Raw genomic sequence first — 144,179 nt, 5'->3', positions numbered from 1 at the left:
TGCTCAATAAATTCATTTGGTCAATATTTATTGAGCACTGTGCTGGGTCCTGAGGACATAGAGATGACAAAGAGAAGACACCTGTCCTGGGGGGACTTGCCTGTCAATAGGGGAGACAGATCACAAGTACACAACTCATTACAGATTGTGAGTAGGAAAGCTAGGAAGAAAATGAAGAGAGTCACACGAGGAAACCGGCTCAGGGAGGAGGTCTGGGAAGACCTCTCTGAGGAGGTGTATGGAAAAATGAAAAGTGCAATGGCGCTAACCAGGAGAGGACCTGGGAATTGTGTCCCAAGAGGGAGGAGAGCCAGTGCAAAGGCACTGAGGCAGAAGACTTTGGCTCCTCCTAGGAACTGGTAGCAAAGCACAGTGCATGGGGAGGACAAGGGCAAAAGAGGGGTTCAGACAGGCAGGTGGGGGCCTGGCCCCACAGGGCCATCTAAGCCATGGATTTCATCCTAAGCTCAATGGAAGGTCATGGAAGGCTCTTTAGTAAGAATGACGTGATTCAATTTACATTCTCAAAAGTCACCTTGACTGCCAGGTGGAGACTGGAGACAAGCGAGAGCGACAGCAGGATGTTGTCAGGAGGTGTCTACCCAGGCTTGAACCAAGAGGTGTCAGGGGAGATGGAGAGACGGGAGCGGATGCCAAACTGCTTTATCATAACACAAATGCCAAGTGCAGCTCACCTTGCCATCGCTCACCGGTGCTATCTGGTCTCGGACTCAGTTTCCAGGTCTCGTAGAATGGGCTTCACCAGTTCTAGGACCATGTGGCCATGGCCCCCTGGGGCTCTTCAGCTGACCTCCCCGCCCAGTGGCTCCCTAAGCTGAGCTGGGGGTCAGGCTGGCCCACTGCCCTGTCAAAGGCCACAACAGAGCAACGACCAGCTCTTGGGCCTGTGGGCACTGCCCCGGGGCCTGGAGACCCGCTAGCTCTCGTTCCTCCTCCTGCTGTCGCTGCCTTAGGTCCGTGGGGGCAGAAGCGATCTGATCTGTGAGGTCCCTGCTTTCAAGGTGAAGTGTTCCGGGAGGCAGGTCACTCTGGAGGCGATCTCCAGGGAACAACCCCCGGGATTATCCTGTTGTGTTTCTTTAAGCATTTGTTGTTGAAATGGGAGTTACAATCCAAGCTCATTTGAATAACAGAATCATAGGAAAAACACCCTCTAACCACAAAAATGAATATTCAACATTCCCACCTTATCTTCTTTGCTTTGTAGGGCTGTTTCTCAGCTGCATATTAAGCGGCCCCTTCGTGTGAAGCTGGCAGAGTGGTGGTTTTGGGAGACAGAAAGAATGCTGCTGGCCTGGAGGTGCTACGTTTGTTCGTTCGGAACACAAGTCATTCTTGGCCTCCAGAATTTCAGAGATCTCGCAGGGACAGGCCGCAGGGAATGGGGAGGACTGGGGAAAGTTGGGATGGAGACCTTGGGAACTGAGTGCTCGGCTCCCACAAGCCAGGGGGCCAGGCAGGCCCCAGCCCAGGTGTGGCTCATGGGGAAACCCCAGCAGGGGAGCATCAAACACGTGCATCTCTCACACGGTAGCGCCCCCCCCCCAAGCGAGTGCTGTGTGCCTATAAGTGCCACGGTGGGGGCACCTGCGGGGCTCAGCGGTTGAGCATCTGCTTTTGGCTCAGGGTGTGACCCTGGGGTCCTGGGATTGAGTCCCGCATTGGGATCCCCGCGGGGAGCCTGCTTCTCCCTCTACCTGTGTCTCTGCCTCTCTCTGCGTCTCTCATGAATGAATAAATAAAATCTTTTTTAAAAAATAAAAACGCCACGGCGGCAATCCCATAGGTTGTGCTTACATTGAATACCAAAGGTTCCAAGGACTCGGTGGGTCCTTGGGAAATACTCTAGACACTGATGATCTCTTGCACCCACTTTTTCCAACCAGCTAGAGCTTCCATGTACGCAGCTACACACACCAGACGCCCCGCACCTCCAGCGCTTCCCTGAACACGACACTAACTTTCCTGTCGCCTTGTCTTGGCATCTGCTGTGCTCTCCTCCCGGCATGCCTTTCATCCCCATTGGACTCCTGACAAGCACCTGCTGCAGGTCATCTCTGCCTACGACCCCCACCTGCACCAGGTTCCCCCAGAACCTACACACTTTGCCATAATGAACGCACTTCTCTCGTGTCCTCTACCAAACTAGACTGTGGGGTCCCCAAGGGGATCCCTGCATCTGCAGCACTTGGCCAGAACCCGGCACAGAGCAGAGGCCACTGTGTCCTTGTGCATGCACAAATGAGACACGGGGTGGCTTTGGGATGGGACTTGTGGGTGACACAAAGTAGAGAAACAGTAGATGTGTCAGGTGGCGGAATCAGGGTCTCAAAAGGCCTGACTTGCAGAATCAGTGGACCTAATGCAACAAGAGGATATTTAACATGAATAAATGTCATGTCCTGTACCCGTATTTCAAGCCTGGTGGCTTCAGGACAGAAATGGGGGTGGGGGAGATGGAGGGAGAGCCACCCCTTCCAGAAAGGAAAAGCCTGGAGCGAAGGGCACTCGTGGGGTTGAGAGGCTGCTATACAAGCCCAAACCATCAGAGGCAGAATGAATACAGGTACTGTCCCTAGAACAAGGGGAGAAATATCCTGATGAACCCCAGAGAGGCTCCAAATAATCCGATGGAAGGAACATCTCAAGGGAGAGAAAATTAAGACATGAAGTGGAGCCGGCTTCAGATCTCCTAAGGGCTGACCAAGAGGGGCAAGGGCACACAAGTTCTGTGGGGTTTCCAGGGGCAAAAATGGGGTCAATGATTAGAAGCTCATGGTAAGGAAGAAATACTGGAAGTCAAGCATGTCCTAATATGGGCAAGATCGCCTCAGGTGAGAGTAAGCTCCCCACCCTTGGAGGCATGCAAGCAGAGGCAGGACTGAGCACTTGGCAGGGATGCCGGAGAGCCTTGCTACCTCTCCAGCCTCCTTTCCTATCATTCTCCTCTCTACTCACAGTGTTCCAGCCACACTGGCCTCCTTGCTGTTTCCTAGCCACACCAAGCACATCCCAACCTCAGGGCCTTTGCACTTGCTTCCCCGCCTTGCCTGGAAAGTTCTTCCCCCAGATACTGGCATCTCCCCCTCCCTCACTTTAATCAGACGCCTGCCTGTCATCTCCAAAGAGGCATGTTCCCTGACTGCCCCCATTTCAAGTTACACCTACATATTGTCTATATCTCCCACTGTAATGTAAACTCCTTGCGAGCAGGATCTTGAGCTTATTCACTGCTGCATCTCCAATGCCTAGAAGGGCCTGGCACGTCGTAGGTGTTCATTGACTATTTTCCCAAAAAAAGGAAATGAATTATCTCATTTATTCTCCACAGTAAGCCCTACTCAATTTAATTCCCACAAAAGCTTCTCGTGGAAGGATGTAGTGGAGAAAGTTCCATTACCAACGGAACAAGGATGTTCAATGGACAAGGCATAGCACAGACATGGAAGGGGAAGGAACTACTCCCCCCCCGCCAGCCCTGAGCGTGGAACTTCAGATACCTAGTTTTACTTAACAAAGCTGCGAGGTAAGATTATTTCCCCCAAACCTCAAAGCTCAAAGTAACCCTATTATTATTAGTCAAATAACAAAGTCATATTAAGCTATAATAATAACATAATTAATATTATATTATATACAATATGTTACATATCATATATTGATATATTATCAATAATATTAATATATACTATTAACATATTAATATAACATATAACATATGTGATATATTAATAATATATTAATTATATTTTATAAGATAATATATAATTTATATATTATATGACATAACTAATATAACTTATAAATGATAGAATTGATATTATCATGATAAATTATTAATAAAATATTTAATTATTATTAGTCAAATAACAAAGTAACACTAGTATTCACTGATTGCAAGGCCAGAAACACTCTTGCTCATGGAGGCAACAAGAGAATTCCAGGGAAGAAAGGAATAGGCCGCGGACACGACCGCCCTGGCTCAGGGGAGGTGAGGGGACCTGACGGACAAGGGCACCGACAGTGTCCATGCGGGGAGAGGGAGCTGCCCGAGGGAAGCGGACATGCGGTTACCCCACGAGCAGGTGCTGGACAGGACGCTCGTGGCCCGTGGGTCCGATGCCCTGGTTGCAGAAGCTCGGAGGGGCAAGCGTGGTCACCTGGGAGGAGACGCAGGCCTCCCAGCCTCGGATGCCGGGCGAACATCAAGTCTCATCAGGGTTCGGTATCCAGATCCTTCTTCTTCAAACAAACCCTCCGGGTCCGCCTCTTGCTCTCATCGTGCGCGCAGGTCTGGGCATCAGCGTGGACCTTCCGGACGGACTCAGATTCCAGGCCCAGAAACCACCCACGCAGAGGCTTCCCCAAACCTCCGTCCCTGCAACTCCACCGGTCGCCGGCTCCGGGAAGGGACTGTCAGAACTAATCTACTTTCCCGTCTATTAGGGAGCCCTCCCGGGGTGCGTAATGCACAGATACAAGCCCGCTTCACCTCTACGAGAAGGGTTTAAAAAATGAAATTAGACATGTTTTTGAGGCAAAATCTCTCCCAGTTAACTCCCTGGTTCGGCACAAATTCTCTCCGCAATCGTGACCAAAGGAGGCTCCTCCAAACCATTTGCTGTCAACCCCCCTGAGCTGTCAACTTTGATTACTCCTTTCCTCGTCCTGTGCCTTGTCTTGTACCAAAGGAATAATAAGTACCTCCGTCCCCTTCCTGAATCTAGACTCCAGCACCTTGTATTTCCTGCTTGAACACAAAACTTCGCAGAAAAAGCACAAAGGCTGTAAGGGCAGCTTCTGTACATCCCCTGGGCAGGAGCCGGACACTATTTCTAGGCGGTGACCCAGAAACGCGCTCATTTGTCCAACATTTGGGGAGGCCTACTAGGTGCCGGCCTGCCCCGGGCCCGCCCCGCACCCACCCCAGGTGCTCAGGCGAGGTGCCCATGGGTCCTCCGCAACTGGCCAGGATCCCATCCTCCGTCCCTGCTCCCTTTCACACCCCCCCTTAAAGGTTTGCACGCCTTAGGGCTCCGTCCTTGCTCCTCTGCTCTTCCCAATGTGCAGAGAGGATGCTCCGTGAGTGAGCTCATCCACTCCCACACTCGAAACTTCCATCCCCACACGCATGCAGGGAGTTGAAAGTGGGAGGAAAAAAAGGGAAGAAAAGTAAAAAGTGTTGAGTTGGAAGTCCTTAGACACCTCAAGGCTTGGCAGGTTGAAGGTGGGGCACAATAATGGATGGAAAATTGAATTTACATCTTGTTTTCCCTGATGGAGGAGAAGCGGAGAACGATATGTATTTTCGTCTCTGTGACTCTTTCCCCCTCACCTGCTGGAAGAAAACCACCCAGGACTTCTGGCCTCAGGGCCGGTGGCGGAGGCTGGAAGGGAAGGCAGCGGGCTGGCACCTGCCGGAAACACATCAGCCACGGGGCCGGCACCCGGGCCCCACTTGGCGCGGCGCTCCCTGTGCTCCTAGGATCTCCAGCAGCCCGTCCGCAGTACCGGGAGCACTACCCCACCCCCTCACCCCAGCCGCCGGGAGCACTACCCACCCTCACCCCCACTGCCGGGAGCACTAACCCCACCCTCACCCCCACCACCGGGAGCACTACCCCACCCTCACCCCCACCGCCAGGAGCACCACCCACCCTCACCCCCACAAGTGGTGACAACCAAATGTCTGGAAAAACCAAATTCTCCAATCGCATTTCTAGATTATCCTCTCTCTCCCCCCAAAAGATATAGAGGAGGGGCCCTATGGAAATTGCCAAACATGGGGACTGAATAGCTTCCCCTAGACCAGGAAGGGGAATGTTTCAAGGTTCCAGGAGCCACAGGGAACCCCTGTCTCCTTCATGTGGCAGGACAGTAAAAACCACAAGTCTCTTTCCACCAGGGACATGGCCCCCAGGCCTTCCAAGGTGGTGTCAGTGTGGAGAAGGGAGTCTTGTCCCCAAAAGACATGGGGGCGTCGCCTCCTTAGTCCCACCCCACTCTGCCCAGAATGATTGCTTACCTGCTTTCTCACAGTTCCCTGCCTAGGTTCAAGGACCAGTGACCTTGACCTCCTTCTCTACCTCCCCACCCCCCCAAGCTGCCCTTGGCTGCCCCCTCCACCATCAGGAGGCCCCACTGCAACCAGACACCCTCAGATCTTGGTTGTGGGAAGTTTGGTAATTCTCACTCAGGCAGTTTTTGACAAACTGCCTAAAGCATCCCCCAAATCTTCTAAATGTCTTTAGTCCTCTAAGACTGAGTCTTATGGAAAAGACTGACATCTTTGCTGGATCTCTGCTCCCTTCTTGTCAGAAAGACATCTTCTTCTCTACTGAGTATAAGAGAAGGATCGCTATTCGGTGAGTGATACTTCAACCACACCTCAAGATGGTCCGGCACTTTATGGGATCTCCTGCTCCACCAAGGTCCTCGTGAACAAGTGACATTATTCAAGTATGCCAGCACTTTCCAACAGCCCCTGGCAGGTGGCTAAGGCCCCAGGGATCCCAGAGGCGTCCTTTACTCAATGAATCTTACTGGACTTTATCCTTTTATACCAGGAGTGTCTGGTAATTCCAGTCCTTAAAAAACACACAAACATCCCTGGATTCCTGCCAATCTACCTAAGGCATCCCTAACTCAGGTCTTGCGGGGTTTATCACTCTTAGTTTGTTCAGTGTCCTCTAATGCACACACTTTCTTATCTCCCCCAAATTTCCAAGTCCTTAGAAATAATGCTCTGAACTAACTGTTCCTTAATATGCTCCCTTAACCCACTTTCTGTTTGTGGAGGGATCCTTCTAGAACGCTTTCTTGGAGGGCCCTGTAACTCTTTTCCAAGGGTTCCTTCTTTCGTAGCCTACAGCCCATTCATGAAAAGGAAATGCCTTCCTTCTGGCTTGATGTGTCCCCATCAGCTTCTCTGACCATTCCTCAAGTACTGAGGTCACCAAAGTCAAAATGGGTTCAACCTCTAAGACATTGTTGGCTCAAACATGTGTCCCAGCCTCTACCTAAAGGTAAATATCAGCAAAAGGGTCACATTGTCCACTGAGTGATGACCCTCATCTGCCCATTGCAAAATATGGTGCACGGGGGCGGCGGGGGGGGAGCTGTGTTATCAGCAAAGGCAGGCTAACAACAGAACAAGGGGAGACCTGGTCCCACTGGGTGGCCTACTCTGTCCAGAGGTGCTAGGAACACACTTCACCACAGCTGTGTCACAGCACCTCGACCCCTCCCACCTCCTTGGGAAATCCCAGCCTCCTACAGACACTTTCTGCACATGGGCATCTGAGATCACATCCCAACCAAAGTTATAAAAGGATATGGCCAAGTTATGGCCACTGGATGACCGAAAATAACACCGATCTCTATGTCTGACATACACCTCTTCCTCTATTTGCCTGGACACCTTGGCCTGAAATCCCTCTGGCCTTGATAGAAAGGTCTGGAAGTGCAGAATGGTAGCTTCAGTGGGAATGCCTGGGTCATAGGTAGGTTCAAACCTCTGATTTCTTGGTCCCGATGTGCTCTGGCCTCAATCGCACAATTTGCCCTGATCCTGCCCTCTGGTAGCCCCTGGAGAGCTGCCAGTGGACAGGAGATGCAAGTAGTTGTGCCGCTCTGAGTGTGGCCCGTGGCCAGGGGTCCACTGAGCTGCACTGTCCGCCCAGGTCACTGGGAGTGGGGCCTCATCTTGAGTCTCTGCCGTAGGTAGGTTCACTCCATGGGTTCTTCTTTACTTACATAGATCACTGTAAACCTGGTTCTGCAAAATCTGTTATGATAGGAAGGACCTGGCCCAGGGACCTTGCTGGCCATGGGCCAAACCTCAAATCTGAGCCTTTAGAAGTTTCTCCCGGGCACATCAAACCTGTTTTTCCTCCAGCCTGTAGGTTATGACTCGTGCTGGGCAAACCCACAGGGAACTTAATTTCCTCGGCCTTGAACAGCCTCTGTTCCACTTTTCTCCCCTGTTCCTACACCCTCCATCCTCCCCAGCCCCCTGCACAGAGGTTCTGGATGCCCGGGGCAGACACCATACAAATGAACTGGTTGATAATATAAGCCTGTGGGTTTGGAAATAGTTGACTATACTCCTGGTTAGGTGGTGTCAAGTTGGAGAACAGTTTAAAGACTTCTCTTAATGTCTGTTTTTGATGTCTTAAATCAGCACACCCCTTTTTGGGGCAGTCTTTGTGCTGGGTACTGCGCACAGCACTTCCACTTCCCAGATAAAGGCATCCGGGGCTGACAGAGTAGGAGGCCAGAATCGCAACATGAACAGAACTCACTGGCTGGAGGGATCAGACCGGACAGAATGTCCGGGGCACCCATCGAGAGTCCTGGACTTGCAGCAGTGCGGCGAACAGAGCTGACACAAAAGGGTTTCCCACCACCCACAGCTCCGTGGAAATGCTGTGATGCACAACATAGAGATGACAAGTGCATAGTCAAGCTTAAAGGAAAGAAATGAAAGTCCCAGAAATCAGATAAAAGGGACCTTGAAGCCAAAGCCATAAGCAGAAACAGATACTATAGTGACCCCACAGGGGGCTTGGACCCAGTGACATGGGGGCCGGGATTTTAATGCTCGCAGAACAGCACTGGGGCCTCCAGCCTGTGCACAGAGAAAGCACAGAGCTCTCATAGAGGGTCAAGAAGACCCATTTCCATCAACCCTGGGAAGCATCAGGCAAATTGCTAGGGCCGTGGATAGAAACAAATTTTAAGTTGTCGGCAAGAATTCAAAAATCCCAAGTGACTATCCCATGTAGGTCTGTGTAGGTCTGAATTTTTAGTCCCTAGATGGTACAGGAGCCCGAAGCTACCTGCCTCTCTCTCTCTCTCTCTCTCACACACACACACACACACACACACATATACACACATGCACGCACGCGCATATACACGCACGCATGCGCATACCGATCAAAAGGAGATTCCACAACCACAACCCAGGAAACAACTGAATATCATCCACCAACAGGCCAACTAATAACTTAGTGTCTTCACAGAGTGGGAAAGTATCATATAACATGTACAACAATGCATGACTATGTGTATCAACATGGATCGTTTTTTAAACATAATTTGAGTAAAAAGGAACAAATTGCAGGATTATGCTTATTTTTCCATATGAATTTTATAATCATCCTGCCTGGTTCCCCATTCCTCCTGTCTCCCTCAAAAAGAGCTACTGCAATTCTTATTAGAATCATGTGAAGCTTAAATATTGGCTTAGAAAAAAAATTAACTTAGGAGAAATGTAAGAGTTATGAGGTCAAATTTTCCCAACCAAGCATGCATATTCAGACTTCTAATTTGTCTGAGATTCTAGCCTGCAGAGATGGAATTTTTTAGGGTTTTCGTTTGTTTTTTTCATATGTGCCTTGAACATTTTTAAAATGTATTACTAGGTATTTTATCTTTTTGTTGATGTTGTAAATTTTATCATTTCTTCCATTATATCCTATAACTGGTTATTTATATATATAAAAGTTAATGATTTCTATATATTTATGTTATACACCACTACTTTATTAAATTTTCTTATTGTTGGCAGCAGTTCCAAAATATATCTTTCTAGGTTTTCCAGGTATACAATAATATCATCTGAGAACTGTAATTTTATTTCCCCTTTTTGTAATTTTCATACTTCTAATTTCTTCCTTTCACCTAATTTCATTGACTGCTGCCTCCAGTATAATATTAAATAAGGATAAAAATACATACATATATATATATATATTAAATAAGGGTGCTGAAAGTAAAAAAAAAAAGAAACAAAATTCTTATTCCTGATTTTATCTTGATTTTAAGATTTTTGTATTGGGGTGTGTGGGCGGCTCAGTTGGTTAAGAGTCTGCCTTTGACTCAGGTCGCAATCCCAGGGTCGATTGAGCCCCACATCGGGCTCCCTGCTCATCAGGGAGTCTGCTTTTCCTTCTTCCTCGGCCCCTCCCCCTACTTGTGCTCTCTTGCTCTCGCTCTCAAATAAATAAATCTTTAAAAACTATTTCGTATTACAAAAATTTTTTATTGAAGTATAATTAACATACAATGTTATACTAGTTTCAGAAATACAACATAGTGGTTCTATACATTACTCCACAATTCTAGACATTACCCAATGCTCACGGTAAGTGCAATCACCATACACTATCATTACAATAGTTTTGACTATATTTCTTATGCTGTACTTTTCACCTCTGTGACTTATTATTTTATAACTGAAAGTTTACCTCTTAATCTCCTTTATTGATTTTTGCCCATCCCCCACTCTTATTCATAACTTTAGTATAAAATCTTCCAGCATTTTCCCATTATGAATGATACTGGTTTTTGAGCAGAGATAGATCTTTTTTCATCTTCAGGAAATATCCATCTATTTTTATTTTATTGAGTACTTTTTTTAAAATCAAGAATTGGTCATTCCTTCTCATCAGTTCCATACAATGAAGCATTTTGATGGTTTCTTAATGTTAAACTATCCTTGCATTCCTGGAGTACATGCCACTTGGACTTATCATACTTTTAAGTGTTAAGTCTGCCTGCTAATGTTTTATTTAGGATTTGAAAATTGTCATAAGTGAAATTAGCCCAGCATTTCCTTTGTGTTCAGTCTTCACTGGGATCTGGTACCAATGTATTGCTTAATTATTTTAAACAGTCTGGTTTTTCCTTTCTTTTAAATTTCTAGAACACAGTAACTAATATTGCAATATTGGGATGTTTTTAAAGCAGATAAAATTCTCCTCTGAAACCATTTGACCTTAATGTTTTTGGGGATATAGCTCTTTGACAACTTTCTACATTTTTTCTACATTTTTTCTACATTTTTCTAACTGTATGAATGTTTTGTGTCTTCTGGAATCACTTTGGTAAATTATATTTTCTTAGAAAATTCCATAGCCATTCTGGTTTTCAAATTTGTTTTCACAGAGCTGAGCAAATGGTCTTTATGATTAATTCTGTCTCTGTGTTAATTCCCCCTCATTGTTTCTTATTTTGTGTATGTTTGCTTTCTAATTTTTTTTCTTTACTAGAACTATAAATTCATCTATTTTACTGTTGGCTTTTAAACCTTTTTTTTGTATTTTACTTATTCTACTGTTAATCTATTTCTAACTAATTAAATTATTCTTTTAAGTTATTTTATTAACTATTCCTTCTGCTTTCCTTAGATCTGTTGTGTTATTCTTTTTCTAACTTCTTGGGTTGGATGCTTTGTTTCTCATTCTTGTTTATGGAATTTAAGGTGGAGCATTTTCGGTATGCAATTTTCCCTCTGGTACTGCTAGCCTGCTGCCCTGCTCCTCTACTCCTATAAAACAGGGGCTTTTTGTTTTCTGACTTTATAATTTGCTACCTTACTGAATTATGGAAATGATGTACTATTTTTATTTGAGGGAGAGATCTATTGAGGTTTAATGTGTAGCCTTATATACGGTCAGTTTTTGAAATGTCCCATGGGCACTTAAAGGAAAATTGTAGCAGAGGAGCTCTCTCTCTCTCTCTGTCTCTCATTGTCATATACATGTCATACCTTGTTAAGTATATTATTTAGGTCTTATTTATTTATATTTTTTATCCACTTAGTCTGTCAAACAAAAAAAGTAGACTCTTTTATTAGTGTGCTTCTCCTTCTATTTCTTATAAGTTCTGTTGCTTTACATGGATGCCACTTTATTTATGAGAGTTCATAAACACTATATTTTCATTGCAATTAAGTACACATTATATTAGTACATATAAACACTGGATTATATTATTAAAATTGGAAAGTTCTCCTTCTTTGTCTGATTTAATGACTTCATCCTGAATTCCACTTTATCTGATATTAAGATGGCAATCCCATTACCACCTGCATTAGTTTTCTGGGGCTGCAAGAACACAATACCACAAACTGGGCAGGGGTGGGGGCACTTAAAACAACAGAAATGTATAGTCTCGCTGTTCTGGGGGTCAGATATCTGAAATGAAGATATGGGCAGGGCCACACTCCCTCTGAAGGCTCTAAAGGGAGAACTCTTCCTTCCCTCTTCTAGCTTCTGGTGTTTGACACCAACTGTTGGTGTTTCTTGGCTCATAGATGCACCACTCCAGTCATACGGCTGTCCTCTCCCATGTATCTTCACACCATCTCTCTGTGTAGGTGTCTGTCTCTGTATCCAAACTTCCCCTTTTCAGAAAGACACCAGACATACTGGATGGCGCCCACTAGAATAATGTTTTTTCAGAGGATTTTTGAGATATCCAAGCGATGAGCCCTCTCATTGTTGAGATGTCTCTGTTCAGTGTTTGTGTCCCTTTCCTTCATTGATATCCTCCTTGGTCTCAGCTGGCTTTGGCAGCCCTCATTTCACGTAAGTTAGAGTCTGAGGATTAGGCCTGCCTTCTAGTTTCACTAAAAATGAAGTTTGCAGACTCCTTCGTTTTGTTGTTGCTTTGCAATGCTTTCTGGGGGGTGGGGGGAGAGGAAAGTACTGTTTTACACAGCCACATATGAGAGGTCTTTACCAATTTCTAAATAACAGGAATCAATACAAATTTCTCTTAAAAGATTCTTAGATCAGGGGCGCCTGGGTGGCTCAGTTCATTAAGAGTCTGACTCCTGATTTCAGTTCAGGTCATGATCTCAGGGCTCAGTGTGGGCTCTGGGCTCAGTGTGGAGTCTACTTGAGGTTCTCTTACTCTCTCACTCTGCCCCTCCCCCACTCACATGCACACTGTCCCATGTTCTCTCTCTTAAAATAAATTTAAAAATCTTAAAGGGGCACCTGGGTGGTTCAGTGGTTGAACATCTGCCGTTGGCTCAGGTCATGATGCCAGGGTCCTGGATCGAGTACTCCATCGGGCTCCCCACAGGAGCCTGCTTCTCCTTCTGCCTATGTCTCTGCCTCTCTCTCTTGTCTCTTGTGAATAAATAAATAAAATCTTTTTTTAAATAAATAAAAATAAAAATCTTTTAAAAAAAAGATTCTAGGATCAACTCAATCCTTGAATCACAGTTAGCCCCTGGGATGGGCTTTCTTCATCAAGATTTCTTCATTGGGGTGTAGTAGTCAATCACAATGCTTTGGAAAGAGCCCAGTTCAATGTCATGGGTTGAATGATGCCCCCTATCAAAAAATAAAAATAAAAAAGATATGTCCACCACGAACCTGTGACTGTGATGTAAATTGGAAAAAGGGTCACTGCTGATGTAACTCAGCTAAGGATGTAGAGATTAGATCATCCTGAATTATATAGTTGGCCCTAAACCCAGTGACAGGTATCCTTAATGGAATGAAGACACACAGAGGAGAAGGGTCGTGCGAAGGCAGAGGCGGAGTTTGGAGCGATGTGTCTATAAACCAAGGAAGCTGTCAGTCACCGGAAGCTGGAAGAGGCTAGGAACAGTCTTGGAGGAGCCAACCGTGCTGATGCCCTAACTCTGGTTCTAGTTTCCAGAACCGTGAAGGAATGTATTTCTGTGGCTTTAAGCCACCCAATTTAGGGTCATTTGTTACAACAGCCACAGGAGACTAATATACAGTTTGAATTCTGCCTCCACCGGTTCCAAGGTGTGTGACCTTGAGCAAGGCTCTGGGAGGCAATGGAGGGAAACGAGCCAGAAGAAAAGTGTGATACAACTCAAGTCTTTACGGAGCGGTTGAAGGGCAGTGGTAGCACCAGTGTGCTGTGCAGCCACAGAGGACCAGACCGAGACTGGGGAGTAGGCTCGGGCCCCAGTAAGGCGAAACCCTAAGAGTCAGGACAATCCTGATGTGGAAAGGCACCCAGCTTGGGTGATCACAAGGGCTGAGTCACTGCGGTTATGCAAGGAGAGAAGAGGACCCCCTTCAACGTGAACACTAGGAGCACAAGGCCAGAGTCCGAAAGACTTCACTCCTGCTGTTAACTGCTGGTGACATTTGGCAAATTACTTATTTTCTGAGCTTCGGGAGTCGCAGGTATAATATAAAGGTAATGACAGCAACAAAGGTTGTTGTGAGGATAGCGTGAGAACTGCAATGGTAAGAGCACCTACTGTGTGCCAGGCATCATGCTAAGTACCGTCGCTTGTGTTCACGCCCTTATGAGATGCTTAGTGTAGTGACTGGCACCTACGTGCTCACTAAATGGTACCTGTCATGATTTTGTTGTAGTGTTTTTAATGTCAGGGTAGAATGTTCTTCTTTTTTTAAGATTTTATTTATTTATTCATGAGAGACACAGAGAGAGAAGCAGAGACACAGGCAGAGGGAGACACAGGCTCCCTGCAGGGAGCCAGATGTGGGACTCGATCCCAGGACCCCGGGATGACAACCTGAGCTGAAGGCTCAACACTGAGCCCCCCAGGGACCCCTATGGTAGAATGTTTTTGACCTGGAGGTGCACCAAGGATTAAGCTTAGGGAACGCACAACACCTTTCAAGGTGGGCACACAAGTTGGTATGTATATGTGCTTTTTCGGGGCGTGGATTCACAGCGGTCTTCCAAATCTCAAAGGAAGAGTGGCCCAGACAAGCACAGGCATCTGCTCTGAGGGAAGCGGGATCCTTCCCATCCTGGAACTGGATGGAGTGAAGGCTGCTGCTTTCCAGTGCGTGTCTGGGACAAAGCAAACCTGGGTGTTCATTCTGACGCAGGGACCCGGTGGCCTGTCGCCAGATTCTCCCCCAGTCTCGCTCCCACCTGTCAGTTATTGGCCAATTGGGGTGGGGGGAGCAGCAAGACAAGAAAAAAAGACATTTACAATTTTGATGTGTGTGGGGCAATTTCTACCGACAATTCCCAGTGTCCGGAAACGCCCACCACCTCGGGCGCTTCCACCTGAAGCCCGAGGAGCATCATTTTCCATTCTCGTCTCTGAGATAATAAGTTGGAGAGAAGCTTCATATTTCAAATCACAACTATTTTCCAACTAGAGGAAAGTGGAAACTTTTCAGGCAAATTTCATATGCAGTAACACAATTTCCTCCTGTTCCGCTTCTTTTTTTCACCTAATACATGATAAATATTCAAGATCTCCTTGAGAAAAACATGAGCAGAGCTGGGGCGGGGATCGTCACGGCTGCTAGGTGCAGGCTGCCAGCGGGGCGGACACAGGCCCTTCTCCTGTGAGGCCCCTCTGGATCCCCGTCTCTGCCCGCTACCCCACCTGTGCCTGGGAGAGCCCTCACTCCTGTTAGAATTCGCAGAATTAGATCACTGAAACTTATTTATTATCTGAATAGTGGTCCCCAAATTCTGCTCAGGCAAAAACCATGTTCATTGGGAAAAAGCCCTGAAGAGGCACTTGGTAGAGGAGGTGAGACCAACCACATTGTTAGGATGTTTAAGTGACTTGGAGGCTCCCTTTTGCAGGGCTTAGAGGTCAGGGGACAGGCATAGGGGACAAAAGAGAGAGAGAGAGAGAAAGGGAACCGTCACCAAGGGGGATCAGTGGGTTCCAGCAGCATGGGAGAAGGTACATGACAAACAAGAGGTGGCTGTTTGGAGGGGTGGCATAACTAGCTCTTCTCCATGGAGCACTGGCCACGGGCCCGGAACTGAGCTATCCCCCCACCCCCACCACGGCACTGAACCCTCACAGCATCACTGCGGGGGACACACGATTGCTATCCCCATTTTACAGACAAGAAGCCAAAGTTCAAGGAACTTAAGCTGCCTGAGGTTCTGCGACAAGTAAAGTAAAACATGAGATACCGCTACATACCCACTGCATGGTGTGATTCAAAAGAGTCACCACACCAAGTGTTGGCGAGGATGTGGAGCAACTGGCACTCTGTACGCTGGATGTGTAAAATGGATGATCACTTTGGAAGACTGGCCATTTCTAATAAATTTTTTAAAATATTTTATTTATTTGTTCATGAAAGACACAGAGAGAGAGACAGGCAGAGGGAAAAGCAGGCTTCCTGTGGGGAGCCCGATGCGGGACTCAATCCCAGGGCCCCGGGATCATGACTTGAGCAGATGCTCAACCCCTGAGCCACCCAGGTGCCCCTCTAATAAATTTGAACATATACTTAACCCATGACCCATAATTCTACTCTGAGGTTTACCCAAGAGAAATGCCTGTAGTAGGTCCACAGGTGGCCAAGAATGTTCAAAGCAGCTTTATTCACTAGAACCCCAAACCAGAAAACTCCAAATGTCATCAACAGGTGACCGGACAAATACCCTACATATATACTACAAAGGAAAACTGCTCAGCAATAAAAAGGAGCAAAATAGTAACATACACAATATGGATGAATCTCGAAATGGATACACTGAGCAAAAGAAGTTGGACCCGAGTGCACACTGCATGATGACAGGGACAGGAAGCAGCGTTATGGCTGCCCAGGGCTATGGTGGGCACAACCTGACGGCAAAGGGGGACAAGGGTGATGATCTCAGTGGCAGTTGTATGCGTGCAGACATTTGCCAAAACCCACTGAATGAATAAATTCTTAAAACGGGTGAATTTTATTGCATAGAAATTATATCTCGGTGAGGTTGTCTAAAACACAATTCGAAGTACTTGTGTCTTTGTGATCCTACTCATTGCCCTACCCACCCCTCCCTCTTGCCCCTTCATTCATCTCTAGGGCTGTGCCCTTGTTGTCCTCACTGCCTGCAACACTCCCCCTACATACGCCCGCCTGTATCACTCCCTCCCTCACTGCCTCCAGATCTCTGTTCAAAAGTTACCTACCTGTGAGGCCTTCTCTGGTCCCAGCCCCCCCACGTAAAATAGCACCCACCCTATGATTCTCCAGGCCTTGGCCCTCTTTCTCTTCCGTAGAATTTACCATATCCTGACATATTATCACACCGGCTGACTGTCTATCTCCCCTACTAGAGTAAGCCCCACAAGAGCAAGGACTCAACCCTCACTGACCGTGCTCTGAGGTCTAAAACAGCGCCTGGCATGGAGCAATCATTCCTCGTTGAACGAGTGAATCAAACCTTCCCACCATGCTTTCCCTACTGTTCTTCCCCTAAGAAAGGAGAAATCCTTTAATATCAAAAAGATCTCTCTCAGAGATGTACCCACCCTGCCACAAAACAGTATTTTTTCCTTAAAAATTAATAATAATAAGAATAGAATACTTTGCTTCTCAGTTTCATCATTCACACCCCATGCTGAGTATTACCCACAAGAACATTCAGTGGATATTTGTCCTACATTTCTGTGACTGAAGAACCTCCAAAACAAAGAACCATTTTTCCAAGGTGACTTCTGTCTTTAACATCAGTGACTGGTAGGAACTTAAATCTGCTAGCAACTTTTAAAAACTGCAAAATCCCTACAATATTTTTGTTCTGCTTCGCTGATTGCCCTTCTACGTGTATATTTATTTATTTACATAATCAGGATTACACAGCATGATGACATATATAGTCTGGTATCCTGTTTTTCTCATTTAACATTACAGAGTAAGTATTTTTCCATGTCATTAATAATTCTTGGAAAATATAATTATTAATGGCTATGGAATATAATATCATATGGATGTACCATAGTTTATTTAGCCAGTCTCTTCCTATGGACTATTCAGGTTGTTTCCTTTTTTTTAATTTCAATTATAAATAATGAATGTCATTGCGTATGAGTGCCTGAATTTCTGAGTATTTCCTAGAGGCAGAGTCCTAGCCCCAAAGGAGGTGAAGGAGTTTTTTAAAGGTTTTTAATACCTAGTCCCTACTTGTTTTCCAGAAAAGAGATACCAATTTAAATTACCAATAATAGAATATGAGAATTCTGTGTTGCTTCTTCCTTGCTGCCACTGGGCTTTACCATTTCTTAACTCTTTACTCATTTGGTAGATAAAAATGCTCTTTTGCCTTAATTTGTATTTCTTTAATAACTGGTAAAGTGGAACATCTCACTTCATTGACCATTTGTATTTCATCTTATGTAAACTGTTTATAGTATTTTCCCATTTCATAATTGGACTGTTAGAGTTATCTTGAGGAATTGTCAGAGCTCTCAGTACATAATAGGGATATTAACTCTTTTAATAACTTTTCATGCTTGTTGGAAACCTCTGTTTTTCAGTTAACCTGCCTTTCGTTGTATTTGTTACTTCTTGGAGTATATAGATCTTTAACTTCCTTACTGTGGTTGATGTTGTTGCTTTTCTTGGTAAGTAGCCCTAAGTTGATGATCATTGTAGTTGGAGATTTCTCTACTTTTGTAGAGATGATGTGAGCTGGTTGACACCTCAGGGGGCGAAAGGGCAATCATTTCTGGACCCATTTCTTGTGACATGCATGGCCCTAGGAGACTTGTGTCATCCCACGGAGCCTTACAAGCACCCTTAGAAGGAAATATAGTCCCATATTACAGATGAGGACATTGAGATTCAAGTGGATTATCCAAGGTCGCATAACTGGGAAGTACACTAGAAGATCTGACACCAGGTCATCCTGACCCAAGTGCCATGTTCCTTCCACTGGGCCATCGATGCCTTTGGAGGCAGGAAATTAAATAGAAGATAAGATGGGCTTCTATTGTAGAGCTTGGCTAACCCTCAGGCTCCTCCCAGGCACAGTCCCAGGGAAAAGGCTCAGATTAGATTAGGCCTGGGTGACTCAGTTGGACGCTTGATTTTGGCTCAGGTCATGATCTCAAGATCATGAGATTAAGCCTGGTATCGGGCTCTGTGCTCAGCAGGGAGTCTGCTTATTCCTCTCCCTCCCCCACTCTCTCTCACACACACACACAAGTAAGCAAATAAAATCGTTTTTAAAAAATTAATCTGTTTAAAATAAGAAATGTATACAGCATGGTAACTGTAGTTAATCATACTGTTTTGCATATTTGAAAGTTGCTAAGAGAATAGATCTTAAAAGTCCTCAACACTAGAAAAAAAATTATAACCATGTGTGATGATGGAAGTTAGCTAGACTACTATGATGATCATTTTGCAATATATGCCAATGCTAAATCATTACGTTGCACATCTGAAACTTAATATAATGTTATATGTCTATTAGACTTCAATAAAAACACAAAAGGAAGAATGGAACACTTCTGGTACAGCTGACTTTATGTACAAGGTTCAGGCCTGGTACTCATTCACTTCCTCTGTCATTATTTTGGCAGTGTTAAGCACAAACTGTGCACCAGGCCCTTCGCTAGGACTGGCACTTACTGAAAAATAAAAGGATGGACAAGTTAAAAGAGTCCAACACCACCAATACCATCAGGATCACCACACCCAACATTGTGTCCTGGACCTCGCATCACAGGGGCTTAGCCAAGAGCCTTATTATGAACACAGCACTTTGATTCATGTGCCCAGAGTATCAGTCAACTATTGCTATGATAATGCTGCATAACAAACAGCCCACACATTTTAGTGGCTTATAACAGGAACCATTTCTTCCTCCCCCGTGTCTGCAGATCAATTTCTCTAGCTATTACCCCACCTCCTATGCCAAAGGTTCTCAACTTTTCATCTTCTCAAATATATTAAAAAATTCACCTGTATACTAAAGTCTCACAGGCACAATCCAAATTTTGATGAGACCAAAAAATGTTTTCAAGACACTGAAGCATTATGCGAGTTTAGCCTTGTTGTCCGTACTTCAGTGGCTGTTATTTCTGAAAAGCTAAGGTAGAGATGAGGCTGGAGACACGATTCCCATTTCCCTTGTTGCTATTCCTCTGTCTTTTTCACTCATAAGCCATGTTGAAATTTGATAAGGTAAGAGAACTACCATGATGGTGAGGACCCTGAATCTCCTCTGATTTATCTTTAAAAAAAGTATTTATTTATTTATTTATTTATTCATGACAGACACAGAGAGAGAGAGAGGCAGAGACACAGGCAGAGGGAGATGGAGAAGCAGGCTCCATGCAGGGAGCCTGACATGGGACTCGATCCTGGATCCCCAGGATCATACCCTGGGCTGAAGACGGCACCAAACCGCTGGGCCACCGGGGCTGCCCTCTTTTTGTTTGTTTGTTTGTTTGTTTGTTTCGTTTTGTTTAATAAATGACTCCCAGCCATGGTACTTTACTTTCACCACAAGTCACTCATGGTACATTTTACCACAGATAAGTGCTGAATTACACAGCGGTGGGGAAGCATGGTCAGTCATTTAGCTATCAAGACAGCATATATTAGTTGAGCATCTACTACGCACTGTCAGACACCAGGAAGATCCTGCTCCTATAGAGCCACATTCTAGGTGGCAGAGGAGGGAGAGTAAGAAAGGCGATAAATAAATATATTTTTTAAAGATCATTTCAATAGATAATAAATGCAATACATTTGAGGGAAATAAAGCATGATGATAGTGGGATGGAGTGGGAGGGAGAACAGCAGGGTAGACTTCTTGGAGGAGATTGATTGGATTTGAAGCTTGAATGGTGAGGAGTCAGCTACGTATGTCTGAGGAAGAACATTCCAGGCAGAGGGACCTGCATGGGCAAAATCCAAAACAAGAGCAGAAAGAACCCTCACTGGTTAGAGCAGAGTGAACAAGGGGAGGTGGTCAGTGAGGAGGAGAGATAGAAAGGGACAGCTCCCGCAATTCCCTGAAGGCCTGGAAAAGATGTTGGGAGCTGCCTCTAAGGACACTGGAAGGCCCTGGAGCGCTCCTTGGGGTCTGGCATGATCTGATGTCTCTCTGATGGCTGCAGGGACTGCCTGGTGGAGCTGGCTCACCTGGCTGGCTGGATGTGGGCCTCTCTTTCCTATTTTCCGTGGCCCCTCTCCCAAATCACACCTCCTCCAAAGAAGAGGAGGAGAGCCTGTGGTGCAGAAGAACCAGCAGCCATGCCTCCCTGCCTGAATTTCTGGGCTTCCATGCACGACCAAAGCCACCAAACTTTTCCTTCCAAGCAGCACTGGCCTTCAGCACACATGAGCTAAATCCACATGAGTGACTCAAAGGGTGAGAGCCCCAGACACTGGGGCACTAGCCTGTGTGTGTCGGCCACCTCTAGGCCATGACCAGGCCCTGCTGAGTCTCCTGGACACTGTGGCTCTCCAGCAAGTGAATTCACCTGGTGCATCGCTACCACTTTCCAGCTCCTGAAGAGCTGCACCCCACCTGAGATCTGGGAGGCAGTCAGGGCAAGGCTGCCAATCCCCATTCACTGAGGCACAGAGAAATGAAGTTTGAGGCCAGAGGCACAGAGGCCCAAATGACAATGCCAGGGATCAAACCAGACACTTCTCGCCATAAACCTGGCGCTCTCTGACCTCTTCCCCAGCCCCTGGAACAGTCAGAGGCAACCCTGGAAGGCTTACCACATTGCTGGCGCTGTCCTGAGACTTTACCCATATTCATTAAAGACCCATGAAGTAGGGACTATTATTATCCCCATTTCTTAGATGAAGAAACAGATGCCTAGGGACGCTAAATGATTTGCTCAAGGTCACACAGAGCTAGAAAGTCGCAGGCCCAAGATTTGAACCAGGCACCCTTTACCACCATGCTGTGCTGCCTGTGGTGCTCGTTTGTGGGAGCAAGGGAGGCAGAGGTGTATGAACACGGTGCGCCACGTGCATATTTGCGTACACGGCTGTGTGTAGATGCGTACGTGTGGTGCACCAGTGTGTGTATACACACGTGGGTGTGTGTGCAGATCTGCTTTTGCATGTGGCTCTTGCTGAGTGCCAATGCACCTGCTTTTTGTGTATGTCTGCATTCATGAGCATCCAGCTGTGGGTGTGGGTATGTCTCTCACACACACAGGCACCGGTGTTGTATACTAACATGTGCCTGTGCAGCCAGGTAGGTTTGTCAATGTGGCTGTGGCTGCCCACACATGTGTGTCAGGGATTTGGGGACGCTTTCTCAGTGTGTGTGTGTGACAATGCAGGTGTGTGTGACCTTGAGCATTTGCTCTTGCAGATGATGTGGTTTGGAAAGCCACGACGCCAGCGCACTTACACACTGGTGTCTGCAGCTGTGATGGTATGCCCCAGAGTGTGCTTCCCCCGGGGTCTGTCCTGCGCAGCCCAACACCGGGCAGGGTCCCACATGGGAGACACAGGCAGCCCTCGAGTTAGCCCAGCTTCCTTGCAGAGTCAAAATTCAGCACCAGCATCACCAGAAACTCAGTAGAAAAGCAGTTTTGAAAGTGGAAAAATCAATATGTGTTTGTTCCCTAAACCCTGAGTTACTTCTCCCTTTGCTTTCGTGCTTTGGGAAATTGCCTGCAGCACCTTGGGGGATGCTGTGCACAACCCCTGCAGCCTGCATGTGATCCAGTGCCAAAGGACAGGGGAAGGTCACTTCCTGGGGAGCTCTGCAGGGCATGCCCTCACCAGAAGGCTCAAGAAGTATTGGCTGCCTCCCTCCCTGCCTCTGCCTTGCCCCTGCCTGGCCTGCACCCACCTCTGCCAGCAGTTTCCAGGGCAAGGGGAGGGGACCACAGAGTGGGAGCCTGGGGAGAGGCAAGGGAGGGCTCAGCCAGTACTGCACAGCTAGGGCTGAGCCTGATGCAGGGCACTGAACCCTACCCCTCTGCTTCAGTGGCTCCGGTTCATCATTCCACCCTCAAATTGAGTGTGGGATGCTCCACACACGAAAACCAGGATTGCACTCTCCTCTGAATAGGCAGCTGGTTAAACCCTGTCCCAGTGGTTGTCCTGCCTCAGCTTGCATAATAAACCCAGGGATGGGGAACTCACTGCCTCCTGAAACTACCAGTTCCCCTGAACAGCTTTAGGACGTGAGGGTATTCAGCATTCCCTGACCTACTGTGTGCTCAGCACACTCCAGGTCCTGGGGCACAGAGGGGAGTCAGGTAAGACAGCAACATCCTCTTCCTGTCTCAATTCAAGGGTGGAATGATAGACCTTTTACAGATCCTCAAAAGTTGGGCCTGTCTAGAGCTCTGTCTCCCTTCCCTCACCACATCCCAGGCCTGCCCCCACCTGCCATTTCCTCTCTATCCCTTGCTTCCCAAGAGAGCCCTGAAGAGGAGGCCTTCACCCCTGGGTTTGGCAAAGCTATGAGATCCAGACAGTTCTCAGGCTCCAGAGGCAAGGTGCTGACATGAGAGGAAGAAGAGGAATCTCTAGATGGCTTCTCTGCATTAGGTCATAGCCCGTGGGCAGGCTGGGCTTCTCCCACTCAGGAAATCCCTGATGACCTGCCAAGGACCAGATGTGAGGTTCTCTGACAACACCAAAGGCCACAATTTATAACAATTACAGCACTAAGTGTCTGGCTAAAAGGGTGATGGTGGGGGATCAGAGAAAAGACAGAAGATTCATAGGAAGAGAGAGGGACCAACAAAAGTAAAACTGGAGAAGAATATGCCCAAAACAGAGAGAGGTGGAGAGAGAGAGATACAGAAGCAGAAAGATAGTCAGAAACAGAGCCTCACAGAGACAAAGATGAGAGATGCAGACAGGAACATAAGAAGACAGTCCTAGAGACAGAGATGGAGTGGCCAGACACAGAGCAGGAAGACAGGAAGACCAGGATGACTATGGAACACCCATGCTTCCTTATGGCTCTCCTGCTTAATTCAAAAAGAAAGAAAAGAAAAGAAAAGAAAAAAAGAAAGAAAAGAAAAAAAAAGAAAAAAAAAAGAAAAGAAAAGAAAAAAAAGAAAAGAAAAGAAAAGAAAAGAAAAGAAAAGAAAGAAGGGAAGGGAAGGGAAGGGAAGGGAAGGGAAGGGAAGGGAAGGGAAAGAAAGAGAGAAAGAGAGAGAGAGAAAGAAAGAGAGAGAGAGAGAGAGAGAGAAAGAAAGAAAGAAAGAAAGAAAAAGAAAGAAAGAAAGAAAGAAAGAAAGAAAGAAAGAAAGAAAGAAAGAAAGAAAGAGAGAGAGAGATTTGAGGTAACTTGCAATAAAGATCCGTATGTAATAAGGCATACACATAGAAGTAAAAATTCAAAGCCAAACTATTATGGAAGAAGGAACAAATAATGATGCCAAAGACCGGGAGTGGTAGACTATGACTTGAGTGGTCTGCAATGAACCACTGAGTTTTCATGCCCTTGGGTACCCACCTCCTCTGGATTCCGGGCTGGCCCGGGCATGTTTCAACCAGTAGAATGTCACAGAAGCAATGCCATTCCAATCCCAAGCCTAGTCCTTAAGAAGTCCTGGCAGTTGGCGGCTTCCATCCTTCTGTGCTCTGCAGGGAAAGCCAGCCACTATGTAGCCAGCCTGACTCTCCTGAGGCCATCTTGCTGCTGTGAGGATGCCCGAGTTAAGTACCTGGAAAATCCACTTGGAGAACAGAGGAACTCAGATGACGAGAACCAAGACCCCAGACGTTGGGACCCGAATCAAGCTGGGCCAGCCAGCCCTCTGCTGCAGCCACATGGAGCCCTGCCAAGCCCTGCCCAAACTACAAAGTCAAAAGCAACGAATAAAATGGTTGCATCATAAGTCATCAAGGTGTGGGGTCGTGGGCTTCACAGCAACGGGTAACTGAAAGACTGGATTGATAGAGTAAGGAAATCCAACGGAAGCCATCATTTCCTTCGGCTGATAGACAACAGGGGGCACAGAGTATCTCTTTTCAGTTAAGAATCACCAACGACACTCAGCAACTTCGTGGGAAAATCGGCCAAGGTCCAGCAACAGCACCCTTGGAAGAGTTAGTCACCTGCACGCTTGCCTGGTGAAGGATGGTAAGGGTGATGCCACTGCTGAGCATGTCACAGAGATGGTAAAGGGTGGGGGGTTGTTGGGGCACTTACCATAGGCCAGTCCATCCCCTTAGAGAGGTTGAGAGGCTGACACTCAGGGAGGTGAATGGTTGCCTGAGCCCTCATAGTTAGGACTCATCAGAGCCAGGATTGGAGCCCAGACCCCATATGCAACTAAAATAAGGGTGCAACTAAAATAAGCAGCATAGGACAGCCAGGGTGGCTCAGTGGTAGCGCCGCCTTCAGCCCAGGGCGTGATCCTGGAGACCAGGGATCGAGTCCCACGTAGGGCTCCCTGCATGGAGCCTGCTCCTCCCTCTGCCTGTCTCTCTCTCTCTCCCTCTCTCTCTGTGTCTCTGCCTTTCTCTGTCTCTCATAAATAAATAAATAAATAAAATAAAATAAGCAACATAAACAAACACCTGTCCAGGAACCTTGAATTCAGAGCCACCTCTGTGTCTTGGAGACAGGAGCCTCCATGCTCCCCCAAGCCTTCACATCCAGGGAAAGGAGGAAGGACAGGTGGTGCTCCCACCCTCTCAGGGTGAGCTGACTCCCCTTTATCCAGACCAGGCCTCCCCAGGGGATGAAGTCCTGACAAGGCTCCATATCAGGGTCCGCCCAGCCCCGGCCCCGGCCCCAGCCCCGGCTGGTCCAGGCTTGAGCTGCCTGCATCAGGCAGCCAGGGCCCCACACCTGCTGGCTTCATTGCCAGGCCTGCAGGAATCGCTTGACTCTGAAATTGGTTCCAGGAACACTTTTGCTCCCATTATTACACTGCCTTCCCTGACACCCCCTCCCCCAGCACTTTTTTTTTTTTATACTAAACTTTCTCTGAATTCACCTGATTTTTCCCATCTCCTTTACATTCTTTATGGCAATGGAGAAATAATCACCGCTTCTCCGGCAGGGTGATGGGAGTGTGCAATATTAACTGTAAATCAGGCAGAAATTGGTGGAAGGGGAAGGGTTTGATGAGGTGCAGAGACATTATATCATTTTAAAGCACTTTTCTGGTCTCCAGTAATCCCCATGTAAATGAAAAGGAGTTGACGACGTGCCTCTCTCTCTGAGGTTGCCTTTAGGAATGCAGAGAAAATGCTCCTGGAAGGAGGACGCAGGGCGGAGGAAGGTTGACTGGGGCCTGACAGGGGAGGCAGAAATGTCCAGGGCTGTGCCCTCAACCCCTGCAAACCAAGGCTGGGCACACACCCCAAACTGGAATCATCCTGGCAGTGCTGTGGCTTCTTGGAAGATGAGGAGCCAGCTAGGGTGGGGACCGGTGGGGGCAGCGCTGCATCAAACTGTTCGTTGTCCTACGGCCCAATGGACTCGTCAGGAATGGTGCTGCTCCCAAGGGGACGTCTGCAACGTATGGGGACTCTGGAGGTTTTATCTGCTGCCATCACGACTGGGGGGCAGGACAGAACATGGTAGAAAGGAAGGACCCGAAACATCCTGCAATGCATAGAGCGCTCCCACGTAACTGTCCCTCCGCTAATGCCACTGGCTTCCCCTCTGCGTGCTCTCCATTCGAGGAAGTGATTGTCCTGAAAATGACCATCCAGCAAGACCCACCACTGACAGGGGCCATCTCACCAGGGGGATGGTTCGTGACCTCCTGGTTACCTTTAAATTTAAGTTCTTTAGCCTAGGCTAACAGACCACTAGTTTAACTGAACTCAGCTACCTGCATTTCGCCCCACCTGGGATGCCACTGATCGTAAAGGGAACCATCGTTTATTTACTATGAGGGAAGGAAATGACGCTGTGACCCAGAGCTTACGCATCACTGAGATTTTTACTTTGTAATCACTGAAAATGTTCTTTAATATTTATTTAATCATTGTTATATATCATGTAATATTATAAGGGCAAAGAATTTTTTTTAAAGATTTTATTTATTCATGAGGGAGAGAGTGCGTGTGGGCGAGAGAGCATGCGAGCACAGCAGGAGCAGAGGGAGAGAGGAAGAGAGGGAGAGAGAATCTCAAGCAGACTCCCTGCTGAGCGTGGAACCCAACAACGTGAGGCTCGATCTCACAACACTGAAATCGTGGCTGGGGTCCAAACCAAGAGTCCAATGCTTGGCTGACGTGACCAACCAAGTTGACCTTGGGTGACCTGAGCCACCCAGGTGCCCCACAAAGAATATTTTAAATATGATGAATTGCTCAGGGTATTCCTAACCTATTCAGGGTTCACACCTACAAATGCCAGGGTCCACCTCTTCTGGATCACGTTTCAACTCAGAGCCACCCACGTCCATGTTTCCCGCACAGCATCATCCTCTGAGAAACCAAGTGTAAGTGACATCACTGCCTTTCTTCCAAGAGCACTCCACCAGCATCCCTGGGATTTACTTCCAAATGACTTCTACTCATTTTGCATTTGTGACACTGGCTCTTCCTTGATCTTCCCAGAGTTGTCAATGGAAAGTTTTTGGATAATGAACAAGGCTTATTCCCTTCTTCAATTGGTCTTAGAGCATTCTGTGGTCTGACCCATCGAGGCATTGGCTGTTGGGGCCTGGTCAGGCCTCCCAGCATCACCACCAAGATTACACATGTTCAGTGAGTGGTGGCTACACCCCCATCACTGCCAGAGGAGCAACAATTTTAAGATCCCAAGATGGGTCCTGATTATAGAGATGCTAAAATAGGAAGTGGATCTCTTGAATCTATGAAATATAACATTAGAAAATTAGTTGGGAGACGCCGGTGGCTCAGCAGTTAAGTGTCTGCCTTTGGCTCAGGGCATGATCCTGGAGTCCCCAGATCGAGTCCCACATCAGGCTCCCTGCATGGAGCCTGCTTCTCCCTCTGTGTCTCTGCCTCTCTCTCATGAATAAATAAATAAAATTAAAAAAAAAAAAGAAAATTAGTTGGTCCACGTGGGTACACACCCAGAGCTGGTGTGGACAGACAGCCTAGGAAGCTCAGAGCCCCTGCCTACTGACGTGCCTGGGACCCCTGCCTCAGGAGGGTGCGTGTAGTTGTCCCAATGCTATAGAATTGGCAGATTTAGCAAATAAAAATACAGGACACCTAGTTAAATCTGAATTTCAGATTAAAATTATAATAATTTTTAGTTTAAAGAAGTCCCAAATATTTCATGAAACATTCTTACACTAAGAAAAAAAGTGGCTAATCTGAGATCTGAATTCCACTGGGCATTCTGTATTTTATCTGGCAATCTCATTGTGGTGCTTAACATAAAGCTAACACATGCAGACATGGCCAGGATAACAGGCCCAGGCTTGGGTTCCTGTAGGACTCCGGCTGCCCTGCCGGCCCTCCCCTCATGAGTAGGAGCTCAGGGTGTGGCAGATGCAGGAACAAGGCGGCCCAGTCTAATACTCCTGGTGCATTTGTAAACAGCTGACACTCAGCCTCAGTTTGGCTCATTTACCATTCATCCTGCACTAGTGACTGATGAGGTTGGGATAATGGGGAGGAGGCTAGTCCTGGAGCCCTGGGGGTTGTAGCTCACTTCGAAGACAGACCTTGACCAGGCAGGGTCAGGCTCTAACACAGAGATACCCAACAGTGAAGCAGTGACTGCCTGAGGAGCTCAGGAAGCTTTTCCAGACTGGGAGGGAGGTATTTTGGATAAGCAGAGAAGTGGGAAAAGGTTGCCAGGGAGGGGGGAATGATTTGCCCAATGCAACACGAATATAAAGGTGCCAGAGGGGTCTGAGGAAGACGTGCTGGAAGTCCCACGTGCCCAGGTCATGAGTGCACTGGGAACTGGGTTGGACTTCCCACGGGTAACTTCCTACCTGTGTGATCTTGGGCAGCTAACTCAGTTCCTGAACATCAAACAGACAAGGACACAGCCTTAGAAGTCCCAGGCACTAAGCAATGCGGTTTGAAACCCACTTCCAAGGGCTTCTGGAAAGGACTTCAGGCCAGAGATGCACATGACCAGATGTTTCAACAATCATCACAACAACCACAGCAGTCCACCGCTGATGGAGGATTTGCTCATGCTAAGCACTTCACCCTTATTAATAGTGATAATAGGGACGCCTGGGTGGCTCAGTGGTTGAGTGCCTGCCTTCGGCTCAGGGTGTGACCCCGGGGTCCTAGGATCGAGTCCTGCATTGGGCTCCCCGCATGGAGCCTGCTTCTCCTTCTGCCTGTGTCTCTGCCTCTCTGTATCTCTCATGAATAAATAAAATCTTAAAAAAAGAGAGAGAGAGAGAATAGTGATAATAGAAGCTACTGGGTCCCACATACCACAACCATGGCATTAGGTGCCAGACAGGGTGATAAGCGTTTACTGGCATTATCTCATTTGGTCTTCACAACACCCCCTCTGAGGCTGGTTTTTATTCTCCCCAAATTGTGAAGGATGAAAGTGACACTCAACACAATGACCAGACTTGCCCAAAGTCGCACAGAGGTGATAGCAGAGCCAGGACCAGAACCCGGATTGCTGACAGTGAGGCCAAGTGGCCAACTCGCCCGGCGTAAGTGAAACTCCTGGAAAGCCACACAGGTGCGCTCAAGTGGCACGTTCTGCAGCCTTCCCTGGGAAAAGGCAAACGCCAGGTCTCTCCAAGCACAAAGAAAGTCTAGAATCAGAATTCCATGAGCATCCTAATTTCTGTGCATATTTGAAAGGACAGATCAGGCTGCAATTAGAAAGCCCCTAACCAAAATTCCAGCCACACCCTAACAGGCTTCGGTCAACATCCGCAGGGGGTCGGAAGCCGAGTCTCAGCGGGAGGGTCTCTGAACCTGGGGTCCCCAAGGGTATGCTGCCTAAGGGACTGGAGGCAGGCACCTGATTTCTCTGCCAAGTGCCTGCAATTATAGCAATTCTCTCAGTGCCGCAGACTCCCGGGAAAGAGTCATCTGGCGTTCAGCTAAACTGATTAGGAATCACTTTCTGTTTCAGCATCATCCCTGAATCTCAAAAATGAGTAGGGTTGCTGCCCAGGCTTTCCAATCGGCATGGCTAACTGCTCCAGAGTCGTCCCAGACGCCCTTGGCAGTTCTGGGGATCTTGTTTCTGCCTCTTCCCCTCGCCAGGTTTGTTCGTGGCTTACTACTTGGGTAACAGTAGCCCCCACTCCTTTCTGTCCTCTCGGTGGGGGAGGTTCCAAAAATACAGTTCAGGATCTTTTCCTCAATCCCATTCAGAGCCCAGGGTCTCTCTGGAGCTTGGGTTAGCCTGGGCAGTGCCAGAAAGTGGCCCAGGGGTGCCCAGTCTTGGCCTATGGTGACACGGGCATCCTGCTCCCTGGTCTTAATGGTATCATAGCACCATTCTCTATGGCACCCAGTTCCAGACACCTGCAAGGTGCTGTTCCCCAGGCCTTTTTGGGCAGTTTCTCACCTTTGTGGGTATATTAGTTATTTGTCACACAACAACTTAAAAATCCCAATGGTTTACCACAACACACATTTGTTTTCAAGTTCATAGGTCTACAGGTCTGACCTAAGTTTGGCTGCTCGAGACTGAGTTCGTGTGGCCCAGTGGCTCTGAGATGGGTTCAGGCCTCCTGGGGCCTAGGCTTAAAGGGCGGTGGCAGCCTGGAGCATGCTCTTTCCATAGCAGATCACAAGGGCACAAGGGTCTGTGGAGAAACGGGGATGGATCTGAGGGTCTCGGCTCCAAATTAGCACACGGTCACTACTCTTTACATCCCAATGGCCAAAGCAAGTCATCTGACCCGGTTCACGACCATCATACATACCACCCACTTGGTTGCACAGAATGCAAAGTCACGTGCTAAAGGGCATGGATGTGTAACTCTAACACATGGATAGAGTGGAAAATCAGAGCAACGGGGACATTATCATTTGAATTTTCATGGGCGACTCTGTTCCTAATATCTGTGGCATCAGGACCTGGCACATCGTAGATGAGCCCTGAGGCTGGACACCGAGCTGTGCACGTGTGCACACATCTGCAGCTGCCACAGGAATGGGCATGGGGCCATGGCTCCCTCCAGAGAGTACATGTGACCCTGCTGTAACCCTGCGACCTCCCTGGAATCATTGAAACAACAGAACAACTTGAGCATCTGGGTTCCCAGGACCGGGATCTGTTCCCCAAGCACCTTGACTTGTGCTGGGGAGCCCAGCCTTCTAGGAGGCAGGCTCGTCCCTCATCATCCAGTGCCAGAGCTTCATTTGGCTCAAAAAGGCCTCACACGGCTCAGGGCCCCAAGATGCTCACACCCCGCCCTCACCGCAGGGATCTCTCAGACACCCCAGGGTCTTGGTACAGAGACTCTCCACACCAGGACAGGAAGGGTACATGCAGGGCATCTCACTGGACCCCCCCCCCCACCTGCCCCGTGTGCAGATAGGGAAATAGAGGCCCAAGAACAAAGAGATACCAGAAACAGACAGTGGCAAGGCTCCCTGTCTCCCACCTTATCCACCTGGCCCCCAGGCGCTCACATCATCCCCCACTGACCTTGCCTCTGTCCTGTCCTGGGCTCCTCAAGAATCCTGGCACAAGCTGCAGGCCAGTTGATCTGTTTCTACTTGAAAGGCATGGCATTTTCCCAGGGAGGATGAGCTAGTGCTAGAACCAGGGACAGGAGCTGGGTCCGGAAAGCCAGGGCCTGGACCAGGCCGGGCTGGGCTGATAGAGAGGCGGTGGGCCTTCAGCATCCAATTAGCACCCTCTGTTCTTGGAGCTGCTGGCTGAGAGGGCTGCTGAGCAGCTGGAAGAGAGCAGGCTGGCCGGTCAGCTGGTGAATGAGCAGTAATTGGGTGTCAAGCACGCCAGGGCCCACCGGCTCCCCTCACTTCCCCACTAAAGTCCCAGAGACCACCGCAGAGAGCCGAGGGGCGGAAGGCAGCTAATTGGTCCGGCCTGCCCGGCAATCCCTCTCTCCACATTCTGATGCCCTGTCACTCAGCCTCCTTTGTCTTCCATTTCAAGGGCTTGGGGAAAATTGCCCACATCTGCTGAGAAGTTTCCTGTAAACCTCGGGGTGGGAGGGGAGCTTATTTTAAAAGAGGCTCTAAGCAGGGACATTTTGGCACATTTCCCACAAGTGGCCCCAGTTGTCCTAACTGTAGAGAACTGTGGGGACAGCCCTCCTACACACTCCTTCACACTCCTGCTTGTCCGTATTTTTAGATGAGAGTTTCCAAGTCACCCGAAAGCTAATGAAATGCTTTTTTGTTGCCTTTTGCCTGGCAGCATCACTGTTCATTTGGGAGTGGGGGGGGGAACTATTAATACTACTTCATGTTTTCCAACTTGAACTAGAAGAAACCCTACCTACCTTAGAGGGGGCAGGTGTGGATGTGAACCAGTGTGCAGGCACCACACACAGGTGTCTGGTGACCCTTGGTATAAGTACGCCGGACACACGAAATGCTGAACTTCGAGGAGTAGTGAGAGAAGGCTGGAATTGCTGTGACAGGTGTGGCTGAGATGATATTTTGAGATATGAATCTCTCCAATCTGTGCTTTTTGCTCCCCTGTGTTTTGCCCGTTCACTCCCACCGCCAAGCCTTGGGAGAGAGGCAACAGGGCAAAAACCAGAAATAGCCTGCAAATCTCTCTGGCTTTGGGGTTCCACGGGGCAGGGGGGACCTTCTCGGGCCTGGGAAGTATCCAGAAGCAGGGGGAGAGCTGGGGTTCACTTTCCATCCCCTCCTCAGGTAGAAGTTCCATCCCCGCTCCCCACCCCAGCCCACCCACCACCATCCTCCTCCACCACCCCCACCCCCACCACCCCCAGGACGGGGAGGAGAGAGACCTAAAGACAACCAGGAGAGAACCCATTCTCATCGCCCCCTAGGATGGTCACTCGGGCAGACAGAACCGTGTGCATCTAAGTAAGCAGATACATGCAGGAGCATTGTATCATTCCCCCACCTCAAGCAGGACATAGCAGCAACAGAAGGTCACCAGGCCCTGTAGGGCACTGTGGGGACCAACGACTCGGGGCAAGAGGTCTATTCCCTGACTCTCCCTCCCAGTGCTTTGGCTCTGCCTAAGAGCCCAGAATTCCAACTCTGCCTGGGAGTGGGGATCCCTGAGGAAGACTGAGGATGATTCCCACCCCTCAAGCTCTGTGACATGAGGGTTCAAAGTCCAAAAATCGATTTAGCAATAGAAAAAAAACCATTTAAGGTAAAATGCCTTACACACATGAATGGGTACACACAGTCTGTGGCCTCAAGATATTTTTGTGTCACCTTCCTTCACTTTATCTGAAACAGCCTGCCCGCTCTCCATAGCATTCGCCACGACCTGATGTTGCAGTCAGCATCTAAGTGGTGGTTTAGTTATTGTCCTTACTCTGAGGGCAGGGGTGTTGTTTGGATGCCTGACTGAGGGCCTAGCACAGAGCAGCCTCAAGGAACAGGTGTAGGACGAATGGGCAGCATGTGTGCTCAGTGGTGACACCTATGGGCAGAAGGGATATTGCAACCCAACTCTACTAAACATCCTGCTCACTACTCTACTGCTGAGGACCTTTCCAGGTACTGCAAGTGATAGGACTGGGGAACTCCAGGGAAAGGAGAAATCGGTCTGGACCTAAGATAAAGACTTAAAAGAGGGAGCCAGAAGCGGTGAGAGCGAAGTAAGAAAAGGGAAGATAAGCCGTCTGACGTGCACAGGGTAGCCACCCACCAAGCCTCACGTTCTGCAGAGCTGTCACCTTCTTTCAGTTTAGTCCTATTCTCCCACTTTTATCTCAAGTCACTTCTCTCAAATTTTTATTGAATTTAAGCATCAGGTGAGGAGAGGACACAGTTGCTAGAGAAGCTTAAAACCGAGCTAAGGAGATAGCACAGAGTGAGTTTGTCTTGACCTCGAACATCTACAGAGTACTTTGAGGCCTGCCGAGCACTTTCCCATGCATTTCCTTATTGGATCTTCCTATGACCTATCCTGGTGGGCAGGAGAGTCACACACTCTGTTTTAGTGATAAGGACACTTGAATTCGATGAATAAAGTAATTTGTCCAAAGCCCCCTGCCTCCCCCCCCCCCAAAAGAATCTTGGCAGGGCCAAGTCATCTCTGATTTTATACTTCCTAATGTTTTTGTTTTGGGATCTCAGCCAATAGGTAGTAAAATCTCCCACTGGGGAGATGAGGCCTGCAGCCAGGAAACAAACAGTAGACCCCAGCAGAACACTGGAATTTGCAGGACTCAGGGAGTCCAGGGGTGGAAGAGCCAACCTCACCCTCTGTAAGAGTTTTTTCTACAGTTATCCTCCCAGGAACAATAGTACATTAGGGCTGGGGCTTGAATAAAGTGGGAACCTTGAGGTTCTCCAGCAGCAGTCAGAAAGCCAGGTCCTCCGCATTGGGGCATCCACATTCTGGTCTTTGTAAGAGGAGACCACTGACTGCACCCCTGGGAATATTTGCCTTAATTCATTATCAAACTGCTTGCAATTATCAAACTGTGCTCCCTCAAGTTGACCTTTAGCTGGGGAACAGCTATATTTAGAGAAAACCAGCCCTTTGTAATTACCCCCACTCAGATTACTTAAAGGTCGGCTGCAGATGTGACAGTTTGATCCGTGGGAAGGGCTGTTTCCAGGATCCCTAGATAATTATTCAAACCAGACGATAATTAGCAAATGTTTTCTACAAATGAATCTGTCCCTGTTGTTCGGCCCCAGAAGGGAGCCCAGAGGCTAACCAGGCCAAAGTTGCCCCCCCGTAGATAGAGTAACAACAATCCCTTCACGCACCTCCATCCCTTCACAGTTTACAAAGAGCTGCAAATCTCCCCTGGCTTCCTCCTCACATGGGCCTTACATACAGGAGACACATGTTGGTGCTTTACAGGTCCAGAGAGAGCGAGTGGACTTGCTCAGCCCCCATGGTTGAACCAAGACTTAACTCCAGGTCTTCCGACTCCAAATCTCTTGCTCTTCCCTAAGAAAATGTCTCCGTCAGCAAATATTTATGGAGTGCCACTTTGAGCCTGGCCTTTCAGCGGGCTGCAGAAAAGATAGAGGACCCCAGCATTGGCCCCTGTGTGCAAAAACTCAGGGTGGGGTCGGGAGATGTGACACATTTAAACACCACAGGTAAAAGCATCTCTAGGGAGTGTCCATAAATTCCCTACAAGAACAACTTTGGGTATCAGAAGTGAAGAGTCCATCTACGTAAGGAGATTAAGGAAGGGTGTTGGTGCAAATCAACCAAAGACAATGGATTAAGGTTCCATATTGGAAGGAAGGAAAAGCATTAAAATGGAGTCAACTGATATCCTCACTTAACACACTTATAGTAACTAACTAATGGAATAGCACATGTCACCTGACCCCAGTCTGAAGAGGGATTGAGGATGTAGAGGACATAACCACAAGCATAACTGTCTTGGTTGTAAGGATAATCCTGGAGTCCAAGGCTTCCAAGAAACCCATGGAAGGACAGCTGGGGCAGGGAGGGTCTTTACGCCCACTTTCCCCTCACCTAGAGAACCTCCATTTATATACATTTTACATTTTGAGCTTCCAGTAAATAAGGAGTCCATGATTTTTAAAAATACAGAAACTACTGGTTTATAGAATTAATTATAGGTATGGTGGTTAAGGACAAAGTGCCAGGAGTATTGACTTCACAATTTCTTATTTAAGGTAAAAAAAAAAAAAAAAAAAAAGTCATCAATAGTTTCTGTAAATAAACAATATCCCCTGATGGGCCATCATCAGATCCTAGCAAGATGAGATAATGATTAAAAATAATAATGCTGATATTGATAATTAACATCTGTTTACAGCTTACTACACGTTAGGGACTCAGACTGAGTATTTTATGTGCATTAAATCATTTGCGTGTCCCTACAACCCTGTGATGTGGGTACCATGGGTCCTGGTGCACCCCAATTTTATGGGTGAAGTAACTGAGGCACAGAGGGTTCACAAGAGGTCGTGCACTTAGGTTCAGCAACACCAGCTGCGCAACTGCAGCCAATGTGAAAGAGGTGGAGGACGTTCCTTCTCGGTGGGCACAGGGCTGCCAAATCAGCAGGAACTTGCACACTTCCTACTCTGTGACCTACTGGTGAGACGAGCTTAGCATGGTGGGCTTCTAGGAATCAGCGGAGTAGCTACTGAGTGCCTAATTCAGAGATTCTGTAGTTTCCATGCTGTGCATTTGGAGATGGACGGTCTTTTGAACAACCCAAGCTTTGAGACAGCAAGCTCATAAGGACACACAAAGGTGAGGACAGCCCTCTGTCCCCACAGTAGCTTAAATTATCTCACCAACTGAGCCTCCGCTGGGGAGAAATTAATACCTCGTGCAAATAGGAGTTTGAGGTTTGCTCCTGCTAGGCTGAGGGAGAGAGAGAGAGAGAAGGGGAAAAAAATGGCCAAGTCTTAATAAACCCTTAGGATAAACTCCACCATAAAGATATTGTGTACCTCTTTAGGGAAGGCACTTATCCAACACTTCAGAAGCACTCATTTATCTACAAACATGATTTATTTTCCCATTTATTTTATCAAATTTCCATTATTCTCTTCATTAATACAAATCCCCCAAAGGCCTGCCTGCCCTGCCTGCAGATTCTCCAGTCTGCTGACACTTACTGGGCACCCTCCCAGAGTCAGGCCAAGGCTAGGCTCCGGGGACACAGTGTGGAGAGAAAAGCCTGGACCACAGGGCCTGGATCTGCACCGTCCAATCCAGCAGCCGCTAGCCACACATGTGGCAATTTAAATTTAAATTAATTAAGAGTCCTGAAAATGAAAAATTCAGCTCCTCAGGCACAGTGGCCACACGTCAAGCGTTTAACATGTGGGCCGCCTCGTGTCGTGCCAAAGACGGTGCAGACATAGAACAATTTCATCGTCACGGAATATTGTGCTGGAAGCACCGGTAGGTGGAACGGTGCTCGCAGCCCGGGTGGCAGGTGAGCCCGCGTTACTTACTAGCTTCTCAGTATAGCAATGGTTGCCTATCTTCCTAAGGACCCGATCATTCTGGTTTTTAACCAATTCACATGGCTCAGCTCAGCTTGGGCTGAGGGAGCGAGGTGGAGTAGTTCTCAGATACATTTGGACACCGTGAGCTCGCGAACAAGAGATTTTTCCAGGGGACATAATGTATGGACACAACCAGACAGACGGCAATTTGCAGTGCACCTGCTCATCTGAGCCCGCAGGGCTGCGCGTGTACACGAGGACTCACATATACTCAGACACACATGCTCCTGCATGTATCTGCTCACTTAGATGCACACAACCGCCCAGATAACAGGCACATGCAGTAACACACGCACTCAGACATGCACGCCCTTACACACATGTGATTTTATATGCAATCACCTCCAACTCTTGCAGACACACTCACACGCACACACTGTGTTTTACACAAAGGCGTCCTGCGTTACTGCCAGGTTGTCACACATGATTGAGTTGGCTACAGTTAAGTTCTGTGGCTTTTTGCTATCCTGATATAATACAGAAACAGATGGCCCAATTTTTCTTGCATTTTCCAGATTCAAGATAAATGCTTGGGAGCTCCACGGTAACCCTGTCCTTGGGATCCATCCATTCATTCACCGTTCAGCAAACATTGATTGAGGGCCTAGAAATCGACAGAATCACAGAGAAGGCTGGTAACTAAACCACAAAAATTCCACGGTATCAGGCTGAGGGGGGGGTAGGTTTTACCCTGTAGCACACAGGGCGTCCAGGCCGTCCCATCGGACCCAAACTGCACCTGTGACCCTACCAATGGCACCCTCTGGGTCCCTGCCAAGGACACCCGGCTGGAACTGAATGGGGGCAAGGAGAGGAGGTGTTAATCTCCAGGTAAGAGCAGATGGTGTGGATTAGAGGGGCTCAGAAGAAGAAAAACCTGCCAACCTCAGCCAACATCCTCCTTCCTCTTGCCCGCACCATCAAGCTCCCCCTCATGCCCAGCCCTTGCCGTCAGCACCCACCTAGCTCAAGTTTTCCAATTAAAAAAAAACAAAAAAACAGGGATCCCTGGATGGCGCAGCGGTTTGGCGCCTGCCTTTGGCCCAGGGCGCGATCCTGGAGACCCGGGATCGAATCCCACATCGGGCTCCCGGTGCATGGAGTCTGCTTCTCCCTCTGCCTGTGTCTCTGCCCCTCTCTCTCTCTCTCTCTGTGTGACTATCATAAAAAAAAAAAAAAAAAAAAAAAAAAAAAAAAAAAAAACCTCGCTTTACCCCAAAGCCCCCTTCCTAAACTCCGATTAGTGTCTGAATTCCCTCAGTCACAGGAGACTCCCCCAGAATATTGTCTCAACCCTCATCCCAGTTCAACTTGTGACTAGCCCCTCCACTCGACAAAGCCACTGTCCCCGAGTCACCAGGAGCCACCACCCTTCCAGGTCTGATGGTCACCGCTCACCCCATCCTGCCAGACCGCCGTGCTGCACCTTACGCAGCAGGTCAGTTCCTCCAGAGTCCCTTCCTGTTCTCAGACTCTGCTGTGTGCCAAGCACCGTAGGGGACAGTGGTTAAGCGTGAGGTCACGTTAGTCCCTGCTGTCCCGGGACTCGGGTCGCTGTGGTGAGACCTTGCTATGATGCTTTATGATGCCATAAACACCCTTGGTTTGGGGAGAGACAATGGACCCTCCATCGATGGCAAGGAGGGGTCCAGCATGTTGCCCTCCCTGCAGCTGAACCCCAGAGCTTAGCTTCATTGTCCTGGCACAATGAATCCAAGGCAGTAGAAGAATTGGTGGGTGGGCTCAGGGAGGGTAGATGGCACATAGGGTCTTCTAAGTCTATTCTGGGTTAAATCGTGGCCCCAAAAAGATATATTAAAGTCCTAGAACACCGATACCTCAGAGTGTAGCCTTATCTGCCAAGAAGGTGGTGGCAGATGTAATCAGTTGAGGTCTTTGTGGAGGACAGGTCCTTAATCCAACATGACTGGTGTCCCCATAGGCGGGCATCCGACATCCGTCCAAGGATGGAAATGATGTATCTATTGGCCAAGGAGCACCTGGCACTACCTACCTGAAGCAGAAGAGCATGGACCAAATTCTCCTCCAAGCGCTAACCATCCTGCACCTTGAGTTTGGCCCTCTAGCTCCAGAACTGAGACGATAAATTTCTGTTGTTTCGAGATACCCTGCTTGTGGTGCTCTGTGATGGCAGGCCTGGCAAGCTAAGAGGGTCCTGCTCTCTCCATTCTTTGAACTGGAGCCAAACGCAATGAGGACCTCCCAGAGGCAGTTCGCCTGAGGCTCCCCTATCCCCGGCAGCAATGAGGGGAAAGACTTGAGCTTCCAAATCAGCCTGGCCTGTGTTCGGGGGTGACCTGAACACCCGAGCTACTTGGCCCTCAGAACTCTGTCTTCCCATCTATTAAGTGGGGTTATTGTGGGAAATTTAAAGAACACATATGTGTAATCTCACCAGCCTTTGACCAGAAAATAAAGTCACACTGACTTCTCATGACCAAATTATGGTGGCTCCAGGCCACTTGACTGATGGAAATTAGCCTCCCCAAAGCACCACCCGGTTTCTGTAGGAGTTGCCAAAGGCACTCACACATCTTCACAAAACCGGACAGCTGGCCTCCCCATTTGTTCCTCCTCTCCCCCTTGTTTCAGGCCCACACACCCCTCTACCCTCCACCATGAAGCTACTTGGAGAAGCCCAGCTATAGGGAGGAATCTATAGCCACCACAGTTCTCAGCTCCTTCAAGATCTGCCTCAGAAGCTCCACCCTTGGCTGTCCTTTCTGGACAGCCTGTGACCAGTGATGGTGAGGTAGGGGTGTGAGTCTGTGCACTCCTGCCAAGTGCAGACACTGAGGGACAAACTCATTTCAGAACTCCTCATCTGGCTGGCCGAGACCTTGTTGGGCTTGCGTGGTAGCTGAGCTTCTTCCTCCACCCAATCCTGCACGCGCCCCCTCACCTTTGTAGGCGCTGGTCCCCAGAACGTCTTACCATCAGCATCTGCCTCTGGAGAACACAACCTGTTGCAGGAAGCTTCACCCCTGCCTCACCCTTCACAAGGTGGCCATCAACAGCTGGCTGTTTCCAAAGCCACCAGCCTTTGGGGTCCCAGCAGAACTGGGTAAGGGCTGCCCTCCAAAGCAGCTTTGCTTTGCCTAAAGCCTCACAAAGTCTCCCAGGATTTCTGTCCAGGATTTCTTGTCCAGAATCTTACCAGGTGTCTCATGGAAAAAAAAAAAAAAAAAAGCATTCTGTCCGTTCCTGGCCTTCTGCTGACCAAACTGCTCAAACCCAGACCACATGAGAGGCCAGATGGGAAACAATGCATCTCATCCACTCCAACCTCGTCCTCAGAACACCCTCTCCCCCCCTGCTCTAAAATAAAAGCTGCCATGCAAATCAACGGTTATGAAGCAGACCCGGAGTGGGGGGTGGGGGGTGGAGAAAATTGGGGGAGGAACAGGAGCAGGCTCTGTTCCGCATGTAAAACACCTAGCCCCGAGCCAGGTCCACAGCGAGTGTCCAATAAATGATAGCTATTATCATCATTATTATTATTATGAACCACGAAGCTATCACCAGTAGTTGGTCTGCTGGCAGCAGGAGGCAATGCGGGCTGGGCTGCTCCCTGCTCCAGATCACTAACCCAGGCTAAGTGGTGGTAATTATGACTTTGAGGAATACTAGTAACTGTGCCAAGTTCCAGAACAGCTACAGCAATGAGTCAAGAGGCCTCTGGCTCAGCTCCGGGCTGCAAGGCTGAGCTGAGATTTGCACAGTTGGCCATGTGGGTACAGTCCAAGGACATTGTGGGAAGACTGGCCTTTGTGGCACCCGACGGTGGGAGCCCCTCATGGATGCACAGTGGGGAAGGGGCCCACGGGGTTCCACGTCTGTTGTAGTGACCTTGTCCCAGCGGCCTGGGCCCCTGGGGAAGCCCTTCTGTGACTCATTAAGGATCTCTGCATGGGCCCTGCTTCATCGGGAGCCACAGACCTCAATGCGGCCTGGTTGGGCCCCAGCCTGGGCTGCAATGAGCTGCCAATTATTTCATCATGAAAGCTCCGGGGCTGGGCAAGGCCCCATGGGGCCCACTCAGGGCTGCCAGAAGCCCGGTTGTGCATCCAGCTTGAGGCACAAGGAGTTACCGTCTTCCTTTTTAGAGAGGTAATTTCTTCCCTCGCCCCCTGGAAAATCTGCCCCTACCTTACCCAGAATAACCAATGGGCAAGCAGACAGGCCCAGTGAAGTCTCAGCAGCTAAAAGGTCGCTCAAACTACTACTTCCCTCTGCCTCCCTTCCTCCCCACAGCCCCTCTGCCTCGAAACTCCCTCTGCCTCCCTTACTCCCCGCAGCCGACAGTCCCCAGGGCAGCAGGACAGGTCAAGGTGAACAAGGGCTCAAGCGTGAGCTCCAGGTAGCCCACTACCCAGCCCCTATTTCCTGTCTGCTCATAGCTCATCTGCTCCCTCCAACTGGGAATTGAAGGTGGGTGGCTCTCCCCCAAATTCCTCCTGGCCAGGAGACTGAACCTCCGCAGAGGCATTTGCTCAGAGTATGGAACGAGCGTCCATAATCAGTTACTTCCCACCAAGTCCACCTCCCTGAGACCCAGGCGCATGGACCTCACCATGCTCTCCCTGTCTCTAAGCTTCTGGCACATGCTGCTCCTTTTCCCTGGAAGGCCCACATCCAAGCGTGAACTGTCATTGGCCAGTGCTCATCCCAGCCATCCATTCCTCTTTGTAACTCTCCCTACCACCTTCCCAGGATCCACTGATTTAATAACCACCCCCTCCTCAGCACTCCCACCGCACCTTGAGCTTCCTTCTAACCTCAGAGCATTAGTCTATCTCCCCTGCAAGCAGATCCACCTTTGGGGGACCCTTTTTCATCTCTGTACCTCTGGCACCTGGCTGTTGGGAGGCATTGCTTCATATTCATTGCGATGATAGAAAATGAACACAGGCAGAAGGAAAGGACAGATCACTGCGGAGAGAAAAAGTAAGGACTCACAAGACATTGGGGAAAAAAAAGAGAAAAGGGAACAGAGAAGGAGGGAAGAGAGAAGGGGGAGGGAGGGAATGAGATAGAGGGAGAATGAGCTAGAGTTGGGAAATGGGGATAGGAGTGATCGTGCATGGACCGGGCCCCTGGGTACCTTCTGTGGGAAGCCCTTGTGACTCCTGCTGGGAATATGGCACCGGGAGACACCCAGATGGCAGTAAGGGGCATGGGTAGGAGCTCCATAAAGGATGTGCCTGAAGAAGGTGTGTTGGTGCCAAGTGGCCTCTATGCCAAATCCAAGTCAGCCACACACCAGGTTCTAGCAAAATCCCTGGGTGGAATTCTACTTACTCCTCATGTTTTATTGTCCATCTTCCAGTCCCCCATTTGGTCCTGACCCTGACCCTTGGCCAAGCATTCCCCTGTCCTTCAAGAGGTGTCTTGCCTTCCTTTCATCCTCGTACCTATGTTAAAACCGTACAAATTAACTCTCTCTTGGTTCCAGTCTCTCCCTTCCTCCCCAATCATGTCTGGCTTAAGACATTAACATTGGGAATTTGGTTGGAATGTAAATGATTTCAGATCGATTCCTAAATAGCTATCCCCTATGCTACCTATCTGCACTAAAGTGGGAAGCATACCTTGCTTTCAGACCATGGCTTAGGGAAATGTGACCTGAGCCCAGATCTTCATTTATAAAATGGGAGCTGAGAGGAAAACTCAAGTGCGTCTTCATTTACCCATAAGTCACTAGAGCCACCCTCCTTCTAGTGAATTGCCTGCTTGTGTGGGACAGCACACACACTTGCCCCTCAGTGCACAGTTCGAGTCCTCTAGATGGATGCTGGGAGCAGTCCCTACTCTTACAGACCCCAAACACTTTGGAAATCTGCAGGCTTTTTCATAGTTAGTAACTGACGTCTTAGTTCTTACGGAGCAGGACCTCCCAGAAATGGATCCCGTCCTCCTCCTGCACATAGACCAGCAGGGACCTAGCAAATGCCTACTAAATCAATGAATGAATGAAAAAAATAAATTGAGGAGTGAATGAATGGAGGTGTGTACAAAAAAAAAATCCATGAATGGTAGTGTGAAGGAGTAAATACGTGAATCAGGAAATCAAGAGACTCACAGCACTAGAGGCTACTCTGGACATCCAGGAGGTGTGATTACAAGATCAGCCTCTGGGAAGCTGCATCACGGCCCTCATGAACACTTCCTTTTTCCATCATAAGCATGCCTGTCCTTTGGGGAAGCACATTGTTCCTCTATCTTTATTGTTAACCAGCCAAGACTCTGCGATCATCTTCTAGCTCAGGACAACCTCAGATTTGAAGTCTGGGACTGTTTGGGGTCCAGGTGCTCAATGACGATGCAGAGTACCGCAAGAGGTAGTGAGCTCCCTGTTGGTGGGGTTTATAAGCCGACACTGGATGTGGTGGAGATAATACTCTCCTCTGACAGACACGGTTCCTCCCAAGTCTGAGTTGTCTCTGTGCTCCATGTAAGTAGAAGATCGTCACCCCAGATCCTTCCTCTAGTTTTCCCCTTTGGATGATGCTCAGTATCTGGTAGAAAAAAAGCATTCAATAAGCAGTAACTACACGCCATTCATCTGTGAAGCGTCAGGCTGGATTCCCAGGCATGAAAACTCTACGGCACCCCCTACTGGCACTTATCATAGTTGCAGCTTAACAGGCATTGATTAAAGTCTGGTTCTTCTACTAGATTAATATTCCTCAACTTGTTTTAGGAAGTAGTGTAGTTTGGTAGTTAAGAGCGTGAGCTGAGGTTGCGCTTGGGTGTCTCAGTCAGTTGAAGTGTCTGCCTTCAGCTTAGGTCATGATCTCAGGGTCCTGGGATGGAAACCTATGTCTGGCTCCCTGCTCAGCGAGGAGCCTGCTTCTCCCTCTGCTTCTGCCCTTCGCCCTGCTTGTGCGTGCTCTTGCTCGCTCTTTCTCAAATAAATAAAAAATAAAAAATAAAAAATAAAAAAACCATGAGCTGAGTTCATACTGTGTCCCTTCTGCCTTTACTGTGTAGCCTTGAGCAAGTTATTTACCTCTCTGTGCCTCAACTTCCTCGTCTGTAAAAAGGATGATAGTGCCCACCTTTTGAGGTTGCCATGAGAGCTAAATGAAATAATTCAACCAATATGCTTTGAACAGTGCCTGTCTCATAGTAAGTAACCAAGACTGTTATTATTTTAATAGTTTATAGGAGAAAGTACAGTCACAATTACTTATTCTCTGAACTTTATATTTTCCATCATATTTGAGCACAATTTGAAGATAAATCAGTCAACAATCTGAACCTCTTATTGGTTTTTCTGATACTAGTGATACCTTTCCGATAATCTCTAAAGTTTTGAACTTCCTTCAGTGCTCCTCTCCAACCCTTTGTGGAGATTGCTATTTGAAGATGTATTTGTTTTGTTTTGTTTTTTTCAATTCAAGGACAGTCTCTTCTTCAATTACAGCTTCACTTCTATAAAGCTCTCTGCATCTGAAACCTCCATTAAATGGACAGTGAATTTCCTGGATCTGAGTCTCCAGGCCTATTTTTATTTGTATTCCCCCATTCGTTCTGAAGTTCTTTTCCCTTTCGTTTGGCACTTCTGTTCTATCTCTTCAAAATCTTCATCTGAGCTTTGGGAGAGTTTCTCAAGCTAGTTTTTTAATTCATCAGGCTCTTCTTTGACGTTTCCATTTGGCGATGCATAGCCTTGATAGCGTAGAAACCAATGGAAATCATGTCTTTCTTTCTAAGAACTCCTTATTGTTTTCAGATTGATCTTTTAAAAATCAACATAACAGCATCTCACACAATTAAGAGGGCTTTTTCAAATACCCTTTCCACCGAGTACACTGTTTATGCTCAATGTTCAGACTGGTTTTCTAGCCCCTCTCTTTGAATTGCTAAGTCTTTTCACAAAACCAGCATCTTCTCACCATTTCCTCATACTTGTTGATGACATTTATAGTTAGTTCACTTTGGATAATCTGCTGGTAATTAGTAGGTCACTATACCTTTCCTGAAAGTGACCAACAGCAATGAGGAATTAGGATTTATAAATTAAAATTAACTTCAGCTGCAAATGACAAAACAACAGTGCCTTAAATAAGATATAAGCTTATTTCTCTCTCAAGAAACAGAAATCCAGAAGCTGTCAGTCTAGCTTTGATTCAACGTTCCACAGTGTCAGGGGTCTTGGCTCATTCAGTCTTATTGCTCTATCTTCCACAGCATAGGGTCTTACCTCATAGTCTAAAGAGAATGCTTCAACTCCAGCCCTCAAGTCCAGAATCCATCCAGCAGTAGGAAGGTGGGGAAAATTTATACACTCTCTCTTTAAGAACACTTCCTGGTGGGGTACCTGGGTGGCTCAGCCAGTTAAGCGCCTGACTCTTGATTTCAGCTCAGGTCATGATTGCTGGGTGGTGGGATCAAGCCTCATGATGAGCCCAGTGTCGGACTCCACCCTGGGCATACAGATTCCTCGGGATTTTCTCTCTCCCTCAGTCCTGCCAACACCCACACCCACATCCACACACACACACACACACACACACACAGTATTTCCTGGAGATGACCATTACCATTTCTACTTACATTCCAGAGACTAAACCTCTATAATCATATAAACATACCTAACTGTAAGGGAGGCTAGGAAATGTAATTCTTATTCTGAGTGGCCATCTGACCAGCTAAAAACGCTACTGCTATGAAAGAAGGAAACAATAGATATTATGGTACAACCAGGGGTGGTTTTTGTTTGTTTGGAATTTTTTTTGCAGTCTCAGGTGTGGGTATTAGAGGACTGAGCCTTACCCCTTCCTCTGCCATCGGGAGTTTCTAACATAGAATGCTAGATCCAAGAAGAACTAAGCAGTGGGGCAGAGTAAAACTGTTTCATTCATTCCACCAACCAAAGGATAGCAGAGCAAGCAGCCAGTACCTACCTCTACTGTGCTCTCCGCTTCCAATTTTATTTTGCTAAAACTCTCAGAGGTTTCAAAGAAGTGGCTAGGACCTTTTTGTGGTTTTCAGAAATTATGTAGAATTTCCCTGTGCCCCTGCACCCCAATGTTTATAGCAGCAATGTCCACAATAGCCAAACTGTGGAAGGAGCCCCGGTGTCCTTCGACAGATGAATGGATAAAGAAGATGTGGTCTATGTATACAATGGAACATTACTCAGCCATTAGAAACGACAAATACCCACTATTTGCTTCAACGTGGATGGAACTGGAGGGTACAATGCTGAGTGAAGTAAGTCCATCAGAGAAGGACAAACATTATATGGTCTCATTCATTTGGGAAATATAAAAAATAGTGAAAGGGAATAAAGGGGAAAGGAGAGAAAATGAGTGGGAAATATCAGAGAGGGAGACAGAACATGGGAGACTCCTGACTCTGGGAAACGAATAAGGGGTGGTGGAAAGGGAGGTGGGTGAGGGGATGGGGTGACTGGGTGATGGGCGCTGAGTGGGGCACTTGACGGGATGAGCACTGGGTGTTATGCTATATGTTGGCAAATCGAACTCCAATTAAAAAAAAATACAAATAAATAAATAAAAATTTTAAAAAAAAAGGAATTTCCCTGTCCCTTCGGTTGCAGCACTTCAGCGGGGATGATGAGAAGAAATCAGATTCAAGATCTTAGTTCCATCTTGGTTCGAGAACCTAAAACACAGATCAGATTCTCTGCGTCCACTGTTTAAAATCCTGACCTCATCACATACACAGATAGATGTCAATGTCCCTCATCCCTAGGAAAACACAAATTATAACACCACTAGAGATGCCACTAGAAACCCGCCAGAATGGCTCCGATTTCAAAGATGCAGCCTGGAATGATCATACGTTACTGGTAGGAAGGCAAAATATATGAGAGAGGTTAAACAGAGGCTGCTTATTTGACCCAACTATCCCACCCCTAGATATTTACCCCAAATGTCTACATATTTACTCTAAAAAATTTACAAAGTATTCCATGATCTGGCTCCTGCCTCCTTCTCCAGGCTTCAGATACCCACGTGATCACTATGACCTGCTACTGCTCAAAACTCCAACCGGCTCTGTCTTCCATGAAGAGAGTACAGAGGGTGGGGCAATCCATTATTGCTTAATAAATGCAGAATTCCTGGCAGATACTGCCTTTCAGGTCCCAAGATGTAGAAAAATCATAAAAGAAGACCTAAGTGGCCAGAGGGCTAGGAATTGTTGAAGGGATACTCTCTCAGAACTTTGGCACCTGGGCAAGAGTCCATTACTGCCCATCAGGGCTTACCAGCTGCAGCCATATGCTCCTACATAAGTACTTTTGCTAGGACAGCCCAATTATTTTCCTGCTTGAGAACAAATTTTAAATTTCGGAGAAAAAAAAAAAAAAACACCCTCAGATACTTTTAGTCACTCATTGCACACCACCCATAATTTGTCACTCTGTCTTGAAACCTTCCCCTGTATGGCTTGGCTTTAATGGGTTCAGCATTTAGTGAGCTAGGCAGTGGATTATGTGCGAAATGCATTAACCTCTCACATGATTGTAAAAATTGCCTTAATAAAATAGAGCTAAATCCTACTTAATAGCAATAAAACAGAAGCCACTATGTTCCAGGGATGCTAATGACCTGTGAGTCATTTCTTTTGATTTTAGAAGGTTGAACATTTGGAATTTGTCCCCTTTTATGAAACTTTTAAGCTTGGATAACTGCTGGAAAATCACACAAGTTAAGATAAGTTTCCTGCTCACAGATAACCAGAGAGCCAAGAAATTTCCATCATCTTCTTAAAGCTCATCATCCTGAGACAGCCTAGGCCTTTGAGGGCACAGATGCAGATGACAAGAAGGAAAGGACTGATCGATAATAAGGAATATTTGCCTAGTGTTTTCCAGCTTGCAGAACTCTTCTTTACCTGTCGCAACTGAGTCAGCTCGCCTAACAGACTAGGGAAGTAGGTACTATTAGCTCCATTTTATAGGGAAAGAAATTGAGAATCAGGGAGGTACAGTAAAATTTGTCCAAATTCTCACAGCTAATAGGATGAAGATCTAATACGTGGATCCAGGTCCTCTGAATTCAAGTCCCACGCTGTCCCTAAATGCTATATTCATATTTATCCTTTTTCTAAAGATTCATTTATTTGAGAGAAAGGGAGTGCTCTGTGTGCTAGCAGGGGGAAGGGCAGAGAGGGAGAGAATCTCAAGCAGAGCCCTCCCCCCCAAAAGCTCTGAGCTTCATGCAGGGCTCGATCCTACCCTGAAATCATGACCTGCTGGAGCCAAAATCAAGAGTCAGATGCTTAACCGACTGAGCCACCCAGGGGCCCTTCATATTTATCCTTATGAAATGGAAGAAAGATAAAAGGTTCTCAGTAACCTGAGAAACAGCCATGTTCTGGCCTCCTTCCTGTCCCCATGAAGTGAGATACATCCCGCCAGCATCTGTTATCTCTTATTAGGACCATGGTTTTTCTGCTACGTAGAAACTACAATAATAGGAACAATTATTATGTAATAACAATAACAAAAACAAGAGTAATTGCTGATCTTATTAGGCACAGCCACTGCTATCATTACTGAGCACCATGCCAGGCATTGCTAAGGGTTTCACGAGTTCCATCTCATTTAATCCTCACCACAGTGTAATATTATTACTATTTCCCCATTTTCCAGGTGAGGAAACTAGAGAATCAAAGAATTAAGAAACTTGACTGTCATGGGGTCAAAGCATGGGGTACACTAACTATACAGTTGTCCCTAATTTTCTACCCCTTCCTGTATCAGGACTGTGACTTTGTAGATCCTCCCCTAAAGGAAGTGGGGACATGTCCATATCCCCTTGAATCTAGTGTCTGATTTGCTTTGGCCAAGAGGATGTGGCAAAAGTAATAACACACCAGTTCTGAGCTGGTACACTCCTACTCTCTCTCCCAGAACCTGCCGTGGCCACGACTACATGCCTAGGATTACCCACTGGAGGATAAGAGACTACATGGAACAAAGCTGATTTGTCCCAGCTTGGGCCATCCCAGGCCAGCCAGTCCCCAGCTCACCTAGTAGGTGACCACAGACATGAGCAAACCAAGCCAAGGTCAATCAAGTCAGGTCTAGATTAACAAACTGCCAACCCACAGACAAATGAGAAATTATAAATTATTGTTGTTTTAAGCCACTAGGTTATGGGGAGGTTGGTTATACAGCAATAGCTAACTGCTATAAGTGGAAGCAGAACTTAGACCTACGTCTTAGAGACTCCATAGCTTGGATTCTTCTTTATACTCCATTTGGATAGGTAATGTCCTTCTAAACAACCCCAGCCAGCAGGGTTGGAGGAATGTCCATGTCATCCTATGGGAAAAGGATAGGCTATCTTGTATGCTGAGACTTTGGACCACTATCTATTTAGGGAAAGTGGAAAGACTTTTATGACTTGGGTTCTGAACCCAGCTCTGCCACAAGATTGATAAGACTTGAAACAAGCCGCACATCTCTCTAGGCTTCGGTGACCTTACCCATAACCCTGAAGAGGTCAGGATGTATTTGTTCAAGAATTAGTATTTGCCAACAGCAACTGTGTTAAGTAATGTGAAACATGCCAACCATACAAAATGTATACAATTCTTACCCTCCAGAAGCTGACAATCTGATGGAGACACAGACATTGGAAACAAACAAACAAAGGCAACATATAAGTGTTGTGGTAGACAGAATAATGGACCCCCAAAGAAGTCCATGTCTTAGTCCTGGGTCTGGGAATTTGTGATGATGTTACCTTACACAGCAGAGAGCACTTTACAGATGTGACTTTTAAGGATCTTGAGATAGACAATACTCAATTACCTGAGATAATCACAATTAATCACAAGGGTCCTTATAAGACAGAGGCAGAAAGGTCAAAGAGAAAGACATGAAAATGCTATACAGCTGGCTTGGAAGATGAAGCAAGGGGTCCTAGCCAAAGAGTATAGACAGCCTCCAGGAGTTAGGAAAGGCAAGGGAACAGATTCTCCTGAAGAGCCTCCAAAAGGAATGCAGCCCTGCCGATACCTTGATTTTAAACAATAAGTCCATTTTGGACTTTCGTACTTCCAGAACATGAAGAGAATAAATTTGTGTCATTTTAAGCCACTAAATTTGTGGTCATTCCTTACAGCAGCAACAGGAAACCAATACGCTGCCTGGCTCTGAAGACATCCTCTGGCACACAGGAGGTGCCTCCAAATGATTCCCTGGTGATGTTGCCAGTGTCAGCACAGGAGAGCTTCTCAAGAAGGTCAGTCCTCAGGCCCGTGGCTTTTTTCAGGTAGTCCTGGGGGAAGAATGTGATGAGATGTCTTTGGCAGGCCACCAGATTCCACCTCCTCTTGGCTTCTGTGGCTCCTATCCAGCCACATGTTTGTTCTGGGCTGAGGCAGAGAGACAGAGAGAGGACCAACCGCAACCTCAGGCCCCCCGCTGCCAGGCACAGGTGTACAGTTTCCACGAAGGCACTTGGCCAAGAGAGCAGAGGGATAAGAGAAACCAGCTTCTCATCACTTGCCAAGCTGGGCACTCTCAAGGCTGTTTCCTTCCAGAAGGGACTCCTTTTTCTAGTTCTTGCTCAGATGCTACATAGACTTGCCCTGTGTAAGAACCACCGTCCGTTAATGCCTCCTACGATGCCTGCTAATCTCATTTCTCCAGTGCATTGTGCAGAGGACACGTTCTAAGGTGTGTCCCGGCACAGGCATCAGAGGTTGTCAGGGATGTGGCAAACCAAGGCTCACGGCTTCAAGCACAGAGATCAATCCCGCCCCTCCCCTTTAATTAATTCTCTCATCCCCTTTGTGTTTAACATAGACTGAGCCTATTCCTCAAATTGCTTCATTTGTCTCTGCAAGAGAGGATTCTCAGAGATACGTATTTTAAACAAGTCTTCACTTTTGTCAGGGTAACATATTGTGATTATAGCTTTCCACCTGAGCTCTGTTATAGTACCAAGGGGTCCGTGTCCCTCAAAACCAGTCTCCAGAATTACAAATGACCCCCCAACTGAGTTCTAAGAAGCAGAATGACCCTGCACACTGTGAGACCATCTTACCCCTCCTGCCCTTAAGAGCAGGTCACTTACTTACTGTCCTAATAGCAAGACCAGCTCCACTGACTCCAAAAAGCAAGCCCAGAGCTCTTGCTTTTTAAACGCAATGTCTTAGCTCTGCCACAAAAAAAAAAAAAAAAAAAAAAGTCATTCTTACAAAAGATATATATACATTATCACAACCAGGGAAGACCTCAGACAAACTATGGGTATTTAAGTGGGGACCCAAAGGTGGCACCAAAATGAGTGTATATTTCTCCAGATCAATGAATGACACTCCAGATCAATGAATGACACAGGAATCCCCCAAATCATCAAATTATGCACTTTGTACCCCAGGCAATGTGCAGCACTTCCTCAGTCAGAGCCAGAGGGCCCCACAGCCTAGCCTGGGAGCTCCAAGGCCAGTGACCACCATGCAGAGGCCCTGCTAACCCTGCCACTGGCTCAGAGCCCTGGCTGCCCTTCCTGTATCCATCTGGCTCCAGAGAGGGCTGAGAGGTAGTGCATTGAAAATCGGTCCACTCAGGAAGTGTTGGGCACCCAAGTAAAGAAATGTGTTTTAGAAATCATGATGTACTGGGCTGCCTGGGTGACTCCGTTGCTTGAGTGTCTGACTCTTGGTTCCAGCTCAGGCCTTAATCTTAGGCTCATGGGATTGAGCCCTGTGTCAGGCTCTGGCTCAGCATGGAGTCTGCTTGAAATTTTCTTTTGGGGAAAAAAAGAAAAAAGAAAAAAGAAATCATGGTGCACCAGATAAACAGTGGATAAATGTAAGATCCTATTGTGAGCATTACCCTTGTCACACATCCTGCCCTGCTACCCACCCCCACCCACCTCCCCACATCCTCCTCATCTAGTTCTTGCTCTGGGGTTGGGTGCAGCTTGGTTTCCATCTCAACTTCCCCACTTACCAATTGTGGGACTTTAGTCACACTGTTCAACTTCCCTTTGCCTCAGTTTCCTAATTTGTAAACTGGAAGTAAAACGAGTTCTTACCTTGTGGGATTAGGAAGAGTTCATGAAGGTGAAGTGCTCCACACCGTGCCCGACACAGAGTGATAAATGCACAACCCAGCTTCATACTTCCTGCCCTTTGCTCATACTGTTCCCTCTGCCCAAAGTTCCCTTAGCCCAGAGAATTCCTACTATCTTTTCAAGGTTCACCCTCAATGCTAGCTCTTCTAGGAAATGTTCCCCATCCCCTCCAGACTGAGTCCTTCACTGCCTCCTCGGTGCTCCTGCACAATGGTGCCCCTCCTCCATGACAGCACTGGCCACACCAGAATACTATTTTCTTTGCACACTTCTCTCTCCCCAGTTACGAAGTCCTGAGGGCAGGAACTGTGTCATTCATCTTTGGCCCTCCAAATTATGGTATCATGCCTGGTATAAAGCACTCAATAAAGGTTGGCTGACTTAATGGAAGTAATGAATTCGTTACGCTTGTTAATGAGGGAGAAGCAAAGAAAACACACAGAAAAGTGTGACAGCCATGTGAGATATAATGGGATCAAGCATCCCTTTGAGCAATGTAAGTAATAAACTCTACAGCTGTGATCCTCTACCCTACTGACTTAATTGATCTGGGGTGGAACCTGGGAATTCAATTTTTTTTAAAAGCTTCCCAGGTGATTCTAATATGCAGCCAGATTTGAGAACTACTACATACCCTCCTACCCTAACATCTTGCGTATGCATTCAAAAGAGGGGCAATTCTTTGGGCTTCCCATATTCCACAATGTCCAGCTACATTGCCCCAGGAGTACATTGCCCCTCCCTACAGCGACAGCCCCTTGGGCTCTTATCTAGCAGCTGAGTGCCATGTGAAAGGTAGGGCAACGAACGAATGGGGAGATGGCCAGACAAGTGGGGTGCACAGGACAGGTGAGACAGGGTGTGAGTTCAGGAATTGGTCCCAGATCAAGCCAAACCCATCACCCTTCTAGACCCAAGCAGATGGTCAATTCTCCTGGGAAGCCTTTGCTCAGGCACCTCCATGCCCACAGCTCTCCGTAGCTCCCCATCAGCCTCTGCTCACCTCTGTGCAAGGCAGTGCTCTCCTGTGAGCACCCTCCCTGAATCTTGGGGATCCTCCGATGGTTGGTAACAACAAGGTAAAAAGAAAAGCCCAACTTACACAGTAGTTTTATTTATTTTTTTTTTTAATTTTTACTTATTTATGATAGTCACACAGAGAGAGAGAGAGAGGCAGAGACACAGGCAGAGGGAGAAGCAGGCTCCATGCACCGGGAGCCCGACGTGGGACTCGATCCCGGGTCTCCAGGATCGCGCCCTGGGCCAAAGGCAGGCGCTAAACCGCTGCGCCACCCAGGGATCCCTACACAGTAGTTTTAAAGAGAAGTCTTCAAATGTAAAAAATTCCCCCACCAAAAGCTAACAGAGTAGACCCAGCTCTGCACTGAGAAAGAGTCATTTGCAATTAGCACACTGTTGATATGTAAACAGCAGCCTCAAAGTAGTTGAAAATAGTTTGTTTGCTTGTGTGAATTAACATTCCCTTGCAATATTATGATAACAATGGCCTACCTTAGCTTCCCTGCACTCGCCCCCTAATCTTGTTTACACTCTTATTAATAGTGAAAAGGAAGCCTAGTTTTACTGGCTTCAAATCATCCCAGACTGCAAACCACTGAAGTCAGAATTAATGAGCTTGAACTGTCTGCATTTGCATCCTGAACCTGTCTCAGCTCCCCTGCAAGGGTTTTCCTTCAAGGACCAGCTCTTAGATGGCAGAGCCTCCATCCTCTTAGAAAATTCTATTGCTGAGCCTGTTTACAGATGGGAGAGTGGAGGCTCAGAAAGCTGATGCAAATGGCCTGAGCTGCACAGCATCGCAGCCCCGGGAATCTGCCCCAGTACCTGGGTTCTCAATCATAAAAATCCCAGTCCTGGAGAGAAAATTCAAATCCCAGCCTGGACATCAACTATGTTCTCTTCAGCCCAGACAGCATGCCTGACCTACCCGGGTGCTTCCTCTTCTGGCCCTGCTTCCCTCTTGGGAATTGTGAGTAACTGTCTTTTCAGTGGCAACTGTTTCCTGATCTATTGGCCTCACCATGCCTGAACCTGTTTCCTCATCTGTCAAATGAGAACAAAACCCCTGACGTCTCAGGTCTGTTGTGGAGATGATGCGTACAGAGCACTTAATGGGGCATCTACTACATAGTAACACCCTCAAAAAGGCAGTATTGTCACTGGCCTCGTTCCTGATGTTATATTCTTTTTGCTCCTAACCTCCACACTTTACGGGTGAGGAATCCAAGACCTAGAGATGTGTGGCATGTGGCATCTGCCCAGTGTCACACGGCAAGCTGACGATGGGGCAGGGACTGGAACTCGGGTCTCCTTCCTCCAACAGCCCTCTCCTGCAGCTAAATCCTCAATATTGGGGTCCTGTTCCATCTGCAGATGCTGTAAATCATCAGGACCAATCTTAACACAGGTCCACACACGCATGTACACCCCACTTCTGTTTTCTCTCACTAAGGAGGACTTGCTTCTGAGATCTGCATGCAGGTGAAATCATTGAGGGTTTCCTTTTGCTTTGCTCCCCAGTTTACCCAACAAGGTTTTCAACATGTGACACAAATAACAAGATGGTGTGAGTACACGTTACTGCCCCTTTAAATTCCACCATCAAAACCATTCAGGGGAACAGAGAGTGGGCTCCAGCTAAGCCAGCTTTTCTTTAGCTCTTTAGTTCTCTTCTGATTCTTTGAGGGTGGTGAGTAGGGGTGGGGATCACCTCCGCTTCTCCCAACCCCCCCCAAAAATATCCTCAGCAGCAGCTGCCAGAGACCCCTCCTCCAGCACAGAGCACAGATGGATTGGAGGCCTCCATAACCAATAGCCCCATCCCTCCTCCTGCACCAAACGCTGTCTCCTCACTGATGAGCTCTTTCTGGGGGCAGAACCAGCCGGTACCCAAGCTCTTCTGAAATCAGAACCCTTTGGATATGATCTGAGCAACAAATAAAATAGTATTGGATTATAACCCAAAATATAAAATAAATATGAATCTATACAGAGATAAATAAATGAGTGAACCATAAATAAGTGGGGGAGAAGAGACAAATCTTTGGTGCAAAAGAATACCAGATAATTTACGTATATCCTCTGTCTTCAAGGAAGTGGAGTAAAATTCCCCACCCTCAAGTCATAGTGGTGTCCTTTCGAAGAGTACAGAGTAAGGAAAGTGGGGATGGAGAGTGACTTTTCAGTGGAGAAACCAACCAATATGCCTCAGCCAACTGATGGAGCAGTGGTAAGTCACACGGATGGGATAGACTCTTGATAATGATGTGATGAGAATGGCATTCACCCCTGGGATCTCCCTCCAAAAACCCATAACCCCAGACTAATCATGAGAAAAATATCAGGCAAATCCCAACTGAGGGACAGTCTACAAAATACCTGACCAGTACTCTGCAAACTGTCAAGATCATCCAAAAAAGGGAAAGCTCAGAAACTATCCCAGCCACAAGGAGCCAGAGAAGCCACGATGAGTAGATGGAATGTGATGTCCTAGGTGGTGTCCAGGGACAGGGGAAAGACATTAAGGGAAAACTAAGGAAGTCTTCGTGAAGTATGGATTTCGGTTAGTAACAGTGGGTCGATACCAGCTCGTGCGTTGTGACAGACACTCCATGCTGACGTGAGTGGTTAATTACAGGGAAAATTCAGTGTGGGTTCTATGGCAACTCTCTGTACTCTCCTCTCACCTCTTCCCTCAATCTAAAAACTATTTGAAGATAAACATATATTTAACAAACAAACAAAAAAAAAACAAAAAAAAAAAAAAACAAGGAAATCTTGGGCAGTCCAGGACCACAGGATCATGAATAATGCTGGAGGGACCTTGTGTTCCCACCCTCAGCACTCCTGAGGTGGGGGGGTCGGAAAGGGAGGGCAGGGACTGGGACTGTGGGCAGAGCCAGCCTCCACCATCCCGGTCCTGGCAGCTTCCTTGTATCTGCTTTTACCCTCACTTGTACTGTTTTTTGTTTTGTTTTGTTTTGTTTTTTTACAATTTAGTTATTTTAGAGAGAGAGAGAGAGAGCAGGAAGGAGAGGGAGAAAGGGAAACCCAAGCACACTCCAGGCTTGAGCATGGAGCCCGAGGTGGGGCTCCATTCCACGAACCCGAGCTCACAACCTGAGCCAAAAACCAAGAATCGGAGCTTACCCAACGGCGCCACCAAGGCAGCCTCATTTTCCACATAGGATTTTTACTAGAACAAAGAGTTCCTCTGCTCCGAAGAGGGGACACTACTGACCTAGTCCAAACCCATCATGGAAGTTCCTAGAGAGAGGAAGGGGCATCCTCAGGGGACTCGCAAGGAAGGGACAGAGCTGGAGCTGGACGACAGCACATGGTGGGTACCTGAGACCATGACCCCAGGGCTTCCCAGGGACTCACCTGTGAGCCTGGAGCTCCTCGGGGCCGGGATGGTGCCTGGTGCATCTGTGTCACAGGACCCAGGAGAGAATCTGAGACAGGAAGGAGGCCAGAGAGTCGTGTGGAAAGGAGGAAGGAGTTCCCATCACGTGACTGTTCCAAAATGCCAGTGCTATCCAAATCTAGAAAATTCTGCTGACACTTCAGATAACTGCAAAGTAGAGAGGTCTCCCTGGTCTGTGCTTGATTTTATTAAAACAGACTCTTTTCTATCTTTTTAGTGAGCCTGTGTATCAGAGACTGGCTTTGGAGAGACGTGCATGTATCCATTCATTCATTTTCAAAGCTTTACTGAGTGCCTCCTACACGTTATTAACAATAGGAACAATAACATTCACACAATAAGCATTCACCAAGCACCTGCTCTGCCTCAGGCTCAGTCCCAGGAGTGAAAGATGCAGCCCTGAAAGAGACTGATGCATTCATGCCCTCGGAGAGCTTACACTCCAGCGCCCTAACCGGGTCCCTCTTTGTCACCTGGTGCTTCCTGAGAGCCAGGCATCATGCTCAGAACCTCTCATCCAATCTTCACCACAGGGGCACCTAGGTAGCTCAGTCGGTGAAGCATCTGCCTTTGGCTCAGATCATAATCTCGGGGTCCTGGGATAAATCCGCGTGTTGGGCTCCCTGCTCAGTGGGGGGTCTGCTTCTCCCTCTCCCTCTGTCCCTTCCCCCTGCTTCTGTGCTCTCTCTAATAAATAAAATTTTTAAAAATAAAATAAAAGTAATCTTCACAAAAGCCTTAAGAGGTGAACATTATTGATGTCCCTGTTTTTTAGGTGAGGAAATGCAAGCCTCATCACTTGTTCACATTCAGTCAAGCATGTACTGAGCCAGGATTTGAACCCAGGCTCTCGGAATTGAGAATTATTTCAGTGACCACGTGAGGGAGTCCATGGGGGCCATCAAGGACTGCCTGGTAAAGCACATGCACCAGGCACCATCATCAAATAGGAAACAAAGCAGCCCTTTATTCCTGGCAACTGGCCACGGGTCCAACATCTTTTCCTCACTCCCTCATATGCAGGACTGAGACAGGAGCAAAGCTTTGCCAGGAGGCCTGAATCTCCAAAGGTGAGGTTGGTGAGACCCTCAGAGCAGGCCCCATGTGACCTACCTCTGGGGCTGAGGCACAGAACCTGCATCAGAGAGGAGGGCGGAGGGACTGTGGGCCTTGGCTGGATTAACAGGTGGGAGAGGGGCAGAGCCTCTGTCTCTGCCTTTAAGACACAGACATGCCACCCATGAGTGCAATTTGTTCCAGAGAATATCCTCACTCTGACCAATCGGATATCAACGTCTCCTCTGGTGGCAGGGCACAGTTAGGAAGGGGTTGGAGCAGCGGCACTTCAGGCACGAGGGGAGGCAGAAGTGCTTTCCTGTCCAGGAGCAGAGAGAAAGCATGCGGAGAAGAGAAGAGCGTTCCCTCATCAGGCTGTGGGCCAGATCTCATGCTGATCACAGGTGACACAGGAGAATAAGACAGGCTTCCTGTCCTAAAGCAACTCACAAGAGAGTGACACTGACTACAAACTTACCCGTGAGTAATACAACCCAGCAGGATTGGACCAGCTGGCTGGGGGTGGAAGAGGCTTCTCAGAGGAGGGAAGGCCTTGGTTCCTTCATCCAAACTGGGTTATGAAGGGTGTGCTGAAGTTCTCCATGGAGAAGGGAACAAACCCAGCAGGAAGCACCAAGACTCAGTGTGGAAGCCATGGGTGGGTCAGGAGATTCTGAAGTGTGGGGCGTGCAGGGTCTGGCAGGGAGTGAGGAAATGGGGCTGAGAAGAGGACCTGGGAGTCAGACCATGGGGGACCTCTGTCTGTTCATGCTCCCAATGAGCCCTCAGCTAAGTTTGAGTTACTTGGTTTTGTCAGGGAAGGAGAGAGTTGTGGGTTGGGGGCTTACAGGGTCAGATTTGTGATTTAGAAATTTGTGACAACCAGACTGAAGAACTCATTTTCATTCAAATAATTATTTGGCACCTACCGTGTCCCTGACGCTCTGCAAGGGGCTGGAGATATAATGGCCAACTGAGTAAACCTGATCCTAAACATCGCTGGGCTTACGGATCAGCAGAGAAGTTAGACACGAGATCAGTATTTAATTCCTATTGTGAAAAGTCCATAGACGAAAAGGCCAGGGGATGCCAAGTACATTTATCTAGGGATTATATAACCTACTCGGGGCATCAGAGAAGACTTCCCTAAACAAGTGGCATTTAAGGTAAAATCTGAAAACTAAGAAATATCTGCTCGGGGGCGAGAGGAAAAAGCTCCAAGTGAGAGAACAGCATGGGCAAAGGCAATGAAGGGGGGAAGGTGACATGCCAAGATGGCCAATGTGCTTGGAGTATAGTGAGCCCAGGGCCTGATGGCATGAGATGAGATTGAAAAGGGGGTCAGGAGCCAGATAGGACAGGGTCTCAAAAGCCGTGATAAGGATTTGGGACTTTATCTTAACATCAGGGTCAGACCATGAAGGGGTTTTAAGAAAAATCACGCAAGATCCCATTAGCATTTTAGAAATGGAAAACAAGGCTCAGTGAGTGAGAGGAGGGGGAATAATTGGGAGATTCGGTGATTGTCTTTTTCAAGGTGAGGCGGCAAGGGAGAATGTGATTCTGGGGACTCGAGCTGAGAGGGAGGGCAGAGGGCAACCTAGGACCGAGAGGGATCACAAAGAGCATTGTTGGCAGGGATCAGGAATATCTGCTCAAGAATTCCTGCAACCCTCACTACTCAAGAATAAGGAGCAAAAGTGAACTTCTGAAGAGGCGGGAAGAAGGACCACGAGAGGCAATACGTAGGAGGCACCTGGGCCCACTGCTTGTGTTCCTCCCGGAGTAGCTGGCTGGGAGGGGCCAGGAGTCTTCTGAGCTTCTGTCCTGACCCCACGGGCACACAAACTTACTTCCAGCTGGCTCAGGGAAGCAGAACCCAAGGCACAAAAGTTCCTCACTGGCTGACATTTTGGGGAGCTCACAGAAGGGTGAGTTTCTCATATCCAATCCCAGCACCAATGAGGAGCTGAAACATATTGTACCCATTAGAGAAGAAATGCAAATCAGAAAGTCAGGCATTTGTGTCCATGACAACAGGGGGAACGCATTTTGGCAAATCTGAGTTCATTTATATTCAAATAAATATTTCAGTCTATGACTCTGGCACTTTTTTGCATGAGATATTTCAGAACCATATTGAATGTTGCTCTCACGCTAAGAACTTGAGAATTAAAATGAGGGCCAATTTCAAAGTCTATCAGGCTCCAAGATTTAGGGTTGGTTTTACCTCAAGGAATGATGAACTGGAGGGTGATTCAGCACATTTGTGTACAGACTTTTTGAATTGGAAAGGCCAGCTCAGTATCATCCCACGCAGCCCCTGTTGGGTACAAATGAGAAAACAGGCCCCAGGGAGGCTCAAGTTTCCCCAGCAACTCAAGCCTGAAGTCAGGGCTCCTGATTCTCAGGCCAATGGTATCTCCAGCTCATCAAACCAAATGCTAGAATCAGAAGAGCATCAGGGATAAGAAGGTGACAACTGTACATCATCAATTCTTTCAAGGGAGAGTCTCTTCCCTAATTATAAAAGCCATCTATACCCTTTGTAGCAAATCTGTATGTTACCAAAACCTCCAAGATACTGTCTCTAATAAGCCCTATAATTCCCTATAAAATCGCCACAAACATATTAACATACTCCTTCTCTGGTTTTCTTGCTGTGCATATGTCTTTACTGAGCAGCAGTCTTCGTTGACATACAATTTTGCATGATAAGCTTTTCTCAAATCATGAAAAACTTTTCATATACAAAAAAGGTTAATGGATGAGTAATATTCTATGCTATAAATATCTGATAAATTTACTAGGTCTTTTATTTAATTCGTTGGATATTTAGATAGTCTCCAAATTTTTTATTACTTTTTTTAAAAAAGATTTATTTATTTGAGAGTGCTCAAGTGGAGGGAGAGAGAGAGAAAGAATCCCAAGCAGACTCCCCACTGAGTGCAAAGCCCAACATGGGGCTCCATCTCACGACTCTGAGACCATGCTCTGAGCCAAAATCAAGAGTTGGATACTTACCTAAATGAGCCATTCAGATGCCCCAAATTTCTTATTATTTAAATAACAGTGAATTGGATATCTTTGTGCCTAAATCTTTATTTACACATTGGACTGTTTCTTTGGAACAGATTACTACACATGGAAATACTGGACTAAAGAGCACAGGCAGGGACGCCTGGGTGGCTCAGCGGTTGGGCGCCTGCCTTTGGCTCAGGTCGTGATCCCCGGATCCGGGATCGAGTTCTGCATCGGGCTCCCTGCTGGGAGCCTGCTTCTCTCTCTGCCTATGTCTCTGCCTCTCAATCTGTGTCTCTCATGAATAAATAAATAAATCTTTAAAAAATAATAATAAAGCGTATAAGCATTTGAAAGCCCCCTGGCAGGTTATACATTTGCTAGTGGAATGTGCAATCCTAATCTCACCAAGATCTCACCAACACATTCCAGGCATGGAGCAGCACACAGCCTGAAAGGCGAGATGGGAAAGGTTCAGATAAACAATCTGCTAGTGGAATTTAGAGGTGTGCCTACCCTCATGATGGAGAAATGTAAGGACATTTAAGGAACCAGGTGCTGGCTCTGCTCTCTGGGAGAATCTTCCACATTCATGATTTCCTGTGGCTCCTATCTGGGCTCTCAGAGGCTCTTTCTCATCCATCATATTTTGTGACCACATCTGAAGTGGGTATAGGAGACTAATCCTTCTTTTGAGGCTGTGTACCTTTTGCAGCTGCTTTCTACTACAAGTTCGGAGACATGGGAGCTATTTTAAGGCTACTCAGCCACATCTCTCTTGAGCTCATCTCTTTCTTGTAATCTATTGCCAGAAGCAGACAGTAAAATCCAGCCTGTTATCAGACTCTTTCCAACTGAGTCCCTTAGAGCCACAGGCCCAGTAGGCACATAGCCTGCCTTCTCATTTATCACAGGTGACAACTGTACCAAAAGCTTTGCACCTGTACATCATGGGTGTCCATATTTCCAGCCTCCAAGATCAGTTTCCTCACTGCATGCCACCTGACCACCAAGGCAATGTCCTATATTTTAGGTTTTTGTAGCAGCAATATCCCACTTCTGGTACCAAATTATTTATCAGTTAAGGTAATGCTAGCTGCTGGAAAGAATAAAATCTCCCAGATCTCAGTGGATTAACAGAATATAAGTTGTTTTTTTTTTTTTAATTCTCTTAAGGTCCAGAAAGGATGCCTTGATCTGACCGGTGGGCTCTCCTTCACTACTGACTTCATTTCCTAGGTTATTTTGTCTGGTGACTCTGTCATGTTCAACCCTTGGCTTCTGAGGTCCCCATGCTCATGGGTATCAAGCTGGAAGAGCATGAAGAATCGAATGCTGGAGTTCTCCATGGCCAGGCCTGGAGTGACTCACATTAATTCTACTGATTTTCCACAAGAATTTAGTCACATGGCTGTACCTAACCGCAAAGGAGAATGAAACACACAGTCATCTATAAGCCAAGGAGAAAGACAGATGGCTTGTGGTGAACTCAGAGGAGTGTCTTCTATCCTTGGACCTTCCATTCAAGGTCAACCCCACACTTGCCCTTTCATCCCATGCAACTCACCCTAATCCTGACCCCATCAACAGAGCCCATCTTTAAGTAAAATGCTAAAATCTTATCACAGACTTTTTAAATTAATAATGACCTTTTAAAATACTGTATTGAAATGTTACTTATCTCAATGGCGAGTTTTTCAGTACCCCCTTACATTTTGCATCTAGGTGAATGTCTTCATCTTACCCAAGTCCTAGCCCTGCTCATGTTGCAGAACTCAGAAGAGGAACCCTGCTTGATGTTTACTGAGAAGGCCAGCCTGGTGTAGGTTGTACATGAAATACAAAAATTTCTGTCCTTGTGGATTTTCCACCTTAATCAGGACTCAAATGGAATCATGTGTGCAAAGAGCCTTGAGAGCAAATCCAACCAACTTTCTGTGCATCTACAACCACAGACAGGCTGGTTGTAGCTGCAGTATCCTCATGTTTGCATTTTTAAATAGGTCGCCTGGCGGAACAAGGGAAGGAAGAGGAGCAGGGGAGCCGGGGGTGGGGTGCATGGTGACATAGGTTCATCTCGGGTGGTGTTTCTCCTAGCAACACCCATCAACTTGAAACTCTTCCATGCCTCTTACAAAATACCTGCCAGGAGCTCTTTTCCAAAAGGGCCCACAGTCCTTGCCACCAAACATTTTTAGCACATTTAAGCCTGAATTTTGGGCATAGATTTAAAGTGGTCGTGTGACATCATGCACAGATTATATAGAAAGCTTCCATGAGCATAATATTTCATTTAGCCTTGTTGTCAACTGCACATCTGTCTGGAGCAGCTGCAGGGAGGGGCCAGGCACTATTCTGGGCTCTGGGGGCAGAAGCAGAGAGAAAGAAATGGTCTCTGCCCCTGAGAGGTTCATAGTCAAGGCGGGAAGGCAGGGTAGAAACATAGAACAAAATAACACCTTCGTTACTCAGAACTCTTTGGGCTGCAAGTGACAGATACTCTACTCAAACTAGCTTATGCAAGAAGGGTATTGGTTATGATGGGGTGTCTCTCAGAACCTATGGAAAAACCAGAACCAAGAACTTCAATGCTGCCAGACCTCTCCCTGTCCTTCCTCTTTCCCTTTCAGGTGTGGCAGCTCCTTGTGGCCAGGCTCTCTCCTTCCGTCCAATGGAACACATGGCTGGGCTGCCAGTAGCCTCCGAGCTTGAGATGTGATGACCTTAGTTGCCTCCCGAAACAAATCTGACATTCTTGAGTCTAAAATTCCTAGGGAAGGTATCAATGGCTCATTTCAGATGCCACAGAACAACCAACTGTATCCAGGAGATAGAATTGCAGAGCACCAACATGGCTCCCACGAAAACCACAAGGATGGAGAAGGAGGAGTTCCTATAAAGAGGACGTGGAAGAGATCCCCTGTAAACCATACAGGGTCCAGTGCAATCAGAACCAAGAAAGGGACACCAACAGCAGGTCAGAAGAAGCAAAAGATCTCAATCCTAAGACTTTGGTAGTAAGGGCTTCTTGGAGAAGTAGGGCCTTCATGAAGCTGTATTAAAGGGTGGTGCATCAAGGGGCCCTAAATGAAAGAGGAATGATGCACTCGGGCAAGGATGAAGGAGAAAGGAGATAAAGCCCTTAGCAGCAAGCCCAACTCTGTGCCAGGTACTGTGGTAAGACTTTACATGCATTACCTTGATCTATCCCACCAAATAAAAGCGTGTGAGGGAAAAATGAGTATCCCATTCTACAGATGAGGATACAGAGAGTAGTAAAAATTAAGTAACTTGCCCCAGGTCCCCCACCCCAAAGTGGAAGACCAAACTTTGAACCAGGTGCATGTGTAATGCCATGCCATGTGGCCACATAGCCCGGCCTGGTTGCCGCCCCCACTGCTGCACCTACCCTGACAGCACTGATGGTTTCTGGATAAAAATATGCTTCAAGAAACATCTATTCATTTCTTCTGGAATACTCTTGGGAAGGTATGCTAGTCTGGATCCTCTGAGATTAGATGTGCAAAAACTCATTAGGGGGAGAAGCTACAGAAGAAAGTGGGAAGTCACCCATCAGAAGGGCCCCGGATCTCCTCAGACCAAGTCTGTTTTAGTAGCCCCACCTCGCTCTGTTATCGGCCGGGGATAAGCATAAGAAGTGTGGCCTTCAGGCAAGCACATGAAGGACTTCAGAGCTCAGCAGTGGATGGCCAATCAGTTATACTCCAAGCCTTTGGAAATCAAAGAGGTGCCTCATCACCTCCACCACTGAAGGGCTGCATCACACTAATACCCACTGTTAATCATTATCTGCAAGATATGACTGTTTTATTCCCACTGCAGGGAATCAATAAATGATCATTCTTTGATGCCTTTTTTCCCCCATGATTGATGAGCATCATCCTGTTTCCCCATCTATCCTTGGGGATCGTTTCTTGCCACTGCCCTCCTAATTATGTTCCTACTCAGTAATGCTATATCCTTCTATTTCTCTTGGGAGCTTCTCCAATATGCATTTCCCTTCTACATCTCTATATGCTTGCAGATTTGATCCCCAAATGATGGAAATTCAAACTGGTAAGGCTTTAGACACTGTCTCTGTCATGGCCATCCAAAGCACCTGGGACTTCCTCTATCGTAACAATCCTCACACACTGTAGTGACAATTTCTTGCAAAAATCCTAGGTAAGAAACTGAAAACTGCATGAGGGCAAGGGCTGTGACTACTCTATTGTTGTATGCCCAGCTCCTTAGCATGGTGCTTGGCTCAGCAAATAATTCTTGAATTAATAAATCACCCAATCTAGTCTCTTACATTTTCCATCAAACACATCTGATGACTGATTGGCTTATTTTTCTCAACCTAATGATGTATCAACATTTCCAACTGATCAATTTCATTTAACATTGGGCTTGATTTTCCCCACTGCAAGCAAACTAAACTATACCTGTACCTTGTGGTCAAGGGCCCCAGGAGCACCTGAGACAAATGTGTTCTCTGCCACATGACCACCACGATCCCCACCATGACCACCACGATGACGCCTGTGGACGGAGTAGAGGGAATATTATCTTCTACCCTCATGGAAAGCCTTGACAGGTTTGCACATGAAGGGTTTGTGAGAATAGGTGTGACATGATCGAGCTGAAATTCAATAGGCTACCTCCACATCAGTGGGCAGGAAGGGGGCAAAAGGGAGTCTAGCAGCAGGAGATTAGTTATGAGACATCAAACAGGTGAGAAGCATAAACTGTCTTTTAAGTCACAGGATAATTTAAGTAATTTAAACATCCTGCCTCATATAATAATCAAACTCCTAGATCTGATTTAAAATCGAGGCTTTTCCACTCTGCCCACTCCAGACTACTTACAGGTGGGGCGCCTGCAGTCAGAGGAGAGAGACATGGTGGATGTCTTCTTGTTCCTCACCTACGCTTCTACTCCTCCTCTCCCATTTGCCATCCACCTTTCTGACATCTCCATGGATGGAAGGCAAAGAGGAGGAAGAGGGAAGGGGAGCCTGAAAGTTCTGTTTTGACTGGTACATGGAGATCTAGCATTGCTGTTCTCTGAACTTCGCAGACGCCCACAACTGACTTCTTTTCTCTCGTGGGTCCTTTGGAGACTCTGCTCTCTCACAGCTGCAGTCTTCTTAATCAGGGCAAATGTATCTCTGCCTAGGCCCATGGCTTGCCCTGCGTTAGTCCTGAGGCCTTGGATGACACCTGTAGCTTCTCTCTGCTGAGGTCTGATGGCCAAGGTCCTGCATAGGATCTCACACTGGCTTTCTGTCTGACTCATTCTGGGCTACACTCTTGCATTCTTGACCCCAAATAGATGGGAGTACAGCAACTTCTAGGCTGCTTCAATCAGTATCCTTGACCTGTAGGTTTCTTAGGTATAAATCATACACCAGCTGTGTCCCTCAAATTGGAGGGGATGTATAATGAGCTCTCCAAGTGACCCATTCAAGCCCTTTCTCAAGACTTGAGACAAGAAGACAGGTATCCCACAGCCCTTCCCCTGGGACCCACAGCACAGCACCATTTCCTTTCCAAAGCTTGAGCCCCCACATCCTGCTTTCCTCCTCATGGTCCCTCTCAGCTGGTTTAGGATTAAGAAGTAGCAGATCCCACCCCCCTCCCCATGGAAGGGAAGGAGGCTAGAATTCACAGCACAGATTTCCCTGAAGAAATCCTCCCCGAAGACCAGCTCCAAATCTCTGATTCCTCTTCTTTTTATACCCTCAGTGTAGGGGAGGACTTTAAGAGTTGTCAACCATCACCTTTCAAAAACTTGTCACATGGTCTGGCTTGACACCCTCCAATGCAGTAGCCACTAACCCATGTGGCTGTTGAGCACTTGAAATGTGGATAGTCAGGTGGAGATGGCTTGTAAGTATGAAGCACACAATGGATTTTGAAGACTAAGTACCCCAAAAATGTGAAACATCTTAATTTTTTAAATGATTACATGCTGAAATTACAGCATTTTGGAAATATTGGGACATATATCATATATTATTAGAATTTATCTTGCCTCATTCCTTTGACTTTTTTCTTTAGATGGTTGCTAGAAAATTTAAAACACTTAGAGCTCTTAGAAATGATACCAAAGCATAATTCATAAAAGAAAAAAATGATAAATTGGAACTTCATAAAAATTGTAAACTTTTACTCTACCAAAGACACGAACAGGAGAATTAAAAGGCGAGCTACGGACTGGGAAGAAATACTTTCCAACCACGTAACAGACATGAGATTTGTATCCAGAACATAAGAATTCTCAAAATGCGGGGCACCTCGGTGGCTCAATGGTTGAGTGCGTCTACCTTCGGCTCAGGTCATGATCCCGGGCTCCTGGGATCCAGTACCACATCAGGCTCTCTGCATGGAGCCTGCTTCTGCCTATGTCTCTGCCTCTCTCTGTCTTTCATGAATAAATAAATTAAATCTTTAAAAAAAAAGAATTCTCAAAACTCAATAAGAAACATCCAAAGGACTTGAGCAGACACTTTACCAAAGAGGATATAAGGAGGTCAAATAAGCACATGAAAAGATGTTCAATCCCTAGGCATTAAGGAAATGCAAATTAAAATAGATATCCCTTAGCATCCATTAGAATAGATACAATTAAAAATATTGACAACACCAAGTGCTGGTGAGGATGAGGAATTAGTGAAATTCTCATTGCGACTGGGAATGCAAAATGGAAGGCACTCTGGGAAAGGTTTGGCAGTTTCTTTCAAAGTTAATTATACACTTCCCATAATACCCCGGAGATCCTACCCCGGGGTGTTTACCCTAGAGAAATTAAAATGTACGTTTATACGAAAGTCTATATAAGTGTTCATAGCAGCTTTTATGGACTGAATTTTTGTTCCCTACCCCATGAATATTTTATATTGAAATCTTATTCCCAGTGTGATGGTATTAAGAGGTGGGACCTCTGAGAGGTGAGTCACTCATGCTAGTTGAGCCCTCATGAATTGGATTAGTGCCCTTACAAAAGGGATCCCAGAGAGTTCTCCCTCTCCGCCACTGTGAGAAATAACTTTCTATGGTTTATAAACCACTTGGTCTATGGTACTTTGTCATGGCAGCTGGAAAAGACTGACAGCAGCTCTGTCTGTGATAGCCCAGGGCTGGAGGCAACTCAAATCTTCCCCAGGAGGTGAATGGATAAAGAAACTGTACTATATCCATATCATGGAAAACTACTTACAGCAAAAAAGGAAGGAAATATTAATAAACAACTTAGATGAATCTTAAAGATTCATTGAGTGAAAGAAGCCAATCACAAAAGCTCACATACTATATGATTCCATTTTATTGAACATTCCTATAAAGACCAACTATAGGAGCATCCCGGGTGGCTCAGCGGTTTAGCACCACCTTTAGCCCAGGACGTGATCCTGGAGACCTTGGATCGAGTCCCACATCAGGCTCCCTGCATGGAGCCTGCTTCTCCCTCTGCCTGTTCTCTGCCTTACTGTCTGTGTCTCTCGTGAATAAATAAATAAATTAAAAAAAAAAAAAAAGATCAACTATAGTGGTGGAAAACAGATGAGTGGTTGCTAGAGATTATAGGTGGGAAAGGATGTGATGACAAAGGAATGCCCAGAGGAGTTTTTTTGGAAGACAAGACTGTTCTATATTCTGTGGTGGTGGGTACCTGAGTATATTCCATGTGTTAAAATTCTTAGAACTGAACACTGCAGGAGGAAAAGAAAAAAGTCGTCAATTTTACCATATAATTTTTTAAGTAAAAAATTTTAAATTACATTGGTGACTCAAATTATATTTCTCTTGGACAGTGCTGGTTGAGCCCCTCCTTTAGCACATTGTGTCTGTTTGCCTTGAATCTGAGCAGAAACTCATCCAGACACCCTGTTCCCCCAGTGTCTCTGTGCTTCCCACAATGGCAATATAATTTCTCATACCATTGCCTATCTCCATCAATGGATCAAAAGCATAGAGTTTGCAGGAATGTATGTAATCTTTATGCCCAGTTCCTGGAACAGAGTAGATGCTCAGTAATTTTAGTCACATGAATGAGTGAAGGAATCAACAGAACACATGCTGGAGCTTTTGGAGAATTAAAATGAAATATAAAATGTTTTTTAAAATCCTCCCTTCCTCTGATTATCACAGACTCCCAGCCTCAGCCCAGGACACTTCTAGGAGCTGAGACTGGGAGTGAGAGTGGGCTTGATCAGCCTTCAGCTTTGGGACACAGAATGAAGGGGAATCAAGGCCCGACTAGGCCAAGGCAGCCAGAAAACACACCGAGGAGGTAGAGGAAGTGAAAAGGGGATCTGGATCCCAAAGTGAGCCAGAAAGAAGAGATGGAACAGGTGTGCAGGTCTAGAAAGCAGGGACGGAGTGTTGTCAGTCCACATCACCAGCTCACATTCCCAACTCCATGGCTTGTTATTCTTCTGAGGGTTGATATTCCAAAGCAAATGGGAAGAAACATGATGCATGCTATCATAGATAAAAAGTGGCCATGTTTTCAGCCTGGCGCATTTTCCAAGGCAAATGAAAATTGTTATGAAAACAATTTATACCCAGCAGACATGGATGATTGCCTGTGATGACCTTTTGCCAGAGAAAATGGGTCTGATAAAGAAAAAATGTGGGCTCATTAGGACAAATTAGAAAAAGCAAATGATTGTTCTTAAATTATGGAAACTCCAAGACGGGTGAATCTCTCTGTCCTTTTAGGACATAAAAACAATAAAACACAAAAAGAAATTGTTTATCCAGAGAAAAAGCGTTGCAATTTGTGTGAATAGATGTAGTTTTGTTTCTTGGGCAGTTTTAGAATGGGGAGTTTTTTTTGTAAACCAAATGAAATTTAATTGACTTATTAACTCTGCTCTATGAATTCTCCTTCCATAAATCTAGCAACAACTGAAAGAAGAGGGAAAAAAAGCATTGAGAGTGAGCAAAATTAACCTTAACTTTCTATAAATGCTCTTCAAGGATTATTTCGAGCAGTGCAACATGAAAGAACTGGGGTTCAACATGGATGCTTCCACTTAAAGAATGTGGGTGCCCAGAATGGCAGGCGAAAAGAGAACAATCACAGTGAAGTATCGCTCAGCCAAGTGTCAACATCCTCCTACCTCCCCAATCATCACCCACAGGCATATTGAGCTTTACAGTTTATAAAGTGCTTTCATATACATTATCTCATCAAACGCTCACAGCAATTCTCCTTATTCGTACAAGCCCATTTCACAAGTGAAGGAACTGAGATTCGACAAAATTAAGTGATTTATCAGATAACAGACTCTACAGGCAGGATGGGAATCCAGGACTATCCCTGCTCTCTCCTCAAGCAATCCCTTGTGCGCGTGAGGACACGTTTTCTCTCTCTCTCTCTCTCTCTCTCTCTCTTTCTCTGTCTCTGTCTCTCTCTCTCTTATGTACCTTTTATGCATCAGAACCACAAGTTATTCGATTCATATATCTCTATAGGGAAAAGCAAGGAGAGTGCCAGACAAGGAAAGAGGTATGAGAAAGCAGTCTTTTCCATACAAATCCAAGCAGGGCTCCAAAAAACAGAACTCAGAGAAGAAATAGCAGAAAAGACAACCAAATTCCCACATCGGACAAACCCCATCCAAATCCTACTGTTTAGACACAGAGAGGTTTATTTCCTATTCAAGTCATAGTTTAATGCAGGCCAGTAGACAGAACTCTGCTCCATACAGTCATTCAGAGACTCAACCTCCTTCCATATATTTGCTCCATCATCTCAGAGTCCTCCACTGGATCACCACAAAAGCCAGAAAACAGACAAGAAAGAAAGTGTAAGATCTCATGAAGGGCCAAGACTAGAAAGGGTATAATTGCTTCTGCTCATGCTCCAACGGCCAAAATGAGTCCCTGAAGCCCTTCCTCCTCCACGTGCCATGAAGAGAGGGGAAAAGACTGATGTTGGTCACACATTAGCAGTCTCTGCCACCATGTTTTTAAGTATTTCTTTCAGTACGAAGTATTTTCCCTGATGCTTATGGAAGACCTTTTCTATGAGCCCCCAGCCAGAGCCTCACACTTCTGGGTGATTCTCCAAGTGCAAACACCTGACTACACAGGGCCAGGCATAGGACTCTTATTTTTTCAGGTTGGAGGAAGTGGACTTTTCAGGCTTATACAGCAAAATCTCTATATATATTTTCTTCCAACATAGCTGAGTGAAAGGGCAAACAGAAATTTGAAAGCAATGATTGCTTCCTTTGTGGGGGAGAAGGATACCCACTGAGTTGGGAACATATATGAATTCTGATTTGCAATCATTTCCACTATTTATGAGGTCACTGGACTTACTCCTGCTGAGTCCAATTTACAAAGAGCTTTGGTTGGATCAGGGAAAGGAATATTAGAATCCCGTTGACTTGGTGATGGCCAGAGGACGATGGATACCAAATGCAAGGAATGTATCAATGAACTGCAAGGAAGCAGAATCCTCCATATTAGCCCCAACATGCTATATCCAAATGGGTGGGAAGATGCATCTCTCCAGGGAAACTATCAATGCTGGGTGCACTGACATTGCAATTTGACTGCATACCCCCCAAGACAGACAGGAAATTTTCCAAGTAGAAACCTTGTAAGAAAAGATCCAGGATGCCTGAGGTAAGCAAAAGAGTTTTCCTTACCCCATCCTCACATCCCATTCCCAGGGCAGCTGTAGGATGCTGAGCACTGGTCTCTCTTGTTCTGCCCCTCTCTGGTGTTCTCCTGCCAATGCCCATCATTCCCCTACATGTCCCACAGACATATCTATTGTGGCATATTCAAATCTGAACTTGTTTCTCCAATCCCAGTCCAGACCCCATACCTGCTCCACCACTTCCAACGCCATCTTGCTAAATGGTGCCAGTGCCACCAACATAGTCACCCAACCAAACGACCTAGGAAGGAAGGATGCCCCCCTCTCCTTCACCCACTGCTCCACTCTGTCAAGAAGCTCAGCCTATTTTACCTCCCTAACAGCTCTCAAATCTGTTGGTTTTTTTTCTCCTCCATCTGTACTGCCACTGTTCTCTTGGATTAGAGCAACTGCCTCCCAACTGGATTTTCTGACAGCGAAAATTGCCACTACACCCCACTCACTCCACTGCCACCACAGGAAAGCAGCCTGGCTGCAACACTCCCCCACTTCAACCCTTCCATGGAATTCCTTCACCTGTTATTAAGGAAGGCTTTCATTAATAAGGCTGTACGGAGGCTCAGTCTGTCCCCTGACGGCCTCTCTAGCCTGATCCCTGTCACTCTGTCCATATCACTCTCACCTGTGCCTTCCCAACACCAGGTGAGTTGCAGTTCTCCTAACTTTCCTCCTGACTTTGATACTTGCTATTGTCTCTGCTTCACATGCTCCCCACCTCTCCACCCATTCTCTATGTAGCTAACACTCACCTGTCCTTCAACATCACAGCCAACCAATCGGGAAGCTTTGATAAAACCCCAGTCTGACGCACACACTGCTCTTGTCATCACTGTACTTACCTCTGTGATAGCACTTGTGATGCTGTGGGGTCCTCAGTAACCTTATTCCCTCCTACTTCTCTCTCCACACCCCAACCTGTGAGGTTCTTAAAGCAGGGGCGTGTCAGTGGAGCTCTCTGGCTGCAGCACAACGTCTAGTAAAGAATAGGTGCTCAGTAAATGCTCAGTTGCTGAATGAGCACCTGAGTTAGTAAATAAATCATATGGCAAGTGTAAAAGCCTGTTCAAATGGATTCAACCATCAAGGGGGATAGAGAAGGAGTGGTAAGAAGCTGCGTTTGGGGCATGGACTGTTCAGATGAAAAAACAATCCAGACAGTTCAGTTCAATCCACATGCCTAAGAAATGTGGATTCTCAGAGAAATAAAACATATTCATTCACTCAGTCCAAAAAACCAAATACTCATACTTCAAATGCATGCTTTGAAAAAAAAAAAAAAAAGAATCTGTAAAAACAGAAAGCAGATGTTGTCACTGATATCGTAGTCAAACAGAATAAACCCAGAAGGGAAAACAAAATCCTCTGTGAAAACTTCTGTTCCAGTTGTAATTGCCTAGTGCCAAGGATCAGACACTCATGCAAACCAGCATGAATAAGAGGGTGGTTCGGGGTTTTTTGTTTGTTTGGTGTTATTGTTTCTAGTGATCTCAAAGTAAGATGGTGTAGAGAAGCCCAGCTCTGGATAGAGGCCACATTGGATCCCAATCCAGTTCAGCCACTTTCCAGTTGTGGGACTGAGGCAAGTCACTTTTCTGAACCCATGTTCTCACTCTAAAATGGGGTGAGACTAGAACTGGCCAAAGGGTTGTCATGAAGGTGACATGAGATCATGAGGTGTAAATGCTAATAAGCAAAGCACCTGGCAAATAAAGGTTATTTTTATTCAGGAGAATGTTCCAGAATCCTCCTGGAGGAAGGAGAGTGAGAACATCATAGTGGCTAGTATCCCTATCTTACCTTCTCAGCTGGTCTGCCCCATTTATATACCCATCCTCAAACTGTCTGCTCCCCTAAACATCAGCTTGTCCAAGGCTCCAGCCTGTCATGGCTCTGACCCTTTCAGACTTCCCAGTTCTGCAGCCCCAGGCACTACAGTCTCCCTCAACACCAATACTTCATTCCTGAGAGGAAGACAGTACTTGGAACAGCAGGAGATCAGATGCACATACCCGAACCAGGCTGCGGCTCCAGCTGCAAGTGGGTACAGGAGGAAGGAGAAGAGAAAGGACAGGGACACCTCTCCCCACCATGAATTTAATTTTATTTTTTAAAATATTTCATTTAAGGGACGCCTGGGTGGCTCAGCGGTTTAGCGCTGTCTTCAGCTCAGGGCGTGATCCTGGAGTCCCAGGATCGAGTCCCACATCAGGCTCCCTCTGTGGAGCCTGCTTCTCCCTCTGCTTTTGCCTCTGCCTCTCCTCTGTGTCGCTCATGAATAAACAAAATCTTTTAAATAAATAAATAAAAGATTTCATTTATTTATTTGAGAGAGAGAAAGAGCAGGAGCAAGGGGGAGGGACAGAGAGAGGCAGAAGCAGACTCCCCACTGAGCAGGGAGCCCCATGCAGGACTTGATCCCAGGACCCTGAGACCATGACCTGAGCTGAAGGCAGAGGCTTAACTGTCTGAACTACCCAGGTGCCCCACCACCAGGAATTTTAGAAATCCCAGCTCCACCACTTACTGTTTGAGCATGGGCACATGACTTAATCTCCCTGAGTCTCTAATACCTTATTATTAAGTAAAAATTATCCTGTGTTTTTTTTTCACACTTCAGCATTCTGAAACTGGGCTATGCATTACGATTGATTTAGATATTTGATGTGATAGTGTCCCTCACCTCCCAAAAAAAGTAAATAAATGGACAATGTGTCTTAGAATCAAAGAATTACAGAACCAAGACCTATCGCACAAGATGGTACAGGTTGTGTGGGCCAATGCACGTAAGTGCCAAACAAAGTGTATAGGGAAATTTCAGCAAAGGGGCACCATGTTCTTATACACAGGGCACTTAAACACCCTCCCTCTGAGCAGGAGCCTGAGTAAAAGAGGCTACTTTGGAAGAGTATATGTCTGGGAAAGTCATGATTGCCATGTCCAACAGTTTCAACCAGGTAGAAAGCTGGCAGTTTGAGAATTAGCTGAGAAATAACCATGAGTCAAAATGTAAAGTCTTACTGAACCAGGGCTGGCTAAGAACAGAGGAGCAAGGCAGTGCAGTGCATAGAAGCTGGTCTACAGAGTAAGAAAACTGAATTCTATGGATGAACCTTGAGGATATGATGCCAAGAGAAATAAGCCGGTCACAGAAACACAAATATTGCATGGTTTTATTTATACAAGTTCTCTAAAATAGCCAAACTCATAAAAGCAAAGACTGGGACAGTAGTTACCAGGCAGAGAAATGGGAGTTATTACAACACCCTGTGCTGAGGTCCAGAACTTATTGGGGGTGGGAGGGACTCTGCGTGGATTCCATGCAGACACAGAAGGAATCCTCTTCCCAACTCCGTGTCACATCTCGGAAGCTAGATACTCAAAGTATTTAACAAGAATTTTCTTAAAATGCCATTCATGATTATCTCACCTTGAAAAATAAAAAAAGAAAAGTGTGTTTACAGGGCATGCTCATGTTCTTCAAGAGCTGTAGTAAGAAAGCAAAAGTAACTTTATGTCCCCTGGCAAATGCTGATGCAAAAATGTGTTTGTTTCTGGCATTACTACATTTTGCTGTACAAAGATAGAAGCAACTGGACCAAAGAGCAGTAAGCCTTTACTTCTACCATGACAACACTGGGAGTGGGCCAGCCAATTGGAAGTCAGTCTCCCCTTAGCGTAGGGGGAGATGGACCAATGAGGAGCCAATGCCCGTGTCTGACGTCAGAACAGGAACACACTCTTAATGGAATGAGATCCCGACACAGGGCCAGGACTGCTGCATGAGTGTCCCAATGGTTTAGGTGGCATTTTGAGACCCCACTCAATTTGCCAGTATTAACAGGAAGGCTTCTCTCTTTGCCTCATATTTCCAACTCAGCTCATAAACGAAGCAACATCTAGCAACTCTCTAGCTCCTCTCAACATCTTTGCACTTGCTTCTCTTGATGGACAGGAGTGACAAATCTAATTGTCCAGGCCTAGACATTCATTGAACCACATTTTTTCAGTGGTCAAAGTTTCCATGGTTGATGGCAAAAAGTAGGACATCCCCTTCTTCTTGCACACGGGCTTTCTTCTGCCTCGTGGGCGGGCCCACCTGCACTCTATACTACATGTCTATACTACACGTGACTAAAGGAATGAGGCAGAGAACCCATTCTCCCTGACAGTTGCAGCACTGGAAAGGAGGTTTGGCTTTATGTTCCACCATGTGAGTCTGTTTCTGATCCAGCCTCATCACTCTCTTTGGATTTCCTGAAACCCTAATAAGCCCCTATTTTTTGCGCTAGCTCCACCTGAGTTTATGGCACTTGCAAGCATTGGTCCTATTCACAGACAAAGTTAGAAACAGCAACTTTGGGAGAGGTGGACCAATGATAAGCAGACCCTGGTTCTGACTAAAATCAAAGGGGAGAAGGACAAAAGATAGAGTCTCTGCCGCAACCTTAGTTGTGTGGATAACACTGAGACTGGCTGAATTCTTTGGCTTAACAGGCTCCTAAAGCCAGGTGCCAAGAAGTAATTTACCTGTGGTCCAAAAGCAGCCACCTGCATCTCAGGAGAAGGAAGCCATATCCTAGAAGAAGCTCCCCTGAGCTCAGGAAGGGAAATTGGAAGGGCAGGACATCAGTCCTGTCTTCCCATTTCACCCCAAATAAATAGGTCTCTGCCCAAGCCAGTGTTGGAATGCTAAATCCTATCAGCCTATTTGGGTAGGTTGGGATAGGCTGTTTCTCCAGCTGCCCTTATTTGTCTTGCTAACTCTGGAGCTGTCTGTGAACACGAGGTCTCCTGTGACAACAATGTGTCATTACCTCTCTCTAACCATCTTGTTCTAGAGGCTTGTACCCTCTTCTTGCACCATCCTGCTCTCCCTCTGCCCTATAACCACTTTCTTCAGTGTAAAAACGAAATCCCCAGGCTGGCTAATGCCCTCTCCACTTTCGTCTCAAATGTTACATCCTAGTGAAGCTCTCTCTGACATTCCCAACACAGATAGGCTCTCCGACATATGCTATCATAGCTCCCTATACCTCTTGCCTCTACAGCCTTACCCTTATTTGCAATTTTATATTTGGATGAGTGCCTGCCTCCCACACTGGATTCCGTAAAGGCAGAAACCATGTCTGTTTTGCTTATTACTTATTTCATGGACTTGAATATAGCAGGCATGTAATAAATAGTTAAATGTGTGGAGAGTAGTCAATACTCTGAAGTCAGACTGGCTGGGTATGAACCCCAGATCCAGAGGAATAATGTGGATGGATGACAGTATCCTTAGGGGCTATAGGAAGGACTAAGTAAAAGTGCTTACAATGGTGCCTGAAACACAGTAGGTGCTCAATAGATGTTTATTAATATTGGTATAGTTGCCATTAGTCTGCTATGAAGAAACTGGACTTGCAAACTGGCCCTTTTGCTGACCATGACCACGACCAGAATGACTGACACATCTGGTTTCAATGTTGTCACCTAATGACAGATTGAAGGAAAATACACAGTCCTGATTGGAAATACGGCCTTGTAACTCAGCATCTTGTCCAACGGGGAAGACCTACACATTGGAAGAAGACACCACAGGCCCAGGGAGTCATGAACACATATGTGCAAATGGAGGGAAAGAGCCACAGTCAAAAGAAGGTTAAGGAATTAATGGTTAAACATTAATGCTTCAGGAAATGACACCAGCCTGAGGACTGTGGTCTGTGTCTTTGCTTACTTCTTACTCTGGGCAAGTCACTTCCCCACCTCTGAGCTTGTTGCTTTGTTTTTCACTATAAAATACATCATACAAAAGAGGGTTTAAAAACACATATGTACTGTTAAAACAGAGATAATAAAATGGAAATCAGACAACCCTGGCATCTTAGAAGCCCCCTATATACTCCTCCCCTGCCTCATACCCTCTCCTACAGATTCCAACCCACCCTAGCATAACCACTATCTCAATGTTGTTTTAATCACTCCTTAGGTTTTCTCTATAATTTTATCATCATCAGCTTTTTACGCATTTTCTACAAATGGTATCCTACTATAGATGTTCTTTATGACCTCCTTTTCTCACCCAACATTGAATTATAAGTTCACCCTAGTTAATGCAAATAGTATTAATATGTTCACTTTTATTTCAGAATAGCAGTCCATTATATAAGCTTAACAGAATTTCTTTATCCAATATACAATAGGACATTTTGATGAAGTCCATTATCTTTGCTAATACAGAAAATGATGGTATGAACATTTTTGTGCATGTCCTTTGGTAAATATATATGAAAGTTTCTTAAGGATATACTTTGCGAATGGATTTACTGGATCACAGTATATGTAGGAGTTCAAATTTGCTAAATGATTCCAAAATTTTGCCAAAATGGTTGCACAAATTTACACCCAGCAGTAGTAGACAAGAGTTTGTTACTCCACATCCCAAAAAAACTTTGTGCTGCCAGTCTTTTTAATTTTTAGCAATCTGATGGACATGTAATGAAATCTCATTATTGTTTTAATGTGCAATTTCCAATTATCAGTGAGGCTAAGCATCTTTTCATATGTTTATTGCCTATTCATATTTCCTCTTGTGGAAAATAATTGTTTATGTCTTTTGCCCATTAGTCTGATACAAATGTATTGTTCTTACACATTTGCAGTCATTCTTTATATATTCTGGATATTAATCCTTTTTGGTTATGTGTGTTAAAATATCTTCTCCTGGGTTTATGGCTTGTCTTTTCATTCTATGGGGTCTTGTGATGAATGAGCTCATAACTCTAATATAGTCACATTTATTAATCTTTGTCTTTACAACATGTATGTTTCATGACCTCATGGTTATGAAGATATTCTCCTATACTGTTCTAAACATTTTCTAGTTTTTCTTCTCACTTCTAATAATTTAATCCACATAGAATTTATCTTTATGTAAATCATAAGGTAAGAACCAGAATCTTTTTTTTAGTAAGGATTACCAATTTTCCCAGCACCCCTCTACTCTGTAACGCACATACCATCAAGAGTCAAGTTTCCATGTATGCATGGTTTCTGGGCTCTTCTGTTCCATCATCCTATTTATCTATCATTGTCTTGATTACTATAGCTTTATGGTAAGTCTTGCTCATCTAGTACAGTAATATCCCCAGCTTATTCTTCTTCAGAAGGATTTGGCCCTTTGCTATACTATATAAATGTAAGAATCAGTTTGTTAGGGGTGCCTGGATGGCTCAGTCAGTTAAACATCTGCCTTCGACTCAGATCATGATCCCAGGGTCCTGGGATCGAGCCCTACATTGGACTCCCTGATCAGAAGAGAGTCTGCTTCTCCCTTTGTCCCTCCCCCTGCTCATGCTCTCTTTCTCAAATAAATAAAATCTTAAAAAAAAAAAGAATTAGGGCAGCCCGGGTGGCTCAGCGCGCTACCTTCAGCCCAGGGCATGATCCTGGAGACCCGGGATCGAGTCCCACGTCGGGCTCCCTGCATGGAGCCTGCTTCTCCCTCTGCCTGTGTCCTGCCTCTCTCTCTCTCTGTGGGTCTCTCATGAATAAATAAATTAAAATCTTTAAAATAAAAAAATAAAAAAATAAAAAAAAAGAATTAGTTTGTCAAGGTCCCATCTCATCGTAAATCTAATTGGAATTGCACTGAATTGAAAGAGCAGTTCGAGAAATTTACGTCTTTATAATGTTGGGCATCTTGTCCAAGAATATGATATATCTGTTTATATAGCCCTTCATTTAGCATATTTCAAAAAAATTTTGTAATTTTCTCCATAAAAAATTTCAGTTTTTGTTGTATTTCTCCTAGGTACTTCTATATTTTTGTTGTTAGTGTGAATGGCTTCTTTTATATTTTCCAACTGATTGCTATTCATATAAAAATTCAACTGACTTCTGTATATTGATTTTGTATCCGGCAACCCTACTTAAATTCTCATTTTGATTCTAATAATTTATCTATAGTTTCTTTTGTGTTTTCTATATAGTAATAGATCTGCAAATAATAACTATTTTGAGAAGATTTTATTTTTAAGCAATCTCTACACCCAACATGAGGTTTGAACCCACAATCCCAAGATCAAGGGTCACATGCTCCACTAAGACAGCCAGGCACTCCTGCAAATAATAACTATTATTTCTTCTCTTCTAATCTTTACACTTTATATTTAATTTTTTTTACATATATACCTTGGCATGAAGCAGGCAAATGGGATAGCATTACCATTATTCCTATTTTTATAAATAAGGAAACTGAGCCTCAGAAAAATTAAATAACTTGCCTAAAGTCTCAAAGCTACAAATAGACAAAGTCAGGATTCAAACCCCAGTCTAGCCATTACAAAATCCATGTTTTAGATTTTATGTGTGAATTTCTTTTCCCCTTTATACATAAACATTTGAGATTTGTAAAATAACTGATCTGCCACTGAGGAAAGGGATTTTTGTTTCTTTTAAAGAAAAAAAAGATTATTTTGAATTGGTCAATACATCTGTACCATCTCCAAGCCGGAAGGAAGGAAGGAAGGAAGGAAGGAAGGAAGGAAGGAAGGAAGGAAGGAAGGAAGGAAGGAAGGAAGGAAAAAGGAAGGAAGGAAGGAAGGAAGGAAGGAAGGAAGGAAGGAAGGAAGGAAGGAAGGGAGGAGGGAGCCAGCGAGCTAACATACTGTTTTACATATGTTTGCTCATTCCATCCCAACAGTAACCACCAAGTTGAGTGTTAATGTCCCAGTCCTACAGCTGAGGAAACGGAATCTCAGAAAGATTAATTTTAAAAAGCAATGACAAAAAGAGGAGATTTCATGACAAGCAGATTAGCAAAATGTATATATTGCATCAAAAAAATTTTTTTGGCATACTCTCCAATTATAATTAGCAACTTAGTTTTACAGCCTCAGGTAAATATAAAAGGATAAGAATTTGGAAGAGAACAGACAAGATTCCTTGTGTGTTCCCTGCAGGTCCATAGAGACAACACCTCCATGGAATTCTTCATGGGGGCCAGGAAGGAAAAGAATTGGGAAGTCATTGGTTCTTTTTTGGAGCTTTCCATGACAAGCAGAATAGCAAAATGTATATATTGCATCAAAAAAAAAATTTTGGCATACTCTCCAATTATAATTAGCAACTTAGTTTTACAGCCTCAGGTAAATATAAAGGGTAAGAATTTGGAAGAGAACAGACAAGATTCCTTGTGTGTTCCCTGCAGGTCCAGAAAGACAACACCTCCAAGGAACTCTTCATGGGGGCCAGGAAGGAAAAGAATTGGGAAGTCATTGGTTCTTTTTCACTCACTCGCTCCTTCATTTAACAAATACAGTATTTACTAAGGGGCATCTATCTGAGTCCTGGGGCTACACTTGAGAATACCACTGGGAACAAGTCAGGCACCATTCCTGCCCTCATGAAGTTTTCAATCCAAGAGAGTCTAGCATTAAACCAGTAATCACTGGTCTGCATCCATAGTACCCAACTCCAGGAACCACCATCCCACAAACTGAAATCCCTTGTGAAGCTCAAGCAGACAATACTATGTTTCTGATTATCCTCAGGTCCCCATGTTGAAGCTGCCACAGTCCTACCGCAGGCTGGTGAGCCCCCCACCCCACTCTCTCCTACTTGGTTTCCTGCAGCCCCAGCCCCGATGTTGCTGGAAGCCTGTCCATCAGAGTGCCAATCGCAGGGGAAATTGAATCCAGGGGCTCTTTCTAGTCGTGTTTGCTCACTTTTTTCTTAGCATGATCTTTGGTTTCATTATATTTAGGTATTTCTTTTATTTATCCATGCACTAGGAAAAAAAAAAAAAAAAAAGGAAGGTGCCTCTTTAAACCAAGCGTGAAATGTATTAGGAACCTAAAGTTGAGAATAATGGGCTTTTTTTTTCCCCCTCCTGGAAAGCTAGCCTACAGGAGAAAAAAAATCCATTCAAATAATTTCGTTTAGTCCTAAGTATAAAATAACCGAAGTCAAGGTGTCTCTGCTGTTATTATTTTTTCTGATGTTTTTGACACCCGCGTGTGGAGTTCTCCGGCGCTCACAGCTTCCAGAGCTGTGAGCTCCCACTTGGTATATTCGTAATACTCCTTAATATTTTCATTTTGATGTAATTTGCGGCCCCAGCTTTTTAAATATCCGCTCTGTAATAATGTTTAATTTCAGGGGTCACTCCGCCAAGGAGTATATTAAAGCTTATAAAACTCATTTCCAAAGCTCAAATATCAAGCTGTGATCAGGTTAGGAGGGCAGCATCTGTGAATATTTCATCTTTTATCATGCTGATAATAAGGAGATGACAGAGGCACATTATTACAATGAGAGAATTGCTCATTTCAGGCCTGGTGCTGGAAGCTGGGGTCTGCAGTGTGTATTACTCAATAAGACCAATTCTGATATGAAAAGCAAGTTTACTGAGGCACCACTGTGTCTTATTTGATTGGAATGAATAATATATGGAGCTGCCATTCGGGCTGCTGCTGGCCGGGGGAGGGGAGGCTTGCATGGAGAGGTGCACTTGGGGATAGACGGCGAAATAATTTATCAAAGGATATGTTTTATGGCCTGAAAATAAAGTTAAGATAACCACTGTTTATTAGAATCATTATTTCGGAAATCTGTATTCTGGAAATCTTAAACATGTGCCAGCTTACGCAGGAGAAGAATCTTGATCCCTTCAACTGGTAGAGATGCCTCGTAATTATCTATTTGCACATAGGAGCTGAGTGAATTTGACACTCGGGCTGATTCCTGCCACATTCTCCATTGGCGACTTTCATTATTGCTTTGCGTCAAGCCAACTTCATCAAGCGGGAACCTTAAAACTGTGGTTTTCCTGGTAGTGAGATGATGAAACACCATCACGAGGGAGGGCATCTTTTGCCTTCTGGAGAAAATCAAGCATGAACCACCGTAATTATTGCTCCCTGCCCTACAGCTGCACCCACACCCATCCTCTCCCCTGCTCTATCAGAGTAGAAGAGGGTTGCCTCCTTGATCAAGGACTAATCCTCTCAGTGCCATGGCTCTTGTCCCTTGCCACCTGTTCTGACCCCCTGTGAAGTACCCCTCTCTCCACCTCCAGTGTCCATGGCTCCCTTGCAGCTGGCCCCTTCCCTTCAGTCTCTGAATATGCTCACATCTCTCCTATCCTAAGAAAAAGTACATGAGATCTTGACCTTCTATCTCCCTCCAGCTATCACCATCAGTCTGGTCTTACCTGCTCATCCAGTGTCTCATACACTTGGACACACTTACTGAACTGAGTTGAATACACTTACTACCCTACCAACTCACATGGCATTCACCCCTCACTTCATTTTGACTTCTATACCCACCATTCCACTGAGACCACTCCCACCAAGGTCATAGATGTCCCACTAACAACTAGATCCACTGGGCACTTTGCATTCTGCACCCAGCTTGACCTCTCAGCTGCATTTATTATTATGTATTTTTTATTATTGTCCCATTATTTCAGGACACTACTTGCTGCTTCTCCATCCTCACTTCCTTTTCTTCCTCTGATTCCTTTCCTGGAAACTCTTCCTGCCCTCCCTAAAGATATTGGAGTTCTGAAGAACTACCCCCTTGTCCTCCTCTCTCCTCACTCTGTTCTCTCCACTGGGCAGCCAGCATTTATGGCCATGATGGAAACTACCACACATTGGCTGCTGACTCACAACTTAGAATCAACAGTAATTGGATTATAACCCAACCTCTTTCTTGGAGCTCCAGACCCATATATCCAACTGGGTGTCCCACTGGCACTCCAAACACAACAGGTGGAAAATTTAAACACCAACACAAATATACACATATACAAATATACACCTGCTCCTCTTCCTTCTCCTCCTTCTAATAGTCTTATCTCCAATGAAAAGAGAACCTTAAAGGCAGTCACTCAACCCAAAACACAGGCCAGCATCCTCAACACCTCTACTTATAATTGATGAAGTCCTATCCAGTCTTTCATTTCTGAAAATAAATAGATTACAATTTCTGATTATGAAAATAACACCCATTTGTTGAAAAAATTTTCATACTATACACAAATAAACAGAGAAGATAAAAATCACTTAACACCCTCCACCTTTAAATAGTCATCATTAACATCTGATATACATGGGCAGCCCAGGTGGCTCAGGGGTTTAACACCGCCTTTGGCCCAGGGTGTGATCCTGGAGACCCGGGATTGAGTCCCATGTCGGGCTCCTTGCATGGAGCCTGCTTCTCCCTCTGCCTGTGTCTCTGTCTCTGTCTTGCTCTTCTCTGTGTATTCTCATGAATAAATAAATAAAATCTTTTTTAAAAATCTGATATACACACACCTAGCCTTGTGTTTTTAATCTGGACCTTAGTCGGTCAGCTGTTACTGAGTGCCAATCATTGTATTGGGTGTGTGTGTGTGTGTGTGTGTGTGTGTACACACACACACACTTTATTTTTTTATAATTTTTTTAATTTTTATTTATTTATGATAGTCACACAGAATGAGAGAGAGAGAGAGAGGCAGAGACACAGGCAGAGGGAGAAGCAGGCTCCATGCACCGGGACCCCAATGTGGGATATGATCCCGGGTCTCCAGGATCGCGCCCTGGGCCAAAGGCAGGCGCCAAACCGCTGTGCCACCCAGGGATCCCCACACACTTACTTTAACACAAAAAATAGGATCTTAATATACACATGCTATCTTTAATTTAACAAGGGACATCTTCCCATTTCAATAAATATAAAACCACATAATTCATATAAATAGATAGTATTCTATAGCATAATTTACTAGCTTAATCAGGTCTCTGCTGATGGATATTTAGGTTCTACCCAAAATTTTATATTAACAATGACTCGCAATAAACATCCTTATATATAAATCTCTTTTAACTTGTTGATTATTGCTTTGGAATAAATTCCTGGATATGGAATTGCAGAATTCAAGGGTATGCACCTTTTTAAGATTTTTTATAAATATTAGCACATGTCTTCCAATGATATAACAATTTACTTTCCCACCACTAATACGAAAGTTTCCTTACACCCTCTTTGACACCGAAAATTATCAATCTGTTTAACTCTGCCAATCTGCCAAATAACATTTGCATAATATTGCATATGTTATGGCATAAATTTGCAATAACATTGCTTAATTTGGATTTATTTTATTACCGTTGAGATTGAGCATCCTTCCATACTTTTATTGGTATTTACATTCCTTTTGTAAATTGCTTGTTTGTGCCCTTTGCCTATTTATTTATGAGATTGTTCTAATTTTTACCATTGATATATATAGACTCTTTACATATTAGAAACAACAATCATTTATCTATCATATATGTTGTGTACATTTTTAACCAGGTGGTAATTAGCCAATATGTGTTTATAATATCTTTAGAACAGCAATTTACAATTTCATGTAGCCTAATCTAATACCTTTTTTATGGTTTCTGTTTTTGGAGTCATACAGGACCTCCACACCACTAAATTATAAAAGATATAAATATATTTTCCCATATTTCCTTTTTTTACTTTTTAACATTTTTTATTCTAAAATTTCTTCTGGTATAGTATTTATTAATTTTAACACAAAAAAAATACTTAAATCAGTACAAAATGGGGGATTATACTGCAAAAATTTATGACCAAAAAAGAAACTCTTTGCAAACTAAAAATAGAAAGAAACTCCTCAACTTGATAAAGGGCATTTATGGGAAAAAAAAAAAAAAAACACTGAAAACTATAAAATATTACTGGGGGAAATTAAAAATCTCAATAAATCGAGAGATATAGCATAGTTACACATTAGAAGACTGCACACCATGAAGTTGTTCCCCAACATTCTCCCCAAATTGATCTATAAATTCAACACAATCCCAATCAAAATCCTGTGAGATTTTCTTGTACAAATTGACAAACTGATTCTAAAGCTAAGTGGAAATACAAAGGATCTGGAATAGCTCAAGCAAAATAGGAAAAAAAGAATAAAGTTAGAGGATTTACACTATTTGATTTTAAGATTTATACTATAATGCTATAGTCATCAAGAGAGAATGATATTGGTATATGGGTAAACCTATATAGATCAAGAGAACAGACTAGAGAATCCAGAAATTGGCCAATATATGGCCAATTGATTTTCAACAACATAGGCACCAACATAACTCAATGGGAAAAGGATAATGTTTTAAACAAATGATGTCAGAACAACTGGATAGTCATATAAAAGAAAAGGAAATTCAACTTCTACCTCATACCATACACAATGTTATTTTGAAATGGATCAGAGACATAAACCTAAAACCTAAAACTATAAAATTTCTAGAAGAAATCGTAGGAGAAAATCTTTGCAGTTTGGGGTTAGACAATGATTTCTGAGACAGGAAAAACAAAACATTATTTGTAAAAGTGAAAAAAGATAAATTCTACTTCATCAAAATAAAACACTTGTGCTCTTTAAAAAAAAAAAAAAACCACTATCGAGAAAAGGCAAGCCACAGACTCGGAGAAAATATTTGTATCACACATATTTGTCAAGGAGCTTATATTCAGAATACTTAAAAAAAAACTCTCATGGATCAATAATAAGACAAACTACTTAATTTTTTAAGGGGTACAATTTTAATAGATACTTCACAAAAAGACACATGAAAGGCCCATAAATTTATGAAAAGATACTGAACATCATTAGTCATCAGAGAAGTGTAAGTTGAAACCACAATGAGAGATGACTTCACACCCAATAGAATGGCTAAAATTTGAAAGCCAGACAAGTCTAAGATCAGATGATGAAGATGTAGAGGAACTGAGTTATTCATACATTGCTGAAGAGAATATATATAATGGTATAGCCACCTTGGAACACAGTTTGGTAGTTTCCTACAAAGCCAAATGTATATGTATACAACCCAGCAATTCCACTCCTACATATTTACCCAAGAGAAATTATACATATGTAATACATATATAATTTAGTCATATAATTACATATGTATATATATAATTGTATATATATATATATTTACACGTAAATGTTCATAACATTTATATTCATAATAGCCCCAAACTAGAAACAACTGAAATGTCCATCAACAGGTAAATGGATAAACAAATTATGCTGTGCTATGTAGAATATTATTCTGAAAAAAAAAAATGAATGATATACCCAATAATGTGAATGAATCACAAAGTACTTACATTGAGTAAAAGAAGCCAGATAAAAAGGAGTATATATTGTAGGATTTATGGGCCTTTGATTATACCATATAGTAGAACAGGTAAAACTAATCAACAGTGCTAGGAATCAGAACAGTAGTTGCCCAGCAGCAGGAAACTTTCTGGGGAGATGGAAATGTTCTACATCTTAATCAGGTGGTAGTTACATAGATATCTACCTTTATCAAAAGTTATCAGCCTAAAAAAAAAAAAAAAAAAGAGTTATCAGCCTGTATGCTTAAACATGTCCATTTTCTTATATGTTAATTACATCTCAATAAAGTTAATTTAAACACACACACACACACATATTAGGACAGGATTTGGACAGCCAGTATCTTTTCCTTATGCTGTTAGTTCTTTTCTGGCTTTTCCCCCCATATTGTTTAGTGAAGTTTTAGGCGATACATAGCAGACGACATTAATCAAGATTCTTTTGGTTTTAGGTAACGGAACTCCAATCCAAACTAGCTTCAGAACAAAAGCTGGGCTGACCAAAATGAGTATCTTAAGTGGAACTAGCAGTGCCACTGCTCTGCAGGACTCTAGTGCATTCCATCCCAAGAGCACTGAAGCCCTAGGCCTTCTGGCGCTTCTGTAAGGACAGTGGTCATTGATGGGGAAGGGTGGTGTATAGCTGCAAGCAGGATGCTGGGTAACAAAGTTTGCCTGGGAGTACATCTATTCAATCTATTCCTTCCATTTATCCTTTTCAGATGATGAAAGTCCATGAAAAATGGAGAAGAACCAGAAGTGCTCCCCCTAATGACGAGGGTCCTAACATGGCTCCTTCCCTTAGGAGGAAAGCAGGGCAAAGGAACATGATTCTTCTTTGCCCATTAGAGTTCCCAGAGGAAGTATTGTTTTGTCACTTAAATTCATCTAGGTAGATATCGCAATGTGCAAGATAGTATGTCCTTCAAAGCCCAGGGGTTGTTGGTTCTACCAGGCTTTTGTTCTTCTGAGTATGGGCACCCCAGGTGGGCCAACATGTCTGAATTCATGCAAGAAGGAATCAGGGTCCACTTCTTGGCATTCTTATGGATACCCAAATACTAAGGTACTATGTGTGCTCATACAAGCCAAGCCCTTGGTAGGACTAAGAGGAAAAACAGGAAGGAAGAAGAGAGGGTGGGAGGCACAGGGAGGAAACAAAGGAAGAGGGGAGGGAGGGTGGGAACAGCTAACACTTGATGTCACAGTTATTTTCCAGACAAACTGAACAACTCAATGGTACTCCTGCTTCACCTCTGTGCCACATTCTCTACGCCTTAGAGAACCACTCCTGTTCCCTCCACCTCTCGCACTATCTCTACTTGTCCAAATATCACCCATCCTTCAAGCCACAGCCATAGGCACAGGCTGAGGCCATCCCCCATCGTACTCTCCAGGAGCTCCCACCCATGCACTTGGCCACTCCATTAAAAAACCAGTCTAGCCTTATTAGCAAGTCTATAGCCTCAGAAGCAGAAAAAGTGCTGCTCATCCCATTTATTGGGCATATTATTCTCGTCAGCGGCTTTTAGAGGATTTTGCTAATGGCTTAGAGACTGTATGCACCATCACAATTAAGACATTGCTAATAAATTAAGTTTTATGGACATAAATCAGCAGGTATGCTTATTCAGCTGTTACACCTCACTTAGGAGTGGGCTTCACACCTTAAGAGAAAGCATATTTCTATTCAGGAGTTGTAATGGCCTTGTTAATGGAATATTAATTACCTCACTTGTTGGACAGCAAGATGTCTGCTCCTGCTCTCTTGCCACAAGTGTTCTTGGGGAATCATACTTTTCCAACTTTGTGTCACTGTGGCTGATGATGTGACTGTCATGTCAGCTAAGCCCACTCCATCATCCTCGGCTGGAGAGAATGAGGTTCACCTTCCGGCGATGAGCCAGGTAAACAAAGGCTTCAGTGGTCACAGAGAGAGTGTTTAACCTATCTTCTCCCAGAAAGTGTACAACCTACCTGCCCGTCTGTGAGGCAGAAGGATAGCTGGGCTAAGAGGTGAGAGGACTGACTTGTTACCACCCACCTTACTCAGTTCAGGCTGTCATCATGGGCTGGCTTAAGCAAACATTTACCTCTCACAATTCTGGAATCTTCGAAGTCCAAAATAAGGTGCCAGCAGATTTGGGCTTGGTGTGAGCCCACCTTCTCATAGCGTGCACATGGGGTCTGCACCTTGCTGTGTGCTCATGGAGGGACTGAGAGCTCATGTCCCTCCGTCTTCTTCTAAGGACACTAATTCTATCATAAAGGCAATAGTCTCATGACCTCTACTAAACCTGATCACCTCCCACCCTCCCGATACTATCACATTAGGGCTTAGGATTTCCCCACATGAATTCTGGGGGGACACGACCACTTAGCCCATAATACCTCCACTCCAACCATAACCAGCTGTATGACCTTAGGCAAGCCACTCACACCCTCAGGGCTTCAGCTTCCCATTTAACACATGGGTATAACCAAGTGACCACGGACAAAACCAAGTGGAAAACCCAAACCTTAGAAAGATACTAATATTGAACCATTTTGTGATTATCTTGTCAAGACCATGAGAGAAACACCAAGGAGGAGAATGGATTTTTGCCTGAAAGAAGGTGAGCGTTCTCATTGTCAATCATCCTATCATATCATTAATCTGGGAAAAAGAAACAATCCAGTGTTGTGTGTGGAGACAGGGGGGCTCCTTTCTCTCTGCAAATGCACAAAGATGTCTTTGGCTCCAAACTCTGTAGAATGGAAGGACTGGAGAAGAGTGGGCTGCCCCAACCACATAAAGTGGGCCAGAGAGAGCAGTGTAGCAAGCCTCCACATTTTATTCACAGCGCCAAGGCCACAGTGGCCCAAACACCAGCCCTGCAAGAAGGCAGCCCTGTTCAGTTAGCTTCACAGGCAACAGGCACATAGCCCCACCATCAATAGTGCGAGCATGGGGATCCAGGAGAGTGGGGCCAAGCCATGAGAATACCTTGAAGAGGGATATTTTCCAGCAAGAAGATAAGTGAGGGATCCCTGGGTGGCGCAGCGGTTTGGCGCCTGCCTTTGGCCCAGGGCGCGATACTGGAGACCCGGGATCGAATCCCACATCGGGCTCCCGGTGCATGGAGCCTGCTTCTCCCTCTGCCTGTGTCTCCGCCTCTCTCTCTTTCTCTCTGTGTGACTATCATAAATAAATAAAAATTAAAAAAAAAAAAAAGAAGATAAGTGAAAATTGAACCATGTGAGGGTGGTGACCCTACTTTGTTCTTGAACTAGTTTGGTTCTGAAAATCCACTCAAAAAAGGAAGAGCTCAACCAGGACCTAGCACAGCCTGCCCTGCCTCAAGTCACTATGAGATCTTAGACAAGTCCCCATCCTCTCTGGCCCTTCTTTCTTTCTCTCAACCCAATGCTCTCAAGGTCAAACAACTTCTTCCTTTGAGAAATACCAGTGAAAATGACTTCAGAACACACATTACCTTTCTTTATCTAGGAAAAAAATCTCAGACCCAGGCACCTGCTGGAAGAATTTCTTCCTTTGCATCCGTTTAGCATATCAATTCTCATAGTTTCTGCTTGAACTTCAGAGCAAAGGACTTGGAAAGCCAAGCCTTTGCCTTTCTAATGCAGAGTTTTACATATTCTCCTAGACTCTTTAGGGTCCAGCTTGCCCTTCAGCTGGCCACCACAGAGCAGCCCTGTCCCCTGGCTGAGGCTCAGGTCCATTCCCTCCAAAGCTAATTGGGGGTAACTGACCTTCCCATACATCCCTTCCTACTCCTGAAGAGAATAAAAGTCCAACCCAAAGTGGGATGCAGAGAAAGGGTACAGAATGGGAATAGGCAGTGAGGACCCCAGAAGGTGGGGTGCAGGTACAAGGTGGTTGTGAACAGGGGAAGCCATAGTTTCCAAGACTGAGGAAATAAAATTGAAATCACTGATGTTCTGCACTGAGTCACTGCATTACAGGAGGCCATGAAGCCATGTCTGGGCTGAAGGGCCCTCACACAAGCTGTTGCATAGATCAATGTCAGTTGCATCCAGGAGCCTCTAGGCACATTCCCAGAGGCAGAAAAGGGAGGGAAGGCCAGTCTGTGACAAGGTGCCCTTACTATCCTGTGACACATTGTCCTTTACTCACTCCACAATAGAACTATAACCGCAGAGAGAGAAATCTAGTTCTCACCAGAAATCACCTTCAAAGGTGACCTGGTCAGCTATTGCTGCATAACAATCTCAGTTACTTTCCACAAAAAGCCATCATTTAACTCCGGCATCTACAGATCAGCTGGGGCTCAGCTGGGCAGCGATACGTTGCAAGTTAGGTCTGAGTATGCTCCTCATTTCTCTCATCGTCATTGGACCAACAGGCTAGCTGGGACACATTCTTCTCATCACAATGACAGAGCCACAAGACAGAAGTGGAAATATTTGATGCCTCTTGAGGACTAGCCCAAACTGGCACCCTATGACTTCTATCCTTTTCCATTGGACACATCAAGTTATATGGCCAAGCCCAAAGTTAAGGGCCAGGAAAGTATACTTCCCCTTAAGGAAAGAACTGCAAAGTCATATGGCGAAGGGCATATGAAAGATAAAAAATTGGGACCAATAACACAAGCTACAGAAGGAATGATTCCACAATGCTTCATAGTTAATGAGACATTTTTTATACTGTCCTTAATTTACTCTTCATAACAACCCTAAGAGCCCTAAGAGACAGTGATTATATTTCCATTTTACAGGTGAAGAAATTGAAACTCAGAAAGAAGAAGGGAAATGCCTGAAATCACACCATTTTTTTTTTAAATCACACCATTATTAAGCAGGAGTATGTGTATACAAATCTCTTCATTCAATTTCAAGTCCAGAATATTTGCCATAACTCCAATGTTGGCTTTCCTCATAGAGCCCCTAGAAGACCTGGGATTTGTGGAATAGTCCTCTATTACTTATATAAGAGACTTACGTTGGGTTGTTTTGGGGTGCAGTTTTTGTGGTGTTGGGTTTTTTTTGTTTTGTTTTGTTTTTTTGATGACAAAATTTTATGGATGGCAAAAAGGACCAGGATGCTCTTAACCATAAATTAAAGAACTTGAATGAAATCAGGAACAGCAACTATATGGCATGTATGTTGCCACTAACCATTCCCACATCTTTGGCAGACATCACTAATCAATGATGGCACTCTTTCCTCATGAGTCTCAGAATCTTTTTCTACACAATGTGCCACTGATATTGAGTTGGAGAGGACATGGAAGGTGAAAACTATTTTTAAATCCTGCATAACCCTTTTCTGAGGCCCATTCAGCCCCAAATGGCTGTGATTCTGAAACCAGCAATACTGTAGCACAGCAGCATGAAAAGGCCACCTGGCTGGGATCAGAACTGATTCTAGTCCCAACTCTGCGGTAGCTGACTCTGTGTAGGAAAGACAATTAACTTCTCTGAGCATTTGTTGCATCAATTTTGTGACCTTTAAAACTACTTATTTCAATTCCATAAACATTAATTGGGTGCCCACAGTATGCCAAGCATTGCTGTCAAGGGAATTAAGAAATGAATGTGACACATCCCTACTCTGGAAGGAAAACAAGGGGATGGGGGAATGCTTTGATTTCTGAGAGCCAGTCCAATGCTAATATTCTGTTATCGAAGACATTGTCATGGGACTCATAAATCCTGCAGGAACCCAGGCTTGAAGACCTCCTCCCAGGCAGGAGCAACGGGTTATATATGAGGGGATCTGACCTCAGAGTGGGGTTTACACGCTCCACTGTTCTCCATGCTCCCAAAGTAGAAGGCAAGTACTACTTCTGGGCCAAAACTTTCCAGACTCATCTTCCAAATTTAGGGTCAAACAACCTGGGTGTGAATCCCAGCTCTGCCACTTATTAGCCTTGTGACCTTGGACATCATCCACTTACTGAGCAATCAATGTCCTTATTTGGAGAAAAAAAAAAAAAAGGAAAAGAATCATCACTGTGACATACAGTTGCCTGTATCTATTAAACAAGAAAACTTATGCAAATGCCTGCAACACAGATGCCCTGAATGAATTCACATCCCTTCCCTTCTTCTCCACCACCAGCCCCATACCCCAGCTCAGTGCTTTTCCACCCCAGCTGCACAAAAGGGTCCCTGGATAGCTTTTAAAAATTAGAGATGCCCAGGTCTCACCACAGAAGACTGAACTAGAACCTCTGGGGGGATGGAGCCCAGGGAGTCACACTCTTTGAATCCTCCCAGGTGCTGCTAGAGGGCAGTCACAGTTGAAAGCCACCACCCTGGCTATATGAGTCAGGGTTTTCCAGAGAAATAGAACCAATAGGACATAGATATAGATAGATATAGATGCATAGATATAAATATAGGGCTACAGATATAGAGATATGATATAGAGATAGATATATAGATGATATATATATAGATAGATATAAAGAGATTTATTATAAGGAATTGGCTTATGTGATTATGAAAGCTAAAAAGTCCCAAGATCTGCAGTCAGCAAGTGGGAGACCCAGGACAGCCAATGGTATAAGTTCCTCTGCCAGAAGATTCAGCCCTGCCAGGCCAGGAGGACATGGAGTGTTTGCATCCTCCTCCAGACATACTGCCCTGGGATGCATGTCCCTCCTGCTTCCCTTTCAGAGCCTCCGCCTGCCCAGTGGAGCCGCTATTGTCTGGGGAGGTGGCATGTGTGTATATGCAAGGGGTATGTATGTACGTTTGAGGGCAGCTGCTTACCCTGGTGCTAGACCTCCACCCAGCCCCTTCCCACAGCCAAACCCTGGTGAGCATTTGCTCATCCATTCATGCACAGACCAAGAACCTGCTTGGCACTGTGCTAGGTGCTGGGAATGTGATGGCCATCACAGTTAGGTTGTAGGTGCTTGGACATTTCAGTATTATATACTTGCTTTAAGTATCAAAATATTAATATTTTTGTTGGTACAATACTATTATTTCAGTATCTTTCAAAATCTGAGGTCAGAATTACTTATATCTGGAGGGATACACAGAAATTTTTGTGCTACAGCAAAATTTCTAACCAGCCCAAGGAGCAATCACTTAGAAATCCATCTGTCTATATTTCTCCAAGCTATTGTGAAAATCCCATGACCTGGATCACTGGGTAGTTGGCCATTATTTGTTTTTCCCTTCAGGGTTGAGTGCTATTAGTAATTTATACTGCTCCCAAAGCCAGTATGCGTTCTGCTGTTCTTATGAGGGCCCAATGGAGTCTCCTTAGAACATGAATGAGGGGACACATTAAGGCAAACAAGTGGAGGATATGGCAGCAGGATTAAGGGGTAGGGAAGGGACAAGGAAAGAATGAAGTCCCCAGACCCTTCAAGCTTCCTTCCCCTAGTGCTAGGTTTACTCTTCTCCCCTCCCAGAAAAGGGCTGGATCCCTTGTTGGTGCCTGATGCCTCCTCCCCTAGGTACTTTATCTTGACCATCACTCTCCTGGAAGAACAAAATTGCCTCAGTCTTAGCATGGCTTTCCCCAGGAAGAACTTAAAACAAAGCGATGAAGATTTTTGGTGGCCACATCCCGCCTTTTTTAATGAAATGCCAATATCTTGGCCTTTCTTAAAGTACCATATTGTCACACTGTCATTTTGATCCAATGCTACAGCTATAATCAATACAGTGATGAGCAAACCTCCCAACCCTCAAGGAATTTGTATTTTAGTGGAGGAGACACAATATAGAAATGAGCATACTATGTAAGATAATTTCAAATAATGGCATGAGTTAGATCTGTTAGTTTTTGCTACATAACCAACCATACTAATATTTTATGATTTTTTTTTAAAGGACCATTTATTCTTGTCCTCAACAGTCCTACTGGTCTTGTCTGGGATCCTTCATACACTTGCAAATTGGCTTCAGGTCAGCCAGATGGCTCTGTTTCCAGGGAAGGCTGACTATTGGGCTAGAGTGCCTTGGTTTACCTCCATGTGTCTCTTATCCTCCACCAACCTAGTTCAAGCTTCTTCACATGGCAGTTGCTGGGATCCAAGAGGAACAGTGGAAGACTGCAAGGCTTAGAGCTGGCACACATATATTTCTAAAACATTCTATTAGCCAAAGTAAGCCATAACTCCAGCCCAGATTCAAGGAATGGGAAAATCAATTCTACCTGTCTATGAGACATGTTGCAAAGTCACATCGCAAAGAGGCATCAGTAGACAGACGGATGGTAAATTGTGGCCATTTTTGCAATTAACAATGCAGGTTATTAATTTTTAATAAAGGGACAGTGGAATAAGAAAGTGACAGGGATGAGGAGCTTCTTTATATGATAATTTACGTCAGACTGGAGTGATATAAAGAGCAACTCAACGGCAAAGATTAGGTAGGTGAGCATAAGAAGTGGTGAGAACAGCATGTGCAAAGGCCCTGAGTAGGAAAAAAAATATCTTAAAATCTTCATTGTGTTCAGGATTCAGAAAGGAGTGGGCCTGAGTGGAATAGGTAGATGGGGGGTGGGGGGAAGACACACTATGAGATTAGGAGATCTGGATTTTATTTTATTTATTTTATTTTATTATTTTGCCTTATGATACAATTGACTATATCCCCTATGCTCTACCTTTCATTTTCATGATGGGTTTCATTTTCAATATGGTAAGAGGGTTTGGATTAAGAGGGAAGTGAAATGATCTGACTGAAATTCTAAAAAGGTCAGGTGGGCTGCAGGAGGAGAGCAGGGACATCGTGTAGGAGGCCACTGTAAGAGTCCAGACAAGAGATGTCATGATCCAGGTTGAAATGGTAGCGGTGACAGTGGTAAGAGGTGATGCTCTGCAATAGGACTTACTAATGGATTAGGTGCTAGTGGAGAAGAAAAAAGAGGACTCCAAAGCTTTTGCTTTTAATCTCTGCATGAATGTTGAGCTACTGAATGAACCACATTGCTAAGATAAAAAAGATGGTGGGATGAATGAGTTGGGGAGAGGAGTAAACCAAAAATTTCACTGAGGGTATGTTAAGTACAGACAAATATCTCTCAGGAATATGACACAAGCTTGTCTTTTAACATGCAGGAGGGGTGACAACTGTGTGGAATTCTGCTGCGATGTGGGGGAATGAGGATAGAGACGTCACTGTTGGTTGGGTTCAGCAACATGGAATGCCACTGTTTCTACCTTCTAGAATCAGTATCTCTCTGCACCCTGGACATCCCTGTGGTTCCTTAACAACTTCTCAGGCCACGTAACCTGCTTACCAATTTCAGCCAGCTGGCCACCCCACCCAGTGACCACCCATCACAACTGTCATTCAGGTGACTGTCAATCTGTCCGTGAAGTTAGAACAGACTTTGACCAGCCCTTCCCTCCAAACTGAACTGTATATTTTCCTGAAGATTGAGGATGGTGGTGAGGAGAATGAAGTGGTATATTCTCAGCATATGAGCACCAACAGGGGTCTCAAGGTAACAGAGGTCAAGGCCTTCTGGAAGATAGACCTGGCAGATTGTTCTTGAGAATCCTTCCTGAGGTCCAATGGTGCCAAAACAGCATACAGGCAACCACTTTAATATCACAGACTGACACAGTTCATGGTGATAATAGCATAGGAAGGGAAGCTGAACAAGGCAGACCAAAGCAAGACCTTCTGGCCTCTCAGTTCTGCCCCTGGCACAACAGGTTTATCCTAAATGCAGTCTGGTTGGAAGAGTCCTAGTGTCCCTCACTCACTGCCATTCCAGTCAAAAGCTGAGTCCATGTTAGAAACTTGAAGGGCTACCCCGGTGATCCTGAGAGCCTCTGTTCTGGTCCTTTAAAGTCATCCTGAGTGTCGGTATGATTTTTTGCTTCTCTCTTACCATGTGTCAGCCCAGGTCTCCAGGAAGCAGATGCTAGGACAGAATTAGAAGTGCCAGGTATTTATAGTGGGGAAATGCCTGTGAAGGATAAAGGGGAGAAGCACCAGGAGTGGGCAAGGAAAACCTTTAATATACTGATCTGACATCTGTGACTGGGGAAGGGGACAAAAGGAAGATTGGGCAGGAAAAGTCACAAAATGCAGTATAGCTCTAAGAATGTCTTGGCCAGGCCATTAAGGAGCTTGGAGCAAAGATGGCCATGAGAGGAGTCCTGCATTTTGAGACACAAATATCGCAGCTCTGATCCCTGCAGTGCTCAGTCATTGGCCAGGAGCAGCCTTGGGAGAGTGTGGCCTCAGCTGAACATCTATCTCCGCAGATCGAAAAGAGCAGCACCTAGAGCCCATCAGCCAACTCTATTCACATGGCTTTTTGAAGGGAAAGCTGAGTGGCCTGCCTCCAATGGCCACTCAGCTTTCCATGACAGGGCTGATACCATCATAAAGATGCTTTGCTCTCAGAAGAGTTGTTACATAGGTGGCAAAAGGATGATGAGTCTCCAGTAGCAGAAAACAAGCTAGGAGAAAATAGGTCAAAACAAAGCTATTACAAGTCACATGAGAGAACACTTCTCATTTTCTTTGGTATTGTTGGGTTTTATCAATTTATGGTTGATTAGAGTGAGGTATAGCATAGAGATTTTAGTCAGTAATATTATAGTAACTTTGCATGGTGACAGATGGTGACCATACTTACTGTGGTGAGCATTTTGTAAAGTATAAAACTGTCAAATCACTATGTTGTACCCCTGAAATTAATTCTTCATTTATGAATTTAAAATTTTTTTCTCAGAAAACAGCAAGGTGACTTTTTTCTGTTCACTTACGATGCTTAATGGGGAATGCTGTTGAGGTATTCTCCTGAAGTTGACTGTCCAGTTGAAGGTACCAATGAAAATTTGGGCCCCAGCCCCATCCTGGTCTGAGGACATTGGCTGAGGTCAAAAGGGAGGATACTGAGCCTAGCATAGCTCATGGCACTGATGCTTTGTTCTAGGCTTCAATGAACTCATCAAAAATCCTGAGAAGTTGAGTTTATGGTCAAGAGTCAGTCAATTAAAAAAAAAAAAAAAAAAAAAAAAAACAGCAGTAGCAGATTCTTCAGGAAATAAAAAACATAAGACTGTACAGCTCTAAAATTGAAATATGGAGTCAATAAGAAATATGAAGGTGAGCAAGGAGTGGTAGCCCCTAAGAAAGGCTTCTGTCTGGTATAGAAGGATATGGTCTAAGTCCTCTTTGAATTTCCATCCACCAGAAGGTGCATATATGTTTGTTGAATGGACTAGTGAATGTGCAGGAGGGCAACCTCCCCACTTGTCTGAAAGGAGGACTTTGAGAGAACAAAAGAAAAGTCACCTCTACTAGTGTTGGAGGCAGGAGAAGAGGTCAACACTGAACTGGACACCACTCAACAGGCTCACAGAGAGGACAGGAGGAAGTCACGGAGGCTCCCTGGAAACAACAGAAGTTGTCCGCAACATGAGGTACCCCCAAAATCCTCAAAGAATGTGAGGAGACAGATTAGGAACAAAGCTGTGGTGGAGTCTGAGCCAAGAAGACATTGGTGTGTTATTATTCCAGTGGCCTTCTCTTACCCTCAGGCCGGCAGGACCAGAAGAATCTTGGCTTAGTACAGATTGATGTATTATCCTCACAACAGCAGTGAGACACAATAATTATCCTGTTGAGGAGGCCGAGGTGAAGGGGCAGGTGTATTATGGAAGACACAAGAAGAACTTCCAAGAGGAGGGGAGTGGTCTGCCAGGACACAACAGGGGAGGGGCAATATCTAACTCTCGAGGACCCAGAGAGGATCCAGAGCCCGAAGGCAATGCTATCAGACCAGATAAAGAAGTCTTAGATAAGCCTGTTTTTCCTGGGAGGGGAAGTGCTAAAAGGTAAAGGATTCAGAAGGCCTAGATTCAAATTCCAGGACCCCCCCACCCCCACTTCCTAGCTGTGTGTGCCCACTGTTGGGGCCAGGCGGGAAGGGAAACTCCTCAAGATGGCGGATACGCCAAAATGGCTGAGGTTCCTGTCACCACCTCCACTTGGGACGACAGCTTGAGCAGACCCTGACACCTCTCCTTTGGACTTCCCCAACCGAACCCAATGCCCTTCAAACCCCAGAGGAGGAAGTCACCTTTGACTGGTCAAACTGCAATCCTCCCTTTGCATATGAGCCAACCAATAGGAAACCGTTCTGCCTTACAACGTTATGTAAACCCCCCGACCACCTTGTCTTGGCGCGACTTCCTGGACTCACTCTCTTTCCCCCGTGAGTCGTGGAACCTCGCCCGAGGGTGCCTGCAATAAAATCTGTTCTTGGACCCTCGCTTGCCTTGGCGGTCTCATTTCCATTTAGTTTCTAAAAAAACCTAACACCCACCACTTAAATCTTCTGTTCTCAGTTTTCTTGTCTGTAAAACGGGGCAAGTATATAACATTGATCTCAAAAGCAGTTAGTTACGTTAAATGAGACACTGCCAGTGCAAAACTTTATAATGCACGTCCCGGTCTTGGCCCCAAACCCCATCATTGCCCGCACGGAACTGTGCACACCGCGGGGGCTCACGCTGTGTTGCCTGACAAGGCCGCCTGAGTTCATGGGACCTGGGACCCGGCATCAGAGGGGAGCTGGTGTGAGGTCTGTGTTCTCACGTCCTGGCCAAGCAGAAGCCAACAGCAGCATCTCTCAGGAGCACGTTTTCTCCTCAGGCGTCTTGGTCCCTCTGGGTGCAACAAGCAAACGGACCGCCGTGTCCCCCACACCAACTGCAAGACTGGCAAAGCGGGCGCGAGATTAATGGCCTTCCTGCGCAACAAAGGCCTTCGTGCACGGCGGCAGAACTCAATATGCACACCCGCCACCCAGGCCCCGGACCCCACCCTCCCGGCTCAGTGGACAGCGGCAGCTCGAACCCCGTAATGTATGCGCGCTCCAGCTGCTCGGCCCAAGTTATTATTCATTAGGGTTTTCTATTACCCGGTGATAAATGACGCCCCCAGGCTGGCGTTGCCCCCAGAATGCTTATTACGGCTCACTTAAGTAGGCGTTGATTTAGCTTAAATCGGTTGTTCTGTTCAGCCCAGACATGGGCCTGCCCCAGCCCTGCCTCGAAGACTCCCTTCACCAGGGCTTAATTGAATTCTAACTACTAAGGCCTCCTTATTAGGGAGGGGTGGGGTAAGAGGCCCAAGCCCCAGTGGTCTCTCCAGCCCTATGTAATCCTAATTTGATAAGGGTCTTCCCCTTGACTCTAGACAATAAATTTTGACAAGCAACTCTGATTAGGCCAGAAAGAACTTCCTAGGTGGACTTAGCTCACAGGGAAATGATGAAATCTCAGGTAGCAGCAGCTCTTGGGGTGTCCGTGTGACTATTCCTAAGTATTGTCTTTGGATCAGGCCATTCAAGCCATCATGTCTATGGGCTACCCTGGCACATCCATCAAATTGCCTGTCAGAGTAACAGAGCCAGCCCTGTCCCTCCATAAGGATCCAACCCAGAGTGTCCCCAGAGACACTGTGGCTACAACTAGGACCACCATTTGTTTGTGTACCAAGGAGTCGCTGAGTGCACAAGTGGGCCAGATACTGGCCTAGGTGCTAGATACATAAGAATGAACAAACAAAACTCTCTCCCATTGTGGAGTTCACATTATAGAGTTTTATTTATTTATTGTCGATCATGTGCCAGACATTGTTTTAAGGCTTCACCCATACTACCACATTTGTCATCACAATCCCATACTAGTTTCCCAGTTTTATAGAGAAAGAAACTGAAGCTTGAAAACATTCAACAATACGTCCAAAGTCACTTAAGTGATAAAAGGTCAATAAGGAATGGCCTAGAATTTGAACACAAGCCTATAACCACAGTGTTGTACTTCCTCCTATATATGATGTTGTATGTTATTACACCATCGTATTTGCCTAGCACGTTAGAGGTTACAATGCATTTTTCACCTTCATTAATAATCCACAGCACAACCTCCTGGACATCAGTACTAATGTCACCATCTATAGATGCAGTGGTTAAGAGCTCATGGTCAGAATCCTAGGTTAGAATCCTTCCTCTGCCTCTTACTCAGAGGGTAACCTTGGGCCATTATTTATCTTTTCTGAGCCTCCTTTTCCTTGGCTCTAAAATGGGTGATAATAACAGTACTACCTCAAAGGTTGTGAGCATTAAATTGGAAATTGTATGGATAGCCTTCAGCACAGTACCTCGTGTAGGACACACTGTAGTCTTGAATCCTTGGCAGGAACAAGGAAATGCTCAGGAGAACAGCGGTTCTTGGTGGGAACCAAGAAGCTGTCTTTAAGACAGGACAGGACCAAAGTCCCAGGAAGACCTGGTGATATTTGGCAAAGAGAATTCCTGAAGGAACAGAGTCTGAGGCTCAGAAACATTCAAGGGCACAGGAAGTCTGCAAGTTATTCTGCATCTCCTGCTTACCACCACCTTTTTTTCTCCTACAATAAAGTTCTGTTTGAAAAAGCCTACATATATGGGGCAGCTGAGTGGCTCAGTCAGTTAAGCATCCAACACTTGGTTTCAGCTCAGGTCTTGATCACAGGGTTGTGAGATCAAGTCCCACGTCAGGCTCCACACTCAGTGCAGTCTACTTGTTCCTCTCCTTCCCCTCTGCTACTCCCCCACCCCAGCATGCTCACTCATGCATGTGCTCTTTCTCTCAAATAAATAAATAGAATATTTTATTAAAAAAAAAAAGTGGGGCACCAGGATAGCTCAGTCAGTTAAGTGTCTGCCTTCAGCTCAGGTTATGATCCCAGGGTTCTGGGATTGAGCCCCGAGTCAGGTTTCCTGTTCAGGGGGGAGCCTACTTCTCCTTCTGCCTCTGCCCCTGCTTGTGCTCTCTCTCGCTCTCTCTCGCTCTCTCTCAAATAAATAAGGTAAATCTTTAAAAAAGAAAAGAAAAAGCCCATATATCTCATCAGGGGTACCAAGGAAGGGATGGTCATTACATAGTAGTAATAATCAAAATAAGAGCTGGCACTTCTCAAGCATGAAGAATGGGCCAGGTCTGCACTGCTCCATATACTTCAACTCACTTTACCTCATAACAACCTCCTGAGGCAGGTACCATCCATATCATCCATTTTACAGATAAGGAAAATGAGGTTCAGAGAGATGAAGGAATTTGCCCAAATAATTTAGCCATGATTAGTAAGCAGCTACAACAGAGCTCATACCTGGCTTTGCCTTCTTCCCTACCACATCACCTCCTCTCAGAGGGGACCACAGCCCTCTTCCCTTGAGGAGAGCTTTAACAGCCTACACCAGGTGGGAATCCAAGACAGTTTTTATAAGCCCATTTCCTTCACTCTGTTCTTGTCAAAGAGCCCTGCAAACTGAGGAAGAACAAAGAGTGGCCAAAAGTCAGAAAGAACATGGGCCAAACTGCCTTGTAGGTGGTCAGAAACCACAGGGTGCTCTTCAATGAACTGGGCAGATAATAAAAATGTTGCACACTATCAATCACATCCTTAGTTTCTCAGCTTTCATTTTTGTTGTTGGTTTTTTCTTTTAATTAAAAATACAGATGCTGTATCCAGCCTTTTCCTCCCTGAGCTTGCTACTCAGCTCTGCACTAGAGAAAATGGGGAGGCATAGCAGTGTGCCCAAGTAGGTACATCTCAAAGAGAAAAAGGGATGTCTGGGGTGCTTGCCTCACCCAAAAAGCTAAGCAATCCTCCTGGTGTAAGGCACCTCCAGGGACCTGGGGTCAGTCCCCTCATTGGCAGTGTTTCAGTGCAATAGGACATACACACAGGTGTCCACCCACCCCCTCACCCCCAGGGCAACTGCCACATGCTGCCCGGCCCTCCCTGCCTCCATCCAAGGCCTAGAGAACATCTCCCTCAGACAAGGTCACCTTTGGGCTGCTAATAAAGCTCAGCTATGGAATTATTCATCAGCTTTAAAAAAAACACATCATTTTCATCATAAAAAATAATAAACTATGTTACAGAAAAAGTGAAAAATAGAAGAAACAAAAATAAGCCATAACTCATTCACCCTGACACAAGCACCATTAGTATTCTCAATAGGTTTCCTCTCTCCTCAGCCCTAGGTTTTACCTCGTGGTAACTGAGGTACTCCCCCAACTGTGTACCCAATGTTTTAGGGCCTCATGCTACACCCTAAACAGTTTTGGTATCCCACACAATCTTCACAACTGTCATTTTAATGACTGCCTAGTACTCCATGGAGTGGTGCCATTATTCACTTGGCTATTCTACCGATGAGCATGTCACTATCCTTAGCAATGATGCCATGAAGAGCTTCTTATTTATTATTGTTTTCTTCCTCAGTCTTTGGGGTTATTTCCTTAAGATAACTTCTCTTTTTTTCTTAATAATTTTTTAAAAGTGGGGCTTGAATTCATGATCCTGAGATCGAGACTTGAGCTGAGATCAAGAGTTGGATGCTCTACTGACTGAGCTACTCAGGCACCCCTTAAGAGAACTTTTCCACATTAATGCAGTATGTGTGAGTGGGTCAAAGAGCATGACTCATGTTTGGACTCAGCATTAATGCCACAAGCATAGGAGACTACTGAATCCACTGCAACATTGTCCAAAGTGATGTTACCTTTTTATCCTCACTGGACAGGTTAAGAAAAATGATACCTCTTTGTTGTTTTGATTAGCCTTGGGGAAGAGGTGTCCTACAAAAGGGTGGTTGCATCTTGTCATTTTCAAGGGTTAAGAGCTTTGGCTGGAAGTAGTCTAGGACTGAAAATATAATAATTCTGCCATTTCACTAGCTGTGTGCCCTGCCTTAATTCTTTCCAGTCCCATCTGCTCTTCTCATCTGCAAAGTGGTGATGATGGTGCCACCTACCAACAGGGTTGGCATCAGGACGACATGAAATGATTGATCTTAGTCCTATTCCCGGCATATGATTAGCAGCACAGGTTTTGGGTTGTAGTTTATCAATAACTTTAAAGCACTAAAAAGTCTGATTATGCAGTCAATAAACATTTATGGAGGGTCTGGAAATGTAAGAATGAATAAACCATAGGTCTCGTCCTTGAAGCGGTCCCACTCTGATGGGAGTTAAAGGAGAAAACAAGTGTGTGGTATCATACCCACACCCAGAGTATGCTCCAACGATGCTGCATCGGGGCTACAAAATGAGGGAGTGCAGGGGAGAGCCGTATCTCATCTGGGAAGATGGTGAGCGAAGAGACCATCATGGAAAAGGCACAAGGGGAGATGGGCGTTGAGGAATGGGTAGTGTTCTCATGGGGGGCCATGAGCACACAGGGAGGGACACTCCAGGTAAGGGAACAGCACAAAGAAAGGCCTGCAAGTGAGGAAATTTCACCCAGAGTGGATATGGGGAACAGCAACTAGTCCCACTGGGTCCATGGGCTGTGGATCTGGCCCCCACAAGGCAGCTGATCTGATTCCAGGAAGAGCCTGCCTCATGGAACAACCTGTCAGCTACCTCAGCCTTTTCGGTGAGGTTAATACCCAATATGGCTGGTGTGGAGAAAGGGTATGCTTAAATTATAAATCTCCTCTCTTAGAGCTGCCTCTTAACATTCCCTGAAATCAAAGGACACTAATAAATAAGCCCATCCTGTCCGGAATCCCAGAGCACTGAGCCGTAGCTTGTCAGGTTAGAAAGCCCTGACACACTGGGAAGGGAACTTTACTGTGAGGGTCTTTTTCTCATGGTGTAGCTGTGTCTTCTGTCCATAGTCCCAGGGGGCAATTATGGCTGGAAGCAGTAGACACAGCTCAGCTCCACAAAGGAAGTTGTGGGAAAATCCATTTCCCAAGACCTAATGCCACTGTTATCTTCTCCATCAAGCCCTCTGCCATCCTGCTTGCTTTCAAGCAGTGCTAGCACATCCCCTCTTCATCCTATCCATACTCATTTTCTAGTTTGCTACAACCACGTTGTATCTCCTGTCCTCACCTACTCTGTTCGGGTTGCTGTAACAAAAATACCATAGATTGTGTGGTTGAGGCAACAAACTTTCTCACAGTTCTGAAGGCTGGGAAAAGCCAAGATCAAGGCATCAGTACATTCCTAGCTAGATGACCATCTTCTGGCTGTGTCTTCACATAGAGGACTGGCGGAAGGGACAAGGAAGCTCTCTGGAGCCTCTTTCATAAGGGCACTAACCTCGTGCATGAGGGCTCCACCTTGGGATCCAACCCCCTCCCAAAGACCCCACCTCCTAATACCATCACATTGGGGATTAGGTCTCAACATATGACTTTGGGGAGATACAAACACTCAGCCTATAGCAATGGCGAATTCCTCAAGGGCAGGGATGTGATCTGCTTGTCATTCCCGTTCAGACACCCACTCCAAAGTAATAGAAACAAAAAGCAATTAAACAAATGGAGATTGACCTGAACACAAAAGAACACGGACCATCAGGAGCAAGTCTGGGACTAGGAACCCAAGCACTTAAGCATCTTTAAACCTCTCTCCTCTTCCCTCTGCCCTTCCTCCTCTTCCTCCTTACCTGTCTTCCTCCCTCTCATTTTCCCTCCTCCTCCCTCCCCCTTCCTCGGAGACACAGACTCTTATCTCCTCTCCAGACACCCATTTTCTCTTTTCTTCTCTGTAGACCAGCTTCTCCTTATTCAACGCCCAGGACAGCCTCACTTCATCTCAGTTCAAGACATCAGGTTTGAGTGACCCAGACACATTCCAGTCCTGATTCCAAACTTCAAGAAGAGCAGAGAGAATCAGATTGACCCAGCTTGTGTCAGATGTCCACCCCTGATCTAAGAGTACTCACAATATCTAACATTTAAGTACCAGGTACTGCTCTAAAGCCTTATATGTATTAACTCACTTAATCCTTACAAGCCTTTGAAATAAGTGCTACTGTTAGCCTCCTTCTAACAGTAGGCCTTCTAACAGTAGGCCTCTCCTTCTTTTTTTTTTATTATTATTATTTTTTATTTTATGATAGTCACACAGAGAGAGAGAGAGAAGCTGAGATACAGGCAGAGAGAGAAGCAGGCTCCATGCACCGGGAGCCCGACGTGGGATTCGATCCCGGGTCTCCATGATCGCGCCCTGGGCCAAAGGCAGGCGCCAAACCACTGCACCACCCAGGGATCCTGGCCTCTCCTTCTATGCATGAGATAAGTACCATAACAAAAATCTGATTTGCATGACCAAAGTCACATAACTGGCAAGTGATGCAGCCAGGACATGAACCCAGGGAGTCTGACTCCAGAACCCAGGCTTCCAATATTATACAGTATTGGTCTCAGACATTGTGGACAATGGACAGAGCCTAGCAGAGAAACAAGGCTGTGGTAGCCCATCCTCAGAAGTGGGCAGTTATCAAAGAAATGGCATCCTTAAAACCTTTTTACTCCTGCTCGAAAGCAGTAGATGGATAGATGCATGGATGGATGGATGGATGGATGGATGGATGAATAGATGGGCCATCTCTTCCTTGCTCAGCCCATTACCAGCTAAACCATGACTCTAACAGTTTCTAAAGTTTAAAAAAAAAAAAAAAAAAAAGGGTGGGTTGGGGAGAGTGCTAGGGTTCTGTGTTCCCTCACCCTTACCTGCAGAGCTTTGGTATTAAAGGGACAAAAGCTGAAATTCCTAGGTAGGGAAAGACAACCTGCTCCTGAGTTTATCTGAATTATCTCAGGCTGGGAAAGGGCAGAGGGGAATGCTTACAATATAAGGAAACCATTAGGGGGGAGGAAGAAGAGAAAAGGATAGGTTTCTCAGAGGCTTCCAAGTGGAACACAGACCAATGGGTACATGACCCCCAAGCTGGAGAGTTGCTGTGACGAGAAGATGTGATGGAGTAGAAAGAAGTGAAGTAGTTGAACTCTAAGATCTGTGGCCTTTGGACCCACATGAAAATACCCCTGTGACCAAGTGTAGCAGAAGGGCTGAGGAGCGCCCCATCATCTAAACACCCAGCAGGCTTGAATGGGAAGCTAATCCACAGTGACCAAAGGGGACTGAGGACTGGAAGGGACTGGGTGAGGACCACCCCCACCCCCGACATTGGTACTACTCAGCAGTGGCAGGAAGGGTAGGAACAGAAACCCAGCTGAAGACTTGACCTTGCCAGCCTAGAAGGATAAGCACTTAGAAGAGGTTCATTCTTACAGAACTGAGACAAATCTGCTCTCTTCTCAATTCTAAAGTCATAAGTTAAGTGCTCTGATTGAGGCACTGACTGAGGCCCGCAAAGCCAGTGCTCATCCCAGAAGTGGTGGGGGGGAACATCCCCCTGGTGTGCGCATCCTCTCTAGTGCCAGCTTTCCCATGACTCAGCTGTCTTCCAGGTTGTGGCTCTTTGCCTCCCCTGGACCCCACATATAGAATGTATCAATCCTAACCTCTTCAGTGCCTCTCCATTGCCCTCAGAAGAACATCTAAACTCTTCAGCTCACCTGTATTCATGAGATGTCCCAGATGATCCCCAGCTTCACCTTCCACCAACCTCCTCTTCCAGAGTCACACTGACCTTCTTTCAGCTTCCTCAGCAAGCCTCCTTGTCTCAAGAGCTTCGGGCTTCTACTATCTCTGCCTGAACACTTTCTCCCAAGGGTCTCCCACTGCTCAGAAAAGCCACACACACACACATCCATGCACACATTCACCTGAGCACACATGCACACAAACAACAGTCGTTTTTTACTATCCTTCAGATCTCAATCCCTCTAGAATGCCTTCAACACTGGGTCTTAAAATCAATACATACATTGAAAGTGGTTGTATTTATTCCCCTCATGTCTCCAAAAAGGGTTCTTATTAAGTCAATAGTGCACTTTCTAATCAATGGTGTGTGTTAGGTTTTTAAAACTATAGCAATTGTTGAATGAATGAAACACATGCTTTCTGCTCCTTCCCCTATACTCCACTCTTGTCTGCTTCTGAGACCAGCTCGCTCACTCTCTTGTCCCTTGAGACCACCCTGCCTGTACCCACTCCCTGTTCTGGCTTTGACTGTCATCACTTGATTCACAGCCACTATCAGAAAGCTTCAGACAGGAATACCTTCTTTATGAAGGAGAGAGGCAGCTTGGAGCACCTCAGACCTCTTAGGTTCAAAGGGTCCGATGCCCTGATCGAGGTGAGAGTGTCTGCCCACTAACATCTGAGCAGCTGAACACATCAGTAGTTTGCCGCAGGAGAACCAAGTTTTTTCAATGTTCTGGACCGAGCCATTCATCAGCTCTGACACCACAGGCAGCTTCCTGGGCAAACAGCTTTATTGCTGCATGAGATTAACCCAGACTATAGTAATTTGTAAAAAAGATAAGAAAATTGCACTGGTCTCTTAGAAATAAATCTGAATTCCAGAGTGGACAATGGGGACTTCAACTTGAAATCTGCTATTTCAAATATAATATTTATAACAGCTTCCGAAGAGTATAAAAAGCCAAGTGCAGCTTCTTGTTGGAGGTGTCATTTCAGGACCCGCCATTATGAAATCGATTTAGCCAGGATTCCTAAGGAGTCCAAATGCCACCTAACTTTTTTTCCCTAAATCCCATTTAACTTTAATGGAAGATGATTTGGCCTGTTTGAGAATCATTGTTGTGTCCACCTGACTTCATCATACAGGATGTCAGGGGGTGGTTAATGGGGGGGTGAGGGGATGTGAGGTCAGAGGACCTGCCTCTTACCAGCTGTAGGATCTTGATGAACCAGAGTTTATAATAAAGGTCCTTCCCAGAACTGTTGTGATTAAATGAGATAAGACTGTGAAAGGGGAATACAGATGTCAGTGATTAATGAGCACCTGGTCACCTAATGGGTACCATGGGTTGGGCTCTTACAACTGTCCCTGAACAAGGACTGAACTTCCCCAACGTGGCCTCAGGTAACCCTCTAGATGATCTCACAAAGAAGGCATGGTAGGTATCTCCATTTAAAATGAAGAAAATAAATAAATAAATAAATAAATAAATAAATAAATAAATAAATAAATAAAATGAAGAAACTGGAGGTCAGAGAAGTCATGGAACTTATCCAAGGTCACAGAGCTGGTAAGTGCCATGACATAAATTGGACCCCTTGCTCTTGCCCATTTTCTGATGCTTGCCCATAGGCAGCAGTCTCTGTGTTAGCCACAGAGACATAAAAGTAACAATCTTGGCAGAGCACATGGCCCGGCAGTAGCACACACCTAGGAGTAAGTACCTTTATTATGTTAATAGTAAATAATGCTCATTAAGTGCTTGCATGTGCCAGACACTGTTCTAGGAGCTTTATACAAATCTCACTAGGCACTTACAACAAAAGGGGGAAGTGGACACTATTATTACCCCACTGTAGAGACAAGGAAACAGCTTCAGTGAGGATAAGGGACTTACCTGAGAGTATCCGTTGGCACACAGTAGAACCAGACATTTAACCTGGGCTACATCCTCACTTTTCTATTGTAAGAGGAGATGCTACACAACAGAAATGCTGGAAGAGTCATGGGAATCCAAGTTTGAAAAGAGGCTGGAAAGTCTCCCCAGGAGATGTAACTCTTGAGCTGGATGTTGAAAGAGAAGGAGCATTGGTCCAGCAAATGAAAGGGAACACCAAGCAAAATCTCAGATTGCCCTGGGACCCTGAAGGATCCAACCAGTACTGTGCTGGGTACAGCTGCCATTGTTCAGCCCTATGACATTAGAAGGAAGATGGTCAGCTGCAGTGAGCTGGCTGTTGAGAGCATTCATCTAGAAGGCAGGGATCCATGTTACCCTTCTCTGAACACCCCAGGCCTGGCACAGATTAGGTACTCAGTACCCTCCCAGGCCAGAACTGAGTCCATAGAAACTTGGACCCAGCAGAGCTCCTGAAGACTGGGTGAGCCAAGTTCCTCATTTTCCAGGTAGCAAACTGAGACTCAAGGGGGAAAAAATGGAGACTTTTTAAATTCCATGTATACATGGGCCCAGAGGGTCCCAAGGCAAAGGGGGCAGAAAGGAAGTAGAATGGAGTGAAGCAACTGGCTTTTAGTGTGACCTGGGTCCCAGCGGGAGGCCCAAGTTATGGTCATGGCTAAGGACAGAAACTAATAGAAGAAAGCTACTTAGCACGGAAGTTGTTAGAAGATGGATCTCGGATGGTTTGAGGTTCTGCCTCCCACTGGCTGCTTGCACAAATTAGCCTCCTCGAGCCTCAGTTGCCACACATGGAAAACGGGAATAATATTGTCCATCAGAGGGTTATTGCAAAGATTAAGGGAAATGATGCAAATGAAGATCTCAGCACTCAGTAACTCAGTGCCGGGTGCACAGTAACGTGCTCAATAAACACTAATTCCGAGGGTCCCAACGACATCTTCTTTGCCAACTTCAGTCAGTAGCCTATTGAGCTGATTGTCTTCTGGCCCTGTTCCTCAGGGCTCTTCCCACCAGCCAGAGCCTCCCCCAGGAACTCAGAAATCCTGTAAAATTGGTGAGACTCAGTGGGGACAGCACCACTAAGACGCCTAAAGTCTCTTAAATAAAAAAGGAGATGGAGATTGAGCTGGATTTGTGGAAGAGTCTGCTCTCCCCAACAGGTGTGGGCAGAAGACCCGGCACAGAGTGGCCCCCTCTCTGCTGCGCACCAGCTCTGCTCTGGGCCCCAGTTTCAAAACGCTCAGAGGGGAGAGGTTGGATACCCCAGCATGGAGTTCCCCCTCTTTAGATGTCGAGATTAGCCCCAGGGTCTCCGATAAACAAGAATACAAGTTCAAGGATTTTGCATTGGAGAAGAGATGCTTCCCGTTGCGGTCTATTAAGACGACAGGGCGGGGAGGGAGGAGGGGGTTCGCTTTAGAGACTTACAGAGGAAGGGCTCCCGAAAATGCAGGCAATGCACAGGTGAGCACCCAGCTGGTCACTCTGCCAGCTACTCCCCACACTCCGCCGTCTTCCCCCAAACCATTCCTCCTCCAGGGTCCATCAAAACGTCTCTTTCGTACTTTGCCCAGGAAGAAAGTAAATATTTTTCAATGAAATTCAGCGATCAATTAAACACCGTCTCTCTTTAATATGAACGTTGAACCAACAGCGGCTGCACATTCTAACAAGAATATTTAAAGCAATTAAACTTTAGCTACTTTTAAAACAAATTCTTTTAAATGCTAATGACCATTGTTTTCGCGCTTGATAAGTAAAATTTTGTGTCGAGCAAGGTTAGATGATTGCAATGATTTAATTGTACTTCTCAAAGAAAGGAAAATGTTAAGAAGAAAGCTAAGATGGACCTCTTACCACATTCCTACCGCAAAATGTCCTGTAACAATAGAGCCGTGATTTGCTGAAATTAAAATGCTATTATGGTGAAATTAGGGCTTCAATATTTTTAGCAGCTTTAATAGGCCTTGCATTTTAAGGGACATCTGATAATAGATAATTACATTTCATCTTAAAGAAACTGAGTTGTTTTCTTAAGGAAAATACTTTTCTTTCTTCCAGAGAGGTTAAAGCCGAGCCATCATTAGAAGCAGCACCCAGTTGCAGGTTCCTGCCTCAGCTTGGGAAATAGAGATTAGCATATAAATAGCCTTCGGTGCCTGCTTGATTCCAGCTATTTTGCGTTTCAATGTGGCATCAGAATGCACTTAGCAAGAAATGTTCGAGAGGAGAAAGAGGTTTGTAATATGTCGCTTTTATAGAGGGGGGAACTTTAAGTATAAAAGATCATCCACTCCTCTGTGGGCTTTTTTTTTTTTTTTTTTTGTATCCTTTCAATGTCCCAATTACAGACTCCAAGGAGCCAACAGGCCCCCTAGAACGGAGCCTTAGTTTACATGGCAGCTCTTTCTTTGGACCGGGAAAATAAGTCAAAATGGTGCACAGGAAATAAGACAAATACGCGGCTTCCTCCCGGATTCGGTGGGAGCCCTCGGGGGGGCAAGGCTGGCCCCTTCTCGTCCCCCCGCGCTATGCATCAGCAGCAGGGACGAGGGATGGACGGCTCCTCCAGGACCCATTTTCGGGAGTGATGAGGGACACTTCTGGCTTTCTGCCTGGACGCCGGCTTCCCTCCTGGGAAATCTCAGGCACTGGGCACAGAGCCCGGGGTTCTTTCTGCCCTCGCCTGCCCACCCCTACTTGCACAAACATGCATTTGGGCTGACTGCAGGCCAGGCTGAGTGTTGGGCTATTGCAAGAGGATTCTTAAAAACCCACTCTTTCTCTCCTTTGGCACAGGGCAAGGGGCAGTTCTGGGAAGAATGGTGCTCACAGCTCTTTAGGGGACACGGATTTTCCTGGATGTGGCAGCAGCAGAGGAGCTCCGTCAGGCAAGGGGTGGCCCCTGATCCAGTTCCTGGGGTGGCCTGGACCAGCCCAGAGCCTTGGTTCTGTCCTGGTTGCCCTGCGGTCTTGCCGTGGACCCATCATGCCGGCTCTAAGCCTGAGTTCCTTCATCTGTAAAAAGGGGAATTGCAAACCCTGCCCTGTCCACTCTTGAGGCTAGCAGATGGAAGAAATAAGAAAATGGACGTGAACGAACTTTATAAGCTCCTCTCTAACATTAGTCAGCATTATATGATCAGGATGTTGGGTGAGATTTTGCCCTGGATGGTCTGTGAGTAGGAAAGACATGAAGGTTCAAAGCCACAGCCAAGAAAGAATTCTTGAGACATCTTTGGTGCAAAAAAAGTGATTTTATCAAAGCACAGGGACACGACCTGTGGGCAGAAAGAGCTGCACCAGGGTCATGAGGAGTGGCCCATTATATTATACTTTCAAGTTGGGAAGGGGTTAGGGATAGCCTAAGTCTCTAAGGAATTTGGAAGCAAGTTTTCAGGACCTTGAGGGGGCTGGCTATTGTTGGTAAAGGGTCATTTATTACTGTCTAATAAAACCTTGTCCTGAGACCCTTTAGATGTATTTCCGGTGGGTCGTATGCTTGGGGAATGATTGCCAGTATGTATCTTGGAGGGTAGAGATAAAGGAAGTTTCCAAAGGAACTTTCATGATAAATAGACTTACAGGATCCTGGGGGTCGGGCTAAAATTGCCTTGTGCCCTTAGCAAAGTATTAATATGGAGGGAGAGGAGTTTCTAGAGGAATGTCACTCTGCCTGTTTCAAGGACTTGTCAGTGGACTATATGGGTAGTAAGGAAATTGAATTTTTCTTTTGCCTTTGTTTCCTGCATCAGTCTATCCTTTTGTCCACCAACCTAGTGGCTCACTCACGCTCTGGGGCTCTGCACAGCCTCCACACCTGAAGTGAGAGAGGTAAGGAAGAAAGAGTTTTCAGGAAACCGGTTAGGTAACAGCCCTCAGCTGTCAGGCCAGATGCACCCATTCGGGTTGTTTAGGGAGGGCTTTGTGAAGACAAGAGCTGGGGCTGAAGACAGAGGTACCCGAGGACCTGGGCATCAAGTACCTCCCCCACCATGGGCAGCACGTTGTCTCCTTCTTCCTGAATGAGGGAGCCTCGGTTCAGAACACTGCAAACCGAGGCACTTTCCAGGGATGTTTTGAGATTCAAAGTAGAAATCAAACAGACAGGCCTTCAGGAACTGTAAAGTAGTGTGTTTACTTCTTGTCCCTTTGGCCTGTGGGCAGATCGAGTAAGCAACACACCCTGGGACCCACAGCCATAGGGTGGCCTGGGGGACTGGCCTGACCTCTACAAAATTGGCCTCAGGGTCCCTCTCAGGCTGCACCATGTCCTATAGACATCCCCACCCCCACCACCTGGGTATTGCTTCTCTGGGAAGGTCACCACCACTTCCATGAGCACCCTGGTAAACTGAGGGTTCTAACCGGCAACAGTGGAGGTCTCTCGCCTGGGCCCCCAAAGGGAAAGGTGCCCTGCAAAATCTTTCTTATCCCCTCTCTGTGCCACAGTTTCAAACACTATGTCGGAACAAAGGTGGTTCGTCACAAGGAAACCTGAAGGTGTTACATGGGTGATTTGAATGATGCTTGGCACAGTGGGCTGGAGAGTGCAGCAGGGTCAGGCCAGAGTTCTGGGTTCTGGTCTGCTCTTCACGTCTGACCTGGGTGAATTCCTTCCACTGTGTGACCAGGTCGCCCACCCATAAACGGAGGGTGCAGCATCAGACAGTCTCTGGGGCCCTTTGGGCTCAAACTCCCAACCTTTCCTATATTACTGTTTTCCCTGGGTTTCCTTCACCTGAGCCCTTTTCACTCTAACCAAGATGATCAGCATCATGTTTCGCCAACCCAGGCAACTATGATATCAGCTTCCATTTTCGGGATCTTTTATTATCCCCACTTATACATTAGGAAACTGAGGTTCAGAGCAGTGGACTGACCCACAGTCACACAGCTCTAAGTGAAGAGCCAAGATTCAACCACAGGCTTTGACTCAACTTCAGAGCCCATGTTCTTAATAATCACACACTGTGGCATTCTCCCAGGGGACTGCCTAGCAACTGTTTGCAATCAACATGATTATCCTTGGTGCCTCAAATTGTTCTCCAAAATTTGATACGAAGAACACTAATTCTACTGAATGTTGATGGCTTTCCTTGAAAAGGGGTTTCATGATTAAATGAGTTTGACATTGAGTAAAACAAAGAGTTTCTTTTTAACTGCAGAACTTCTCAGAGACTTTAAGAAGATGTGAATACGGTGCATTTTAAATCTACGTGGTGAGGGATCCCTGGGTGGCGCAGCGGTTTGGCGCCTGCCTCTGGCCCAGGGCGCGATCCCGGAGACCTGGGATCGAATCCCACATCGGGTTCCCGGTGCATGGAGCCTGCTTCTCCCTCTGCCTATGCCTCTGCCTCTCTCTCTCTCTCTGTGTGACTATCATAAATAAATAAAAATTAAGAAAAAAAAAATTTAAATCTACGTGGTGAGATAAAATATACAATTTTCCCCAAACCTTTTTGTCATAAACCTCTCCTCCCTTGGGCTCCACTAACAGACCAGGATGCTACAACTTTGCTACTCAGGTGCGAATGTGATCCCCACACCAGCAAGTTCAGGCATCCCGGGAGCTAATCAGAAATGCAAAACCTCAGACCCCACCTAGACCTGCTGAACCAGTCTGCACTTTGAGAAGATGCCCAAGTGGTTTGTGTACACGGTTTAGTTTGAGAAGTTCTGGTTTATAATATACATTTAGGAAAACAGGGCCATCTCCTCATGGCCAGTGTCTATGCACAAGCCATTAAACCAGAAAACCCAGTGATGAAAAAGTATCAAGAATTCATTGGCATCATGTGAACCAAACAACTAGATTTAGAATTAAGATGAGATGACATGATTTCCCTCAGACATAATCCCACAGCATTCCCACAATGAAAAGTCTCTTCTCGTTCCTCATCGGATGTAAAAATTGACAAAAGATGAAGGATATATCAATACCCTTTGCAAGACACTCCTAGAATGTAGACAGAGGAAGCACTGCATACTTTTTCCTAAAATATTAAAGTCTTTCTTAAATTTCAGCTTTATTAATGTGTAATTGACATAAAATTCCAAGATATTTAAAGTGCATATCATGGTGACTTGATACACATATGCATCGTGAAAGGAATCCCCCATCTAGTTAATTAACACATCCACTGCCTCACAGATTTATCTTTTTTTTTTTTAAAGTGAGAACGTTTAAGTTCTGCTCCCTTAGCAAATTTCAATTACACATACTGTGTTATCGACTCTAGTCACCATGCTTTACATTAGATCCTCAGAGCTTATTCATCTTATAGCTGAAAGTTTGTACTCTTTTACCAATTTCCCCCATCTCCTAGGCCCTGGCAACCACTTTTATACTGTTTTTGTGAATTCAACTTTTTTCTTTTTTGTTTTAGATTCCACATGTCAGTGACATCATACAGTATTTGTCTTTCTCTGTCAGGCTTATTTTCACTTAGCATAAGTTTCCTCAATGTTCGAGTGGCAAGATTTCCTTCTTTCTCGTGGCTGAATAATATTCCTTTGTGTATATATACCACATCTTCTTTATCCATTCATCTGTTGATGTACACTTGGGTTGTTTCCATATTTTGGCTGTTCTGAATAAAGTGTAGTGAGTATGGGTACAGATATCTCCTTGGGGTCCTTTGGATATATATCCAGAAGTAGGATTTCTAGATCATGTGGTAGTTCTATTTTTAATTTCTTTGGGGAACCCCCATACTGTTTTTCACAGTGGCCACACCCATTTACATTCCCACCAACAGTGCATGAAGGTTCCCTTTGCCCCACATCCTCACCAACACTCGTTACCTCTTGTCTTTTTGATGATAGCCATTCTGACAGGTGGGAGGTGGTATCTCATTGTAGTTTTGATTTGCATTTCTCTGATGATACATGGTGTTGAGCACCTTTCCAGGTACCCAATGGCCATTTGTATGTCTTCTTTGGAAAAATGTCCATTCTGTTTCTCTGCCTATTTTTTAATCAGACTGGTTTTTTGTTTTTGAGTTATGAGTTCTTTATATATTTTTATATTAACCTCTTATCAGATATAGGATTTGCAAATATTTTCTCCCATTGTGTAGGTCGTTCTTTCATTTTGCTGATGGTCTCCTTCAATGTGCAGAAGCTTTTTAGTTTGGTATAGTCCCACTTGTTTATTTTTATTTTTGCTTTTGTTCCTTTTGCTCTGAAGGTCTTTTAATTCTTGGGAATGTACCTCCGTTTCCTTTGATCTCTTCTCAATCACAGAAGTAGTCAAGGTTATTGGACATTCCTGAGCTTATCACCTGGGATACTCTTGGAAAATGGCCCCTTGGTCCCTCTCCCAGCATCCCAGACAACAGCCTGGAGGGTACAAAAGCCTGTCTCAAGGTTTTAAAAATCACAGCTTAAATGACCCATTCATGCAAGATAAGACCTCTGCCTAAAGAAAACTGCCTTTGCTTTTGGCTGCAATTATTTCAATTCATGTGGTCACACTCTCTCAAGTTGACCTGACATTTCAAGCTGCAGCTTGATATTTCTTTGCTCAACACTAGAAAGGGGAAACAAATTACTTTTTACCTAATGACTTCAATGTTTTGGGGAGACAGAAATTTTTCAAAGTATGTGTGCAGAGAGGTCCAGCAAGTGGCCTGAACACACAGCTTGCAGGGGATAGTATCTGGATTAGAACGCAGATCTGTCTGACCCTTAAATCAAGACTCTTCCCACTACAGAAGCAGGGGCAGGACACACATGCATTGTCATACTCTTCCATTTGGCTTCAATGGGGTCTACTCTTCCCTAAACCCTGCTCTTAGGATGCAAAATATCTCTGTCTTCCTCCTTCCCTCCAAGCTCCCTTCTGTCCTTGGGTTCGTTCACCTTTCATTCATCTTTATTGAATTCCTTTTTTCAGGTGCTGCCCAATGTATCAGCTGGCCAAGACAGTTTTCTTATTCTAAGTTGTCATGCAAATCATTTTCTAGTGCTCCCCATAGCTTTGAAAACTCTGCCTCCCTCCTCACTGGAGCCAGACCTTATCAAGGATTGGTCTCCCCATCCTCCTCTGGAACTGAGGTAGCTAGCAACCTGTCAATTTGGATGCATCTCACAGCCAACATATCTAAAATGGAACTCCCAGATCCCCCTCAGTTTCCCCACCTGCCATATGACACAACCATATATTTGAGGGGGGGAAAGTCTATTCCTCTCTTCAACCCCCATACCATATCAGCTAGTCCTTTCCACTCAACTTCCAAAACATTCTAAATGTGTCATTTCTTGCCTTTGTCACTGTCACAACCAGTTCTAAACCACTGTTCTGTTATCTCCCACCTGGACGACTACAAGAGTCCTCTAACTAGTCTTCTTGCTTCCACTTGGGTTCCCTCCAGTGCATTTTTCACAGGGCAGCCAGGGCCATTAGCTAGCAGAAACCACATCAAATCACCCCACTCCCTGCTTAAAAACCTCCCTGACCAAAATGTAGCCTCCACGAGACCTGGAATCTAACTTTCATATTCACCTCCATATCCCTAGTTCCTGGTACAGAATAGGTACCCAGGTAAATATTGCTTGTATGAATGAATCAACTAATAACCTTAACTGCAAACCAGAATCTTCTTTTATTTATATAAAGTGGCCCCAATTCTTTTTTGGTTTTTCTTTTTATTCTAACACTGTAGTTGGTCTTCTCTAGTTTCTGAGATGTCAACATATCTAGACTATAAGCAATTTATTCCTCCCCTTCCCTCCAGCCAGGAGAGGCAAAGGAAAAGGAATTCGTGACTTACACGCACAGATGCATCTCACTTCAGTTAGGTTGCTTGAGAATAGATGAGAGATTATGCTGATTAAACTGGACATTTTCCATTTTTATTATTTTAATTATAAACATAAACTATTGGGGGTAAAAAAATTGGAAATCTGCCTATCAATTTCACAATTAGCATCTCATTTCAAGAGACCAATCAACTCAAATGAGGGCCAGTGACCTTAATCTCTCCCCAAATATAGTGCTTGATTCCTCTTATTAGTTGAAAATCTCTAAACTATGAAATATTTGGGTTAACCCCATGTTTGCATCAACGATGCTATTACCACATTTAAATAAGTCAAGGGGTTTTTGTGACCTCTGTGTTACGGTTTGTATGGACAAAAGCGAGAGGCTAAGGCTGTGCAAATCAAGAGAAATAACAAGGCCACTTAAATGGGGCCTTTTTTTTTTTTCATTTATTTTTCTAAGACTATGGAAGGAGTGTGATTTTTAGAAAACTTATTCTGCCACCGATTAAATAAAATTAACCCAAGAGGACAGTAAACCCGAGAAGTCAAAGGCAGCTAATTTTACTCATAAAGATCTGTTAAAAATTCAATCAGAAAAAAAAATTCTCTTTGTGATCTAGAATAGGAAAAAATTTGATTTCTCAAGAGGAAAGAAGCAGAAAAAAAAAAAATCTGACCTGGCAAATCATGCATCTACAGAATATCAATATCCCTGCAGGGATTAGAACCAGACCATATGCTCTGCAGAGTTACAACTACTCCCAAAAGACCAAAGGCTCCGCTGAGGTAAACACAGGACATGTACACACAGATGCTAACCAACCATTAGAACTGGACAGACCAGTTACAGTGTATTTGTTAACAGCTATCTGGGCGATTTCATTTTGGAGTTGACTTGGGATGCACAAGATGCTGAAACTACCCATGAGACATTTCAAGGTCAGCCAAGAAGCTGCAAGTCTTGAACACCTGACCCCATAGATTGACATGCACTGACTAGCTCCATCCAAGTCTTTGCTGAGGTGACTGATTTTTCTTCAACTTGCCCACGCTGATGATCAGCTGTTTGGGATCTATATAGCTAGAATTCTTAAGCTGCAAGAAATAGAAACCAACAGAAGCTAAGCTTAGACAGCAAAGGGGAATCATTTAAAGGAACATAGGGTTGTTTCCCAGAACTCAAGGGCACAAATAGCACCAGACCTCAAAAAAGTCCTTGCTCTGTGTCTCATTTCTGTTCTCTTCAGCATATTTGCTTCTCAGGCAGAAGGAAATGGACACTCCTTCCTCCCAAGTTCCATATGTTCTATTCTAGAGAAAATTTCAGCCTTTACCAGATCTCTGGGTCTCAAAATCTGAGGAGAAAGAATCGATCTCACCAAATTGGCTCAGGTATCCATTGTGACACATCCAAACATGACCAAGGAGGGTTGGTCCCATGGTACAGACACATCTATGGGGGTACATAGCCAAGGATGAGGAGGGTAATACAGGAAGATCACTGGAGCTGAGCAGAACCTCCCAGAAGGTATCCAGCAAAGGACTATATTGCCACTACAGAGACAACTGACACAGGGTCAGGGCCAAGCCAAATGGTTCTTGTTATACCTCTGGTCAGACCATCTCCTTAGAGTGAGAGGCCTGGTACCAGATTAGGACGGATGTCCTGTGGCTGTTCAATACTCTGGGAGTGGAGTCCTGGCCATCCTCTCTGAGAGCATCCTGCATTTATCCTCTTCATACTGTTTATCACAATTTGTGATCCTACTTTTTTTGTAAATTTGTCTAACATGTATCTCTTTTTACCACCTGGCTTGAAGCTCTATGAAGTCAGGTACCATATTGGTTTTACTCACTTTCATATTCCTGGCACCATGCCTGGCACATAGCGGACACCCACTGAAGAGTTGTAGAAAGAAAAAAAGAAAAAGAAGAAAAAGAAGAAAAAGAAAAAAAGAAAAAGAAAAAGAAAAAGAAGAAGAAGAAGAAAAAGAAAAAGAAAAAGAAATGTAGGAAGCTTTTCCAGATGATCTGGTATAGGAGTTGAGGTTTGAAGTCTTTTAGGAGAACAGGTTGGGACAGCTCGTCTGGAAGAGAGAATACCAGGCCCGAAGACACAAAGGCACATTGTACCAAAACTACAGAGACTGTGAAGCAGGTTGGGGGCAAGCAGTCTGGCTAGAAAGGGGAGGCAGAGTTCCATCCCACAGATGGCCTTGTGTAGAGACTGGAGGATTTGGCAGTATATGGAGATATATGTCTAGATTTTAGACAAACCCATCTGATGGGAATGTGGAAGCTGGACTGAAGGCTGGTTGAGTTAGAAAGTCTATATAGTCATCCACAAGAGAAACAAAATAGGAGTGGGAATGAGGAGGAAAAGGGTTTAAGAGCTATTAGAGAAGTAGAACCAGCAGAAGTTCAAAGAATACAATTTTCTGCATTTTACTGTATAGTTATTTATGCACAACTTATCTCCCCTTCAAGACTATGAGCTTCTGGCTCTGTTGCCAGGGCTTGCACAGTGCCCACCCAATATCCAGCAAGTGTGTTGAAAACATAAACTAACAAATGACTGAAAAACAACCACTAACCCAGTGGCAATACAGGCTAGGGCAGGATGCCAAAGAGTGTCCTTGGAGGGTTTCACAGAACATGGCTACTTGTATCCTTGCCTTGCCTCCAAGTAAGTTTAGAGCTTCTAACCTTTTATATCCACCTCAATCCCCAGCACAGGCCTGGGCTCAGGGTAACATCCATGTTTTTCTTTTTTAAATTTTTAAATTTTTATTTTTTCCAGTTTTATTGCAACATAATTGATAGCATTATGTAAGTTTAAGGAGTGCAACATAATGGCCTGATGTGCATATGTTGTGCAATGATCACAGTAAGTTTAGTTAATATCTATCATCTCACAGATACGAAAAAATGGATTTTTTTCCTTAAGATGAGAACTGTCAGGATCTACTTTTTTTTTTTTTTCAGTTATTAGTATTTTTTTTAGTGGAGGGGGGAGGCAGAGGCAGGGGGAGAGAGAATCTTAAGCAGGTGCCACACTCTGTGCAGGGCCCAATATGGGGCTTGATCCCATAACCCTGAGATTATGACCTGAGCCAAAATCAAATCAGATGCTTAACCGACTAAGCATCTAGGTGCCCCAGGTTCTACCTTCTTAATACATTTTTCAAATATATCCTACAGTGGTGTTGACTTATAGTTACCATGTGGCACATGACATCCCAGTATGTATTTATCTTATAACTGGAAGTTTGTATCTTTTGGTCACCTTCACCTAACTCCTCATTCTCCATCTGCTACCTCTGGTAACCACAATCTGATCTTTTTTTTCTTAGGAGTTTGATTTTTGTTTTATTTTGTTATTGTCATTTGCTTGTTAGGTTCTACATATAAGGGAAATTATACAGCATTCATCTTTCTCTGTCAGACTTGTCTCACTTGATATAATGCCCTCAAGGTCCATCTGTGTTGTCTCAAATGGCAGGATTTCCTGTTTAATGGGTTGAACTGGAATGGACTGAACTAGGAGAGAGCAGACTTTCTATTCTTTCAAGACTAGGCCTAAAGGAGAGAGGGTGGCTGGCAGGATGTCCCCCTGCAAAGGCTGAGGGGAGGTAGAGCTGGAGTCTCTGCCCAGGACTTCTGGGAGGATAATGGAAAGCTGACTGAACTGCCCCTCTCAGCTAAGAACCAGGAGGAACGAGGATAAAACCCCTCAACACCCAAGCAAAGACCAGAATCCAAAAGCCTCAAGCAGCCAGACTGAGCCAAACAAATACCAGAAGCTTCTGACCTCAGGAAACGATGCAAGTGAACAAAGGTGTTTGCCCAGCTCTGTTCTCAGCAAACGCATGATAAATGATGAGTGCATGAACACACCAATAAATGAATATTTTCTACCAATTCACAGAAACTTTTAAAAAAGGAGTGAAGACTGGAAATACATGATTTTTAATGACTAGAGATAAAACATTTTACCTGGCAATCTATTATTATCTTGATCCATATTCAAGCTGGAAAAGAGAGCTTCCTTCAAACATCTGTTTCAATAGGACGCCTTATAAGGAAATCATAAAGTAACTGGACCGTGTCATACTTCCTACTGTTCTCCCCACTGGGGGCAAGCCAGGCCTGTCCACCTGCACAGCAAAACACACTCTTCACCAGCGTGCCCATCGGTGGCAGCCACCCCAACGGGAGGCAGGAAGCCAGGCAGGGAGTGACTAACCCAGGACGAGTTTAGGCCAGATGGCTGGCCTTCAAATGGCCACTGTCCTGTCAGCCAACATTTCTCGGTAATTTGGTAGAAACTCTCTCTGCACACAAACCAGTTTGACTGAACTGAACAACATGAAGAGGAAGGAGGAGAAGCTGGAGAAAGCTGTATTTTGTGAAAGAAACACACTGTGCCACAAATATTTTGATAGATTCTCTTGTATCTTCTTGGTCAAGCATACTTAACTTACAAATATTTCCTACCTCTACCCAAACATCACTTGTTAGTGGTTGCATAACATTCCTTAGAGTGGCTACACCATGACTTACGTAACCATTAGCCTCATTTGTGGCGATCAGGCCTATCTCCATATTGTTAAATTAGACACAATGCTGTAATGACTCTCCTTCCGCCTAAACCTGTTTCCGGGTTAACCTAGGTCAGGTTAACTAGAAGGGAGGAATTCCGGGAGAAGCAATTTAGGGAGATAATGGACACATGTGGGCACATTTTCTAAAAGACATTGCCTTTGTGCTCTGGTCAGATCATGAAGCAGGACCAAGACCGTCACTTTTGGTTCCTTCCAATTTGAAGAACCCCCTAAACCAAAATTGCCCATAATTGGAAGCTCAGGGGCAGGGCCCAGGCATCCGTATTTTTCAGTCCTCCAGGAAAGGAGCCACATCCCACAAAAAGAAATCTCTCATGGGTGCACAGCTCACAGAAGATTCCATAGGTCAGGACTCCTTATTGAAAATGACGGAAGCCAACTATAGGCAACTGACGCAGCAAAGGAAGACTGAGAGTTCACAGCGCCAATGAGGCGAAGCAGGCTTAAAAGCAGGGAGAAATCCAGGATGCCAGGAGTCTGAGTAGAACACAGCTGCGGCCACTCCTGGAACCGCCACATCCACCTGCTGGTCCCATGGCCACCGGGATGAATTCTGATTTGTCCCCTAACTCTGGGCATCACTCCTTCCCAAATACTGCACTAGGCAATAGCATATGGTTGGCCAAGCATGGACCACGTGCCTGTACATATGGGCACCTGACCCCTTCCCTTTCCATGTGGGGGGGAAGCTTTCCCTCCCACTCATCCTCTAAATGCTAGGCAATCCTAGAAGACGATGTCTACTGTATAACCTCCTTGACCTTTAGTACTCCATTTGACTTCTGCAACAACCCTGAGAAGGTGGCATCTTTCCCATCTTACCAACAAGGAAACTGAGGCTCAAAGAGGGAAACTAACTTGCCACACTGATATTAGAGGTGGAGAGAGCTCCTTCTGCTACGCGGAACTACCTGTTTGTGGTTTGATGCTCTAAAATATTGACAATGAATGTCTCTCATTTGAGCAATGAGTTATTGAAGGAAGATCAACTATCACAATCATTAGATACTGTACTTCATAAACGTGCTGATCTGCACATCATTTGTCTTATTTTTGTTACTGTTAATACTTTTTGCTCCTGGAGAAAATACTCTGTGCACTGCGAGCTCATCTGTTCTGCCATTCAACGCATTAAATTAACACCTCACTGCGTGGACTAAAACTTTAAGAGGTGAAAAATCTGGTCCTTCCAGCCAAGACCAAATACCATTTATCTTAACCTTGCATATTAGGAAGACTGTTTTAAAATGCAACTTTGAAGTGCACTGGAAACAAAGGTGTTTGTTGCATTGTTTGGAGGACTCTCTTTGCTCATTCAGCTGCCATAACAAAATACCACAGACTGGGTGGTTTATAAACAACAGAAGTATGTTTTCTCACAGTTCTGGAGGCAGCAAGTCCAAGATGGAGGCTCCTGCATGGTCGTGTTCTGGTGAGGGCCCCCTTCCTGGTTCATGGCCAGTTCCTCCTCACAGTGTCCTCACAGGACAGAAGGGCAGAGTGAGCTCTCTCAGACCTCTTTTGTGAGATGCTAATCCCATCAGGAGGGACCAGCGCTCAGGGCCTAAGTGCCCCAAGGGCCCCACCTCTTAATATCATCACACTGGGCGTTAGGATTTTTAACATAGGAATTGCTGGGAGACACGAATATTTAGACCATCGCGGAGACCAACTCTCAAAGAAAAAAAAGCTGGACACTGGGAAATGTTAGGTCTGTGCTAAACCTCAGAGGCGCCTTGCTCCTTCTACCTCGCCGCCTTCTGTACTTCAGCAGAATGGGAGGGGTCCAAGGTGGGGGATCCAGGGACCCTCTCTGGAGGAAAGCAGCAGAGACAGAGGTTGCTGCCCATGGGAGGCACAGGGCACCAGCAGAGGCCCAGGACTTGGCCTCCAGATGGAAGGACACTCTGACATGGGCTAAAGCACAAAGTACTTCCTTTAGTACCAGCAGAGTGGGTGATGGACATCTTTACCTAATTCTGAACCAAACTCCAGGCCTCAGCCCAAGAGTTTACTGAAATTAAGTAATCAGAAATGGAGTGTGGATCCAGAATGTTTGTGGCACACTTTTTTTACAACAAAATAATTATATATAATTATATATTCTTACTTCTGTTGATATATGTGTAGGAAAAACATCTAGGGTATAATGCACAGTACTATCATCTTCAGGAGTAGCAGGATTACAAGGGACCTTCACTTTCTACATTATGTATCTTTGTGGGGTTTGAGTTATTTATAGTGAGCAAGTATTTCTTTTGTTGTCAGGAAAAACAAACAATGAAGATAGATGTCATCTTTAAGATTTTTATCTTATCAAATAAATATTTGACAGGGAGAGAGGGGAGAGAGAGAGAGAGAGAGAAAGCACAAGTAGGGAGGAGGGGCGGAGGGAGAGGGAGAAGCAGACTCCAGGCTGAGCAGGGAGCCCCAACACATGGGGCTTGATCCCAGGACTCTAAGATCATGACCTGAGCCAAAGACACACATTTAAGTGACTGACCCACCCAGGCACACCGATAAATGTCTTTTTTTTTTTTTTTTTTTTTTTTTTTAAGATTTTACACATTTAGGGGATCCCTGGGTGGCTCAGCCGGTTTAGTGCCTGCCTTCGCCCCAGGGCGTGATCCTGGAGTCCAGGGATCGAGTCCCACTTCAGGCTCCCTGCATGGAACCTGCTTCTCCCTCTGCCTGTGTCTCTGCCTCTCTCTCATTCTCTCTCTCATCTCTCATGAATAAATAAAGTCTTTAAAAAAAAAGATTTTACATATTTATTTGACACAAAGAAAGAGACATAGAATACAAGCAGGGGGAGCAGCAGGGAGAGGTAGAATCAGATTCCCCGCTGAGTGGGGAGCCCAGTGTAGGGCCTAATCCCAGGACCCTGGGATCATGACCCGAGCCAAAGGAGAATGTCTAACCGACTGAGCCACGCAGGTGCCCCAAATGTCATCTTTAAATGGTGGTTTTCCAACCTGTCAAATCAAGCTGACATGGGCACATTAAAACCACAAGAGGGCCACAGCAACATGGTGACATCCAAGAGCCCATTTGGGGTCATAGAAGGCTTTGAACAACATCTGACCCCCCTCCCTTACCCTCCTGCCAAGCTGTGGTCACTGGTTCATCCCCTTGACCTGTCCCACACTCACTGGGACCCCAGATAGAAACCCCTGTGCAATATTTTTAGCTGGAAGTTTTAAAAATCTCAATGGATCAAAATGGATCTGTGAATAGAGAAAAGGTGGTTTCCCAAGCTGTCATTAGGGCAGAAAGTCCATCCTCTGTGGCCATTTTAAATCTTCCCAGGGACTCTATAGAAAAATGTGTATAATATATAAATAATAGAACGCTGAGGTTGGGGGAAGAATCAGGGAGTTCCTAATGACCTGACCAGAAGATGAATGAGGGAAGAAATAAGGTGAATGTGAAGTGATCTAATTCTGGATGGTTATTAGAATTATGAGCAAACTGCCCCAGGCTTTTAAGTCAAGTCATATTGCTACAGAGTTACTGTTTGCAGATGCACTACAGGAAGGAAGAAGCTTTTCATGCTCGGGCATCTCGGCCGAAATGTCAAGAATGTTGTCCAGTTTAAAAACTGACTTAATAACATTACTGTCTCCTGCCTGAGCCGGTCACAGACCCTCTCGGTGCAAAATGTCAGCACGCAATTTCTCTCGCCCAGCCACCGCATCTTTGTCTCCAAGTCACACGGGCAGTGTGTGTCAGCCAGAGGAGATGGGTTACAGCCTAAAGGTGAGCCGAGCTCCGGGCCTCTGCTCCACGCCTCCAGTGAAGGAGTCCAGGGGAAATGCCAGCTGTGCAAACATCCAGGGGTCTGCCCCTCCTCCTCTGGCAGGGACATAGCCCTGGGGATGCAGGGCTGGTGCCCAGTCCACCTGTCAGCACAAGACTCCCCTCCAGAGCCAAGCTGTGGGTAAGAAGCTAGGATACCAAGGCCACAGAGAGGCTCCCAGAGCCAGCAAGGATGGAACTGGGTACCAGATATGAGAGAGCAAATATGTGTGAGGCTTCCTGTCCCTGGCACTGGAAATACAGCTGTGACAAAAAGAAACAAACAAAACCCAAAAGCCTGTCCCTGTCCCTGCCCTCCTGAACCTCATGGGTATTTTCTTCCTGTGGAGAAAACCAACTGGACATAAATTGCTACAAATAAAAATATGTAACAGCAGCTCCAAGGAGGAGAGGAGATGCTGAGGAATCACAGCCAAGAGACATAGAACAGACTGGGGGTAAGACTTCCTCAGGGAAGCGGCTTTATACTGGGACCCAGGATGGGCGGGAATGGGGCACTGCAGACCTAAGGAAGGGTATGTGTCAAGGCCTTGGGCCCTTCAGACAATCAGGGAGTAGAAAGGAAAGCAACACAACTGGAGCACTGTGGGCAAGGGCAGGAGCAGCCGCCAGAAACCTGTGCTCTACAGCTAGTCGGGGGTGGGTTCAAATCCCGCCTCCACCAGCTACTAGCTGTGCGATCTTGAGTAAGTGACTTTACCTCTCTGAGCCAAATTCTTCAAACACACAAAAGGGGGTGATGATCCCCATGTCTCAAGGTCAATGTCAGGATTCACGATAACATACACAAAGTGCTCTCTTGGCACAACAAGAACACATAGTAAATGTCCAACGGATGAAAGTTAGTGTTGATGCTGAGACCGTCTGATGGCTTGGGAGTTGGCCAGCCTGTGTCTTTTCCCTTGGGCCAACTGCCCTCGTATAACTTCTTAATGCTGGCCCTGACCCCGAACATCCCAACACAAGCCCTGTGTCTTTGCTAGAACTACCACTTTCAATTATTCTGCAGGTCGATCTGTTCATTTCTTCTCCCTCCGCTTCGCACCAGGGCCCACTGGGGCTCCCACTTGCACAGCATCTCCCCCTGGCTCTGGTCCCTGCAGCAATCCTGGCTGGGATGGGTGTCTGAGGCAGCTCCAAGAATGGGCACAAAGCCAGAGCTGCAGCCCTGACGCCAGTGGCTCAGCCAGGATCACTGGGCTCTACTGCTGCTCAGAGGTTCGGGAACCCAGACCACCTCCCACCCCAGGCTGGCCCCTCTCAGGCCTCAGAGACCTAGCTACTGCTTGGCCTAGAACCTCAGAGTTTCCTGCCCCAGCACTGTGATTGCATCTGGTGGCCTGGGCCTCGCCCTTGCTTAAATCCTTCCTCCCTGCCTCCTACTCATGGGAGACAGTCTTGCACATGTGCCACAGCACAGTCACATCTCAACAGAGCTTCCAGGGTATCAGCCACCTACAGGAGTCCACCCACCACCTGCCTTCCTCTCACCCAACCCACTGGCCCTCCCCAGGACCACCAGGGCCAGTGTCCTATAAGTGGTCACACTTTAGACCCAGGGCTTTGAGTCACCCTGGCCACTTGGCCTATGCCCAGTTGCCCCATTAGCCATGCCTTTGCCTAAATTCACCGCCAAGCATCATCCCTGAGCCCACCAGATTCAGAAGAACGCAGTGGATTTCCACACTGGCATCCTCCCTTTCTCCCCAGCCTCCTCCAGATCCAAATATTACTCTCCAAAGGACATCACTGTGAAAACACAACCCAAGTCTTCAGAAGAGACTACTGGGAAAAATAGCTTTAAAAACCATAGATTTGGGGATCCCTGGGTGGCGCAGCGGTTTAGCGCCTGCCTTTGGCCCAGGGCGCAATCCTGGAGACCCGGGATCGAATCCCACGTCGGGCTCCCGGTGCATGGAGCCTGCTTCTCCCTCTGCCTGTGTCTCTGCCTCTCTCTCTCTCTGTGTGTGACTATCATAAATAAATAAAGAAAAAATATTAAAAAAAAAAACATAGATTTGGGCAACCCGGGTGGCTCAGTGGTTTAGCGCCACCTTCAGCCCAGGGCGTGATCCTGGAGTCCTGGCATCGAGTCCCACCCACATCAGGCTCCCTGTGTGGAGCCTGCTTCTCCCTCTGCCTGTGTCTCTGCCTCTCTCTCTCTCTCTCTCTCTCTTCCCCTGTCTGTCTCTCATGAATGAATAAATAAAAACCTTTTAAATAAATAAATAAATAAAACCATAGTTTTTTTTATATATACCTAAATTTGTTGAGCATTTGCTATGTACCAACTGCAGCTTAAATGCTTTACGTGCATCATCTTAGTTAATCCTGTTTTTGTTTTTGTTTTTGTTTTTTGTTTTGTTTGTTTTTAAATAAAAACTCGGGCAGCCTGGGTGGCTCAGTGGTTTAGCGCCTGCCTTCAGCCCAGGGTGTGATCCTGGGGTCCCGGGATCGAGTCCCACGTTGGGCTCCCTGCATGGAGCCTGCTTCTCTCTCTGCTTGTGTCTCTGCCTCTGTGTGTCAATTTTAAAGATAATAATAATAAATAAATTGTTTTAAAAACTCTAAAGGAGGTACCACTACTACCCTCATTTTACAGATAAGAAAACTGCAACTCAGAGAAGTCAAATTACTTTCCCAAACTCACACCGCTAATTGGTGGGATGCTGAGATTCACGCCCAGGGCTGTCTGACTTCAAAGCAGGCACTCCTGACCACCGTACCACACACCACTTCCCATCATCAGAGGCACCAGGCACCCCAGAGAGCATGCCGTTTGACTCATCTCTTTACAGCTAGAAAACTGAGGCCTCCCGAAGTGCCACGTGTCCTTGAAGGCCTCCACAGCTGATTGGCCACCCACAGACACCTGACCCAGGCTGGGCCGACCCTATCTATTATCTCCTCCGGAGATTTCTGGGATGGAAGACCCCAGAGCCTGTGGCGTTAGCTGTGGGAGCGGAGCTGCGAGGTCAGGAGACTCGGGGCGGATGCTCCCACCATTCTGAAACAACCACAAAGGGCTTTGTGCAAAAAGACGTGTGACCAGAAGTCAGGCTGTGGAGAAAGAGAAGGAAGAAGCCCTGCAGGGAATGAGAGGCCACGAGGTCCCTCTCCACCAGTGAGGCGGGCAGGTGAGCTCCACCATCCCCACCAGCACACCCTCCCAGGCCTCCTCCGCTTCCCCGTTCCCAGCACCCACAGCCACGCCTTGATTCCAGAGTTCCTGCCTCTCCACCATCAACGCAAGCGATATCCCTTCGCCTGCCACACGTCTGGCCGCAAGCTGGTAGGGTGAGTCCATCCGATCACCACTGACCCACTCACACACACAGCCATCCTTTGTACCTGGCCGGGCAGCTCCCCCGGGGCCTTGGCGGTATGGTCTTCTAGAAGCCCCTGAGCCACTCGAGGCTCTCGGTGCACAGCGGTCTAAGGAACAGCACCTGCAATAGAAATTTCCAGCTGCTCAGGATCCTCTCTTTTCCCCAACAGCCCCGCGCCCCGGATGGGACTGTCAATCATATGGCCCCCACCGCCCCAGCCCAGGTTGACCAATCAAAACGTTCCGATGCCAGCGGGCTCCGTGATTGGCAGGGGAGGGGGTGGGCACAGGACCCAGGCCGACAGGCCCTCCTGTTGCTCCAGAGGAAGACTGACAGGTCCAAGGTAAAACTGAAAGGCACAACGGCAAGTCCGGGAAGGCGGATTCCCTTTCTTACGTCAGTCATGTCCGGACAAACAAGCGCCGGCAGCACTGGGTGGGTCCCCGTATGGGTCGGGACCGGCCACCAGAAGGTCACTAGGCCGCAGGAAGAACTTAACCATGAAACCCCGGAGGCATAAAGCAATAAAGGTTTGCTTCTCACCAGGTCAGGCCTGGGTCGCACGGCCCGCCGCCGCCCCCAGCCTTCGCCTCCGAGGTCTCCGTGGCAGCGGCAAAAACAAAGATGGCGGACCGTTCCGGCCGTCGACCCCGTTAGCGCGGTGACGTACATCACTTCCTCTCAAAGCCTATTGGCCAGAACTAGTCACATGGCCCGCCTAGCTGCAAGGGAGGCTGGAAACAGGAGACGGCCTTTCAGTCCTGGATGAGGATGCGCCGGCTGCTGGGAGCCACGTGAGATTTCCGCAACCCCCCCCCCCCCCAAAAAAAAAACTTTAAATATGATTAGAGCTGGTGTTCTTAACTTTCTTTGAATTTTCTCCGGGGCCCCAAATAGGATGGCTTTTATTTATTTATTCACGAGAGACACAGAGAGAGAGAGAGAGGCAGAGACACAGGCAGAGGGAGGAGCAGGCTCCATGCAGGGAGCCCGACGTGGGACTCGATGCCGGGACTCCAGGGTCACGACCTAGGCTGAAGGCGGTGCTAACCACTGAGCCACCGGGCTGCCCAATAGGGTGGCTTTTAAAGGGGAGTCCAGAACCCTGAGCCCAGTGAACATTTTGTTTATCCTGCCCTGGGGCGGGGGGAATACACTGAGTTGGCCTGTGCAGGCACCCCACCTGCCCTCCCACACCCCAAAGGGCACCAAAGTTGTCCCACAGGGAGACCCCCCTGGGAGAAGCCACCAGCCCCCAGGGCGCCCCCCACGCAAGCCCCCGGCGTCCTGGCAGCCTGGGCTGCAGAACTACACCAAACCCTCGGACCTGAAGCATCCGGGGAAAATGCCCTTCCTGAGCAATTAGGCCAATACAAACAAATTGGCCCAGAAAAATCAAGGCTCCCACGAGCGCAGGGACTTGATCTTGAAGGAAGACAACATTTCCAGCCTTGTACCTCTTAATCAACACAATTATGCAGAGGCCTTCCCCGACAGTCCCCCTGCTAGTCTCTACCCAAGCCCCAGATATTGCTCAATTGGTAACAACCTAATTAGCGGAGGAAGGGCGAGCAGGGGGGGAGCGCCGCCGTCACAGCCTCCTTTGCAGGAGGCTGCGCACCTTCAAAGGAGCCTTTCCAGGCAAGTGGAGGGCTCTCCCCAGCCGGCAGCGCCGAGGTGAGCAGGGGAATGGAGGCTCCGGCTTGTAAATCAGCACCGCCTAATGTAAACAATGTACTCTTCCTGCTTCTAATGAGCCCATTTTCCCCCAGCTGGAAGGGGCCAGCGCTGGCAGGGAGGCCTTTGATGTGATTCACTGGAAGCTTGATGCCTGCGCAGAGATATTCTGTAGCAGACCGAGCCCTTTCATCTCGGCAAAGAGAGACACCCCCTCACATGGCAGGCCCACCTGGAAGACAGGTCTCTTACAATAGCGATTCTGGAATCAGCTGTCGAAGGAAACCAGATGGTTTTGCTTTTACTCATCTTGATCAAATTAGCCCGGAAGCTGTGTGGCTTCCTGGAGGCGGAGAGGGGTGGGTGAGGGCGGGGCAGGTGCGGGTGGGGATGGGGAGTGGAGGGATGCCACAATGGAATAGATTATGCAAGTGCTCTCATTTGTAGAAACATGAATGTTCTTAAGGAAATCATCTGACTAAATTAGGAAAAAATGGTTTTGATCAATGAGCAGAATTAGACCAAACTCCCCAAAATAATCTGCCCCGCTTCCCCCGCTCATTGCAGACAGCCCAGAGCCAGAGGGTCAGTTGAGGACCAAGGAATGGGAGGGGCCTGGAGGTGGGAGCAGGTGAGCTCCCCCCACCCCACCCCGCCCCAAGCTGCCCCAGGAGACACAGCGGCCAGGAGATGGAAGAGATGGAGATGCCACAGAACAGCCTGGGACTTCGCTCCTCTCCTGGAGAAGCTGGAGAAGCCCCGCCTTCCTCGTCTGCTCCTCCCTCCCTCTGCCTGGGACTCAGGGGTAGTGGGACTCAGCCACCATTGGACAGATCCCTGAGCCGTTGCTTGCTGCCCTTCCATGCCCCTCCTTTGGCTTCTTACCTCCATGTCATCCTCTCTCTTCCTGGCTCCACAGTCCTAATTTTGTCCCCTAGCCAGACCTCTCCATGCAAGTCTGTGTTTCACCAGGAAACCTCTGCCCCAGAGTAACCCGTTTTCTCCCCACCACCACCCTAGCAGGTAAGCAGGGCGTCGTGCAGCACACACAAAGACTGCACAGGCCACACTGCTCGTGCATCTGTCTTCCACCAGAGAAAACCAAGGCTCCTAGGAGTTATGTAATCGGCCTAAGTGTTCCCAGTTAGTAAGTGCCTGAAAGAATGTAAACAGCCAATTAAAACCAGTAACATCCCCTTCACCCCACCCCACCCCAGCCCAGCCCCTGCACTCTCACACCAGCTGTTCAGACAGCATCCCCGAGAAGCCAGGGCAGGGACCCGTGTGTTCATTCATTCAACAGTAGCGGGTTGCTCCAGCAGATCCTAAGCAGAGCCTGGGTGTGTGAGCAGGGACCCTACACACACACACACACACACACACACACACTTTGCATCAACTGATTAACACAGCAGTTGAGGAGACTTCTGGAAAAGAACTCAAAGACCGCCATCCCCTCAGGGCATAACTATACAAAGTGTCTCCAGGCATGCCTAGGAGTCTGGAGCTCCACCAAAGTCAAATCCCAAGGAGAGCCCATGGGGTCCTGGGAGAGAATCAACCCTGGGGAAGGGCCTGAGGACCAGGAAGGAGTGGTGTTTCTGGGTGGCTGCTGCTCCCACCTGCCCTGTCCAGCTGCCCAGAGGAGTAGGGAAGGCTGTGAGGCCTAACACCACAGGAGCTGTAGAACCTTGGCACCCAAGCACCCCTGCTTTGGGGCTCCTCTGAAAAAGCAAAACACGACAAGGGGGACAAAATTCTCCCACAGTTGGCAGCCAAGTGACCAGTACAGTCACAACGGGATAGAGATGGCGGCCTCCAGAGAAGAGCAGCACAGCAGAGCACCCACCGCACTGCTGGGAAAGGGGCGGGGTGGGAGGCAGAAGTAGTGGCCGCTGCAGCCCTGTGTTAGGAAAAGCTGGAAGACGTCATGGGAATGCAGCACAACAGTCTGATTATCTGCTGAAGCCCCTCGGCCTGTCAGAAAAGACAGGGCCTGAGTCCTCATAGTTCTGCAGTCAAGGGCTGTTGGCACAGGAGAGCCAGGTCTACCTGGTAAGAGGACCCCATGTGCGCCAAAGGCTGAGAGGCCCAGAGGATGCTTGGGTCACCCGACTAGTGCTGACAGCCATTGAGGACCTACCCTTGCACCCAGGGAATACGGGCAACAGGCCAGCACCATCCTACACTCAGGGAGTCCTCAGCCTAGTGGAGGTGAAAGTGAACCAAAAATTGCAGGAAATGCTCCCCAGTCACTGCCTGGAGCACTGGCTCTCAGACAGCAAGGGAGAGCAATGCCGGCTCTATGGGTCAGTCAAGGGAGGCTTCTGAGTGGAGGTGGCATTTGAGTTGGGCCTTTACCTGAGTAGGAGTTCATGAGGTGACACTGGAGGAATGAGAAGCCAGGCAGTCAAAGGAACCTAAGCAAAGGGCTGCAGGTAGGAGAGCATTCTTGGGGTTCCCGTGGAGCTGGAACGCTGAGTGTGGCACCTGGGGAAGGGAGCGGGTGGCGTGGGGTTTGCAGGTAAGTGGTGAGTCACCTCAGGCCCTGCTGACGTGTTGGTGTTTTAGCCACACTCAGGGCCCCCTCTTCTCCCTCCTTTTGCAGTGGAGACCCCAGGAAAACGCCCCAACTCCTCAGGACTGCGTTCAGAGGAGGAGAGACGCCACTGATAGCTGGGACTCCAGCGTGCCCTTATGACCTTGTGGGAGATCTCTGAAGTTTGAGGAAGGTTTGCAAGTGAGAGCAGGATGGACCTTCCAAACCTGCCTCTCAGCACGGGCACCAGCTCCCCCCTAGAGATGATGTGACCCCTAAGAAGAGAGAGGATAAATCTACAGAGTACACAGCAGGGTGGCAGTTACCTGTCCTGCTGCTCAGATGAGGGAACTGAACGAAGCGAGGTAAGCATTTTCTCTGGGTCAGGTAACGGCTCTGATGCCAGAACCCAAGGCTCCTGACCTCTGGTTAACGGTCTGTCTACTAACCCAGCGCACATCCCCTAAGGGTGATGGGTTGGAGTCTGGCCTTTGACCATCACAAGCTCCGAGGACAAACTCGCTTATGCTATGGGTACTAAGGGACTCAGCGGTCAGCCCAGCGCCCCCTGGACGCACAAACACACACAGACCGGGCCATGGTATCCGCCTTTCTAACAGCAGAAATGATAGCGGGCCCAGCTGGTCTCCGAGTACTGGCCCAGCACTCTGCAGGCGCTACCTCACTCCGTCCTAAGGGGCAGGAGTTGTCACCAATCCCACTTTCCAGATGAAGGAAATGAGGCTCTCCTCGCAGGGAGCAGAACTCAGACAAAGGTGCGCACCCGCAAGGCTTACCACTTGGTACCACGTCGACCTAGTTCAACACTCAAGGTAAATATGGCCCCTGAGAAGCCACCTGAACCCCTTCCCTCCACGAGATGGCCTGCAGGACCCTAACCCAGCATACAGGTCCTGGAATCTGGGAGTTTTCAAGCCCGATCATCTGACCAGCCCTGCAAACTGCAGCCCAGCCCAGGATGCCAGAGAAGCAGCCACCACAGTCTCCTCACCGTCACTCACCTGGACTCAGGTGACAGCTCAGCTGCCCCACCCTAGGCCACACACGCATCATTCCCCACGTGCACCGCCACACAGGCCACCTAAGTTCTCTCTCTCTCTCCTCCTACCACTGCCTCTCACTCCATCCAGTCCCCATGAGGCAACCAGGAGAAACCTGGCAAGCTTAAGACCCTTTCAAAACTGGCCATCATTTTAGAAAACAATGGAACTCCTTCATACGGCCCACAGGGTCGTCCCTGGTTGAGTCTTACAGCCCTCCCACACAGCCAAAGTGTGTTTCTTTCAGCTGGTCTAAATGTGCACCCCTCTCTCACCTCTGGACCTTTGCACACGCTCCTCCCTTTACCCTAACACGGTTCCCCAACCTCTGCTAACTACTGTAATCCCTTAGGGCTCGGCTTAAACATCAGTACTCATCAGAGGCCTTCCCCATCACTCTCCCACCCCGGGTCCCAGGGGAGCTCCCTCTTTTCCCTTCTACGATGCCCCCATTTCCCTTCTGGAACCCTTACTGAGCTTGCTCTTGACTTTTTTTATATATATCTGTCTCCCTTGCTGGACTATAAGCCCCAGGAGGGCAGAGACAGCATCTGCCTTGCTCTTCACTGTGTTGTATTCTTAACTCCAAGCCCATTGGCGTCTTGTTCCTAAAGGAGACCAATAAATATCAAATGAAGAAAGAAAGAAAGGAGGAGAAGAAGGAGAGAAGGAAGAAAGGGGAGGTCTGGTCTTGTAAGAACTGCCTCCCCTTTCTCAGCTGAGCCAACAGAGGCCCTGAGACTGTCTCCAGGGACACTAAGGAGAAGGGGGGCACTTAGGCGCGTTTCTAGGTGCCAGGCATTTCATGGTGCCTCATTTAATCCTCACAGCGACATTAGGAGCAGAGGCCATCCCTAGCCCTGGTTGAGGAATCTGGGGATCAGAGAGCTGAAGCAATTTGTCCAAGGTCACACAGCTAATGAGCGACAGCACTGAGAACTCAATTCAGGTCTGAAATCAAAGACTGGGCTTTTAACCAACCCCGTACCCTGCCTCCTGGGAAGATCCAAATGGTCAGCTAGGATCTTCTGCGTCCAAGCCCAATTTTACTGAGAAATAAAATGAACGTGAAACTGCCTCTCTGAAGTGGAAGGAAAAGTAGTTTCATCTTGAAAACCTTAAAATATATTCACATGAAGCCCCAAGCAATCACTCCTAAGGAAGCTAAACCTCCCACATCACCTGTTATCTGAGCTAGAGAAGGGAAGTAAAATTTTCACTTGTCAAGTGTGTAAGCCAGGAAGATAAGGAAGGTTAGAGACGCGTGTGATCGCCAACGCGGGGGGGGGGGGGGGGGGGGGGGGCACAGACAGGGGAAATGAAGATTTCATTCTCTAAAATGTTTGGGCCCAAGAGAGGGAAGGGCCCCCCCTCCCTCCACACCCAGGAGGTGAGCTCAGGGCAGCGGCAGCACAGTCAGTTTGGCCAGGCCAAACCAGGCCTCTCCAGGATACAGACGGAAAGCAGAGAAGCTGGTAAAGGTCTCTAGACATTTTCTGCTGTTCCTCAAAGACGTGAGGCTGCTTAGGGAATGCAGCACATCCAGGCACGGTGCAGCCCTCTCCGTGAGTCCTCTGATGCCACCACCACCACCACCCCAGTTTACAGAAGCCCAGTTTATGATTTATTTATTTATTTATTCATTTGTATCATGATGTCACAGACTCATGCAAGGATATTCTGATTGGCCTAAGCCAAGTGAGGTCATCCTAACCCTCTGGCCAATGATTGTTTTAGGAATGGGCACAAGATGCTATTCCAGCCCATGAGACATAAGCAGGGCATCCGCCAGAGGACTTCTGGGATCTTTGATCTTAAAGAGAGATGCCTGGAGCTCCTGCAGCCACCTTGAGACCATGAGGGAAACAGCTGACAAAAGATGGAAAACACTTGAGTCCCTGATGAGGGAAGTGCCAAGTGGCAGACATAACCAATTTCTGAAACTGTCCTAAATCCAGGTTTCTTATGATGGAACACTAAACTATCCATCTTGCCTAAACTTTTTTTGGTTGGGTCTTCTGTTCCTTGGAGCTAAAAGTAACCTAACTGATACATGTCATGGGAAAAGCACTGATCTTGGCAACCAAAGAGATTCAAGTTCAAATCCCAGTTCTGGAGGGTGACATTGGACAAGTCCTCAGACCACTGGGAGCCTCCTCATCTCTTCCTGTAGGAATACAGTTAAGCTTATTCACACGACAAATTTAGGGATACCAAGTCACAGGAGTGACCCTGTCCCTGCCCTTGGGGGCTCAGCTGGCCAGTTGGCCGGGGGAATCCTGACACTTGCCCAGGTATTTACCATATTTCCTTTAATATATGGTAGCACTGATTCTTAGATGGTAATTACTAATTTACTAAAAAGAAAGAAAATGCAACTAAGATACAATACTTTCTATCACAGAATGTTTATTTTATTCTCATCAAAAGAGCTCCATTCAACCTAATTAGACATGTTTTTTTTTAATTATATATCACTCTTGGGCATACACATAAAAAGAAAACCCTAAGCAAAACTAATTGCTTAAGGTCTCCAAAATGCATTCGGAGTCCAACTCTTCTGATTTTTTTTTCTACTGAGCCCGGTCCACGGCCAGGCTCTTGTCACTAACACCATCCCCTGACACCAGGCGTGTAGATGACGGTGCATCCTTCAAAGATTCCTCCACCACCATCTCCGGGACTCTCTTCCCGGCTGCTCACACCCACTTTTGCAAGTTCCAATTCTGGACTTTCCTGGTCTTACCAGAAGGCTGTCCACTGAAGATTTACAGACGAGAACCCGCCGCCCATTCTCTCCTCAAACGGCCCCTAACTGGCTTGTGACTTTTCCAAGGAGGGATGGGTGTCCCAATCACTGGCCGGCCCCCGCAGGCAGTGGTGACCACATCACGGCTGTCCCTCTCCCACGGTGACAGTGACGGCGTCTCACCGGGTGACAAATGCATCCTGATTTCAGAAATAGGAACGTGTGGAAAACCTTCAAAGCAATGAACTGAGTAGCTTGGCAACTGTCCCCTGGTGGGATGTGGGCTGCTAGACTCACACAATTCTAGAAGCTGTAGGAGAACTGACTCCCTCAGCTTTGGGGCAGAGGTAGCCTTTGAGCAGAAGCCCGAAGCGCAAAGAGGAGTGCACCATAGTGCCCGGGGAGGGCATCCTAGGCTGAGGGAGAAATCTAGGCCACAAAGAATCGTGGCACACCTGGCAAACTGTCAATGAGGTGAGGTTAGGTGAGCATGTGGCCACATTTGCACTCTGGAGTGATCCCTCTGGCTGGGGAATGGGCGGAGGGGGAAGAGACAGAAGCGTGGGACCCCCGGGGGGCTGTTGCAGAAGGAAGCCGGACTTAGGGTGGCAGAAGTGGGGGAGCTGATCTAAACATGACCACCAACAGTTCCTCCAGCCCCTCCACGCACAGGCTGCTCGGCATCATGTCAAGAGGCTGACGCTAGTTCCCCTCCCTGAATCCGGGTGCACCTGCGGTTTGCTCTGACCATGGGATGCAGCCTTCAAGAGCCTGAGCAGCTTCTCCTTGTCCCTCTGGAGGCCAGCTGCCATGGGGAGAGGCTCAAGGAAGACCACCGGCCCTCTCGGGCTCATGAGTCACCTCTGTTAGGGCACCGGGGGTGTGCCACCGAAGCATAAGAAACAATAAAGCATCACTTGAAGCCACTAGGCCTGGGCGTCCTTTGTCACACAGCACCGGCTCCCCGATGCCTGATGCCTGGAGGGCCAGGCAGGTGGAGAAGGATGGGGCGAGGGGGCAGGAGAAAGACATCCCAGAGACTGTGCACGCTGGGCCAGCGGCTCGTGGCTCTGCGTGGAGGGGAGGTGGGGGCCCCCCCAGAATCACGGCTGCAGAATTGCAGCGGACGGATCCGGAGCCTCCAAATCTTGGGATGCAAGGGCAATGTCAAAAGGCAAAAATTCCTTGCTTCTGATGCGATTTGACAAACAGCTGCACACCCTCTAAGGGCGAGCTGCTGCGGAAGCTGGGGGACAGGCTCCGCTGGAAGCCCCCGGGGGTGCATGGTCCAGCTCCACAGAGAAATGACGGAGACTCGGAGGAGGGAGAGAGCACGTGGCAGTTCTGGGGGGCGAAGACAGGCTTTGTGGGGGAAGAGAGCATCTCAGAGTTTCCCTCGAGAACAGAACGTTTCCACCCGGGACGATAGGCAGGGAAGGCATCCTGGGAAGAGGGAACAGCAGGTGGAAAGGCAGGGAGGTGGGCAGTTTGCAGGGGCACTTGGGGAAAGTGGGAGGAAGCAGAGGGGGGCTGCGGTGGGCACCCTCACAGATCCAGATCAGGAGCTGCCTTCCCTGCTCCCTCCCCGCCGGCGGTTCTCAGGCCCACCACCCTTTGGCAACCTTACCTCAAACGTTTAAAAACACTCAAACAGGTTCCCAGTCGGCGCAGAGTGGGGCCAGGGGGGTCAGGAGCCACGGCTTCTGGTCCCAACCTTGTGACCCTCTAGCTGTGTGACTTTGGGCCAGTTCCTTAACTTGTCTGAGCCTCACTCTTACCTGTAACGTGGGAACCAAAAAAACATTACCTGCCTCTCTGTTTTAGCCTAAGGATGAAGCAAGATAAGCTGTGTGACGGTGCTTTGACTTATTTTACATGGGTTGGGGTTTTTTCCTCCCCCACATCTTTTGGTTCTACACAAGGGAAGTTTATCTAAATACTCCTGGGGCGTCATTATTTGCTAGGCCCCCTTGGCCCCCTGCTCTGATGGGGGTGAGTTGAGGAAGGAACAGCCCTGCCTCACCCAGCCCGTCCCTCTCCTCTTCATCAAGAGCAATGAATGCAGCCTGCCCTGCCCTCTGTCCCCCGGGAGCCTGTTGGCGGGTCCCTGGACGTCCAGAGCAGGTGAAAAGGGTGAAGACCGGATCTGCGGACAAACACATGAGATCCTGGCCCATCACCAGCAGGAGACTGGTCGGATACATCACCGGACACCCATGCATTTGAATAACATTCAGCCATCAACAATCATGCCAAGAAAAAATATTTCTTGAAAAGGAATCCATTCTATCTTTGAGTGAAAAAAGTACATAATGCAACTTCGGTCAAAAAAATATATATATACCCACACGGAAAAATCTGATGAAGGTCAGTGCCAGGTGACACAACTACGGGCAGATTTTTGTTCTTTTTCTTCTCTGAATTTTCAACACTGTCCATACTGGACATTAGTGGGGCTTGAGCAGCCTCAATAAATACCCCTGTCTCCTGGTTCAGGCTCTGAACTAATGGAAAGGAATACAAAAGAATAAAACGAGTAGAGGTCAAAGTTCCCATTTTATTACCGGGTGCTGGCAGGGTTGGAAGCGGGGCTTCTAATGAACCCCTGAATTAGACAGGCTTACACAGGGTGCCTGGGTGGCTCAGGCCGTTAAGCCTCTGCCTTTGGCTGAGGTCTTGATCCTGGGGTCCTCTCTGCTCAGTGGGGACCCTGCTTCTCCCTCTCCCTCTGCCTGCTGCTCCCCCTGCTTGTGCCCTCCCTCTCTCACGCTATGTCAAATAAATAAATACAATCTTTAAAAAATAAAAAGACTTACACAGGCAACATGACCAGCTGCCCCAATCAAGGAGGCAGACGGCCTTGAACCCAGCAATAACCGTGACAACAGTCACCATCACTGCTTACCCAGCAGTTACTGCGTCCTGCACACAACCACACACTGAATCCACGCAACGGGCATCAGAGATGTGTTTTCTTATCCTCCTTCTTCAGACAAGGAAATGGGGCACATAAGTTTAAATCATTTTCCCAAAGACATGCAGGCAGAGAGCTGGAACTTGACCCCAGGCTCCCCAAGTCTGAAGTCGCTGTCCTTCCTGTTTAGAGGACCTATATCTAAGGGCACATCTGTGAACCTGCCCACGAGGGAAAGAAAGGTCTGGCTGTAAAGCGAGGATTTGAAACAGGCTCAAAACCAGCCGCAAAGACACTTCCCAAACTGTGATGAGGTCCCTCTTGACGCAACAGCCACTCAGACGCTTTGTCCTAGTGGATGGCACAGCACAGTGGAAAATCAACTGGCCTGAAATTCAGACAAACGGGGGTCGCGTGAAACAGTTGTGAGACCCCCCCCCCCCCGGAGGATCTGTCTCCTTCCTGGGCCTTGACTTCTCCCTCTGTGAACTGAGGGGATTGAGCAGGCCCCTTTCAGCCTCGATATGCTGAGATTCTGGCGGGGGGGGGGGGGTGCTCTGGGGCCCTGAGCCTCGGCCGAGTCATGGTCCTGCGGCCTGAGTGGTGGGGAGCCTGGATCTGCCCAGCAGAGCGCACCCTTAGGGCAGGGGCAGTGGGTCTTGCTCAGAAAAGAGGTCTGGTTCTGAGAACAGCACAACAGTGTCCCCCCCCACAGACATCCCCTGGCTCAGCTCCCACACTCGGTTGAGGCCAGAAGACGGACAGACAGGGACACGCTGGTACGTAGTAGACTCTTGCCCTAAAATCTCTGTGACGCTCTGCCAACTCACTTCAGCTCCACTTTGAGGACCAAACAATAAAGCAGCAGCAGAGGGTACAGAAGCAGCTCTGCCCATTTAAAGTGAGTGCAAGAGACGAAGAAGCTGCCACCACCGTGGCCAAAGCAAGAAGTCGAGAAAACGGAGGGACACCCGGCAGCTGGGAACATAGAAGTAACGCCCCAGTGCAGAAGGACTCGGCATCGCCCCCCCAGCCTCCCCCCGCCCCGAAGGCCGTGTATCACCAACACCTGCGACTTTACAAACCCCTCCTCTGCCTGGAAGCCGCCCTCAACCCTAGACAGAGATGGCGCCCCAGCGTCCTCAGCCATGAAGTGAGATAACTCTGAAACCTGGGGAGACTGTCTTCCAGGGTTCCCAGGGGGGCCAAGTCCCAGGAGCCCACAGGGGAAGTGGCATTACTCAGCCCTCCCTGTCCCACCCCCCACCCACCCGTGTTTCTTAGAATCTGCTTTTGAAGGAACTACAGGGCCTTAACTCCCTGTTTAGTGACTTTGTAACGGGTCAACCTGGCTAGGTGACACTACCTTTCCCAGAATTCCGTTTCCTGGATGTTTCTGGCTAAGGTTGGCCACAGAGGAATTTTTGCAGGGGGTCTGGAGGGCAGTGGGCAAGTGCAGCCATTTGTAGCTCGCGCACACTGGGATTCGGCCCGGTGACATGAGGTCCACACCTGCTGCGCTTCCCCTAGACCTTCCCTCAGCTTCTCAGGCACCTACATTGAGCTCCATGACACTGACCCCAGCTTCTGCAGGACACGCCCCACCATGAGGACCACAAGAACAGACCCCAAGTGTAGAGAGGTCTCCTAGGGTTCCAGCTTGTCCTTGCCACCCCTCCCTTTCCACCCATCTTCCCTTCCTGTCTGCCCTCTGGATTTCAGCCCCCAATGGCAGGCACCGTGACCACAGCCTCACGGACACTCCCACAAGCTGTAAAGTCTGGTCCCTATAACTACCCCCTTGAACGTAGGTGTGTAGTATCCCAGAAGAAGAATCAGAGACCAAGTTTGTCAGTCGGGATCTAGGCAAACCCCCAAGGGGAGACATACAGGGTGTTTGGCTTCTCCCTGGTGGCAGGTGCACCTCTCCAACTGAATCCCCACCAATACACCTTGTCTCAGATTCTGCTTCTGGGGAAACCCAAAGCAAGAGAGCCAGGAGCTCCCAGGAAATATTGGGATGAACCTGTTAGACTTGAGGTTCTCAGGGTGGCCTGAGACCGAGCCAGAGACACAGCATCCTCAGGACAATGTTGGGATGCCACCTTGACCCCTCCCTCCCGGCTGGCAGGGCCCATCTGCTACAAAATCAAGCTTTATACTCACACCTCGCACCCCTTCCTATTCTAAGAAAACAACACAGGCGTACTCTTGAGCATCCAACAAGAAATATTTCTGTAAAAACGTCAACAGCATTATCACTTTCTTTGTAAGTGGTGGCATATTCCCTGGTGCTCAACATCAAGAACCTGGGTGCAGAATCAGCCTGCTCTCTGGCGTGGCATCAGAAACCGAGTTCCTAAGAGCTACACAGCCCCTCATCCAATGAAGGTAGTTAAAGGCTCAGCTGGAAGTGGGCTGGGATTTTCGGGGCATTCCTGGAGGTCGGGACCTATGGGAATCCTCACAATCACATTCCCCAAGCAGAGATGTTCGTTGCCTCCTCAGCTTTGCCACAGGGCTCTGCACAAACATGCGTTGGCCCACTTACCACCAGGCCATGGAACCCTGCTCCAACTGACCCTGAGCTCCTCAAGAGCAAGATACTGATGGCAAGCCCCAAGGCAAAGCGTGGAGGTGCAGTAAGGGAGAGGAAGGCGCTCTTACGGTCCCGAACACTGACCCTGGAAGAGCACTCTGAGGACTTCTCCAACCTCCTCCTTACACACATAAGGACACTGACGCCCAAGAAGGAGAAAGTTGCACACAGACTATGATGTCCTTGAAGCAGGAAGGATGGCTTGTCTCTGCTTTCTCAGAACCAGCACTGGACTCAACACAGAGTAGGCATCAAGAGTTGCTGAATGAATGAAGAATGAATGAATGAATGAATGAACGAACGAACGAACGAACGAATTCAGCTACTCATAATAAACCTAGAACTGGGCGGGTGCCTGCTGGCTCAGTGGGTAGAGCACATGACTCTATCTCGGAGTTGTAAGTTCGAGCCCCACGTTGGGTGTAGAGATTACATAAAAATTAAAAAATTTCTTAAATAAAATAAATAAACCTAGAACTGGAAGTCAAACTTCTTGATGACCAGATCCTCCCACTTCCTTCATGCGTCCCCCAGCCCACCCTCAAGCTCACATCTGATTAAAACTACCATTGCCCTTCCACCATTCACCCAGAATCCCCTCGGGTGGCTCGCCCAGAGTCCTGGCTCCTCATCGGGGAAAGTAGAACTTTGAGGATGGCGATCAAAGGCATTTTAAGGGCAAAGACATGAAAATCCTGGTTGCTAGGGCAGCTCTCGGCTGAGAGTGTCCAGCTGTGAAAAGGAGCATAGAATTAAGACAGCTTTCCGCCCTCACCACCACCTCCAGCCCTGCGTTCCCCACATAATGGTCACTGGGAGATATTAGCATCTAAATTATTTTAAGGGGATGTAATAAGATTCACCCAGCAGGCCATTAATGACGAAAGAGATTATTACTGGAAAAAATCCAAGACTGACTTTGAGCAGACCTGGTTCATCTAAATGACCCTTTCCCTGCACCTCGGATGATCCTGGTCCCCAGAGATTATACAGATTTGAAAAAGTAACTGCCATGGAACATGCTCACGTTTATGCAAGAGGATCTTACGGAAGGAATCTCTAGGGAATCAGGGTCAGGAGTGCATAGCAGTGAGATAAATGAGATGTTCCCTGAATCGTAAGAATCCTCCGTGGCGGAATTTACAGGAAGCATCTCCAGTCTCCATATTTGGCAGGCATCCAGCCAGAGTTGTCAAGTATTAGATTAATTTTAATTCAATGCAAAAAACCACATTAGTGTAGTGTTGCAATTGAGAGTTGAAACATACAAAAGCCAAGAGTCCTTGAAGTGAATCATTCCAAAGCCCGAGGATCATTTCAAGCATCCATCAAAAAAAAAAACAAAAAACCCACATTCTACCTGCCCCCTTCAAATCCAACTGCTTAGCCAGGTAAATGGGCCACTTGGCAGTGACCTGAGGGGGTGGCGCTGCTGCTGCTGCTGGATGTGACTCCCCGGGTCCTGGTCACAGGAGTTAAAGTCCAAACTCCTTGACACGGCGTTCAAGACCTTCCACGATCCAGCTCCAGTTGCCCTGCACAACCTCATCTTCCAGCCCGACCAGCCAGGGTTTGCAGGCTGCGGCCTTGCACGACCGCTGGTAATCCTCCCACCACTCAGTCTGCTCCACTCAGAGCTCTGGAAGGGGGCGGCCCCCCACGCCGTGCATTTGGGGGCATCCTCTCCTCCTAGCCTCTCTTACTGTGGAGGGGGAGGGGGGCTCCTGACCCAGAGGAGGCAGCCCA

At 46.4% G+C, this 144,179-nt stretch overlaps 4 long non-coding RNA genes across 13 annotated transcripts; 2 read left to right on the top strand and 2 right to left on the bottom strand.

Annotated features, from left to right (window-relative positions):
• Positions 1 to 11,638: 11,638 nt before the first annotated feature.
• Positions 11,639 to 16,551, bottom strand: LOC125752520 (uncharacterized). Its single transcript, XR_007402254.1, has 2 exons — positions 12,813 to 16,551; positions 11,639 to 12,492 (listed from the first exon to the last, which is right to left on the bottom strand). It is a non-coding gene; the product is annotated as an uncharacterized LOC125752520 (long non-coding RNA).
• A 20,516-nt stretch (positions 16,552 to 37,067) lies between these two features.
• LOC112642349 (uncharacterized) lies at positions 37,068 to 130,793 on the bottom strand. 10 transcript variants are annotated; one of them, XR_007402247.1, is made up of 9 exons: positions 130,516 to 130,793; positions 129,438 to 129,628; positions 128,917 to 129,014; positions 71,724 to 71,857; positions 56,081 to 56,151; positions 50,672 to 50,755; positions 42,685 to 43,120; positions 37,980 to 42,016; positions 37,068 to 37,185 (listed from the first exon to the last, which is right to left on the bottom strand). It is a non-coding gene; the product is annotated as an uncharacterized LOC112642349 (long non-coding RNA). The 10 variants fall into 10 exon arrangements; XR_004805189.2 differs by having other exon boundaries at positions 50,676 to 50,755; XR_007402249.1 differs by lacking the exons at positions 50,672 to 50,755; positions 56,081 to 56,151; positions 71,724 to 71,857 and adding exons at positions 108,329 to 108,495; positions 109,781 to 109,916.
• LOC112642350 (uncharacterized) lies at positions 95,236 to 98,291 on the top strand. The gene is made up of 2 exons (XR_003125198.3): positions 95,236 to 95,356; positions 96,752 to 98,291. It is a non-coding gene; the product is annotated as an uncharacterized LOC112642350 (long non-coding RNA).
• LOC112642351 (uncharacterized) lies at positions 128,314 to 137,838 on the top strand. Its single transcript, XR_007402253.1, has 3 exons — positions 128,314 to 129,237; positions 129,441 to 129,688; positions 133,180 to 137,838. It is a non-coding gene; the product is annotated as an uncharacterized LOC112642351 (long non-coding RNA).
• The last annotated feature ends 6,341 nt before the right edge of the window (positions 137,839 to 144,179 follow it).

Source organism: Canis lupus, chromosome 15 (assembly GCF_003254725.2).
Source record: "Canis lupus dingo isolate Sandy chromosome 15, ASM325472v2, whole genome shotgun sequence".
In the NCBI taxonomy this organism is placed as follows: Eukaryota; Metazoa; Chordata; class Mammalia; order Carnivora; family Canidae; genus Canis; species Canis lupus.
Note: the sequence above shows the minus strand (reverse complement) of the source record. Positions and strands in the feature narration are given on the sequence as shown.